The sequence below is a fragment of the Rhamphochromis sp. 'chilingali' genome, assembly GCF_963969265.1.
Source record: "Rhamphochromis sp. 'chilingali' genome assembly, chromosome: 9".
Lineage (NCBI taxonomy): Eukaryota > Metazoa > Chordata > Actinopteri > Cichliformes > Cichlidae > Rhamphochromis > Rhamphochromis sp. 'chilingali'.
This window is the reverse complement of record NC_137936.1, coordinates 24,516,847-24,622,191: the sequence shown is the minus strand read 5'-3', so window position 1 is coordinate 24,622,191 and position 105,345 is coordinate 24,516,847. Positions and strand designations below refer to the sequence as shown.

Genomic DNA, 105,345 nt, shown 5'->3' with positions numbered 1-105,345 from the left:
GTTTTTTTTTTCAATTTTTTATAATGAATGTTCCTTTTTGCACTAGCGACAATCTTCTCACTGGATTAATGTCTCATAACTATAACATATTAGTAATGGTTCACGGTTAATGTTTAAGAAGCCATTCAATGACCACATTTGTCCTGTGGATGGAGACATTGTGCTTCTTGGGTCCTTGAAAGGAGACTGAAATGCTCTGCCGAATTGAAAAGGTTCAAAGAGTCTCCTTTTATTGATATGCACGTGTACTCAGAGGCCAGCCCAGTACATGGAAGTCATCTTCACTGCGGGAAACACACAACTTATTTTCATCCAAAGAGTTGCGAGACAACTCTTTGGAGTTGTCTCGCAACTCCAAAGAAAAAAAAAGTGAAAAAACAAAAAAGAAGTAAGCATACTAGCTTTCCACCTTTTCAAAAGCAAAAACTCTCTTTTCCCCCCATATCCTGATCAAGATGAGTCTGTTTTGCTTCTTCCATAACCAGCACTCAGTGTCAAGTTTAATTCACTTAGGTGTGTTTATTGAGATTAAAAGTGGGAATATAATCAGATTGTGGCCTTAACTGAGGCCTGAATGCCTGCCAAGAGCGAATGAACAACCTGTAGACTAACACCCAGCTTTCCGGCTATGGGTTCTTATTTCAAAAGGCCTTTTCATTGATGTTGTTATATGATTAGCAAGGCCACCAGAGTCGAACCAAGCACAAAGTAAAGTATTTCCTGGCAATACAGTATTCAGGTCCCCCACTTACAAGTGTAACAGTACGTATGAAACTTGAGTGAAGAAGGGAGACGTACGTTTATTGGAGCATCACGTGCTATTTTACAGTCCATATTTTGATCATTTAGACTTGATGATACTCTGCCTAAAACATGAAAATTTAATTTCCAATGTTAGAACACATTTTTAGTTCGAAGGTGTTTTTAATTTTCAATATTAAATAAACGTTTCTGTTTTTGCTCTCAGTTACAGTAACCTTTTGTTGCCATGTTGGCCCAGTATTCTTAGTTTTCGTGTGTTTTGTATTTTGTTCTTTATTTATGCCTTGGTTCCTAGGTTGTTCTGTTAAGATGTTCCTTATTTGATTACCCCCTGTGTGCCCCTCTGTGTATCTGTGAGCCCTCGTTTCCCCTCCTTGTGTTTTATTCCATGTTTTCCCCAGCCCGTTATGTCTGTGCTCTCCCCGTGCTCTCTCTCCTCCTGTCTGAACCTCTGTTTACTTCCTGTTTTACTTTGACAGTCTCTCGTCAGTATGTGTCATGTTGTGTTCGATCCTGCCCTGTCTCATTACGATTATCTGTGTCAGCTGTGTTCCCCGTGTGTCCCACTTCCCTCGTTAACCCTCTGTGTATTTATGGCCGCGTCTCCCTCAGTTCAGTGTCGCGTTCTCTAGAGGTGGGAATCACCATACATCCCACGATACGATATTATCACAATACTTAACGCACGATACGATATTATTGCAATTTTTTTTAAATATTTTGCGATATTCAGATTCTGTACATAAAGGTAAACTTTATCAATATTCATTTTATCTAATATCAAAGTCTCGCACTCAGTTTTTCTCTCATTTCAGTCAGTTTTATTGTTGACAAACTGAACGGTTTGTATTACAGTCTAGTCCAACTTAACTGAATGCAACCATCTGGTACAATTATAGCTATTCTGAACTATGCAATTTATGAAAACTATGCAGCCCCTTCAGCAACCGAAGAATTTTAAAGTGAATTAAAACAAAATATAATTTTACATTAAATAAAAAAGTTTTAAACTTAATTAAAATAAAACATGTCTTAAATTAAAATAAGTAAACTGTCATGTTTATTGCTGCCAAAAAAAAGTTAAACACATTTGGACAGTGAAGGAATGTCAGGATCCTTGCTCAGAAAAAGGAGCTGATCAACATGCTCTGAAGTCAGAGCACAAAACCTTTTTTTGTAACAAAATATCGACTTCTGCTGTCCCTGTATCGATACATTATTAGCAAACAAAATATCACGATACTACACAGTATCGATTTTTTCCCCCACCCCTAGCGTTCTCCCTCATGACTGTGTGCCCCTCTGTGTGTTTCCTTGTGAGTCAGTTCCTTTATGACTTCCCAGTTTAGTTTCATATTATTTTGTATCGCCTTAACTTCCGTCAGCAATAAAACTGTGTTTTGAGTTCATTCCTGCCTCCGTGAGCTTGCGTTTGCGTCCTCATCCTGCCTGCACACAGCCAATACAACTGGAAATCAAATGTGAACAGCATGAGTCTTACTACACTGCCTTTGTCTCCTCTTCCCCCTCTGGTGTGAGAGATCTGTTTTCAATCAGTGGGACATGGTGGAGTGAGTAACCCTCTGGCATCTGCTCCCTGGCGCTGCTATATTTTACTTCAATAAGTTAAAGATGCTGAGGTAACTGTCAGGAGATATATATGAGCCTGATAAAAAAAAATCCAATGGGAACTCTGGCCCATGAGGAAGATGAAGAAACACTCAGATAATACCTGCTGACTGGAGGCAGACGTCAATGTGCCAAAACACTTGTGCCAGGTCACAGCGATTAATTTCTCATTCAGTGAGAATCAAGATCTATCACTGGAACTAATATGCTTACGGAAAAATGCAGGTTTTCTGTTTCCTGAGCTGGGAGGAATGGACCTGGATATAAAGAGAAAATTCTCCTCTCAATCTCAAATTAAACCTTTTTTTCAATCTTTTTTTCCAGCTTAACATGCCTTGGGCTTAAGAAATGATGATTTCATGATGTAGAGGACACAGCAGGTTATTCTGGCCAAAAGTTCATATTTTCCATGAGGCCAAACATTTACTAGTTCTTAATTTTTAAATCTGCACAAATCACTCTCCGTGACAAACCTAGGGATGAGGATCACCTCTGTTGTTTCTTTAAACTTTAAGTAGTATTTATGGGTCTGTCAGAGGATTTTTAATTTTTTACCAATTTTAATTAAGGACTTTCTCTGGTGCTTATCCCAGGGTCTCTGTTGTTGGCACCCCAGTGTGCTCTGGATTCCTGACCTCGCCTAAGGGTATTGAAAGAGCATAATATAATAAAATAAGTGTTTGTGACATTGAACTTCTCAGAGTCACAGGCAGTTATTTTTTTCTTTAAATTAATCTTATTTTACAAAATAATGTATAATGTGGGAAATTGAAATTTACAGTTCTAACAAGTACATTCACACGAGGGAAAACAATAAACAACAGCATGAACAACATTGCTGCGACCATGTTTTATGTACTTACAATTTTGCTGCCTTTGAAAGGGTCGCTTTGAAGATAGGGATCAGGTCTGCAACCACTCACAGTCAGTTTCTGTCTTTGTTGGCTTTTGTGATAAAATGGCAATAAGATTATAATATTAAAAATAATACGAGTCAGTCAGCCATTAGTTTAAAACTGAATGGTGTCAAGTTGGCAAAACAATGACGTAGTTTCTGTAAATGTAACTGCAAAGGCACTCAGGCATTCAGCAACCTTGCTGTAATATAGGAATATAACTAGAAGACATCCAATTGTCAACTAGTTGTATTGAGTCCCACATTGCAAAGAGACACATGGCAGATTACTTGCACTCACTGCAATTTAATTGCAAAGGATTGGCAATCTGTCTGAATTGACAAATTAGACTGCAATTAGTTTCAAACCTTCGCCAATCTGTCTGACAGTTTTTGTAGCCAGTCCAAGCCAGAAAGTCTGTATGGAAACAGGTTCCTGGATACAGTGGGATCTCCAAACAATCAACCACTTTTGATCACCTTGTGAGTATAATAGGTTACCTGGAGGTTAAGGGTATTGCACGATGAACATTTGGGCAACCAGATGGTTGCCAAAACTACCTGTAATCACGGGCTGAATGCAAAAAAGCAAACCAGCAAAAACAAAACCAACAAAAACCTCAATTCAGTCACAGGAAAACCACCCATTTTTTCTTGTCTTCTTTTTTATTGGTTGACAATGTTATGTTGGGGTCAACAACATCCTCAAGGGATGAATCCTCATCTTTAAATGGCCTGTATATTAGGGTAAATCTTATGGAGTTGTGATACTTTGAACTGCAAATTGTACCACCATGAAGAAAACAATTAAATTTGTCATCTATGACTAAGTATCTGCACACGCAATAGCATTTTCATGAGCCTCAGCAGGACTTAATATAATATAAATAATCTAATTAAATTATGCTAACTAAACTTGTTTTCATTAACAACATATCTACTAAGTACCACAGTTTTAGAATATACACTCCAAGAATCTTAACATTATTTCTTTAAGAATAAACTGACATGTTAAGCAATAATTATTCAAAAAATTTACAGTCCTTATGTAAGTTTGGATAAAGAACAGTAGCCAAGCTTCTGAAAAGAAAAGAATTTGCTGTAATGCTGATCCAAATTCTTTTTTGTCTGCTGCATTAAATCAAGTGTAGCAGATGAGAGCCTTTTGCTCTTATATAGCTTTTTAAAAATGAGCATAAAGTAATGTCTTCAGAGGAGTAAAAAACCATTTACATTTTTTTCAAGCTTCTGTGATCATGGTGAGAAATACTGAATACGTTGAACTCTGTTAAGCTGGTCAAATGGAAATGTGGTTCAAGAGGATACCCATGCATTTCACAGGAATAATGAGATCTGATGCATCAAAGCTGAATAACTTACAATGGTAATCCTTGTAAATCATTTGCCCGTAATCAATTTGTAAATATTTAAAATCTGTGAATGCATAAATGTTACAGAATTTTCTATATTTCTCTGTTTCTCCAATCACATCCAATTATGTAAACAGTGGCTTCAGCAGAATACAGGATGATGTAATTTGAATAAACCTAACTAAAGTTCCATATATGTTGTTCAGTGCTGATCTGTAAGAGCAATTTTAAAACATTATAGTTAAAGGTTTGTGTAGAATATATATAGCATTGTTTAACTTTTAAAAATGAACCGCTTGATGCTGAGCCAAATGCTGCAGAAAAGAACTGTTAATTAATAAGCTTAAAAATGAAATGTTCTCTTATTTCGGATGAAAAAAAAAAAGTAAATATGTATTGAGACAAGACTTGCCATATTTAGATGTTTCCTTGCAGTGTGGCAGTGATTAGCTAAAGGGCTTTGGAGAGCTGTTTAGTATCCATATGTGTGTGCTTAGAACAAAAGACAAAGAACTGGAAAAACTGATTATATTTGTTTGGTTTATGAAATAACCAACAGTGTGCTGGGGAGAGTCTCAGTGAAATACATCATATCAGCACTAAAAATATCTTGCAAGTTGCTTTTTGGTGAAAGGTTGCATATTAACTCAGGGAAGTTACATAAATCAAAGAAGGTTTTTGCTTTGATCTAATTCACAAAGTTCAGGCAAGGTGTCTGATCAAAACACTGTATGAAAATGTTGAAGAATCATTTCTATTTGCATGTTCTGTGTACACGAATGATGTAGTGTAAACAACTGGCCAAAAGTTCAGTTAAATGTCTAACATATTGCAAAGGCATGATGAAAACTGTTTAAACTACTTTTTACAAATGTGTGCAATTTAACTAATTTGACATGCCACATTAATGTGCATGCATTTGTGACAGTCACAAATATATACTGTAAAAACATCAAAACACCAAAAAATGCATTATAAAAACACAAGATGACTTGAGAAAAAACATGTATTATTCTTATGATATTTCATAATTCATAATGACACTTTTTACACGTGTATTTATTAATGTCATTGTGTAGTCTCAACAAAGCAGTTGGTGAGTGAATATGAGGATTCGTACACATGTTCAGACTGACATGGCATGATTTACATACCCTGCCTACCAGCAGCTCCATCTCACATCTCACCCATTTTTCAATCTAATATCTAAGATTTGGATGGTAGGGTCAGAATTTGCATGAAACATGAATGTTTACATTCAGGATAACATACCATGTCACAAAGCTCCAGCCATCTTAAAATGGTTTCTTGAACATGACAATGAGTTTATTGCACTCAAATGGTCTCCACCGTTACCAGATCTCAGTGAAAGAGAGAAGCTCTGCGGTGTGGTGGGACTGAATGATGTAGTCTAAAGAGTCGACGGGACAAAACTTGGCTGTCCATCTGCATCTAAAGGACAAGGGCCACTCTTTTGAGGACACCAATGTTAACATTTTGGACAAAGAAGACAGATGGTTCGAAAGAGGAGTGAAAGAAGCCATCTATGTCCACTGTGAACGACCATCTTTGAACAGAGGGGGTGGCTTACGACACCAACTGTCTGCCATCTATAATCCAGTTTTGAGATCCATTCTCAGACGCCTTAATGCCCACTCACACCCTGGGCCATCTGACCTCAGTAAATCACATGATAGGGTGATGAGCTCACCTGAAATCTTGGCTGAATGTGACCCACACCCATTTTCACACCTTGGCTCGTGTGATTAGGTAGAGGATCAATATGGGGTCCATGACCCTCTTGGGGACACTCCCATGGGGCTTCAAATCTGGGACTCTCCACCAATTGCTCTTACAAGTCAAGAAGCTTCTCGGATGAGAGGTGAAACATCTTCAAGGAAACTTAACAAAGTCTAGACGCTTTTCTTTCCAAGCTCCTTAAATGGTAAATGGCCTGCATTTGTATAGCGCTTTTCTAGTCCATAGGACCCCAAAGCGCTTTACACTACATTCAGTCATCCACCCATTTACACACACATTCACACACTGGCGATAGCAAGCTACATTGTAACCACAGCTGCCCTGGGGCGCACTGACAGAGGCGAGGCTGCCGGACAAAGGCGCCACCGGGCCCTCTGACCACCACCAGTAGGCAAACACGGGGTTAGTATCTTGCCCAAGGATATTTGGCATGCAGCCAGGGTGCAGCCTGGGATCGAACCACCGACCTTCTGATTAGTGGCTGACCTGCTCTGCCACCTGAGCTACAGCCACCCTTAGACTACAATGACATGGTGTACTGAGAACCTTCACAGACACTGAGTCACGTAGGTGCAGCAGACAAATCTGCAGCAGCTGTGTGATGCTATCATGTCAGTAGGGAGCAAAATCTCTAAAATTTGGGAGGAAGATTTGCAGCACCTTATTGCATCAATGCCACGAGGAAACCAAAAACTAAAACATAACCTGGTACTACCAAAGTGTGCCTAAGAGAATGCTACAAGTTCATTATAAATATTGATCCATCCATGAATACCACCAACACCAAGACTATTACATGTATCAAATTCCATATCCCATATATACAAATTTATTCTTTTTTAATGAAATATTTATTTAATATTTGTTTTAAAAAAAAGTATTTTTTATATAAATTTGTCAGATTTGGCAATTATTTCATGGTTCAGACTTTAAAAGGTCAATTCTATCATTAAGTGTTTCTTCATTTAGACACTACTACGATGTCAAACTAAGAGTCGTGACTGAATTACAAGAGAAAAACAGCCTGTATCCTAATGCCAAGCAGATATTACTGATAAAATCTCTTGAGACATGGTGATTGTTATGTGGTTCTCAGAGGTTTGACAGGCATGAACAAATAACACTGTAACAAAAAATAATTTCCCCCAGGGATCAATAAAGTATTCTGATTCTGATTCTGATTCTGATAACACACGAGACTTTCATTACTTTAGCAAATAGTTTTGGAGTTAACTGTCTGAGTTGCCTTGGTGGGAATGTCTCAGTGGCCTTGATTATCTCCTGCATCAAATCATATCTGACTTTGACATAATGCAGCTAAAAAGAAAAACACAAATAAAGATCAACTGTCAACAGCCTTTCATCAAAAACAGAGCTGATAAGCGGGTGTGTTGTTCATCTTACACCGAGCCGACAGGCTAGCAGATGACTCCGGCAAGACCAGAGGTGGAGGTTTGTGCATTTATATTAACAATGCTTGGTGCATGAACTCCACTACTACTGAGAGTCACTGCTCACCTAATGCGGAGTTTTTAATGGTCAAATGCAGACCTTATTATCTCCCCAGAGAATTCACTTCGATCATACTCACTGCCGTGTGAGAAAGAACTTTCTGCAGCCATTAACAAACACCAGAATAAACACCCCGAGGCTGCTTTTATTGTTGCTGGCGACTTCAACCACACCAACTTAAAGACAGTCCTCCCCAGATTCCACCAACATGTCTCCTGCCACACCAGAGGAGACAAGACTTTAGACCATGTGTATTCCAACCTGGCTGGAGCCTACAAAGCCACACCCCTCCCCCACATTGGACAATCGGACCATCTCTCCCTGTTCCTCACACCTCGGTATTCACCACTCATCCAACGTGTGAAACCTGCTGTGAGGACAATTAAAGTGTGGCCAGTACGCCTCATCTGTACTGGATTACATCTCCAAAACCACAGACAGTGTCACCACCCAGAAACGGATCACCATGTACCCCAACCAGAAGCCTTGGATGAACCGGGATGTTCGTCTCCTCCTGAAGGCCCGCAACACTGCCTTTAGGTCAGGAGATGCACACGCCTACAGTACAGCCAGGGCTAATCTAAAGAAGGGCATCAAAAAAGCCAAACACCATTACAAAAAGAAGGTAGAAGAACACTTCTCCAACTCCAACCCCCGACGCATGTGGCAAGGACTCCAGACCATCACAGACTACAGGACCACCAAACCCTCCGCCGCATCCTCTGATGTCTCCTTCCTCAACGAGCTCAACAACTTTTATGCTCGTTTTGAGCGAGGGAACCCCACAACCACAACCAAAGCAGACATGACGCCAGACCACCAACCTATGACTCTCTCCCCCACCGATGTAGGAGCGGTGCTGAGCAGGATCAATGTCCACAAGGCTGCAGGCCCTGATGGCATCCCTGGGCGTGTTCTCAGAGCGTGTTCTGGGGAGCTTGCAGGAGTGCTCACAGACATATTCAATCTGTCCTTGGCCCACGCTGTGGTACCGGCCTGCTTCAAATCCACCTCCATCGTCCCGATACCCAAAAACTCCAACCCATCTTGCCTCAATGATTACCGCCCAGTAGCACTCACCCCCATCATCACTAAGTGCTTAGAGCGACTGGTCCTAGCACACTTCAAATCCTGTCTCCCCCCCACCCTGGACCCCCACCAATTCGCATACCGCCGGAACAGGAGCACAGAGGATGCAGTCTCCATCGCAATGCACTCTGTCCTCTCACACCTGGACAACAACAACACCTACGCCAGAATGCTGTTTATAGACTTCAGTTCAGCATTCAATACAATCCACCCCTCACAACTCATCAGGAAACTGACAGACCTGGGTATCAGTTCCCTCATCTGCAAATGGTTACTGGACTTCCTGACCAACCGCCCCCAACATGTCCGGCTGGATAACCGCTGCTCATCTACCATCACAATGAACACCGGTGTACCACAAGGCTGTGTGATGAGCCCTTTCCTCTACTCCCTCTTCACCCACGACTGCAGACCTGCTGATGGTTCCAACACCATCATTAAGTTTGCAGATGACACCACGGTGATTGGCCTCATCAGTGACAACGATGAGGCCGCCTACAGGGAGGAGGTGGATCGTCTGGCTGAGTGGTGCGACAGAAACAACCTGCTGCTTAACACCGAGAAGACCAAGGAGCTCATCGTGGACTACAGGAGGAATGCTGACCCACATCCACCCATCCACATTAAGGGGACGGCTGTGGAGCGTGTGAGCAGCTTCAAGTTCCTGGGAGTCCACATCTCCGAGGATCTCACCTGGACGACCAACTGCTCCAAGCTGGTCAAGAAGGCTCACCAGCGCCTCTTCTTCTTGAGGACTCTGAGGAAGAACCACCTGTCCTCAGACATCCTGGTGAACTTCTATCGCTGCACCATCGAGAGCATCCTGACCAACTGTATAACAGTCTGGTACGGGAACTGCTCTGCCTCGGACCGGAAGGCGTTGCAGAGGGTCGTGAAAACTGCCCAGCGCATCGCCGGAGCACCACTTCCTGCCATAAAAGACATCTACAGGAAGCGGTGTCTGAAAAGGGCTGGGAAAATCATCAAAGACCCCAGTCACCCATCACATGGACTCTTCACCCTCCTGCCCTCTGGGAGGCGCCACAGGAGCCTCCGGACTAAGACCACCAGGTACCGGAACAGCTTCTTCCCCACAGCTGTCAGACTCCTGAACTCTGCCTCCTGACATCTGACCCACGTTAAACTCATGGACTGAACATACACACACCCACAATGGACAACTGTACCCTCAAACACAATAATAACATGGACTGAACCACCACTCACAACCACTAGCACTTTATATAGCCTCTGTAGAAACTATCTACACCCTCACTTATCTTAACTGCACTACTGTATAGCTCTGTGTAAATAATCATTCTGTACATTCGATAATCTTTAATCCTACAACTGTTTACAACTTGCATAGTTCCCATTTCTGTATAGCTGTATATCCCAGATTCTGTAAAGTTATTTATTTCATTTCATATTCTGTATAGTTTTTCATATTTATATCCTGTTCATATCCTGTACATAGCTTGTACTCACTACAGCCTGTACATACTTATAGTTATAGAATATTCACAACATACTTCATACCGTGTACATTATAACATACCATAATAGACCCATTTCTGTAATATACTCACATATCTATATTATTGCTAATATATATTGTAATATATCTATATCACTAAAGCACTTCTGGATGGATGCAAACTGCATTTCGTTGCCCTGTACCTGTGCATGTGCAATGACAATAAAGTTGAATTCTATTCTATTCTATTCTATTAATTTATTCTGTACGTTGACATGTATGTGCAAGAACCAAGCTCCACACTAACATCTCCTGCCTTGAACAACACAATTCAATAAGCAAAGGGATTTTTGCATCTGAAGAAAATTGATTAATCGACTAATAAATTCTATTGGTTGTTTGCTACTTACTGTACATGCTCTCTCTGTACTTTGTGATTATGGATTAGTTAATAGAATTACTCATTTCTAAATAACAAAACAAAAAAGCAAATATGTGTCAAGTATCTGTAATCAGTGGGCTATTCGTGTTACCGTATGTGTGTATAGGGATGTTGAGAACTGTTCCAAATTGTCTAATCTAATGGAATCATGTGCCTCCAAGTTTACTATTTTCTTTTATCAGTGCTGGCCTGTGTATCAGGCAGTTTTGCATTGTTAAACAGTGATGTCATATATGTGTTAGTGCTCAGCTTTTGCTCACGTTCAGAAAAACACAAAACACAAAAACAGTTTTGCTTGTCTGTGTAGACCTGCTTTTTCATATAGAAAACTTAAAAGGAATTATTAAGTCGTTTAATAAACTATCCATTCAGTCATGTATGCATATTTCACAATCCACAGCAACTGATCTTTCTGTGTCACTTTAAAATTACTCACTTTTTGACAAGGTAGATCTGCATATTGTATTTTTTGTAAATTTAAAAAAAAATCTTACAGCAGTGAAAAAATACCCCCCCCCCCCCCCCCCCAATGCACACATTCCAGGCATTTAAGTGAAAAACACATCAGACAGTGTTTGTTTTGGTTGGCACAAACCTTGTGTTAGTCACATTAAGTTCTGCATGAGATTTCTGACCCTTCCACCACCCCGCACATGCTTCAGGTTAGGAGCAAGAGAGTGACTGCTGGTTTATGCCTGCTCGAGTGCACGGAAACCACAGGACAGCTGTACCAGCACACTGGTTTATTATCCTTTGCTGCAGTGACCCTCATGTGCTCAGACACCACCACAGCAAGATGTCTCATTATTTACATTAGCTCAACCAACTCTCAGTAACGTATACTGATGACTAATGATGCATAAAGATGTCAGATCAATGTTTGTGTAATCAAGAGTGCACTGGATTTTTTTCTCTCTTTTTATACAGTACTGTGCACAAGTCTGGAGTCACCCTTAATTATTTAAATATTATTTGCTAGGAAAATGGAAAATGAAGTTATTTATTGAAACTGGTGCACGCACAAATGGAAATACAATAAAGGATGCAATGAAAAAACAGTTTGTGCAATTCTAGCAAGCTTGAAAGTCAATATCTGGTGTGGCAACCTTATTCTTCAACATAGCTTGAATGCTATCAGGCAAACTTTTGGGTAACTTCTGTGAGGTGTCTTCAGGAGTATTGACGTCTGGGCTCTACAGAGGCCAGTCCACGACAGATAATGATTTTATGCCGACATGACTTTCACATATCGTTAATCTATTGTAGATATTTTTCTAGACCTGTCACGTCATCCTTTGTGCTCCAATGTTTTTTTAAAAACACACTGTGTACTATATGCCTTTCTGACTTTGTTATGGTTTGAATTGTTCGATAGATTCAACAATTCCGGGTCTTGACTTTTGTGGTTTCACGACTCCTTTAGGTTTTGAGTATCATTCTGTGTTGTTTTGCATTTTTGTTATATCAGCATTTTCTGGTTGGGTTCTTTCTGTTTAGATTCTGGGTCATTCATTTCACATCTAGTCCTCTTCTAGTTCATGATTAATGTTTGGGTCATTTGTTTTATGTTGAAACCACATTGTGCTGAAGACAATCTGCAAAATGTGCTTTTACACAGGGCAGCCTGTGAAAATATCCATCATTACACAGGCTGAAATGTTAAAGAAAAAGGAATATTTAGGGCCTGATTTACTAACATTTGCACCGCTTTGTTTATTATGTCGATTGTTTTCAATGATGGTCAGATGTTCTGTTGCTATGAATTATGGGATGGCATTTTCTCCTCCCCTTTTATCCGGTCCAGTTTACCCAGATATTAAAGGAAGCAATAGAGGAAGTATTGAAGCTCCTTTGCTCAGTATTTGGAGAACTGACGCAGCTCTTATTATGACCATCACGCAGATACTTTAAGGTCACCTCTCTAAATTAGGAACATCCTAAGCAAAATGGACTATTGGAGTGCACCATCTGTCTCTGTGTTAGGCTAATTCCATGTTATGTTGGCAATATTTTGTGTCTTGTACTTTGCTTTGTGTTCAGTTTGACCTCCTTTTGAGTCATCATGTTAGTTTCAGACAGCTAATGTTCCCACCTGTTTCCTCCCCCCTCATCATTTTGTAAGTATTTATTTTCTGAGTTTCCCCTCTGTCCTTTGTTATGTCCTCTCTCTTGGCAGTGTGTTTCCTTGTTCCACATTTTCCGGAAATTCCTAGTTTTTGGATTGTTTGCCAGCTACACTTTGTCAGCTACAGTCTGTAGTTTTGTGTATTTTTGAGTTAAGCATTAAAGCTGCCTTTGAGTTCATATCTTGTCTTCTGATTCCAGCATTTGGGTCCAAATCCTGGCTGCCACACTGCCAAACCTTGACAGTGGCACACTGCTAGCAACAGCCTGTTAGTAACCCCTTTTCTGTAAGTGATCTGCTATGTGCAGACACAACACTGGCTCATCCTTTGAGTTTGGTGCCTTTTTGTGCTTGAATGATTTATAACATAATGTTATTTGAGTTAAACAAAAAAAAATGGCCAGGTACAATGACTAGACAGAAAATGAGTAAAAAAGCAGTCAATCTTCAAAAAACCACTTTGAGAGATCTTCACCCAGAGAACAATTACTGTTTAAAGAACCACTTTAAATAGTACAAGAAAATGTGGCTCACTGAAAGCAAAATATTAAGAAAGAGGAGTGATTCAAGACTTTTGCACAGTACTGTCAGAATGACCAGAGTGGGATATGAAGCCCTTAAAACATATGCAGTGTCCCAAATAATGTACTACTACTAAGTATTTTGTTTCCATAAGTGCAAGGTACAAGTACCTATATCTCTAATGGTCAAAAATTCAAGTTTAAAATGGCAATGTAACTACGCTAGGGTTCAGGGTTACCTGATCCAGCCCAAATCTATGCTTTATCAAAAAGAAAAGGTTTAAGTTTATCTTAAAACTAGAGAGGCTGTCTTAGAAGATGTAGCCTGATTATTCAAGACCTTATCTTTGATGATGGACACATCAGAGAAAACTCTGAGTTCAGAATATTGCCCAAGGATGTTTTGACATACAGAATGGAGGCATTGGGAATCAATTTTCCAACCTTCAGATTGATATAAGACCTCTTTTACCACCTAAGTTCCAACAAGCCCCACTTGCACAACTTGAACAAGTGCACAACTTTCCATGAAACAAGATTACCCAGTTGATATTTATACACTACCTAGGTACATAGTGTGCATATTGTAAACAGCGAGAGGGAAGTGCACCAACAGTAGTATCTAAATTAATACAGTGACACTTGATTGAGTTTTAAGGGTTGTCTTTTGGATTGAGGTCAAATGGCTTGTCAATATTAGAAAAATGGATAATGCAAGAAAAAAAGAATGATGATGATTGTAAAAACATGGGAAAAATTACAACAATCAAAAGGAGACTTCATGACCTGCAGTGAAAGGCAAGGCTATCGTTGACAAACACTCACAAAAGAAAGGAAAAGATGGAGACGAGTGGGTGGAGTAAAAATTCCCCACTCATAAGCCAACATGCGTCATCTACAGTGGGCATAGTTTCATTATGGCACACTGGCAGTTTTTAAGTATTTCATTGCTGAATGAAGTGATTGAATGAAATAGCAGCATTTTGCTCCATTAGGTCAAAAGCATCAACAAGTCAACAATCCTTAATACACAACCAAAGCAACCAGGGAAGAATAGGTATGTAAAAGCGCTATACAAATACAGGCCATTTACCATTTACCATTATGTATATGTAACATAGTTAAATAGAGTTGAAGTTAAATCCCGCTAAATGGGACATTGGCGCCACCTACTGTCGAAAAAGTGACCCTGCAATATTCACAAAGGGCAAGGGATTCTGGGTAATCCTCAGAATAATGGAGGATTCCTGCGAGGTAAGGAATGCGCAAATGTCGTGGGGAGGAAAAATCATATCGCAGGCTGTTAAAGTAATACAGTCTGACCCGATTATTTTTGTTGTTTATACATCATTTGTTGCGGGTCATTTCTCCAGTCTTTATGTTGAACTGAGTGCACGTTTATGTGAGATTTCTTTATTGGGAGGAGAGGAAACAAAATGGGAGCATAGTTAGCTAACTCTGTTGTTGCTTTCCCGTTTAGATTTTGTGCTGATTGCCCACGACATTAAAAAGAGAGCATTCTAACCATTGCCTTTTTGTTGTGAATGCAGGTATGTGACTGTGCCACACTGTTTAGAGAATTTACATTGTTTCATGTACAGCTTTAAAATATATTTCTATATTCCTTTCATTTGGGAAATTTAACATGCAATGTTAATGGTGTTGAAGTTTTTCTATTTTGGTTGTATAAATTTACCACTATACGATCACACTGCAAGTGGAAATGTAATCCTCAGAATAATGGAGGATTCCTGCGAGATTTTGTGCTGATTGCCCACGACATTAAAAAGAGAGCATTCTAACCATTACCTTTTTGTTGTGAATGCAGACCAGAGAAGACACTACATAGAGGTCACATTGGTGCCGTGACTCCTTCGTGACACTGCTGAATCGGGCTGGTGTCCTCTCGTCGCAGCATCATCGTGGAGCATCAGCTTCCTTATTGTTTAGTCTGTTGGGTAACGGAATCAAACTTTGGGGACTGTTGGACATACTTTTATATTGGCTTTGTATATTGCCATATTGTATTAAGTCCACCTTAGCTCTATTAATATTCTGCTAGATATGGATCTAAGTGACTCTGATGACACCCCAAATGTGACTCCCCTTGTTGTGGGTAGGGGCAGAGGGTTCACAACTGTTCCTTTTTCACTGGGTGACTGTCGGGTGGGGCATAGAGCAGCAGATAGTTCTTGTGAGCTGGTGGCTGAGTCGCAGTCAGTACAGTGCACTAAGTCATCTACCTCAGACCCCCCAATAACTGATGTGAGTCTAGTCGACCAAATGAGCGACATTGTGCAGCAAATTGGGCAACGCCTGGCTGATAGCAATCTGTCACACCTGACTACGCCACACACTTCGAGCCCTGCATCTGCTACATATACATGTCCTGAGGTGGCGCATGAAACAACAGATCTCCCCTCCAGCCGCTCACTAGATCTCTCTCAAGTCCAGCTGGTGGCTCCACGACAGGTTAAAGACCCACCTGTGTTTCGGGGGGAGAGTTCGGACTCATTGTCTGTTGATGAGTGGCAGGAAGCCATGCAGAGTTACATAAAGAAGAGTGCCATTCTTCCAGAAAACCAAGCTGAGGAGATTTTGATGCATCTGAGAGGCAGGGCAAAAGATGTTGTGAAATTTGGTGTGAGGAATGGTGGAATTGATGTCCAGCATAATCCACAAGCTATCTACAGACTTCTGCACAAACATTTTAGTTCCACCCAGTGCTCGTCTGTGCCCCTGGCTGACTTTTATTCCACCCTGCTGAAGGACCGAGAGGATCCATATGAGTACTGGCTGAGGCTGAACAAGGCTGCTGATGTTGTTGGCAACTGTCTTAAGGAGCAGGGGAAATCTTTTGAGAACTCTGGTGTGGAGGTTGCACGCATGTTCATCAGACACTGCCCCTGCAGAGACTTGGCTCTTATTTTTAGAACCAAAACATGTGATAAATGGTCAGCTCGTGAAGTTCAGGAGGTACTGGATGAGTATCACCTGGGTAAGGGGTTCCAGTCTCCTCCACAGACGGGTAACTGTGTCTATGTGAATGAGGCAGAGGTTAGCACAAATGGTACTCCTTGTTTGGCTGACCATGAGCAGAGGCCAGCTGTGAGTCAGGATGGCTCTGCTATTGAGAGGTTGATCAGCATGCTAGAGAAGGTGCTGCTTCAAGGCCCAGGCTATGCTCGAGCTAATGCCAGGCGACAGAGTGCCCGACTGCTGAGAATACCGGGCTTAGATGACACACCATGTTCCATCTGCAGAGATAACTCCCACTCCACACTCACGCACTGTCGGGAAAACAGATTGTGCTTCATGTGTCACCTACCTGGTCATTCGAGACGTAACTGCCCAGAGGGCAAGTGTACTCCTTCCAGTGGTCATCAGGGAAACTGAACGATCTGCGTGGAGGGGAGGACAGCGCAGATCCAGCAAGTAAGCCTCCCATCTTGGATGTGACTGATATTAATGATTATGACACTTTGTATTCTACTTACAGTGGCATTGTCCCGCCAAATAAAACACTGATTGCATAGGGCTTGCATAGGCTCTCAAACACTGATAGTTTATTCTACTCTGCAGTGACTACTAGTGGTGGACAAGTTCTTAAAGCATTAGTGGACAGTGGCTCTATGGCGTGCACCATAAGTGAGACAGTTGATGAGAAACTTTCACAATCGATACCTGATATTGAGAGACGTTCAGCTGAAGACGTTGTCATTGTTGGTTGTGGGGGTCACCTCGTTACGCCTTCTGCTATGTATGATCTTACAGTGTCAATATATGGCTTTAAGGTGGTGATTCCTGTTCTGGTGGTTCCGGGCCAGGCTGATGACATGATTCTGGGCAGCAATGCGATAAAGTGGCTTATTTCACAGTTAAAAATGACTGTTGGTACCCAGGATGATGCTTTCCCTCATTTGGCAACTTTGCTGTCCTATTCTGATGACTGTGGTGGCAGAGCAATGCCTCCAAGTTTCGGCACTGCAAAGCTTAAGAGACGCATCACCTTGCAGCCCTTGTCTGAACATTTAGTGTGGGCTAAGCTGCCTGCTCCTGATGCCTCAGCGGTGGGAAGTGCTGTCATTATTGAACCCACTCAGTCTCGATCCAAACCTGCACAGATCCTAGTGGGGCGAGTTGTCACTTCCTTGTTTGGGGATGGTTGGGTCCCTGTTAAAGTGGTGAATCCCTCCGACAAGCCCCTCACTCTCAGGAGAAATGCTAAGGTTGCTGATGTGTCCCCCTGTCTTTCTGTGCAGGACTTACCTGAACCTGTTCAAATTCGATCCAGTACACAATACACACAGAACTCGTCGCCCGCACCGAGATCAGAAGCGGAGATGTCACAGCGCTTGTGTGATTTGGGCCTGCAGGACCTGGACCTCTCGTCCTGTGAAGTTTCCCCAGAATGGAGAGATAGGCTGCTGCGACTCATTGAGCAGTATGAGTCCATCTTTTCAAGGCACAAAATGGACTGCGGTGAGGCTGCTGACTTTGTCCACAGAATCCGCCTGGTGGATGACAAGCCCTTCAGACTGCCATACAGACGGGTCCCACCATGCCATTATGAGAAGCTTCGCACTGCCCTAGATGAGATGGGGGAGTCAGGGATAATCCGTAAGTCCCAGAGTGAATTCTCATCCCCCCTTGTCTTAGTTGTTAAGCCAAATGGTGACCTGCGCATATGCAATGACTTTAGATGGTTAAATGCAAGAACAGTTAAAGATGCACATCCATTGCCTCATCAGTCAGACGCCCTCGCAGCACTTGGTGGGAATGTTTTTTTTTCTACAATGGATCTCACATCGGGGTTTTACAATGTCAGACTCCACGAGGACGACAAAAAATACACGGCATTCTCCTCCCCATTTGGCCTTCATGAATATAACAGGATGCCTCAAGGCCTGACAAATAGTCCTGCTACTTTTATGCGGATGATGATGTCCATTTTTGGTGATGAGAACTTCACAAGTTTGTTGTGTTATCTGGATGACCTTATGGTCTATGCCCCATCCGAACAGGTGGCTCTTGAACGTCTGCAGATGGTTTTCTCACGACTTTCTGCCAACAACCTGAAGCTCGCACCAAAGAAATGCCACTTTCTTCAGCGGTCTGTGAAGTTCCTGGGACACATCATATGTGGTGAGGGTGTGAAAACAGACCCAAGTAAAGTGCAGGCTATAGACAATGTGGAGGAAGCAGACCTGATGGAGTCTGACGGGGTGACACCATGTGCAAGGAAAATCAGATCCTTCCTGGGGATGGTTCTCTACTACCATCATTTTATCGAGCGGTGCTCTGCAAAAGCTAAGCCACTGTTTGATCTTGTGGCTGAACCAGCTGCGCTACGCAAGAGAGGTAGAGGCCGTAAGCCTAAATTTAAAAGGGGCCACGTGAAGCTGTCTCCGGCTGACTGGACTGATGAGTGCAGGGAAGCATTCAAGGCCCTAAAACATGAACTTGTGCATAGTGTCACATTAGCCCATCCAGATTTTACTGCGCCCTTTCTCCTTGCAGTTGATGCTTCCTTTGACGGCCTTGGAGCCGTCCTCTCACAGTTGCCCCCTGATGGTAGCATCGCCAGACCAGTGGCATTCGCCAGTAAGACCCTGTCACACTCTCAGCTAAACTATCCAGCGCATCGTTTGGAGTTTCTTGCTCTGAAATGGGCAGTCTGTGACAAGTTTAGCCATTGGCTGAAAGGGAGCCACTTCACAGTGTGGACGGACAATAACCCGCTGACATACATCTTAACCAAGCCTAGGTTAGATGCATGTGAGCAACGATGGGTTTCAAAGCTTGCAGCATACAGTTTTGAACTGAAGTATGTCCCTGGCACCAAAAATGTTGTCGCGGATGCATTGAGTAGAGAGCCATTTGTCCAGTCGTGCATAGGCCACAGGCTAGTCACTGAACCTTATGCTGCCCTATTGAACCAAATGCACGGTCTGGTGGATGGGACTGTGCAGGATATGTTTCGGTGTGCTGCAAACTGCCAGTTGGTTGTGGATCAGTCTGAGGAAGGAGCTACAACTATCCTAGCTAACCCTCAAGGTTCTCTCTCGTCACAGGATGTTTCTGCTGTGTTGGCTGCACATGACACTGGTGGTATCAGCCATGTGAGAGGTGTGGGATCTGATATCCCTCAGGTCCCAACTATTGCCCGTCCAGCCTGTACGCCGAGAAGTGAACTCGCTAACCTGCAGGAACAAGATGAGGTTTTGGGCAGAGTTTTCTTTTATGTCCGGCGTCACAAGAGGCCCACCAGGCATGAACGTGCTAGCGAGTCCCGTGGTGTAATGAAATTACTCAGACATTGGTCCAGACTCTTGATTAAAGATGGTATGTTGTATAAGGTGAAGAAAGACAGGAACATGAACGTGACGATTTACCAGTTTGTTGTCCCAGACACTCTGAAGACTGAAGTTCTCCGAGGCATCCATGATACGGCGGGTCATCAGGGCCAAGTCCGCACCCTGTCTCTTGCAAGGCAGAGATTCTTTTGGACAGGGATGGAGCGTGACATCATCAATCATGTGAAAGGCTGTTTTCGTTGTGTGGTTGGGAAAACCCCAGAGCCGAATGACCGTGCCACACTGGAGAGCATTTGTACCACTGAACCGATGGAGCTAGTCTGCATCGACTTCTGGACTGCTGAACAGACTGACAAGAAGTGCGTTGATGTTTTGGTTGTCACAGACCATTTTTCCAAATTAGCGCATGCATTCCCTTGTAAGAATCAGTCTGCCAAGCAGGTTGCTCGCCGCCTGTGGAATGACTTTTTCTGTGTGTACGGCTTTCCCAGACGTATACACTCTGATCAAGGAGCCAACTTTGAGAGTCAACTCATTAAGGAGCTCCTGGACATGGCTGGCATCCAGAAATCACACACCACTCCTTACCACCCAATGGGGAATGGTATTGTCGAGCGATACAACAGGACCTTGGGAAATATGATACGGGCTTTGCCCCCTCAATCCAAAGCCAGGTGGCCGCAAATGCTTCAGATGTTGACGTTCTGCTACAATTGCACTGAACATGAAACAACAGGTTTCGCACCTTTTTTTCTCGTATTTGGGAGAATTCCTCGTCTGCCTGTTGATGTTGTTTTCCAGCATGTTCTCCCTGATGGTGCCGTTGTTGACCACGGTGAATTTGTCGCCCATTTGAAGCGTGACCTGTCTGAGGCTGCCCGCATTGCCAGGCAGAACAGCCGTATTGCCCAGGCTCGCCAGGCGAGGAATTATGACCGCAAGGCTAAGGGTGCGCCCCTCTCAGTCGGTGACAGAGTCTTGCTTGCTAATCGTGGTGAGAGAGGAAAGAGGAAGATCGCTGACAAATGGGAATCCACAGTTTTTGAGGTGGCGTCTGTGAAACCTGACATCAATGTGTACCACATCAGAGACCCTGTGACTCTCAGGGAAAAAGTTGTTCACCGAAACCTACTACTTCCTGTGAGTTTCATTCCTGCAGGAAACGAGTGCATACCAGTGTCAACCTGCCCCTCGGTTGCGGATAGTGGACAAGGTGAACCAGAACTTCCAGGTGATGTGCAGGATGGTGAGACGAAGACGGTTCGCTGGCTCATGCAGATGGACCAAGCAAGTGACAGGGACTCTGCGGTTGGTCAACCTGGTTGTTCTCTTGGTGCGGCTTTCAGCGTCCCAACCTCTGAGGCAGAATCGACTGTGGCCCCGCCTGCTGGGTGTGACCCGTTGGTTTCCCGGTTGCCCTCCCCTGCCCCCTCTATTGAATCTGTTGTGTCCCGGAGTGCCTCCTCGCAGCTTCTGGCGGGAGATGCTCCACATGTCCTTTCCCCTGAGCTTGTGACTGACACACGACTGAGTACAGGGGACCGTGTAGTGCGTACACAGCCACCACCTCTTTGTACTAGATCAGGTAGACCTGTGAAACCTCCAACACGTCTCATTTGTGAGATCAATGAACAACAGGTTGATGATTCAGTGTCGACAGTTGACTCCTTGTTTTCATTTGTGCGAAATATGTTTTCAGGATAGATTACTAGCCGTTTTGCAAATGTGCTGTTACTCAGAACGTTTTGGGTAATACCTGCGTGGAGCAATGTTCACATCATGGGAGGTGTATACGGCATCTTTCATATCTGGGTTGGCAGGGGAATTGGCCGCTCTCTTGCTTGCCTTATTCCATATGGAAAGTTTTTTTAACTGACTTGAACTATCTTGTGCTCCCACGGTCACACTGTTATGTTTTATGCATTGGAAGTTTCTGTTTTTCTGTTGTCATGCCCCAATTTAGCAGGATTTAAGGGGGGTGTGTGTAACATAGTTAAATAGAGTTGAAGTTAAATCCCGCTAAATGGGACATTGGCGCCACCTACTGTCGAAAAAGTGACCCTGCAATATTCACAAAGGGCAAGGGATTCTGGGTAATCCTCAGAATAATGGAGGATTCCTGCGAGGTAAGGAATGCGCAAATGTCGTGGGGAGGAAAAATCATATCGCAGGCTGTTAAAGTAATACAGTCTGACCCGATTATTTTTGTTGTTTATATATCATTTGTTGCGGGTCATTTCTCCAGTCTTTATGTTGAACTGAGTGCACGTTTATGTGAGATTTCTTTATTGGGAGGAGAGGAAACAAAATGGGAGCATAGTTAGCTAACTCTGTTGTTGCTTTCCCGTTTAGATTTTGTGCTGATTGCCCACGACATTAAAAAGAGAGCATTCTAACCATTGCCTTTTTGTTGTGAATGCAGGTATGTGACTGTGCCACACTGTTTAGAGAATTTACATTGTTTCATGTACAGCTTTAAAATATATTTCTATATTCCTTTCATTTGGGAAATTTAACATGCAATGTTAATGGTGTTGAAGTTTTTCTATTTTGGTTGTATAAATTTACCACTATACGATCACACTGCAAGTGGAAATGTAATCCTCAGAATAATGGAGGATTCCTGCGAGATTTTGTGCTGATTGCCCACGACATTAAAAAGAGAGCATTCTAACCATTGCCTTTTTGTTGTGAATGCAGACCAGAGAAGACACTACACAGAGGTCACATATACTCTTGGTTAGTTAAGTGACTCTCTTGGTCCCAATTCAAGTGAGCTGCATTTTATTTGAAGAGAATCAGACTAATGGCAAGGAAACTGCCAAATAAAAATGAGTCAAAGGTGGCTGCAATGAAAGCCTCAGAGACCATTAGCAGGGAATATACAGAGCGTAGGCTTGTGTCTGTGGGTGTGTCGATTATATTTGACTTTATGTTTCTGTCCAGTTACTTTTTAACCCATAAGCTTTTTATTTAAAAAATATAGATCCCCCTGCCACTTCATTGGGTACACCTGTTCAACTGTTTGTGAGTGTAAATATCTAATCAGTGATTAACATGGCACAACTCAATGCATTAAGGCATGTAGACATAGTCAAGATGACAGGCCAGAGTTCAAATCAAGGATCCAAATGAAAAAGAAAAGTGATTTAAGTGACTTTAAATATGTTGTGGTTGGGGGCTGAAAAAGAGAAAATATTCAGTCAGCAGCAGTTCTCTTCGCCTAATTAATTTCAGAGACCAGTGGAGAATAGCCAGACTGCATGAACGTGATAAGAATCCAACTAAAAGTAACCACTTGCTGCAACCTAAGGTATGCAGAAGAGCATTTCTGAATGCAGAACACATTGAAGCTTGATGCAGATGGCCTACAGCATAAGACCCCACCAGGTGCCATTCATATCAGCAAAGGACAAGAAACTGAGGTCACAGTTTATTCAGGCTCACCAAAATTGGACAGCAGAAGATGGGAAAAAGGTTGCCTGGGCCGATGTGTCTCAAAGCCTTTCGGTCTGTGACACTGAGAAGTTAAGCAGTTAAAAACGTTTTTATTTAAACAAGCTTTCTGTTGAGAGATTTTATTGAATTATTGTTTATGAAACTACCCGTTTATTTTTTTGTGACTGTTGAATATTTGGTTGGGTTTTTTTGTTGTTGTTTTTTAATGGCTATTGCGGCATTTAATGTTCTTATTTAGTTTTTTCTTTTTGTGTAAAAGCTGTTAATATGTTACATATCCAGGTTGAGACAAAGAGCTGGGTTTGGTGTGTTCAGGTTTTATCAGCTGGCATGTGTCACTATTTTCTACAAACTGGAAAGGAAGAGAGTGTTGGAATTTTCCTGTCAGACTGTAATTAATGAAATAAAGTGTACATTTGCTCAGGAAAATATCCTCAGAATCTCAAATGATTAGGGTCCAGATGTCCTCATCGTGGGAACGGTATAACCTTATCTGATGTGGGGTCATAGATCTGTTCTGTTCAAAATCATTTAAACTTGTGTTCAAAGCTGACTTTATTAGCATTAATCTCTTGGCCATATTTTTTGGGGGGGGAAAGCAAAAGCTGACTCAGTACTGACTGGCAGACTATTTTTCTGATAAAGTCCTTTGCTCTAAGAGCACACACAGTTACTTCTGTGAGTCGGTCTGGCATATTTTCTTGTAAGTAAATTATAGCTTTCTGTCACAATAAGCGAGCCTCTTGGGTCTGACGTAAGTATGGTTTGGTCTGGGGTTTAAGTTTATACCCCAATGGAAACTTTGATCTGTTCTGTGTTCTCTTATTAACTGCTTAGTCCCTGTTGTTGACCTAAGGTCAGTGTAATCAACCATTTGTTTGCTCTAATGTCACAGATGCTTTTTATTTTATTTTATCTGACAACAAGACATTAAAATCTAAAGGTCCCTGAGAACCATTTAACAGATATCTCACCCAACCAGTAGAGGCCACTAGTTCAGAGATGACAGAACCCGGTTAATGTCGTTTTTATGTCCCCACATAAATATTTAAAAATTACTGAAGGAGGTGGAAAGTTTTTTTTTTATCGGTTAAATCTGCCAGGATTTATTTCTTGAAGCTATTGCTTCAAGAAATGGATTAGAATTCATACACTGCTGGGAGTTTGCTATTTGAAACCATTTCAAGTATTATGAAAACTTATTTGACCTCTAATCTACAGCTTCCTTCTCACTAATTAAATTTTGCCTATTATGCAAAGAGGAGCCATGAGCCAAAACAGAGACATCATCATTAGTATTATTATTATTGAGAGATTTTCCAAGCATTTCTGAGTTCTTACTTCTAAATAAGATATTTTTATATTTTCAAGGCAACATGCTGGTAGGTGCTTGTATTGCGGTTTTTATGACGGCTTTATGGGCAGCACTGACACGCCACAGTGTAGAGTGCCAGTGCTTGGGGATGTGCCCAAATGCTAATGTCTGGTGCAATGAGTGACTTTTATTCAACAAAAAGAGGTTAAGAACAGTACTTTGTAGTACAGTGCATTACTTACAATGACTCAAAGCTGTACTGCATTGCATATTAAGCAGTTAGTCATAAAGATGTCTTGAGATTTATTTGGATAAATAATTAAACATGGACAGTAGTTTGGTCAATACATTCAGAGGTGTCCTGAGACATAAATGAACTAAGTGCCTCTTATATTAAGTACATGTACTTAATATAATGAGCAATGTAAATTTCTTACATATTTTGAAATAGTTATTTATGTTCTTTTCTATGTTTCATGTACTCTGTGTGAGCGCTCCATGCTTTATGCCAAGTTATCAATTTACAGGCAGTGAAAATAGAGGATGTTATAGCTCATTCTCGTTGCTATTCATCATTGCCTTAGGTCAACTAGTTGAGCCAAAAGCAAAAACATGTAGGTTACATGTACTGATACCTAAATGGGAAAAAAAAGAGCGAGACAGAGAAATCTGCCAACATGTCTGGTTAGATTAAATTTAACAGACAAGGCAATTCAGACAGGCCAGTTCAGCTGAGTGATAACAGACAATAGAACACCTGCAAGTGTTCATCTGCACCTATTCTAAGATAAACTGAAAGGAACAAATGTCTTTCATACTGTACATCTGATGTTCCCATGTTCATGTTCATTAAGAACAATAAATATTTCTTATCGAGTCAAAATAAAAGAGACCCGTTTGCAGTGAAGCAAATAAGAAACACTGGATTTAATAAAGAAAGTAAAGATTTTAATGAAATAAGATTACCTTCATACACTGAAATCACGGTTATTGTTTTTAAGTAACTAAAATATGTCAGAAATATATAATGATTTTTTTCAGAATTGAATTGCTATAAGGTTGTTCTATAAAGAAATGATAAAACATTAAATTACTGCTTTAAAATGGATGAGAGTGATTTCATGGAGTCTGAATCAAAAGTAGGATATCTGACATTTAAACAAAATGACTACATTCATTTTGGCTGTTGCATGAGAGTGAAGGGCACTTTTGATGGTATTAATGACATCAACCCACATTCTTTATGTGCAATTGGATTCAGTGAGTCACTTCCCTTGCACAGTTATTATGCTTTTTGCTATTACCTGACAGACCCTTAGCATAAAGTGCCAAATTACAGCACCACATCACAATCCCATATATAATGGCATTCATCCAGATAACATCCTTTTCCATATACGGTATCTTTGAGAAAATATTGACCTTTATAGTCCAGACTGGAATTTTTGGACTCCAACAACAGCTCGCTTTAAATAATGTAGATGCTGAAAGCACTAACTGTGAAACTGTGAAACAAAAATGACACTGCTTTTAGGCTATTGGGATGATTTGGCTCAAAGTATTTCACATTGTCAAAGCTTACACTAAGTGAACGTATGGGGGAGGAAGAGCGAGACAGAAAGAACTATAAGGTCCATACCCAAGTAAGCAGTTTCCTTCGAAGGAAAATGAAACGAGGGGAGGGAGTTACTGACACTGGTAGCAAGCAGAGCTTCGGTAGATCAGACATCAAACTGGAGGCAGCGAGTGATGAGGACAGTGGTGCTCCAAAGTCCCTAAGAGAAGATAGGATGATTTAGTGGGTGAGCGCCTTTTGAACATAATCACTTAAATACTGTTATTTCGTTAATTTACTGTTTATTAGTTTAAAGATTAAAGTGCAATGACCAAGAGTTTTCAATAATAATGTTTTCCCTTCTCTCTGCAGACTGCAGTCCTGAGTTCGGATTATTAAACAGAAAGGGAAAATAATAATAATAATAGCGGGGTGTGCTGGCAGAAAATTACGTAGGGAAACTAAGCTAACACAGCTGATAGAGGTCCCGAACCTGGGTTTGTGATGTGACTGCTGGCTGCGCCTAAGTGGCGCTTTTACGCACGATGGAAGACCTTTTACGCGAGCAGTACAGTTGGTCTCACAATCTCACATGGAGCAGCTCAAGTCGTGAAAATGAAAGCTACGTAGGAAACACCACGGTGAACCCTCTGAAACGAAATGAAGAAGTGGCTAAAGTGGAAGTTACCGTTCTGGTCCTTGTGCTGCTTCTCGCGCTGACAGGCAATATGTGCGTCCTGTGGGCTATTCACACCACCAAGCACAGTCAGTCTCGGATGTATTACTTCATGAAGCACCTGAGCATCGCAGACCTTGTAGTTGCAATCTTTCAGGTTTTACCTCAGCTCATCTGGGATATCACTTTTCGCTTCTATGGACCCGATTTGCTGTGCAGGTTGGTGAAATACCTCCAGGTCGTGGGTATGTTTGCGTCTACGTACATGCTGGTTTTAATGTCGATAGACAGGTGCTTGGCAGTCTGCCAGCCACTTCGCTCCGTGCACAAGAAAAAAGACCGCTTCTGTGTGATCGCCTCTTGGATGCTCAGCCTGATATTCAGCAGTCCTCAAGCTTACATATTTTCTCTTAGGGAGGTCGGTAATGGTGTGTATGACTGCTGGGGGGACTTCGTGCAGCCTTGGGGTGCCAAAGCATACATCACTTGGATGAGTTTGAGCATTTACATTTTCCCAGTGGCCATTTTAAGCATCTGCTATGGTTTGATATGTTTTAAAATATGGGAGAATTTCAATCTAAAAACCAGAAGGGAGCACTTTCTGGCTCTCACTCCAAGGCCCTCCAAAGGCGCCCAACCCTTTTCTCGTGTGAGCAGCGTGAGACTCATTTCGAAGGCTAAGATCCGCACAGTAAAAATGACATTTGTAGTGGTACTTGCTTATATTGTGTGCTGGACTCCTTTTTTCTTTGTCCAGATGTGGTCGGCATGGGATCCTGCTGCACCAAGAGAAGGTAAAAGCGCACCCAACGGCCTTCGTTTTACCATAACAGTTTTTCTTTTTAAAGTGTTTACACATTTTGATTAATGGCAATATTTATTGGTTTATGACGCCGTTTTCTTCCTTCTATTGTGGGCAAAGTGCTTAGTGACACAATGACTAATGCGTCGTCTTTGTCCAAGATTAATGGTGTTGATTTTTTTTTCTTGCCAAAAGCACTTAATAGGGAAAAAAAAATTCTGTTCCACAAGTGTCCCACGCAAACAAAAATCATTCTTCCACCTCACAACACATCTTTAGGAATGCACAAGAAATCCGCCGTTCTTTCAAGGCAACACAATGGTGTTTAAAATCAGACTTCCCCAGAGTAAACAGAAATGGATGGGCGTAACATTCACAGTGGTTATCAGTTTGAAGAAAGACCTCAGAGCCTCTAGGGGAGTAAATGTACCAGAACATCAAAGCGTTTCTGTCTCAATTCCCAGTGCTATTTTGTCTAATATCCATTTAATTGAACTGTTTGTTCAGATATACTCCTCAGATCTTGTCAGTTTGCCATTAAAGTAGACATTCAAGCTGCATTATCTTAAAAACATCCACAAATGTGCATTCAGAGCTTTCAGAGATTCCAATCAATGTTTTGGTGGCCAGACTTTCCCCCCAGAATAATCATTTTCCTGTTGCTCTCATTTAAAAAAAATAAAAAATACCAAGGCCAAAAATGTGTCAAACAAGCACAAATTACATTTAAAATATATCTAAAAAGAAAAAAAATCCCAGAAGGCTGTGTTATATTAGGGACTCCAGATTGCTTGAAGTATTGAAGTATTTTTTGTCAGAGTGCATTTAGCAATATAAGTATTATCTGTGGACACAAAAAGTACGTTTAGTGGCTTAGAAATAAAGAATAAAACTTTAGAAATAAAGAAAATTTATGTTGGTCTCACATTCATATATTATATCAACTTTCAAAATTTTTTCTGTCTTCATCTTCTTGGTTTACTCAGGTCAAGCAGTATCATCTGTTTCTCAATAAATACACCTGAACAATAATTGAAAAAAGTTACACATATATTTTGCCATTAAGCAGCCACAATAAAAACTTGTTTCCTTCTTTATAACTCAGTGGGATAGCAATGTTACCGGATTTAACACTCTAATATTAAGCATATATTTAATATTTGTAAATCCAAATAATAATGCAGAATAGGGGAACGAACAGTGCAATCACTTTAAATTGATCAGTCTTTTTTATTACGAACAAAGCCAAGCCAAGGACTGGAGAAGGGTTTCCAAACCTACCACTGACTTAATCTTTGCCACGTCTCTGTCTGTCATGCAAGCAGCGGGGAAGCCTCTTTCGGTGTTGCACATATTATTATCTTATCAGCAGACTGTTATTGTAGAATCATTTCTCTACTGTTCCCACTCTGGTAAATTTTAAAAAGCCTTTTTAATTGTAATTATACTTTTTAACTTGAAGCAAGTAAGAAAGCATTGCTTAAGGAGCTCAAAAATTTTATAAATCAGTAGAGGGTTACAAAAAATTCCTTTGACATATAGTCATGCTTGCATAAGTAAATCATAAGAGTGAGTGACTGGTCTGCCTCTGGTACTATTTACATGGCATAACAAAAATACAGTGGGGCTTAATACATCAGTATAATTTGTGGAACTGGAGCAGTTTTATGAGAGGCAGACAACAGATTGAATTTAAATCAGGCTTTGTGGTTTCAGTGCACATCAAATTCTTTTAGATTTCAAAAAATACTTTTCCAAGGAAAGTCTCTGTGCAAATCTATATGCAAAAGTAAAGATAATTTAGATTCTCTATATTTTCTGACTCATTGCAGTCTCTTTGAAGTAATGCCACATGGGTTAAGACTCCATGAAGGTCGTGTTTATCAGGGCATTTGATCCAGCATGAAACCTGTGAACTTTTTTCCAGGGCCTGCACTTCAGTCATAACATCACACTGTAAAACTTCCAAAGGATTCACTGATAATGGAGGAGAATGTGGCTTCTTGCACTCCTGCAATGTTTTCTTAACTTTTTATCCTCAAACTTATCTTTGATATAGAGCCTGTTCTTCCACAAAGTGACAGCAGCTCTGTTTTTGAAGTTGACATCTCATCCTTTATATTTCTCCTGAAAAGAGCAGTAAATCACAATGCTGAAAAGGAGTTAAGATAAATGTTTTTCTTTCATTTCAGAAAGTGATGAATGCATTGTACCAATATAAAAAGGAAAAGTTGAATGCTGTCATTTTCAGTTTTTTTCCCCTCTGTATTTCCAGTGGCTAGGATTTCTTGCACCAAATGATTTTTACAACTCTGGGCAGGCTGTTAAACACTTTTCAGAATTTTAATGGGCCATTTGGTTGGCACACCTCTCACAATAAAGCAAAGTACTGTGGGGACTCAGAGTACAGGGAAGAGAATGGGTCAGTGCTTGAGGACCGACGCCAGCAAGCTCTAAATCTCTCTCACCCTATTTAGGATAAAGAGGGGGGACTTGGAAGTTGTCCTCTTTCCACTTTTCAGATTATGTGCTTATTCAGTGTACTCCAGGGCTCTAATAATTGGAATGTAATCAATTGAGTGAATGAAAAAAAAAGCTGTATTTTTTCCACCAAGGACAGGTTCTTTTAATCGAAGCTGTTCGTCATATTTGTTTTCAAGCAACCTAAAGTTCTATCTGTGAGGCATCCAGCAGCTACCATGTTTCATTTTTATGATCCAAAATGTTTTTTGGAGGAGGAAGTCTGAATTGCATTAGCTTGTCAGCTAATATAATTCTGTATGAATAATGTGGGTATACAATAAGTACATCAGATTGACAGATTTACAATACATACATGAAATTAAGCATTAAAAAGGGCCCCAGTGGTTTTACTGGGTTTTATGACCCCAACCCAGTACTTTTAGTGACCTAAAAGATTATCAACCACACTATTAGATATGCTATCCTAAAATATTACATCAGATGGTGGGGCTTGATGAAAAAGCAGGGTGTTTAAGTTGTTAGACTATAAAGTAGTTGTTCAGATATTTAAATACAAACTAAAAGTGTTGGCTCAAGTAATAAATTGCCATTACCCTTCCTAGAGCCTCGTGAAGCTTGAACAACTTATGAATAAACAAACTTTCAAACCTAAGCATCGAGTGATTACATCTTACTGTGATGGGGAAAGACTTGCTAGTCTTTTTAAAGATCAACCCACTTCTTCTTTCTAAACTGTTCATTTTATTCATGGTGGCAAGGTCTGGTATTTTTCCCATCTTTATTTTCATCACTGTCAGCAAATGCAGTGAAAAGCTGACAACTAGATACGTGTTAGTTTGTCTCTTAACGCTTCTCCGCACTGTTTGTAGCTATAATTCTCACATCTGGTGGTTTCTACAGATGATCAAAATCTTTAAAAAAAAAAGTAGTTTGCTACTAAAGTATTAAAAGAAAGTTTCAAAAATACACAATTTAAAACAGGAAGACAGTGTATTTGTTGGGTATGTATTTGTTTCAAATTATTTGGTAAATATATCTGTAGGACTGAACGCCAATGTGGTTGTAAATTATTGTGCCAATGGTCATGTTTATGACAAAACATGTTATCCAGTTTAACGCTGCGTGTCACTCATATGTTTTTAATATCATCTGGATAAGATCAGTCGAGCTACACAGCTGATATTTGTTAGTAGAGTCAGTTCAATGTTGGTTGTGGCTTTTCTGGGAAATAACAGACTAAAAGAAGAATGTATGAAGAGGGGAAAAAAAGTCTTTCAAAATAACCTCTTATATGTTCTTGTTTCTCTCCGTCTTCCTAGACATGGCTTTCATCATTGCAATGTTGCTAGCCAGTCTCAATAGCTGCTGTAACCCGTGGATTTACATGTTCTTCGCGGGTCACCTATTCCATGACCTGATGCAGTGTTTCTTCTGCTGCTGTCGACGGTACCTGACAGAATGCTCGTGCAGCTGTGATCAACAGTGCAGACACAAAAGGGGCTCCTCCACTTACGTTAACAAGAACACCAACAGTCAGAGGAGCCTCTCACGCACATCCAGTATGGTACACTGAAAAGCCAGCTAAAAGGCATGCAAGCTTCGTGCAATCAAGTAATCTAGCACTCATACAGCTACCCATTTCACCCATTTAACTGACTACAGAGGCAGTGTGCTGGCTATTGCTGCACATTTTTTCTGTAACATTTTGAATCGAGCTAAACTGACAATGTAAACTTCCTGTCCAGATGACACCCTGCACCCACTGGTGACAGAAAACAGTACAAATGGTGTTTTATATATATCGTGTATAGAATTTGAACAAAATGTGATGTAAAATTTAAAAAGAATTTGTTATCATTTTCATCTTTCTTTGCAACAAAAAATATGTGTAAAGGTAAGGTAATATGTAATGTGTGATGTGAAAGGTCAGCTACGTTTATTCATATATGTTTGTTGTGAATTGTCAAAGAAAACATTGTAGTGTATAGCCTCCACAGGGAGAAGCTTTAAGGTGGAGGAGGGGATTATATAAAAGGGTTGGGGCATTAGTGTCAGCAGTAGAGCTGTCAAATAAAAAACAGTCTGTCTGCGAGAGGGAAAGTGCTCTGATTTGTGATTCGGGTGAAGTTATACTAATTTGACCTGAAGATTGAACCCTCCAAACCAACCAAAGTTTCATAATTCACACTTATAAGACACAAAGACTTTTTTTTCCTCAAAAGCTCAAATCAGTGTGGAAATAAATCTGCAAATACGTAATTGGTCCAATACCATCACACAGTAAATTTCATAAGTCATGAATGATAGTTATCTGTCCACTTTCTGCCATCCTGTCTGTCTATAGATATTATATCTAACAGAGATTTCTCTTAGACATAGCATATGCCACAGTAAATTCTGATGTGCATGGATTTCTGCAACAATAAAGTGTGCCAGTGAAGTCGATCTCTGTCGTGTGAATGTGGATGCCACTGCACATCTGTTCCTGCCTGTTGTTAGTGACAGCTGTGGGAGTGGAAGAGTGACATCAGAAACACCTATTTCAATCAAGTGTTTGCTGCCTCAAATTGCTAAATGTACTGTAGGCAATCTTGACACATCACAATAACTAACTGGATATACAGTATCTCCCTGCATGGTCATTTGTCTTCAAGCAAGAAGATAAAGAGATGACACAGGAAAACTTAACCTTATATTAGGGATGTTGCAACAAAAGAGCATATCATCGTTGTATTTGAAAAATGCTTTAATAATGTCTTTTTAATATCAACAATAAGTCTAAAAGTGTATTAGTTTAAAAACCATATTAAACCATGTCTTTTACTTTCATTTCCTTCCAGGACAATACATCAAATATTAATTATTATTATTCAGAAACATATTCTTGATATTCTGTTCAATGCTAAACCTTTAACAATTATAAAGTTTCTTTCTCTATGACCACAACTGAGCCGTGATAGAGGAGAAGCTCATGTCCAGTAATTATAATTGTGAAATGAAAGATATTTGCACAATCAAATATTTTTTCATTGACAAAGTAGAACTCATTTCAACACTTGGTACAAGGTAACTGAACTCTTTTTTTCTGACTAGACAAAGTATTGTTAAAGCCCCTTTTCATACATCCTCAAACCTAGATCTTGAAAAGCCCAAACTCTATTACATATTATGTAATATTCAAATTGCAAAAAATGATTTCTGCATGCATTTCTTAAACTATAATCCCTCAGAGTGAAAAAAGAACTACATGCTGAGCAAAAAGAGTCACTAAAATGGTTTCACATCCCGAATGTGAAACGAAGAATTGCGTCACCATTGATTTTTTACTTCAAGTCTCAGCAGATACTATCGAACTTTAATAATAGCTATAAATAATGGGTGTTACATTTTGGATAAAGTATTTTTTTTTAAATGCTGCTTGGTTTGGGTCCACGTGACCACACAACAGTAAGTGCACTTGTCCATGTCAATGAGCATTTGCAGTCTTGAAGTGCTTCTCACATGTGAGTCTCATTCTTTGGCCAGGTGAATGCTGAAGCCACCACAACATTTTCTAGCACTTGTGAGAAAAGGCTGTACAATGACACCAAGGACAATGCTCCATAGGCTCTGCAGCCAGCGAGTGCCAATAAGGAGACACTGGATACAGGGACTAACCAACCTGTCATAGAAGAGAACACAAAAATGTTTGTTTTAATATGTAACAGTAATAATTTCCTATTTCTAATTTCTCATGTTGAATTAATATATAACACTCTGCTATAACACTTTGTTTCTCAACAATGAAGTGAAGAGATTAGTACTTATATGGCATCTTAAAGTTATCCTAATGCAGAAAAGCTCGGAAAACACCTGGCTTCCCAAAACAAAATTGGAGGGGGGCTTGAATCAGACCCATCCCACCTTTCAGCAGTCATGTCTTTCAGACTTCACATAACCACAAGGTTTTAATTGACATCATCGAGGTCATTTCTTTGAGCGATTTGAAAGCTCCCTCCAGGCCACGGAAGCTATCGCCCATGGAGTGACACTTTAATAGCATTATAGAAAATTTTTCCCCATCAATATTTCTCAGATTCTTGTCTCATCTCCAGAGGGGTCAGGTGGCTCTTTAGCCTCGAGGCCGGAGGTTCGGATATGTTTTGATGACCATGTGCCAATTTAGGGAGCCACCCAACAGAGGCAAAATGCACTTATGTTGGCATGGTTCATTTCTGTGTCAGTTTATAATTATAACAACCATTATGGAGGAGGATGTTATATTCTCTGACCGCAGCTGTATGTGTCAGTCTTAGGAAGGCTTAGTCTTTTATGATGGTTGGGAAAAAAAATCAAGCTGAAGAAAAAATTTGTCTAGTTCATGCTGCTATACCACAGTATGATGTGTACTGGGGAAAGATTAAAATGTATAGTAATGCATTCTTTCACTGTTGTGTGTGCAGGCTCAATAAGCGGTCACAAAAGGTCACCTGTACATTACTTTAATTGAAAACAAAAATCTTAATTACTAACCTAGAGGTCCGAATCTAAACCTACCAGATATGAAGACAGCTGAGGATGGCGAACAGGAGTCCAGAGATTATTGACACAGGAATGGCCAAAAATACTGTGACTATCCGGTAAATCCAAATCCTAGACACCTCGAACAGGGCATGGCTCCAGATCCACACTCTGTCACCGCTCCGCACTGATACCGGCTCAGCTATAACATCCTCAAACGTCACCTAAAGAAACAAAGAGAGACTGATGCTAGTGCTACCGAGGTAAACCAATAGCTAGTGTTCTTAGGGGTCTTGAGTCAATTTTTGCAGATAAATGATGTCCACTAGAGAGCGGTGCAATCAGTAAAGCAGCTCTTTGGTCCCCTGTGTCAATATTTAAGTGCTTTCTGTTTTTTTCAGCTAATGTGCAGCATGACAAATGTACAGATAGACCATGAGATAAAGTTTAATAGAGCTACTGCAGAAAGAATGCAATACCTTAAGGCAGTCATTGATACCTCGGGAGTCTCTTGCATTAATCAGCGGCTTGGTATCACTGATTTCCACTAGTGTAGACGTGTGAATGTTTTCCTCCTCTTCCATAGCAGGAGAGGCCTTCCACAGTGTCTCACGTTGCTCCCCATTTTCAAAGTCTTCAGGGTCACTGGAGTCCCCCAAATCTATATCCACTTCCTCTGAATCGTCCCCTTTCATCATGGTGTTAATTAAATGCAAAAAAAAAAGCACAACCAAAGAAAAACAGAGTGGGAAATTGTTACATTAGTAACACTCCAGACTGTGTGAGGCCATTGACTGGAACAGCCCAGCTGGCTGTGCCGGGAGGTTATATTGGGAACGTTACAGTGCCCTGGGTGGTATTTGCAGATGGTCTTTCAAGTGAAGATCATTTTCCTCTGCTGTGGGAAGATATGGGAGGAGGATATAAATACTATGGGCATGAACAGAGATAGCTCTGTATACACTGATACGCCCAAGTGGGACAGACAGACACTAAAGTATAAAGGTCAATTCAGCTTTATTTAACTGGCAACTGTAAACAATAAAAAAAAATCAATTCAGGAATCCGTGCATTGCAATGACCTTACAGTATCATAGACTGAAACTAAATGATTTCCTTCATCTTTTACTTTAGTTGTTTGTAATACAACAAGGCAGAGATGCAGAACTAAAAAGGATTTCAACCGAACATATGCAGTGATACTGGAATTCCTGTCATGCTGATTCTAAAATGTTATTCATAGGCTCCATTACTTCTGCATCTAAAAAGCCTTTAACTACGAGACAACACTGCCCCTATCTGGCCTTTTATGGAAATTAACTACTTATCTTTGCCTGTTCCTAATCTAAACACTGAAATGCTATCCAGTTCTATACAAGTAATATTTACATCGTGGTTCACTGCTATCAGTAGGTCAAATACTCATCCAATCAGACCATATAAGATACACAAAACTAAGCAACACATACACAAGAGATAGTAAGAAACAAAATCTATACAGTAAATATTGGTGTATGATGTTGTACAATGTAGAACCTAAAATAAAAGAAGCTTACATCAGCAAGGCAAATAGCATGGTGCTGGGTGGATGGAGAGAGAGCAAAAACTGAGGCAGCCAGCTTTTAGAGATGGGCCAGGAGCTTCCAGTTGCATTCATTAACTCTAACAGGGGCTATCACAGTGCATACATCAGGATTTACATAATGGCAGCCCACAGTTCCAACCAGACACTCCATGGGTTCCCTGGCTCAAAACTAAATGAGTTTAAGATGAGCAAATTAAATATAAGGACCAAAACTTAACATATTTAATTTCTTAAGAACATAGCAGCTTTCTGACTTCCTATCCAAAGTTTAATTAGACAATTGTATATAAGTGGCTTGACGGTTGTAGATGGTGTTCTGACCAAGCAGTTGCACAATATTCTAAATGTAAATATGTGGTTGAATGAATTAAACTTTTGCAGTATGAAATGGTAGATTGTCTCTAATGGCTGTAAATGGATGATGGCTTTTGTAACTTTTATCACCCTTTACCTTTATGTCCAAAAAAAAAGAAAAAAAAAGCACATAAAAATTGAGTAATCATATCTTGATCAATATTAAGAGTAATGCATTAAAAAGTTTTGCTCTTTTCAATCCTGAAAAACAGTTTAAAGAAACAAATAAAATGGGGGAAAAAGCCAAGCCTGATCTGAAAGACTGAATGAACATGGCACTACGTAACAACCTGCTGTCGAGTATGTAACAAACTGTACATTTGTTCAGAGTTGGGGATAAGTGCTCTACTCTGTGATGAGCACTCTACGGTCTCCATGGTAATGATAATTTCTGCCTGCTGGATGGAGATAGAGAGAGAACACAGTGTATGGATGGCAGTGAATTTCCTGTGTTGGTGCAGGAGACAATGGTATGCTAATGGACTGCACACTTCACCAGATGGGGTTTGTTTGTTTCCGGCTTCACAGGTGAGGTCAACAGACGGTGAGTGCATGTGTGAAGCAGCCAGATAGGGAGAGAGGGGAGAAGCAACCATGAGGGAAAGATAGAAAAAGAAACACGAATATCCCAGCTCACTGAATAATGCTATTCTTACCCCAAGGCTACAATTCTGAGGGCTTGCAAGATAAGATAAGCTTCAGCTAATAAACAAATAATTGGGAGCAGTACTGTCTTTGTCATGTTTACTGAAACATATTTTTAAATAAACTTGTATGTAATAGTTGGAACATGATTTATACTTTTTATATAACAAATTACACTACTTACTTTCTTTTTATATAAATTGCATGGAGTACAAAACACTGTAAAGAAATGGTGTCACAGTTTAGGTATTTTCAAACAGGTAAATTTAAAGCTAAAAATAGAGAAAGAAAAATTTAGGAGAAAAGGTTATTTTCAGATTTTATTATTATGAGGGTTTAAGGGTTCAAGGACGATAATATTGCTTTGCAACACACGTAGAGCAGCACACTAGCCTCCAGTCACAGCTCTGATACAGAGCAGCAAATCAAATGCTCTTTTGGACTTTCTTTTATTCATCCTTCTAAATGAAGTGAAGCGTCAGAGGGCCCAGCCCCCATAGTCAGGTGCAGATTTCATGAAGACTTCACTGCAGAGGACCACGTGAACCATCACCTCATCTCTGATGGTGTTGATTTTTTAGCTTCCTGTTTCCTGTTTAGTAAACCTTTTATATGAGGGCTGTGTAGACGTGGTTTGATCAGATTTGGTCGAGAGTGACCCAGGAACATACTCACACAGCCAGGCAACTGTCATTACATTCTGAGTCAAATTTTGCTAAATCCCAGCTGCCGCGTGGAATTACGTGAAATCCTCTTTTTAACTGATGTCCACCTACTTCAGACTAGTAGGATAAACAAAGACAGACAGTACTATTTTGTCACAAGTTAAATCAAATGTGATCATGCATGTTGTGTCCAAGACTTGTAAAAGAAAATATTATGTGGAAGAATGCTGCATTATCACATTTTCCCTTATAGACTAAAATAGAGGAAAAACTGTGCAAATCACAGACTCACAATAAAGAAATTCATGTCACTGAGTGGAGAAATATTATGTTTGCTTTAAATAATCTAATATTTTAACGCCAGCTGAAGCTCAGATCCTTTTCTGCCAGCAGTAGCATTTTATGTGGGGCACAAGAGATGTCAGACAGTGTTTCTTCTCAGCACCTGCCGGTCCAGCTGTTTTCAGCACAATAGGTCAGACTGACCGTTATGTCATGATTCCCACAGTATCATGTATGAACATCTGCAGGTCAGCAAAGCAGCTCTGATACGAAGCACCGGCATCCCCAACACTTGGCATGACTATATAACAGAAAAGCTTAAAATATCCATCCAGTCAGTTCTTTTCTGTTTATTCAGTTTGGGGTCCCAGGGGGGCTGGAACCTAAGCTTAAAATATAAAAAATATATATAAAAATAAAGCATTTGGCAACACTGGTTCAAATATAGTAGATTCGACAGAACTAGTTCCATGAAAAACAGCTGGTTGCTAACCATCTACATTATGCCAAGAGGACTTCATGTCAGTGAAGCACTGTTGCTCTTGCTGCTGCTCTCTAAGCAGGATTATCTGAGTGAATTATTTTATTTTGCATAATTTGACCAGATGTGTCAATTTGCAGCCAATTTGCAGAACTCCTTACATCCTATCACACAGCTAATCTGTGTTCCTTTGGTTTGAGAGGCTAAATGGAGAGCGTAACAGCAGAAAGTGAAATGACTCATTAAAGCCAGTTCAAAAAGGAAATGCAGAGCAGAAATGGAAATGAAATGAAGGAAAGAAATTGCCATTTTAAATGTCAGAATAATCTGAATTTTGAATCCATTTACTTTTTTCTCTTTTTAAATTATTATTTTTTTAAATTAAAAAACAAAACAATTTATTGAGTGTTTAATGTGGCTTTCTATAAGTCAATCAAGTTTATCAATAGCTTTGTTTGTTTTACATTCTTTCCTGCTTTTGGACAGTAATTATTCTATCGATTGTGAATAAACTGGGCAGGAGGTTATGCTCTGTGAGCACTGCGAACAAGGTTAAATACCTGTTGTGTTAGTTTGTATGCACTTCTGAGGAAACTCTAGGAAAATGCTGTTACTGTATAAGAGGAAGTTCTGGCAAAATAATTTGTTTCGCACCATCTGACAGCACCATCAATCAAACCTTCTCCCTTTGATTCTTCTGAAGTGATTCTCCCATTATTATGTCAGAGCATCATTCATCCTTTTGTGAAACACCAAAGCAGGCCTTCCAGCAAACAAACAGCACTGGGTATAGAAAGGGAAGAATTTTAAGTCTTTTCAGCATACTTACTATTCAGTACAGTAATGTATTACATATTAAATGTTATTTAATTGTTAAGCAGTATGACTGTGTCACCCTGTGATTTTCCTCCTCCTGTATAGTGCAAGTGCAGGAATCCATGCTGGGTGGAACTGTATTTACCCAGCATGCAGATAACTGCCAGTCAGACAACTTTGTAATGCAAGTAATTTTATTTCAAATGTAATGTAATTACTGAATTGATTACAGTAATGCATTACTGTAATGTGTTAGTGAAAAATGTAATGTGATGAGCTGATGCGCTACAAAGTAATGTGATAATTTGTAATGTGTTACTTGTCTTAACACATTACAAATTATTACTTAAAACATTATTATATCTAATACAAAGTGATGTGTTACTTTGTAGCACACAAACACTGTCGTGGTTTGCACATTCTCCTAACAAGTGAAGCCTGTTTAATTCTGAGAGAGTACACAAAGTCGGGCTGTGGCAGGAGGGACATCATTTAAAAAAAACAACCCAAGAAACTAAAATCTAATTCCAAATCAAACATGTGGATCTGCTGTGGTAATCCCTGATGGATAAGGGAGCTTTTTAAGATCCAATAGTCCTTTGGTCCTCTTTGTCCAGTCGTCTCTTTCCTTTGTGGACTTTCAATGAAAGCTCACCTGAACCACCTTTATTACCAACGGTTCCTGAGACCAGACGTGTCTCGTCATATGATTTTATGAAGTGTGACATAAGGGCCAAAGGTCACAAACATTCAATATTGGTTATCTAGCTTGTCCTGTGTGTATTCATTTCTCTGGATTCTGTAAATCCTTTAATGATGGGATGAACTATAAATCCTCGAATCCTTTGCAATTTCACATTGAACTATTTATCCCACACACTCTTTAATAGCTTCTTAAGCATTTTTAAGCTCTTTTTCATTCTTAAATGTGTTTCTGGTATCAAGTTCAAAATGTATTTTATTTTTCTTTCATCAATCAGCAGCATTTTATCATCACTTATCTCTTTGCTTCTTCACGTTCTTCTTTAAGTTGCTCACATCATGGGTGACCAAATTGGATCATCTGCTTCTATCTCACCCTGTTCTTGGCATAGTTTTCTGTCAGGGCAACAATCTGCATGCCCTCCTCCACTGCACCCGTAAAACTCCTCTGTGGCCTTCTTCTTTTCTTCTTGTCTGACACCTCCATAGTTAACAGCCCTTGTGCAGTATATTCACTGTCCCTCTTCTGCGCATGTCCAAACCATTTCACCCTTGTCTCTTTGTCTCCAAAAGACTCAAGCTGAGGTGTCTCTCAGATATACTCACTTCTAATGCTGTCCATCCTGATCACAAAAATCTTAGCAACTCTGCCACGTCCAGCTTTGCCTCTTGTCTTTTTATCTTTATACTGTATTTTCCGATAAATGTAGGGATCTAAATGTTTTGAAAGTCATTGCATTTTGTTAATTATACACACGCACACATATCTTAGTGAGCACATCTAATTGAGAAAATACTTTCCCTAGCTGCCTACCCTAACTCTAACCTTCAAAAACGATTGCCTAGCCCTGACCCTTAGCCTAAACGTAACCATAACCTAATTGTAACTAAAACCACATTTGAGCCTCAAAAATGCCTTCAAACTTGTGGGGATGGGCATTTTGTTCCCATAAGTGACTGTTGGTCCCCGCAAGTATGGTAGCATGCCAATTTTCTGTCCTCACAAAGATGTCTAAACATGTACACACATACACAAACACACACATGGTGAAAACAACACCAATGTTATCAGAGACTAACACTCCGCAGCACTTACTTGAACGTGTTTACAGCCAGACACCATAAAAAGGCAGCGTTATCTCACTTTTAACATATCTAGATGTCTATAAACTGGATTTCAGTTACTGTGTGTATGTGTGTATGCGTGCATGTGTGTGTGTGCATGTGTCTTATTACATTTTGTGTATTGTGTGTGTTGAGGAGTTATCTGTTCTGCTGCCTTTCAGTATGCAGTTGTCACTCTTCCAATTGTTATTTCTCTCTTTAAGATCTCTGCAAATCACCATGTATTTAATTTATTGGCTTACTGGTTTATCTTTTCATTTGTCCACATAAGCATGTCTGCCTGATGTTATCCCAAAAGTCTAATCTCTGTGGGAAAGCTGTGCATAGCCTCAAAATATTCACAACAGACAAATCATCAGAAACATTAAACTGTCTCTAATGACTTATCTAAATAAATAAACATCAAAGTTTAATAAGAATAACTTCATACACCAGAAGTCAATTGCCAAGCTGATTGTAAGTAAATACAGAAAATTACAAATTCTTTGCTGTTAATCTGCTCATGTACTCATATTAAATGTTATTAGAGACAACCACTTCATCTATTATGAAATGGCATTTTCTGCTTATATAATGATGTTTTAACTGGGCTCAATTTTACTTACAGTGCTTTCATAAGTGGGCACAGGGAGGGCACGGAGGTCAGAAACCATAAATTCAAACCCACAATGTCTGTCCTGAGACAAACTGTCGAACATAAATTGGGCAAATGAGTGTCTTTAGGCACGTATTAGTTATCTCTTGCAGAAAGTAAACTCAAGCAAACCTTAACAATATGCCTGAAGGACTTGGGTTGGCTGTTGAATCATGGTCACAACAGCCTAGCAGCCCCAGTGCACTCTTAGAGGCTGTTTCTGTGAGATTAATTAACTATGTGGTATATTAGTTAATGTTAACAGAATACAAAACATGAAGAAGAAATGAAGACATGCAGTTTACATAACTGTATATAATCCCGAACATCTTTCACCAGAGAATAAAGTAGATCCGATTTTAGACCAACATGCTAAAAAAAAGTTTTATATAAATCTCATACTTATTTCTAATGTACAAACATTGTTTATCAACATTATTAAAATGCCAGAAATTTATTTTCACATTTAAATTGATAAGAAATAAAATATCCTTGAACAAAACAAATATTTCCTCCTGTTTGTGTATAATAAATAACATTTACATAAATTCCTGGAATATAAATACAATAGGACAACATTTGATTGTGTAATAATTACTTGTGTTGATTCATTTTCATAAAACAGAACTATTGATTGTAGATAAAGAGTAACTTTACTTTAGGCTAGCTAATAAAATTAAAGTGATCTTTAAGGACTCGTTAAGGCTTGTTTCACCACAGTAATGCTTTTTTTAAAAGTCCATTTAGTACTTCTTTGAATCTTTATAGAAACGATTCAAAGACGAAAACAGTTTTTTTTTCTGTATGCTGTCTCTCACTTGTTATTACTGTCTGCAAAAATTTGCTTGTCATATTGCATATGATCTTTAAATAACTTAATCCCCCAAACTTTCAATTATTTGTGGCACAACACTGAGGTACAGTAGAGCAAAATCTAACTGAACTCCTCTGGAATCTGTCCTGGTATCCTGAAACCAGTCTGCCCAGTATAATCCAGAGAACTGGGAGTAGCAAAGCTTGGACGTGTCTCTAAACTGCAGCTGGTCCTGTTGAGAAACTGCAAGAAGTTCTCATGACCCGAGCCCTCCTGGCTGGACGCTGGCAATTCCATTGGCCGAGTCGAGTAGCAGCGCCTTAGTTTACAAAGCTCTTCCCTAATCTGCCGATTTAGAAGCCCATAGAAAAAAGGGTTAATAGCAAATGACGAATATGCCAGCCAGGTGACAGTTTCCTCCAGGTCATCGGGGATCTGGGGTGTTGCATCAAGTATCAAATGAAGGTGGAAGGCAAAATAAGGCAGCCAGCAGATTAGAAACTGCCCAACAATGACCACCAGAGTAAGAGCAGCCTTACCACCCCCGAAAGGCCGTTCTCGGGTAATCCTGCGTGGGGCATTGCGAGTTGTAATGATGGTAGTCTGACTGTTTATTGAGTCAGAGCGATGCTTCAGTTGACTGTTTGTCCAGGAGGGCAGAGGTCCATGTTGCCGGGCAGCCACACGGGCCACTTTGTAGATATTACAGTAGACAGCAAAAATCACAACTGCTGGCAGACAGAAACAGGTGACACTGAAGAGCACAGAGAAAATACGCCTGTGGTCACTGTTGCTCCAGTACAGTGAGCAGTGTGCTGCACTGACGGAGGTCAGGCTGCCATAAGACGGCCATCCAAACACAGTAGACAATCCCAGCCCTGCAGAAGCGACCCACACTATCACCATCACAGCTGCAGTCAGCTTCAGCGTCATCTTGACCTCATATCGCATGGGGTGAACAATGTAGTAATAACGCTCCACGCTAATAGCTGTGATGGTGAAGATGGAGGCTGCTATGAGGATTACATTGAGGAAGACATAGATCTGGCACTCCAGCATAGTGAACACCACACCAGCAAAGTACCCCGAGCTGGACACAATGCCGAGTGGCATGATCAAGATGGCACACAGAAGGTCCACTGCACAAAGATGGCACAAAAATACAAATTTCCTGAGATGAGGGGCTTTGATGACAACCACAAGAACAGCAGTGTTGGCCAGAAGTGCAAGAAAATTTAGGGTCACCATGAAAAATAATCCCATGAGGTCCTTGAGACGTGTTTGTGGGCTGGGAACATTTCCTAAGTGTCTGCTGGGTGCAGAAGGCTCTATTGGCCAAGCGGCAGTGCTTTCATTGTACTCAGTCACAAATGAACTGTACTCTTCCATGATTCATAATAAAGAACGAGTTAAGATCTGTATTCCAGTGGCTCCCATTGTTAAGCGACGAAGCTAAAAAGTTCTTCAGACATCAAAAGAAATACACCTCACTTCTGTAAAGACAAAATGAAGAAAAGGATAAATATATCAATGGCAAATTTTGCATCTTTTCATTTGCATCAGATGGCTTTACTTTTGCACAGTGGAAACACTTTCTAGTAAAGCATTACGTATTATTTCGCAAATTTGGAGCTACTTTCCAATAAGTTTTGCTAAATCCTCGTCTGTATTCACCCAGTAGTTGCTCATTTTATCTGCACTGAGCCCTTTGTAATTTGTCTCAAACAGTTAACTGCTTTAGCTTAAAATGACGATGGTAGTTGAGGGCAAACTAAAACAGAACAGCTTTAGGCTGAAAATCTTTAAAATGCTCTCCAGAGCTCAGATAGCCTGCAGCTGGGTGATAATTGTTTGCAGGTTCTTTGATAGGAACGGGCCTTTTCACAAGTAGCTATATTGATTACAGTAAGGACAAAGAATGTTAACAATACACGCTATAAGTTACACAAAGCACTGTTAAGGGGGTTATTTAATACCTATTAGATCATTTCTGAATGATAAATTCTAAACATCTTTCCAACTTTAAACCTGCATTCCTAAAGCCATATGTAGTCTCAAGGCATGAGTTGAGATAACCCTAATGACATCACAACAATGGCATTAGCCATTTAAAAAAGCACATCCAGAGCCACAGAAGGCATTACATACAACAGTTTTTAACGTACAATATTACATTTGTTGTCAAATTGATCATAACTCATCACACTAACTGTATCTGACATACTCTGCAGTGTGATATATAAATACAAACATCCAGGAGTACTCACTACAACCTTCATCAAAACACACAGACGTTCACCTTATTAGTTAGGCTGTTTATGCCATTTTGTATCTATAGTGAGGGAGAAACATGATCAATGGGAATAATTCATGGAGGACACTGTGTTTCTCCTCCATCCATCCCCATCCTTTAGAAATGAAAGATAATGAGCATGCTTGTTTTAGCCCAGCTGCAGTGAACTGCCTGCATTGATTAGTATGTGTTCAGTGTCACCCTTCACCATACCATCAAAGAGGAGACCTTAAACCAGAACACGCCTGACCCCTAATCACCGAGCAATCTAGAAATAGTATATAAAACAATGTAACAAATGTAACATTAATCCGTTTACATTTAGTTTCACGTCTGTGCTGCCCTTCATGTGCCTCCCCCATAAATGTATCTAACTATCTTGTTCTGATAATCATAATCAGGTTTCAGGCTGTGGAGGACGCTGTGTCCTAAATACATGTGCTCTCTATCCACTGGTTATCCACTGATTCTCTCTGCCGCTGTAATCTTCTATGGTGGACAGCTATTGGCATGCCACGTTTGCACTGAGATTTATCCCCAGGAAGGACTAGTACATGTACATTCTCATACACATTATGTAAGGCTGTCCTCGTTCTCATCATGTTCCAGTTGCAGCCCAGCATGTGATGTTCTTCAGTCCACAAATGACTTCTGAACAGGTTTACCTTTTCTAGCCACTGCTCAGTTTCACTTTATTTGATTCTCCAAAACATTTGTAGTTATTTTACATCTATGTTTAATACTTCTGTCTGATTTTATCGCTCCTCTTGGTTTTTCAAATAAATCCTTTTTAAAAGCCAAAAAAGGTCTTAAGAACCATTTTAATGTATTTAAGCTTGCATAATGTTAGTGATGAGCATTTATTCCATTATCTGACTTTTCTGTTGAATTTGAATTGCACAAATAGGTTTTAAAGAGTTCAAACTTAACGCAAGAAACTGAAAGTGTTGACCAATTTTAATTAGATTTAAAAATGAGGTCTCCAATAACTGTTAACTCAGCTCATTCTGATACAAAATGAATGACACTTCAACATGCAGCTGCAAAATTCCATCCATGTGCTACAGTATGTTGAAATGCTGAAAGTTCATAAGTTTAGGTTAATAATTTCATTCATTCATTCATTATAATAAATTCACTAGAAGGCAACATTTCATCAGCTTGTAATGTACTTGGACTTTGTGGGTTTTAAATGTGTAGTGAACCCTATGAATTGATGCACAGTTATATTCTTAACTAGCATTATCTATCCAGTTTTTCTGAATGACATAATTTGAGAGACTTTTTTATTTCTGGCATGGCTCAACTTGGTGTTAAACTTGCTCAACTTTAAGAAAAAAACCATTAAGGCAGTGTCAGTGAAATCTGCTAAACAAATTCTAACAATTTCAGGAAGTGTTACACAAACGTCTCAGTCATTTGATCTGATAGAACAAAATAAATCAATGAAATAAGTAAATATGAAAGTGAAATGCTTTACTTTACTTTGCATTTTACTTTAAGCAATGAACCAAACAAATAGAATAATATATATTCTTTCACATCATAGTTAAGTGTTATATAATCAAATAGCTATATACTTACATCAAAGCACTTTCATTTTGAAAATTGGTCCTTAAAAAGTTCTTGTAAACTAGAAATCTTCCAAAACACTCTGATATTTCAGAAACTTTGAAAAGCATCAAATTCAGTACTCAGGTGTTGCTGCAGGTGCATAATGGTCCACCGGGAACTATCCTGCTGTGTTGCAACTTCTCATGAAAACAGCTGATTTCCGACAGGAAAAAAAAGGCTTTTGAGGCTTGACAGAGGACCCCTGGGAGGACTGAGGGTATCGGAGAGAGGTGATGTGCTGTGAGTCCACTGAGGCAGCCCAGCTAGCCCGAGGGAGGGGGGGGGGGGGGGGGGGGGGGGGCGAGGAGCCAGCCTTTGGTTGTCCAAATCACATCTTTCAAGCGAAGATGACTGCATCAAACCGCCTCCCACTGACATTAACCATGTCCCACACACACTGTCGTTCATCAGTCAGTCAGTATGTGGCTGTGACTGTTACACACTGTTCTTGTTCTTACACTTGCTCCTCTATTCCCTTCATAGCTCCAGAGAACGAGGACACTGGTGTATTGCTTGAATGTAATGACTCATTTACCATTTAACACACAGTACTTCCTTAATTTAGTTAACCGAGTTTCTTTCTTTTCTTTTTTTGTTTACTTAAGTAACAGTCACCTTTCAGCGGAGTAGATCAATACTACAACAGGGGAAACAGGGGTCAGTACTGACATCTGTTGGCTGAGGAGGAAACAATACTGTAGGTTACTGTGCTGATGGAAGAAAGATTCAAATAACTGAAAAAATATCAGCTGCAAAACTTTATTGTTTGTTAGAGTGAAGCACAGAAAACACATGACAAACATTTTGAAACAGTTATCACATACAGTATACCTTGAAATTACCTGCAATGCACAAGTTGGAATGAACAACAGGGCAAAAGTGAGATCCCTGTCCTACTCACACGTGTAAAGGTCAGCTGACTGACTGATTCTAGCTTAAAAGGTTATTAACTTATAACCACTCTCTTAAATACAGTAAGAAAACCTAAATAAGAACACTTGTTTACAGTATTAATGATTACATATGTGGCAGTGTATAGCGCTATCGAACGTCTGGGTGTGGACACCATGTGACACTCAAGGTGAAAACAATCTAACAGACATTAACTGCTGTCAACGTAAAAATATAAATACTTATCATTCTTAAAAAATAAAGAACTAGATTTTAATGCTGAATGAACTATAGTGGATAAAAAAGGCAATCTGTGACCTATTTCTATCAGACATGAAATACGTGTGACCAACGGATGAAGACAGAGGTGAAGGACTATAACTGAGAGTCACTTGTCATTGCTCCGTCGTCGGGCAGAAGCGAGGCATCTTGGCAAAAGCTTTGCTCAGCATTAGCTCTGTTTTCTGTTTTACCCAACCCCAGTCTCTTCTTCAATAATTTATCCTCATTGTTCAACTTTGTGCGGATTGCGGTTTTTATTTGGCTGCTGTCAACACTGAACTTGGCTGCCACATGATCTGCAGGAAAGAAACAGAAACCTCTGGTTATCAAATTAGTACGTACAGTGGTGTGAAAAAGTGTTTGCCTTCTTCCTGATTTTCTAGTGTTTTGCATATTTGTCACACCTCTATGTTTCAGATCTGTTTCAGAAGTAATGCCCCCTCTTGTTAAATCACAAATTTACTATGATTCTTGTTTTGTTAATCATTGTTTTGGAAAGTGTTTTACTACAGACACCCAGGCCTGAATACTGGCAGACCTGTTGAATCAAGAAATCACTTGAGAAACAAAGTCAGAGATATTCATCAGTCTGGAAAGGGTTACAAAGACATTTCTAAGGCTTTGGGACTCCAGTGAACCAGAGTGAGAGCCATTACACACAAATAGAAAAACTTGGAAAAGTGGTGAAGCTTCCCAGCAGTGACTGGCCTACCAAGATTACTCCAAGAGCACACCAATGACTCATCCAGGACAATATTATGGAACCACAAGCTTCACATGTCTCAGTTAAGGTCAGAGTTCATGATTCAACAATAATAAAGAGACTGGGCAAAAATGCCATCCGTGGGAGAGTTCAAGGAGAAAACCACTGCTGACCAAAAAGAACACAAAGACTCGGCTCATATTTGCCTGAAAACATCTTGATGTTCCTCAAGAATTTGGGGGAAATACTCTGTGGACTGACAAGAACAAATGCTGACATTTTTAGAAGCATGTGTCCCATTGCATCTTCATCTCATCTTTCATTTCAGAAAAGGATCATACTGGCAGTAAAATATAGTGGTGGCAGTGTGATGGTCTGGGGCTGTTTTGCTGCTTTAGGACCTGGAAGACTTGCTGTGATAAATGGAACCATGAATTCTATGGCGTTATTTTTGTGCCACTATTCTGAGCGCACGGAAAAAAAAATTTTGAGCGCACGTAAAAAAAAGTTTGCAGGTGCAAGTGTTGCATTTTGAGGAGAAATTTATTTTGAGCGAAGAAAAGCTAAATTTGAGTGAACAAAACTCATTGCTGCGTGCAAAAAAAAAAAATGTATTTCAGTGTTTGCTATTATCCACACACACAAACACACAATAGCAGCCCCTCTCGCTCAGTTTTTGCATTTGCGCTTGCTCTCAACGTGTTACTCGCGCTCTCAACATTTCTGCCCGTGCGCGCTCAACATTTCTGCCCGTGCGCGCTCAACATTTCTGCCCGTGCGCGCTCAACTCTTTCTCTACACCGTTATATTTGTGCCACAAAACCAGCCAATCACAGACTTGGATGCAAAAAAATCCAAGCTGAGCGCGCACGGGCAGAAATGTTGAGAGCGCGAGCAACACATTGCGAGCGAGCGCAAATGCAAAAACTGAGCGAGAGGGGCTGCTGTTGTGTGTGTGTGGATAATCGCAAACACTGAAACACATTTTTTTGCACGCAGCAATGAATTTTGTTCACTCAAATTCAGCTTTTCTTCGCTCAAAATAAATTTCTCCTCAAAATACAACACTTGCACCTGCAAACTCTTTTTATGTGCGCTCAGAATAGTTGCACAAAAATAACGCCATAGAATTCTGCTGTCTACAAAAAATCCTGAAGGAGAAGGTCTGTTTCTGACCTCAAGCTGAAGCACTATTCAAGCACAATGATCCAAAATACACCAGCAGGTCCACCTCTGAATTGCTTAAGAAAAACAAAATAAAGGCTTTGGAGAGACCCAGTCAAAGTCCTGACATAAATCCGATTGAGATGCTGTGGCATGACCTTAAAAAGGTGGTTCATGCTCAAAAGGCATGCCAGTTATCGCTAATGCTTGATTGTAGCTGTTGCTGCTAAGGGCGGCACCAACCAGTTAGTAGTTTTAGGGGGCAATCACTTTTTCATACAGGGCCATGTAGTTTTGTATTATTTTCCTCTTAATAATAAAAATCTTCATATAGAAACTCCATTTTGTGTTTAATTGTGTAATTGTGTTATGTTTGTCTGATTTTCAAATTTGTTCGATGATCTGAAACGTTAAAGTGTGACAAACATACAAAAAATAGGAAATCGGGAAGGGGGCCAACACTTTTTTCAATCACCATATACAGCATTTACAAAGAAGGCTAATGTTTCTAAGGCATCCTTAGTGTTCCTTGATTTACCGATTAAACTTTTCAAAATCTCAGGTGGGAGCTGTGGCTTGTGGCAATCCTCTCCCGTAAAGGTATTCCTACGGCCCTGCAGAGAGTGGGTGGCCAGCGTTTCTCTGTCAAAAAGTATCATGAGCAGGGCTGAAGTGTACTTCTTGTAGTCTGCAATTTCTGCAATGCGCTCATAAAGATTTTTTGGCACTCGAAGATTCTCTGAGAGATAGATGAAATTGTGGTCATCCTACAAAGAAAAAGAAATATCTTTTATAAAAACATTACATTTCATTGGTGTTTGATCCCAAATTAACCACTTATAAAATAACAAATTAGTGCTAGCCTGCCTGAGCTTAAAAACAATGAACATTTCAAATGAGCACCAATGACATATAACTTCTTCTAAGATAACAAAATGTTAATGAACTGATCAATCTGCCAACTCAGTTATACAAAGAAAGTACAAAGTCTACAGCACACAGGAGCGTTGACCTCTGGTATATTATGAAGCGCTCTCATTTCTGCCTCAGGCTCAGTCAGGAAAGAGATAGTCTCATCAGAGTTTTGTGGCGCAACTGCTCCTTCGCCTCCGTGGAGAACATGATCCAGGGTGACCCGCAGTTCATGTGCCGTGTGCCTCATCTGCATCATGAGAGTGTTCATCTCTGAAAAACGTTACAAACCACTGAAGTAAATCCGACACATGGTGAAGATATTCATCAGATAAATTATTTCATTTTATGTTTACAGCATAAACTCAGACAGAAAACTAAAAAGACTGACGGGATCCAATTTTTCCTTCCGCACATGTTATCAATGCACTAGACAGTTACACAGACGAATACTCAACATTTGACATTTAAATTTTAATAAGGCCCTGTTCTTGTCATTGTTGTTAAGAAATTCCCTTAAGTAATCTTCAGGAAAAGTTCTCCTGGCTTCTTGAAAGAAGCTCAAAGCTCTTCTTTGGATGTTGGCTGCCTTTTGTTTCTTTCTGTTTTCTCTGTCACGCACTGCTTCAGTAATATTTGCTCTGTCAAGGCCAATCCATGACTGTGTGTTTGGAATCACTGTCAGTATAAAAAAATGAAGCTGTTGCCAATCAGAAATTTTCCAAATGGTACCTCGCTGTTCTTCTGCTCACAAAAGTTTGGCAAATTCAAATTTTCCATACCCATTTCCTTCCTTACGCATGGCTTCTTGACAGCCACCCTCCAGCTGAGACTGTTTGTGATGAGGCTTCAGTGAACAGTAGATGGATCAACTGAAAGGCCAGATGCATCTCCTCAGATCTTTTCTGGCTTTTTTCCTAATTATTAAGGACATGACTTTCACATACTGTAGATATTTTTCTAACACTTCTTTTGTCCTCTGCTTATCCAGAACAAATTCTCCACAAGTTCTATAAGGACACACTTCCCACCATGTTGAGATGTACCAACTTTTAAGCTAATAGCTCTGTGAGAATTACCATGATGGTACAAAAATACAATTTTATGCCCATCAACATAAATTATCTTTGGCATATTCAGTTCATTTAACTAAAGAAATGGGAACAAATTACATGCTTTTCGCCACAGGCTGCTAGTAACAAAGATACAATTTAAAATGAACTCTTTGCTAAGTTGTCTGGAAAGTGTAGTCAAAACACTGATTCGTCTCCTCACTTGGGTGCCTTTTTATGCTTGAATGATTCATAGGTCAGTCTTAAGTGGATTAACAAAGACAAAGGATTTCCTTGGAATTGGCAAGTATAAGAACTCAACTGAAAATGAGTGAAAAAGCAACCAGTGACCAAAGAAAAACTTTGGTGAAAGAGCTTCCTGCTCTTCCACTTTTTAAAAAAATTACAAGAAGGTCTAACTCCCAGGAAGAAAAATACAAAGAAATGCAGGATGACTCATTCGGATTTGTCCTTGTAGCATCTAAACCAGTTAGGTTTAGTTAGAGTAATGTGTGTGCTACAATAAATATTAATGTGGTCTGACAGTATTTTTAAAGGATATAAATTAACTGATTGATTGATTAGTTAATTTTTCCCACCCACCTTTGAGTTCCCTCAGCTCTCTCTCAGCCAAAATTCTGCATCTGCGTTCATATTTCAGTTGTGCCTGCAGCTGCTCTATTTTCATGAGAAGGCTGATGGTGTCTGTTCTGATTCCCGGGCTTGCAACATTGTCTTCATCAAATTCAGTAGTGTCAAGCTGCCACAAGAGTTGAAAAAGAACACATAAAAAAATCCAAGTTATACACAAGTTACTTATTCTGATAATTAAACAATGAACTCTCACGTCATTGTTGGGATAAGGTGAGTAGCTGGCCTCTTCATGGAGCCTAAACTTATCCTCGCCTGAATGACAGCCAAACTCTTGTGCATCTGTAACGTTATCGATCTTTATCATCTTAATGGGTGGCTGTGCTGCAGTCGCACCTGCGTCTCTCTTGGGTGGCATGGTGGTGAACAATCTGGGAAGAGTAAAAAGCACGTTGACACACCAAGTGCTGCTGCTTTTCTGCACAGGACAAACTCAAAGTTGGAGCCAAACTTTTTTCTTTTTTTTCACTCACTCAGCGACGATCTCTGCTCGTTTTAAACTCCCCCATGCAAAAACAGAGAGACAAAAAAAGGTTTGCAGTCAAGCTTGCATCCCCCTCCCGCTGTCTCATCCCCCCTCCTCCTACCTACTACTAGCCTCCAGCTGCTGGAGCCAATGAGTGATGCAAACTGCATTTCAAAACATGTTCAAATACACGTGATATTTACTGTGCGATAGTTTAGAGGAACCTCACCTCAGGTTGAGCTCAACGACAAACTGTAAACACAGTCACTGAAGACAAAGGCAGTGCAGTACATGGAAATACTGCGTAGTAGAGGAAGTAGTAATACTACTGCAGTAGTACAGTACATAGATCCTGATATAATTAGGGATTTTTTTTAACCGCCGCGCATAACATTTTCGATTAAATATGTGTGAAATACTAATCTTACGTTTACCTTCCACTGTGTGTGGCGCGCACATTTATGGGATTACCATCTTGTCAAATGCATATTTTTACAATTATGTGCGGAACAAAGCTGCGAAAACTTATTCCCCGAGGGAAGTATTTCGCCCCAGCACAATTTCCTGTTCATCGAAATTCCTACACGGGCCAATTAAAATCCAGAATTTTAATAAAGGGTGGGACATGTTAGAGTGAACGTGACAATTAGCCAATCAGTGTGCGCTCGCGGCCCATCTCAGCTTCCTAGTTTGGTTGCAGTCGACCCATGTGGGTTCAATGTTGACTTGCGGCTTGAGAAAGTTGAAGAGTTAACGCTGCATAACTGTTGTCAGTTTTGAAACGCTGCTTGTTGCGTTTCGACATGTCTTCATCATTCTTTTTAAAAACAAAAGAAAACCCCAAGTTTGCCAAGAAGGGGAAAAATACGGCGGGCACGAAGCGAAAGGTAGGTGAATTGAACTGTTAGCGGGTAAGCTAAACCATAGGGTTCACTCGTGGCTTCTTAACTGGTTTCCACTGTTGTTATAACGCTTTTATTTACGCTTTTGTGGTAGATACATCGTATTTTTTCCCCCTCGCAGGGTGATGTGGATCCTACCGGAAAAGGCAAATTACGAGCGAAGAAATCGAGCTCGAAATATAATGAAGAGATTTCCAGCGACTCAGAGACGGAGAGGTGCGTTTTCAGTGGGGGTTATACATTAATCACAAGCCTTTGGCCTCTAAATAAAAGCACGAGTCTTAATGATCTTTGTGATAATTTGATTTTTCCAGTGCCACAGCGCCAAAGAAAAGGCAGTCCACCGAGCAGATTGAGTATGAGGAGACTCCACAGGAGAAGAAGCTGAGATTAGCTAAACTTTACCTGGAGCAGCTCAAGGAAGAAGGTAAACTTGTGTCATTTACACAGGCACAACATTAAAATTCATTATTCCAGAATGAATGAAAAGAATTCTTCTTATCTTCAGAGGAAAATAAAGCAGAAGAAGCCTCCTTTGAGACAGATCTAATTGCGGGAAGACTTCAAGAAGAAGTGGTAAGACATTTCCTATGTGAGCCCGTTTAATAAATGGTAGCTGTAGTACCAGGGTACCTTACATGACTTGGTTATTACACTGCCAGTTTCATGTGTTGAGCTATGTCTCTGTGTACTAACATTTACTCAGATTGTCCCCTCACAATGAAAATATCGTGTTGCCAACTCTACACCTAACATTACAAAGTGTTGAGCCTGTTGGCCAGATGTTCCTTAGATCATGCTGTTGTGAACGCCATTCATCCTGTCATTAATTGAGTTTTCACTTCTGGTCGATTTGCCCTTGCTCCTTTGTATGAATCGATCTCTCTATGCTCGGCAGTAACACAAGTCCTCCTGAATATGTAGCAGAAATGCGCTCAGTATTTTGTTTTTGTTTTGGTTTGTTTTTTTTACTTGAGGCAGACATTTGATGGTATCTGTGGGTCCTTATATTTTGGCAATAATTATTATGCTCTCAATTCCAAAAAGTTGATTCTGTTCATCTGGACGTAGTATTTTCAGTGGGAGAAACATTTTGTCACTCATCAAAGTGACTTCTTCAGTCTCTGAAGACTGACATGACTTCTTCAGAAGTCACTTGGATGAGTGAATTGACAGTACTGAACAGGTTGATCAACATAGAGGTAGACTACACTTCAGAGTTTCAGAGGGGTTTGCTGTTATGACATTCCTATGGCATAGATTCAACTCAGATGTCTAAATCAAATCTTAATAAAGTTTTTTATGTTCCCATGATTTTTCAAAGTTTAGTTAGGCCACAGTTTAGTTTCAGTTTCACAAGACAATTTTCTCTAAATTAAATAATGACTGATGTAAAAATGCTGATGTGGTCTTCTGGGTTACAGTTCAGTAATTTTTAATAATTTGCAGCTTTACATCTTATGATCAGATGCAAGAAATATTTTGGTTGTACTTGATCACATCAAAAACAGTATCTCATTGATACTGTTGTTTTTTTTTTTTGTTGTTTTTTTTTGGATTTACTGTACTTGATTTGCTGGACTTGTGTTTATAATATTGATATTTCTGTGGATGTGAGTTTATTTTATTTTTTCCTTCTCCCATCAGCTTGAACAGAGAGGAAAGCTCCAGCGGCTCATCGCCAAAGATGTAATTATCAGAATTTTCATCCTTTTAATCCCGCTGTGTGTCTAATAAGAAGTTTAATGTTATTTATTTCTGTGTGTTTTTTGTTTGCTTGTTTTTAGCTCATACCACCAGATCCTTCAGAGATCAGGATGTTCAGAGGACACAAACTTCCAATTACGTGCCTGGTCATCACTCCAGATGACAAGTACATCTTTTCTGCTGCCAAAGACTGCTCCATCATTAAATGTTAGTGTATAGTTAATCCTTACAATTTTTTTTAAACTCCTGTCGTGAAAATAAATTCAAATTATTTCACAGTTGTGAAGGCTAATACTTTAATAATAATATGTTTGGAAATGTTCTTATTAGGGGATGTTGAGAGTGGTAAAAAAATACATACAATACCTGGTGGAAGGAAGGGTACAGAGGATCGCCATGTTGGACATACAGCCCACATCTTGTGTATGGCCATATCATCGGATGGCAAGTACTTGGTGAGTAGTTCTTCCTCAGCAATTCCTGCTTTTACCAATTTTGGGAATCCAGCTTATTCTACCTTTCTTACCAAAGTGTGACCATAACGTCTTTGTTTACATATTTTTAGGCCACTGGAGACATGAACAACCTGATCATGATTTGGGAGGCAGAATCGTGTAAACATTTGTATAAATTTACAGGACACAAAGGTGCTGTGTCGGTATGTTCTTGATGGTTTTTTTTTTTTGGTTTTTTTTGTTTGTTTGTTTGTTTTTTTTCCCCCCTCACTAGTTGGCTACAATTTTGACATTTTAACATCTCAGCTGTACGTTGGTGATACCTGCAGTTCTCTTATAACACAATCTTCTTTTTCCTTCACAGGGCCTTTCATTCAGGAAGGGGACTCATGATCTGTACAGCGCCTCTCATGACCGCTCAATCAAAGTGTGGAATGTGGATGAGAATGCATATGTAGAAACTCTGTGAGTGACCAATCAGAAAATAATTTCTCACATTCATTTGGCTCTAGTGTGTGAAATTAACTGTGACTGTAAATTCCTGTAGCTTTGGCCATCAGGACTCGATCACAGGACTGGACAGCCTGAGCCGTGAGCGCTGTGTGACTGCAGGAGGGCGGGACGGTACTGTACGGGTGTGGAAGATAGCTGAAGAGTCTCAGCTGGTGTTCCATGGCCATGAGTGAGTCTCTTGACTTCTGTGCATTGCTTGTTCTCACCAGTGTGCACAAATTCAGGTGCTTTGTCTGTTTGCTTGTTTTCTAAGATTCATATAAAAGCATTTAATAATTGCACAGAAATGTTCATAGTCTGCATTAAAAATATATGCAAAATTACCATCTGAAATAAGAGAACCTGAGAATGAAGCCAGAGTGTTTCCACAGGAGTGGTAATTGTTATTATTTATTTTTAAACAGAAAAAGCGATGCTTGGCTGGAATGACAAGTATGCTGAAGATTGCTTCCCCAAAGACAAACTAGCTCAAGTTAAAACTTGACTTTGTAGTTGGTGTGGGGGGGAATCTAAGCAGAATGTAAGAAAGAGAAGACAGTGGATAGCAAGGTGCACCTCATCTGTTGGCTTCAGATGAGAAATTATTTCAAATATTGAAAAAACCCCATATTCTTCAGCATATGCAATAAATAGTTAAAATAAGATAACTAGTATATATGAAAAATGTTAAAGTCTACACATTCTCATTTTTGTTCTTTATAGGCAATTTAATATTTTATAGTGTTGTATTTAATTCTAAATTTGAGCATTTTTGACCTATGGTCTTTTGGAATAGGGTAAATATTGACCAAAACAGAAAACGTAATATGGAAATATTGTGCTAATACACATGGTTTACACGCAGATTTGTTCACAAGCACTGTTTGTGAACCAATCACATTTTACTTTTTTGGCCTGAAAAAATAAATTAATAAATCTTAAAATTAGAAACCATTAGGAAATTATTTTTGGACACTGCAAATGTCAGCTAAACCACTAGAAGAAAGAAGTGGCTCGGTGGTGTAGTCGTTAACACATTAACCTTACATGCAAAAGATCTTCAGTTCAAGACGGAGAGCAAACAAACCCAGAGTCATGCTACTCAGAGAGCCAGTCGCAGGCTTGGATAAATGTTGTGTCAGAAGGTATCTGGCTGTGCCAAATCATACACGCAGATCCCATCTGCTGTGGCAACCCCTAGGGAAATAAGGGAGCAACCAAAAATGGCCAAAAATCAGCACAATTTCTCATGGATGATCTTGCTCTTCTGCTGCTGGCACTATACTCTCATATAAAGTTTGAAAAAATATGAAAGAAATCAAATTATTACTACCTTTGTTACTACCTTTGTTACTACCTTTTTGACTGCTGCGTGGGTTTTATTGTCCCTCTACCATTAAACATGTCTGTTGGTTGATTTATATAAAATCTTTTGATATTAGATGTATTGGAGTAATTTTCATTCTGAAAATTTAACAGCACAGCTTGATTTTTTTAATTTTTTTTAATAGATGTACACATTCATAAATGCATATTTGTTTATAGTCTATTTTTCTTTAAGCATACAGTGAGACTGACAACTCTGATTTTGTTGTCTTTTATTAAGGGGTTCAATTGACTGTATCCAACTCATAAATGAGGAACACATGGTAACAGGAGCAGATGATGGGTAATAATTTGCTGCTATGTTGATTCAGTTTCTTTCTCTCCATTTTTATTTATTCGGTGTGTAATAGTGTGAACTAACTCATTCATATTTCCTGACAACCTCAGCTCTGTGTGTCTTTGGAGTGTCAACAAGAAGAAACCTCTCAGCACAGTGAAACGGGCCCACGGTTGCCATGGTGATGCAGGGATTGAGCAGCCTCATTGGGTCTCTTCAGTGGCGGCACTTCAGAACTCTGATACTATTGCCTCAGGTGCCTATAGCTGTGAGAAACCTCTTCATGTGCTTTTCAGTAACACATGGACCCGTTTTTATTCGCAGGATAATGTAAATAAAGTGTTTTACGAGTGATTTGTTTGAATGCAGATGTATTCAGTGCAAGTAATAAATTCATTCCTGATGAAAAGGACATCAAAGTAATACATCAACCTAGGTTGGTGTTTAAGTAAGCTGTCGTCATTTGGCTTTGTATAACAACGGATCTTCCTTGCAGGTTCCCACAACTCAGAGGTTAATGTGTGGAAATGTGGCCAGAATTATCGTGGGCTTCAGCCTCTGTTCAGTGTACCAGTGGTAAGCAGTTAACCCTTTCCTCTCATTTAAATAAATAAATAATAATAAGTTGCATAAATGCTTATTTTCTTTCTCTACTTTCCTTTCCTGCCTAGTCTGGTTTCGTCAACAGTTTGAAGTTTTCAAGCTCTGGTCAGTTCTTGGTTGCAGGAGTTGGACAGGAGCACAGGTACATTTATACTCATGTTTCCATAGAAACTAAAGTTCCTGAAAACTAATGAATGTCAGCACAAGTTCATGTTTAGTGGACAAAACATCCACTAGGTGGCAGTGTTAATCCATCTTTAACATTTTAGAATTTTTAGGTTGACTTGGCCTCATTCATATAGTTATGCAGTTACTAACTGAAGGTAACCAGGAAGTATGATGTTGGATAATGTCACACTTGTCATGTAGTATTTTCGATCAGTTTAGCTGAATGCAAGGTAAAATAAAATGTGCAAGTGGATCAGATATTTTGTCTTGATGCATGCTCAATCATCCAGGTCAGTAAATCCACAAAAGATGATTCTGTTCATGTTGGGGAAACCTGCAGTCAGCTGAGACTGAAGAAGTCACTTGAATGAGTGATGAAGCATTTCTCCCACTGAAAATCTGTCCAGATGAACAAAATCAACTTTTGTGGATCGGATATTTTGTTTTGGTGTGTCGATCATAGTTACAGATTTTACAGAATGACATGTAAATCTGAACTGTTTTTTTTCTTTTTTTTTTTCTTTATTTTGATTGTATTGACATATGAAACAAACAGTGTTAAACTTGACCACTGTGAAAATTGCTGAGGGGAACTGACAGTGATTATTGTAATTTGATATCCAAAATGCTTTCTTGTGTACTGGAGGGTCTGAGCTGCTCTATAGTAAATCCATCCACCCACTCATGGCTGTAGCTCAGGTCATCTACTGATCAGAAGGTCAGTGGTTCGATCCCTGGATGCCCCTAGTCTTCACTCATCCATTGGTGTATGAATGTGTGTGAATGGTACTAAGCACTTAGACGCATACAAGGTGGTGCTTGTGTGAATGGGGTGAATGTGGCATGTTGTATAGAGTGCTTTGAGTACTATATAAGAATCAGTCCATTTTACCATTTACCATCTCTTCCACTTATCCATTTCAGGGGGGATTATCCCAGCTACCACAGAGCGAACTGTTCTCTACAGTACAGTTTAATTAATCCAAAACCTTGTCCGACAGATAGGATTTTTATGACTAATACCTGTATTGACCAATTACTCGTTTGCTCTCTGGACCAGCTGTTGCTTATAGGGAAGTTACAGATTGCCTTCATCTGCAATCAAAACTTATGACTTATCTGAAGGGATCTTGTCTTTTCTTTACTTTGTAAATGTTTATCAGTCATTATAAATACCAAAACCTCGGGATCAGGAAATGGCCTAGCTGATATGTCAGTCAGACTAATTGTGCCTCCAAAGATGTGCAGGTTACTCGTACTGTGTGCATTAATACTGCTCTATAGCAGTGTTTTTAAACTGTGTACTGATAACACGTCAGGTGGTCCCCCACCCTTTTTTATTTCCAAAGGTGCAATATCCGTGTTTTCCAAAAAAGTTTTATTGGAGCATTGGAGAGGTGCTTTTTTTTTCTTTTCTAACCTTACCTGAATCCATCTTAGATGAGCTCGGGCTCAGAGACAGCTTCTGCATTTCTCAATCACTGTTTATTCCCTCGAGGTTTTTGCTTTGCATGCTAGAGTTTTAATGAACTGACAGTTTTCAGGAGTGTGCCTGAGCCTGTGCATTGATTTCTACTTCAGAATTGTCTGTTTCCAGCACGGTGTTGCCTGAGGACACACAGATCACAGACATTAATTACTGGTTTTCAACCTTTGCGCAAAGAGATTTCTCCGGATCTCTGATTTTTAATGTACCATAGATGATGAAATTCTTTGCAGTCTTCTATTGAGTGGGCAAACCATCCTCAATTTTTCTTCTGAAAGCCTCAAGCTCACTGTGGTGATCGTTTAATACAAAATGTTTATGACCTGTTACCAGATATCAGATTTAAACCATTTCTCCAGTGTTTTATTACTCCATCCCTCCTTATTTGTTTTTTAATTAACAATCCATATGGTGGTTAATCATTAATCTTCAGTGAACTGTTAGTGTTAAAATAATGATTTGTAAATAAATCTTTGTTTTGTTTACAGATTGGGACGATGGTGGAGACTAAAGGAAGCCAAGAATGGAATTTATGTTATTCCTCTTAAAAGGAAACCCTCTGATCCAGAGGAAACTAAAAGCGCTGAATAGAAAACTGTTAAATGCTTTTCCTTTTGTAAATTAAAGATCTAAAAATAAAAAATAAAATCTCAGGATTTTTTTAATTTTATTTATTTTTTCTTTACTTACTTTAAAAAATAAAAAATAAAATCCAGACAGTATCTGTTTCTACAGTTGTCTGTGGATTCCTCTTGTTATTAAAAGACAATAACAGCTTTTGGTTTAGTGAAGAAGTCAAAGCATTGTTGGTAAGGCATCCCTGCATAAAAATAAAGTGTGAAGAGGCTGAATTGTAGGAGAGGAAAAAAGACTGCTGGTTCTATTTTGTGATCATAAAGTTTTGAAGTGTCATGATGTTCTATGAAAGTTAGGCTGTAAGTGTGTCTGGAAAAGTGATGACTGCTTCTGTGTGTAGGGTATTGGAGGAGTCAGATCAAAAGTTGTGAATCATAGATATGGTGGTAGCAGACCAGCATATCATTTGAATCTCATAAAAATGTAATTGAAAGTATATTGGCATCTTTTAGTAATAAGGGAAAAAAAAGGTTTACAGCTTATTTCTACTTTTACTTTACTTGACATTTACTTGGTATTTACAGGAGGGAAAGTGCACAAAATCTTAATTATACAAGTGATTTGTCAGACCAGCCTCAGGGACTGCAAGCTGTTGACTAGTGACATTATGTCAGTGACAGTTATTGTTATATAATAACCAAGAATTACCAAGAATTGGTATTTGCACCATCTTCAGTCATCCTGCAGGTGTCCACTTAGACCCAGGTGGACATGTTGATGCCATTTTCATTAGGAATCGTTTTATTATCCAACTCTTAATTTTGTATGCCATATAGGGGGGAAAAAACAGTATCATCTTCTTTCACAGTTAAACATGCAGACAATAACATTTAAATTTTTAATAAAGTCACTTCTATTTATGCTGCAGGCAGACAGTGGGTACAGTTTCACATCTAAAACGCCAGTCCGCATTTAATGTGTAAATGTAGGATTCGTGTGAACTTTTTTTTTCCCCCATGTACAATTGCAGGTACTCAACTATTAAAACAACAGCTATCCTGCACTAGTTTGGTAACTGAAAATTTACTGAAATGGCAGAAATCGGCTAATCACGCATCCAGATCTCAATTGCGATTCTTGTGCATAGCTCCTCTGAATTTGACTGAAAGTGGGAACCCAAACAAAGTAGAATTTGATCTTTTAATATTAAAAAAGAACATTTTATTTACATAAATTACAAGTAAGCACGCACTGCTATACCAGTCTACATTAACACACGTCCTTTACGTTGTCTAGTTGCCTAGTTTTCATCACATTCACTATAGTTAGTCACACATTTTGCTTAACAGAAGGGCTAACTTTATCTCAAAGCATTTTTTTGTCAATGTCTAAACATCTGGATATATTCACAGCACTGTAAGAACACAATAAGAACAGCCTTTTGTTTTTGTATAACACTATTGCTTCACAACCACCCATTTGACAACAAGACTCTTTAGGACAAGGCACGGTGCATTTAATCACATCTATCTGTAAACCAAGGAGATCACAGCATATTAAATCTATACAAAAAAAAAGGCTTTACAGTTGATACATACTGCTCACTGTAAGAACATCGTTACGCTTTCACAGTTAGAGTTACCATTGCCACTGTCAGTCTAGTTATCTCTCTGCAACATGTTAGATGCCATGGGGGCTTTGTCATACACAGCTCTGTTGGATGGAAGGATGATTGATGACAGGATGGTTGCTTCTGCTTAGAGAGGAATGTTTTTCACAAAGAGGATGTTGTGGAGTCCACCACTTCTCGCCCGTTGCAAACTGCTGGCACATAGTTGGAGGCTGATCCTGAGGGAATAAAAGCAGTGATGTTAGAGTTTCCTGCAAACCAGAGATAAAAGCTGCGAGGAGCAAGTGGTCCAAATACATTAGGCACCCTGTCTTTAAGTACAATTTTGAGGTATCCTTTTTGTGCATGACTTTTATTGTGAAGTTTATTTGGCTGATCACGATTATACAGACTTGCACATAAAATGTTACAAAACAATACAGTTTCTGTCCGGTTGCTTCATCACTAGCTATAATTGAACAATGTGAAATACTGCAACCAGAAATCCATCACAGCTTACAGTGCTATTTTCCAGACAGTATCCTTACATTGTTGAATTCCTACTTTTAATTGCAGCAATTAAATACTTTTTATTTCTTACATCATTTTTTTTTCTGACAACAGAAATCACTTTAGTCTAAGAGACGAGATAAAGCATAAAGTGTCAGAAGCCTTTTAATGCGCAGCTTTTCTTTTGGACTAAAAGCAGTGTGAGGTCTCCCAGCTATAAAAGAGTAAATGGCACGCTCACTATAGAACCATGTAAACGTCTCATATATATTTAATGTGTTTTTTGTCTGTGAACATAGTCAGTTTATTAATTGGTTTCAGATAAGACTTTCTCTTACCCAAAATGAAAAGAAAAACATAATGGCATGGTTATTAATTGCAGAGCTATGCTGCAAAACTACAGAAACAAGCAGGAAAAACCTTTCAGTATTATATAGAAATTTCTTCACTCTTACCCATGTTCCACTAAATAAGAATAATAAATTTAAAAAAAAAAATGAAATAAATGATATTTCAGTGTTTTACTGCAATGCTGTCATTTTGATCTGAGTTTCACAGTGAAACTGTCAACTGTTACCCAGTTTTATTTCTGATTTTATTGTGAAGCACTTTTGTGATTCTTATACATTTTAATTACTTACTTTTTTGTAATACTTACTTAATTTTTTAATTATGTAAGATGCCCTATCCGTATGGAAAAGGGTATCTCAGCTTAGAAAGAACACAGACAGGCATATTCTTATTTGCCTGCCAGCACCTCACAAATTTAAACAGTACTGTATATTTCATTTACAGTGCTGTGAAAAAGTAATTGCTCCCTAAACCTAATAACTGGTGTTGGCACCCCTGGCAGCCAGAGATTAGGCAGTAACACGTTACTTGTAACGTGTATAGTAACGCGTTACTTGTAACTATTTGAAAGACTGAGTGTAAACACAAAAAATATTTTATTTTTTGTGCTGGAATGTGCAGAAAATAGGTTTAAATGTTAAACTAATTTCTTCAAGTCAGAGAATGTTGCATATAATTAAATTTTTACTTGATGCATAAAGTTAAAAGATTAAAACTGATAAAACAAGTTAAAAAAAAAAGAGACTTTTCCATTTGATTACATTTTGTATGATGGATTATGCAGAAAAAGTAGAAGTGGGCTGAAAGATCTATCGCTTTATTAGTTATTCAGGTTGTAAATCGTGTTTTTAAAAAGTAACTAAGTAATTAATTACTTTTGAAAATAAATAATCAGTAAAGTAACGGGATTACTTTTTTGGGGAAGTAATCAGTAATTAGTTACTGATTACTTTTTTCAAGTAACTTGACCAACACTGCTGGCAGCAAGAACAATGCGATAAAGCATTACTCTTTCACACAGGGCCAAGTTGGTTTGACTGGGCTTTTTATTTCCTGTGAAGTGTGACAAATATGCAAAAAAATATCATAAATAAATAAAATTAAAAATAAAAAGGCCAATTAAAATAATGGGCAAATCCTGAAACAACAGATTTTTCAGCTTGCAGCCCATTTGTGCTCGTCTACAAATTAAATAATCTCCAAGTTTTACGTAGACTGATTGTTTAATATTGGAGAAAGCCATGTTAGCTGATAAGTTGTGTTAAATCTCCTGGCTGTATATTCATATTTACCATATAAAGTGTGTATGTTAGCATGTTGAGCTAAAGACCATCTGGTAGTCCTTTGTCTTTATGTTGTGTTAATAGTTTCTTTTACAAGTAAAGAACCATATTCTGTATACTCTGCATTAGTACCTTTTGAGAAGCTTGAGCTGGGGGCAGAGGCAGACGTAGAAACTGTGGTACTGAAGCGGTTGGTTGTGACTCTTAGTGTGGCCACATTTTTCTGGGGCTGAAAAAGGATGATGTGGACCTTTGGGGCGAAGAGGCACCCGAGAACCACGGAGCCACTCAGACTGACGGAGATGCACATGGTGGTGGTCTGTACCTGGGATGAAAGAGAGCATGTGTGTAATGATGGCTACATCAGTCTGCTCTTTGTTTTTTGTTTTTTCATTTGGTCTTCAAAAAGACTAATGAAGTTCATTCAAAGGGCACCTGGTCCCAGTTCTTCTCTCTCACACAGCCTTTGATCAAATCACTCATATTTTCATTTATTCCCTGTTCTGGTTATTTACAAACCTTAACCTTAATGTGTGGTTCCTTTCAAACATCCATTAATCAATCTTTACATTAACATCTTTTCTAAAAGTCAATCAAAAACCAAACACAACCCTGTAACAAATATTCACTTATACATGGATATAAGCTTTACTAATAAATAGTGATATAATAAATTAGATGTTTAACAGAAGGTTAACAACTGATAATCAACTTTTTGTTCAAGAAACAGAAAGCAAAAGAAAACGTTACCTGGATGGAATCAAAATGAAAAACAAATCAAATTTGTCCCTTTCAGGTTTCTTATAGTTATTATTCTCACATTATTAGCCATATTTTACATTTTGAACAGTGTGTGGTTTTCAGCTGCGTTTGTTAGCAATTCTAATTGTCCATTTATATGCGCATGAACATGAGGGCAAGAAGTCGAAAGAGAGATAAGCACAGCTGGCCGTCCTGGAAAGTCGGAGCCTTGTTAGTCATATTTCAGCTGCTAATGTGAGCTGACTGCTGGGGTCATCTTCCTGAGCTCCGTCTCTTCCCACCCCACTGGTTACCCCTGCAGTCCAGGAACTTCTATTTGCAGAACCACAGCATGAAGTGAAATCTCTCCCAAACATACTGCACAATAACAGCACTGCAGAAATATGAGAAGTCATCATGCATTTCAACTTCAAAAATAAGTAGTGAAAAGCACCACCAGGACTCCTGGTAACATAACTTTGCCTTCTCTCTGCAGCTCCTAATCTTTTTCAGCCATAAAGATAACTTTCTAGCAGCTATTCCCTTTAAACAGATTACACAAGTAATTAGAAACCACCAGTGTTTGCAACAGCACAACATGAGCTGTATTTGTATGATGTATTTCATTGTTAGACATTTGCATTTAATGTCGTTTTTAGCTTATTACTCTTTCTTAAATTTCCTTCCCTTTTATGAAGCACAATTTAATGTACTTTAATTTAGCCTTTATAGGTTGTTTACTCACTGTTTTATTACCCAGTGAGTAAAGTTCATACTACAGAAACTATTCTGTAGAAAGGAGACGGAAAAAAATTAAAGGTTTTGAACATGAAAGAAAATGTGTCTACATAACAGTAAAACCTTGGGCTCATCATGATTCACTAGGCTACCCTCATTACGATATTACCGTGTTATCCAACTCTAATTTGAAATGTGGCAGCTGAACCCACAGCCATTGTTATTGTTGTCACACAGAACCAAATCATCAAGATCTCCAGTGCAGTGTGAAACCCCTCATTCCTTCAGTTAATCTCTCGGTTGCAATTTTAGTATGAAGCCTTATTTCCTACAAAATGTATCTGGTCTCTTAGGGGCCACTAAGGATCAGGAAAGTTGGCTTTTGGTTCATGGGTTGGGTACCCAAAAGGCTGCTTACAACAGTCATGAAAAGCCAGAGGTTTCTCATGATACAAACCCTCTGTGACCCTAGACCTCCCCCCTATCTGTTTGCACAACAAAGGCCTTGTTGCACACTTCGACCAAAATGCTGTGACAGTAGCCTTGGGACTGCCTAAGGCATCAGCACTCATAACTTACATGGTCTGTCAGTTTTATGCTTAAAGTTTTGTCTTATTTATCCTATGTCACATTGCACAAATAAATAAATGCATTTATATATGCAGATATTAATAAGACTAATATGCTATATGGCTAAAGTCACAATGCATATTCAGCATGCTTATTCAGTGTAGTTTGATGCACTACAGACTAAATTTAGCCTGTAGTGATTTTTTTAAAGGCTAAATGCTGCAAAAACATTATCCCTATGCGACAACTCTGTAGCAGATTTGTCAAATTTCCTATTAGGGAGGTAGTGCCACAAAATGGGCAACAGTAGGCCGCTCAAAATGATTATTAATACAGACCATAATGTTGCTTATTGTGTTCCCTGTATGGGTTCCCACTGGGATTTAGCCTAGGTTTTTAAAAACAAAACCTATTGTAAATCTCTAGAATCCATCTCTTAGCTGAAAAAATGGGTCAAAGAGCATTTAGTAATGCCACGGTTTAATGAATCAATCTGACTGTCTTTAACTATTTCTATGGGTATATTCAGACCTGATCTGTCTCCAGTCTTTGTTGTTTTCTTGAAAGATCCTTCAACTCACATGAAAAGAAAGCTTTCATGAGTCTAGGTGAAGGTGATCAAATGGAATGTGAAAGTGACACCTTCTTCAGGGATGCTAAAAACACAGGGGACAGTCATTTATAGACTTTGTTTGCACTACTCCACATAAGTTGGCTTTAGAGGTTTATAGAAATATGAATTATAAATACTCAATTTGCTATTTATCAGGAAAAAAAAAATTCTGGATAGTTACCCTGTAGTCACTGGCTGTGACGTAGAAGATAGGCTGAAAGGCGAGCCAGATGATGCAGGTGGTGTACATGGTAAACCCAATGAACTTGGCCTCGTTGAAGTTTTCGGGACACTTTCTTGTCTTGAAAGCGTAGACGGTGCAGAGGATGATGAGAATGCAATTGTAGGTGAGAGAGATGAGCATGCTGGTGTCCCTACTGTTGCACTTGAGCGTAACAATGTTTCTCCTCTCTGGGCTCACCTCCTTTCGAACCCCTGGCACCTCCACAAGCAGCCAGATAACAGCCACTAGAAGCTGGCAGGAGATAAGAGCACCACAGATTGCTACCTGGGAGGCCGGGCTGATGAAACGTGGCCGCTGCGCTCCATCCTTTACCCCACTGAAGATGCGAGCGATGCGGTTCGTCTTGGTTAGGAGAGCTGAGTAACATACTGCGAAGGAGGTCCCCAGGCCTAGACGGCGTAGGGTGCAAACAGCTGTGGAAGGCTTGGTGATGTAGATAAAGGTCATGCTGTAGCACATCAGCACTCCCAACAACAGGATGTAGGAGAGCTCACGTCCACTTGCTTTAACCACCGGTGTTTCATTGTGCTTGAAGAATACGCCTACTACTGACAGGGTACACAGTATGCCAAGGCAAGAAATGGTAACAGGCCCAATAGCCCAGGCATCCTCCCACCGGATGTATTCTTCAGGCAGATCATAGCAGCCAGTCAAGTTAGCCAGAGGCCACTGACCGAAACTACAGTCAGCACAGGTGAACTCATCCTGCAGGTACTGGTAGGACTGACAGGGAATACAGATCCAGCAGCACACATCACCAGGCTGCATGCTCTTCACTTCATTCTTCCTGCAAGGGTCACTACATTGGGAGGTTGGTGGCACATCACCACGCCAGTGCACCATGGTGGTATTCAAGGTCAGGTTCTGGTCCCAGTAACCAACTTTCTTGTAGACGAACTTCCCCTCGTCTTTGTGGTAATGAAAGATGTTGTAGCGGCTTATGCCATCACCAACTGAATCAAAGCGCACCATATTCTCTGTGTCTGCAGGTTTGAATGGTGCTGGTGGGAAGCATAAAATACAGCAATGAAGACTTAAAGGAAATATAAAGGATTTAAAAATTCAAAGCCAGGAATATAATAATAATAATGACAACAACAACAACAACAACAACAACAACAACAACAACAACAATAATAATAATAATAATAATAATAATATAAGAATAACACAAAAGGCAAAAAAAGAAAAAGAGAGCCAAAGTTCAATTCATGGACTGAAGAACACATGTTTTTGTATAATTTAAATTAAAATACTTTTTTTTCTGCTATTTCATGTAACAGGAAATATAAATGCACTGCGTTATATACAGCTTTTCCTATCAAGCCCTCTAAGCCCTTTATACTACAAATCACATTTTTAACATAAGACAGTTTCACGCATATGTTGTTAGTGTTAGTTCAGGAGGGCAATGGCACTTTGACAGCAAATTAGAGGATCCAAGGATCCAAACCACTGACCTTAGGATTAATGCACCTATTCAACACCTATTCAACCTCCTGAGCCACAGCTGTTCTCTGAATTTGTTCATTCATTCGTCCTGTCAGTATTATTTTAAGAAAAGTATGTTCCCTGCCCGCTGTTTCTTCAGTGCCAATTCATGGATTATTTTTTGCTAATTGAATAATTACAAAGCCTTTCTCTGCTCAGCAGAAGTTGTTTGCTTAATCCTGTGTCATGGCTCTTTGCAACCCTTATTTGCTTTGTATCCATGGTGAAATATTACCACTTCCAACCATTTAAAAAACATGTTAAATTCTTTTTTTTTTCATGTTTGTTGTTTACTTATGTTGTGCATACCTTCAAATTTGGTCTTCAAGATGAACTCCTTGTAGAACCTTTTGCCATTACCTGGTTTCATAGCATCGCAGACCTTAGATGTGTTGGAGCACACTGCTTGCCTCATGTTGTGCAGGGCATAGGCCATCGCATAGACTGCGTTCACCACAAACATGATTTTGGATTCCTGTTCGAAAGTTCCATCTCGTAAGCTGTAGTCAGCACAGCCAGGCTCCTGTAGGTTGCAGTCAAACCGGTGCTCCCAGAACTCCCTGAACCACGGGTTCCTCATATTGGTCGATGGGTTCAGTTTGGTAAAGTAGTCTTCAAACTCTCTGACAGGATAGGAGGCTAGTTCAATGGTGAAAGCTCCATCTGCTGCAGTCTCGCTGCCCCTCACCAAACCCTCCTGTGCTCCCCACCCATCACTGGCCACCCAAGTGAAAGTGACATTCATTCTGGCAGCAGCCACAAGGAGCTCGCGAGCGTCCTCACTGCGCGTGAACAGGATGACAACCTTTGCGTTAGACTTTTGTTGCAAGGAGCGGATCACATTCTCATAGCCCTGGCGGTTCATGGAACGACTCACTTTGGCTGAAGTGGCAATGCAGATTTGGCGAGAGCGGGCCTCCTGCTGGAAGGCGTCAATGCCTGTTTCACCATAGTCACCCTCTGATGCTACTGTTGACACGTATGTCCAGTTAAAGTAACGCAGAATCTCAGCCATTGCTTTAGCTTGGTAGAAGTCAGGGGGCACGGTGCGAGCGAAGTAGTCATAGCGGGTTTTATCACTGAGCTTTGCACTAGTAGAGGCATAGCTGATCTGAGGGATCTGGAACAGTCGCAGGAGGTTAGCCACCTGAGGAAAGCAAAGAAATGAAAATGCTATCAAAACAGTCTCATCACATCCTCTCATATATATATATATATATATATATATATATATATATATATATATATATATATATATATATATATATATATATATATATATATATATATATATACAGGAAATGCTGGGAAAAAAGGAAATAGGTGCAGTGATATATTGAAATATATTTAAACATAAATAAACATACAAATAAGGGGAAAAATAGTTTGTACAATTCTAAAAGCTTGAAAGTCAATATTTGGTATGAGCATCTTTATTCTTAGACACAGCCTGAGCTCTCTTAGGCAGGCTTTCTTTTCTAATCTTTGATGAGTCTACAGGTATAGTTCTCCAGGCTTCTTGGAGGACATTCAAAGCATTGCTTTGGATGTTGGCTGCCTTTTGTTTTGTTCTCTGTTGTGATGATCCCACACTGCTTCAGTAATGTTGAGGTCCAGGCTCTGGGGAGGCCAATCCATGACTGATAGTGCTGCATTCTGTGCTTAGCTAGGTATGGTTTTACTGCATTGACCCCAACCGGTCGCAGCAGACGGCCGCCCCTCCCTGAGCCTGGTTCTGCCGGAGGTTTCTTCCTGTTAAAAGGGAGTTTTTCCTTCCCACTGTCGCCAAAGTGCTTGCTCATAGGGGGTCATTTGATTGTTGGGGTTTTCTCTGTATGTATTATTCTAGGGTCTAAGGGTCTACCTTAAAATATAAAGCACGTTGAGGCGACTGTTGTTGTGATTTGGCGCTGTATAAATAAAATTGAATTGAATTGAATTCATTGGCAGAGTGTTTGGGATCATTTTCATGCTGAAAATGAAGATGCTACCACAAAGACACATTGCATGATGGATCAAAATCTGATGGTACTTTGCTGTGTTCATGTCCATCAATTTTGACAAGATCCCCAACACCACTAGCGACACTGCAGACCCTCACCATGACAGTGCCTCCACTGTATTTTGTATGTCAGACAAACCAAGTGATTATTTGCTGGAATTTCAGAAAAAGGCTTGAGCCGTACACTGATGTGCTCCCAACACTACAAAGTTGAACAAGATTTTTTAAACATACAGTCATATTTGTTTAAATTTATTAAATATACCTATTCCTTTAATTGTACTTTTTAACCTGTCTTGCATTACACATAGATGTTTTATCAATTCTTAATTACAAAAATATGGGTTCCAAAATAATAATGAAGAGTGCAGAGTCATTGTTTTTGCTGTAAATTGTATAATAAAGTGTAGAAATTAATTAATTTACTTATAAGTCCTGCATTAAGTATTTATTCATTTGTTTATATATTTTTAAGCTATTCTACTTTTTGACTTGTATATTCTGTTTGTAGTTTAAGTGGAGCCATTAAGTGCAGATTAGCTATCTGTCTGATAGTCTGATTCAGCTCAGCGGTGGAGACTGGCTGTGGAAACAGCAACAATTCAGTGTTTCTCTATCTCAGACTGCTTATTGTGTCAGAGATCCACATCACCAGCAGCCAGTGCCACAAATCGATTCAACAATAGTGCAGATAACAACAGCAACAATGGCAGACAGATATGAGTTTTATCAGTGGGATTTTTCTGTTTTCTCCACTTGAGCCATTCTGTCAAGTTATTGGGGGAAGATTTTGCTGGGACTTATGATACCCATGTAACCCAGATAATACATTAATTTCCTCCTGGAGCTGATTGCTGGTGCTGCTGAGTTCACCAGGGCTAGATGATAATCTTTGACTGACAACTCAGCGTGGCATCCTTGTTGAACACAAGCCTGCAGAAAACGACTGTGTCGTAGTCATACCATAAACTCATGGCAATTATTTTCCCACACAGTATTACAGTGCCATGGCAGCAAGGCAGTAAAAACTTGTCATTTTCCAGGAATCCCCTATGAGACACAGTGGTGATTAGTGAATACCCATGGGCTTCAATGTGACCACCTCCTCCCTCAAGCACCACTGTTTGCCTGGAGGCTTTCCAAACAATGGCATCCCCGTGTATGTAATTGGAACCTACTACACTAACTCCAAGCCCCAATTAAAGTACCATTTTGTCTCCCAGGTCTCTCATTCCAGCTCACAAAATCCTAAACAGAGCTATTAGTCCTTTCTGTGATGATATAAATCATATGTATTATCCTGCATACACACCAAGTATACAGTGTTCTGCATGTAGCATGTTCCCAGATCATGTTACTCAGTAATATTTTGTTAACCTTGAGATGTAAGTTATTATTTGTAAGTTATTATTATTTGGTGCTATATATAAAAACATCCATCCATCAATCCGCTTATCCTTTTCAGGATAAGCTGTCTTATCCCAGCTGTCTTAGGGCGAGAGGCAGGGTACACCCTGGAGAGGTCGCCAGTCTGTCGCAGGGCTAACATAGACAGAGACGACCATTCGCACTCGCATTTATTCCCACATATGGGTAATTTAGTGTTTCCAATTAACTTAACCCCATTGACAGCATGTCTTTGGATTGTGGGAGAAAGCCGGAGAACCCAGAGAGAACCTATGCAAACACGGGGAAAACATGCAAACTCCACACAGAAAGACCCTGGCCTGATGGTGGAGTAGAACTCAGGAGCTTCTTGCTGTGAGGCAACAGTGCTAACCATCATTAATTTAATTTACCACCTCTTTGTCTGCTCGATAGTGCACATATCAAATCAGCTAATCACACGGTAGCAATTCATTGCATTTAGGCATGTTAAAGACAACCTGCTTAAATTTAAACCAAGAGCCAGAAAAAAATCAAATCAAAAGCACGAAGTTGAGATAAACAACATTAAAGTATGGATTCTCCATTGTGGGGATGGTATTATGGTGTGGAGGATACTTTAGCAGTAGCATTGTTGATGACCAATAACAACCATTTTATGACAACAGTGCTCCCATCTTCTGATGGCTGCTCCGCAGGAAAACATGCCTTCCAACAAAGTTCAAATCAAACTAGTTTCATAAACATGGCAGTGAATGTATTCACACGGCCTCCACAGTCACCAGATCTCAGTCCAATAGAGCAGCTTTGGGAAATGGTGGAACTCAAGATTCACATCATGGATGTGCAGCCAACAAATTTGCAGTAACTGTGTAATGTCATCATGAAAATATGGACCAAAGTGTCTGAGTAACATTTCCAGCACCTTGGTAACTGTATGTCACAAAGAATTAAAACAGTTTTTTTGGCTAAAGGGGATCGATATGGTGCTAGCATGGTGTAACTAACAAAGTGCCTCATGTATATCAGGTCAAAACACAGACGTGAGACTAGTTGTTGTTGTGAATGCAATCCACAGTAGGCTGTTAAGACTAAAAAAATCACACTAATCCCTATCTGCAAGTTGCCATCTGCTTAAACTTGTTAAGCTAAAATACCCAAAAGCTAAGAAGCAGCATAAAATACACCACAACCTCCTGAGGGGAGAAATAGAGTAAATATGATGTATTTTGGCATTGAAACTGTACCCAGTAGTATTCTTTCCAGTGATCTTAGTGTGGTCTCATGCAGTTATTTACACTGAGATATGTCTGTTGTTGAGACATAGGTATGCCTGATTAAATCCACTGATTAAGGTTATGCTGCCTGGGATATATACACCTTTTATGCAAGCTAACATGTCAGCAATCACAATGAGCCAGTCAGTCACACTTGCATGATAATAAGGTAGTTTCCTCTTGCAGGGTTTTTTTAGACAGGCAGTTGGCCTTCATCAATAGATTCTTGGAGAAGCTTGACAGCGCACCTTTCAGGACGGCACTGGAGTGTGTGACAGTAACCGTCTGTTCATCCTCATGTGGTATTTCCCACTTGTTCTCTCAGTCGGATAGAAACACCCACCGCACCGGCTCAGAGGAAGAGACACCAAAAACTCTAGACTTGTATTTTATTTTGTGATTAAGTCACATAGCTTTGGAGGACTGTACACTTTCACTGACACTCATTTATTTTATTTAGTTAAGACCTGGGTCCTTATTTTACAAACTTATAACTCAGGCTTTTAACTTCAGTCAAACTCATATTAAGTCTTCTCTATATAGAACTTTTTTTATTTTTAAGTTTGTGCATAATGAAGAAAGGTGAAATATTATCATATATGAAGCAACCATAATCAGATCTCTAGTGATGAACCAAACCAATATAGGTTGTTTGGATCAACTGCCCAAAGGTATTCCCAAAATTACACATAGTTCTGATCATAATTAAAATTGTACATTCACAAAGCATATTTACACAGCAGTCACAACTACAACTGGGGGAGGGGTGGGTATTTTCCACCAATCATGAGCGATCTTTAAATTGAAACTCTTTCCAGATGTAGAAGTAACATGAGCTGTGCCCATTTATTTTTTGAGGACGGGTTTATTATTACATAACTGCAATATTATTTGCATAATTAGTTTACAGACCTCATTAGAATTACAGGTTATTTTTAATATATCATAGTTATTATGGAAGTACATTAAATAGTTAAGGGTTGTTTTGGTTCTGTTGTTAAGGAGGCTCATTAGTCCAGCCAGAATCTCTTTAACAGGAAAAAACAGAGAAAACGCTCTATTATACTGCACAGGAAGTGCTTTCATGACTACCAATTTATACATAAACTAATATTTTTATTAAAAAGCTGTAGGTCTTTATATGTCAAGAGAAAGCTGTTTGGTAATCAACATTTATTTCATTGGCATGTTTATGTTGACTGATGTCATTACCTTGAATCATTATTTAAATGTTGTAAAACTTTACAACTTTTGGGTGACTGAAGGTGAAAATGATGCTTAAAATTGTTGGTTGTATTCAGTTATCGTGATATATTTGGTAAGTTTTGGTAATTATATTTGATTAATTGCAACTTGAAATGACTGAAATACATTTCGACCCTTAAATTTTGGCAAACATGGCCCAAATGGGGATATGTGCTCCTTTTCAGATGATCATTATTATTATTAAACTTTTCGTCCAGTTTTGATGAAATTATGCTCAAATGACCTGGAACTTTATCAAGTGCGAAATGCAATTGTCAAATATTAATTCTTTTATTATATCTGACCTTGAAATTGTCCTTCAAAGTAGTAGGAAACCTAATAATGCTTAAAGGTAAAGTTACATATACACATATAGACATACATCCCACAAGTGAGCTGCTGTTATCGCTTCCCGCATTGATCAGGTAAAGCATATACCCTAAGGCTATTGCAGAGCCTGAGTTTGAATCCTCCCTGAAGCCTTTTACTATGTATATTCCCAGCTCTCTCTCTCTCTCTTGGCTTGCGTGACATCTCTTCATTGTACTATTTCAATAAACACTAAAAAAAAAAAAAAAAAAGCCCCCCAAGTAATATTTTCATTTTCTTTCAGAATAGGATATTGAAAGTACTGTGAGTAGAAGTTGCAACGGTTGAACAGATATAAACCTTTTCTCTACTGGTGCGCTACATTGTTAAAAATTTGAATAAATCTGATTGTGGAGACATCCAAAGGCCGACATTTGGCTGAATGATAAAACTAACATATCTACATATCATAATGTTCTGAAATTGTGTACTGGAGAAAGTGATCATGTCACATCATCCCATTCCACGTTTTGATCTGGCCTTGTAAGATGGACTCTAAAACTGGGTGCAGTTTTCTTCTGAACTGTGTGATGTAGAAAAACAATCCTGCTACGATTTCTAATGTAGGGCTAATGTTTCAAATTAAGTCTTCCTTTCTCTGATTTTTAAATTTGAACATAATAAAGAAAAATTATCATACAAAAAATTGTTGACTAGTGATTGTATAAGATTTTTTTAGGGTCATTATTTATGTTCTTTTGGCCTAGCAATTCAGTTACATAGATATTTTAAGTATTGTAAGTCCACTGAATAGTTACAATGTATCAGTTATCTATCCCAGTTGGTCATGTAACTTATATTTCAAACATTAACGTCCAAAAGAGCACCATCAGTATTCAATGTAAAAATATAACAGAATGACTGCTTTTCATGTTAATTTAAAAAACAACATTTAATTCCGCAAATTTTTGTCTACCACAGCCCCCTCCCTGAGCAGTTTCCATCAAATATATTGCATGAAAAATAAACCATGACCACATGTTCTGAGTAGCGTTGTGTGTAAAAAATAAATAAACAAATTAAAAAAGGGGGGGGGGGGCTGTAAAAAAGTGTTTCTATTTCAAGAAGAAAGTTAGTCGCCAAAGTAAAGGAATCTAAGAATGTAGTTAGACAATGGCCAACATGCCGAATATCTATGTCAATATTGGTTCAGTCAGTAATATGCATCATGTAGTTTAGACCACATTTGGAGGAAGCATTAAAAAACTGAAACAGCTGGAACATGGGAAGAGACTTTCTAATATGTCTTATAATATGTTTCAGGATGGAAAGCCCCAAAGATCAAACTGAGTCCTGTAGTAGATACAGCAGATGACACAGGTTAAATTTGTGCATATATGGTTTTGCTGCTGAATTAAGTACAATGCATTTGAATTGTATTAGTTAAATTCAAATACTGAAATTGATAGGAAAGGGTTGAGTGCAAAAATAAATATGCAGTGTAAATCATTAAACATGTTAATTACTGATATTTTTAATCAAGCTGCTAAAAAAGTACACGGTAATTAAATTCTTGGGCAAACTATAGAGTTCATTTAATTTAATAAGAATAGATTTGTTGCTACATTAATGATACATGTCATTTTAAAAAACAAAAAGAACAACAATAACAATAAATGTACTAAGTCTGAGCTCCACTAAGTCCTTGTGTTTTTTGTAGGCTATGCAAAAACACATCAAAGGTAAAAGAAAAATAAACCTAAAAGTGATATAACTGTAAATGAATCGGAAAGCAGTTTGTATGGAGCTCTTTGAATGTTCAATCTATCATTTGAATATGATAATTTATCGATGCACTGAAATATATGAGAAAATGGTTGTTAATGAAAATAACAGCTTAGCATCATTTTAATGTATGCAGCAGTTTAAACTTTGATCAAAACACTCACTGAGAGGGAGCAGCACTAAGGCTAAGTTGTTCTGCTCTACTGTGAAGAGACAGCTGAAACAGCAGAACACCAGTGGTGACTTAATTGACTGTGCAACATCAAACAGACACATAGTTTACACTAAAAATGTTCGTTCACTTCGGTCTAGCTTGTTTTTCTCTTATGGCAAACCCAACACCAAGTGTGAACCTTGTGTTCAGCTGCAGAGTCTCTCTGCAGTTCTCCAAACCTTCTTCAAAACTGAAAACTCCAATTCAGATGAATCAACATTCTTCTGCTTGCTATTCTTTCCACTTGGAGCTATACACACACACACACACACACACACACACACACACACACACACACACACACACACACACACACACACACACACACACATACATATATCTATATATATATACATATATACATAGTGGCTTGCAAAGGTATTCGCCCCCCTTGAACTTTTCCACATTTTGTCACATTACAGCCACAAACATGAATCAATTTTATTGGAATTTCAAGTGAAAGACCAATTCAAAGTGGTGTACACGTGAGAAGTGGAACGAAAATCATACATGATTCCAAACATTTTTTACAAATAAATAACTGAAAAGTGGGGTGTGTGTAATTATTCGGTCCCCTGAGGCAATACTTTGTAGAACCACCTTTTGCTGTAATTACATCTGCCAGTCTTTTAGGGTATGTCTCTACCAGCTTTGCTCATCTAGCGACTGAATTTCTTGCCCATTCTTCTTTGCAAAACAGCTCCAGCTACTTGCGTGTAAAGGATCCAAAGGGACTATCAAAAAGTAAACTAATTTTCAGACACTTATGCAGTGCCACATTTCACCAAACAGCTCGTGTGAACAAGGGCACAGGGCACTGCACAAGAACCTCAAATAATGTTCTATGTGATTTGAATTTGGCAATACACTCCAGGAAGTCACTATCACCTCAGATTCTAAATGTAAGTATATATGGCCACAAACAGACCCATATTTAAACAACTGAACTAAGCCACAGATACAAACACACAAACCCACAAAAACAAAGGGCTAGACCTATTCACGTGTACTTTATATAAGACCATGTCGTGCATGCATTTATGTCTGTGGATCCCAGCCGGCTGTAATCAAAATCTGATATCACAGCTCATATAGCTGGCGATGCAAAGGCAGAAAGGATTGTTTGTTGAATTGCTTGCATGAGCTATTTCAGGAACAGGCAAATCTTCATATTAAACATACACCTATTATTTCCTCCCACCAGCAAAACAATACTCACCACACGAGCAACCTTTTGAGCCACACTTGAGAACAGGAATACATCTGCTCTTTATCGCCTTCTTAGAAAATAATGCTTTGATATATCACTTCTAGCTCCTAGCACTTCTGAACCAGCTTGATAGGTTTGGCAATTTTTACTGTTATTAAGACTGAAGTGCAGTGCTCCTGTCACACAATCTTCAGCGCTAAATTTTAAATAACAGCCACGGGTTCTGCATAAAGGCTCATTTTTTATTTATGTGATACTACGTAGGAAAAAAAACAACAGCTCTAAGACGGGCGAGATGAAGGGAAGTGCATCGAGGCACAAATAGGCTAGCACCATTATTGACTGTGTGGGTCTTGACTCGAACCAGCTTTCCAGTCATTACAATGTTTTCCTTCACTTTGAATGACATACTGATGTGCTAATTAGAGAGCTGCAATGTGTTCTCTGAATGTGCTAAACTTTTCACTTCTAAAATAACCGATATTATATTCAGCTATAATATCACATGATAAACAAAAGTCTTTTGAAGTTAACACCAAAGCAAGGTTGGTTTTTGTTTTTTGTTTTACCCGACTTACTCTGTGAGCGGGGGAAAACAGAATAAAGACAGAGTTAATAAAACACTGCACACCAAACGTATTAAACATCGATATGTGGCGGGACAGATGTTATAACCTGAAATTATTGAGGACCTTCCCAGATGCTTCAGCAATGATAAAATAGAGTTTATCTACCGGTCTTGAAGGATTTAGTTGGTGTTTTTTGAGTATAATTTCAAAATATTACACCTTTAGATGTCTGCAGTCTTGATGTCTGGAGACTGAAGGGAGATAAGTTGATATTGTCATATAACATGCCAGGGATGGTTCATCTTAAAAAAAAATTTTAATGTCAAAAAAGTAACCCAAGATTTACAACACTTTTTTCCCAATCCATACATGAGTTAATGTAGGTAGATTAGACACAAGCAGCTGGGCTGTGCATATAGTCTGTGCAGTGGATTGAGCTGCTTCAGAGCTCTGCGTGTTGCATTTTTTTTATCTTCAACATAAAGTTAATGTTGAAGATAAACCTGTGGCTATGCCTCTAAGAAAATGTCATTTTTTAAATTGTTCAGCTACCCAAGCATAAGACATTGTGGGAACACATTAAAATTATTTAATTGTCTTTCTTAAATGATTTCTCTGTGATGCTAAGCTAAATCCATAGGTGTAAAATGTGTGGGCTGCTGGTTATGAATCATAGATGCTTCTATATGGCTAACATCCTGTTTGGCACGGCAAACTATTTTCAAAAACCTCAACTGTGAGAAGATATAACAAAGACAACAAAATACACTGGGATGAGCAAGGCAGCGATGCAAGCCTTCTAAATGTTGCTGGGCTAATTATGAACAAATCCTTTGAGACTAAACAGAAACTGGCTCATCTCCCACCATCGTTACCACCTCTTGTCCTTGGCCCTATCACCGGCAGCATCAGCCTTTTCCACACGCAGGTGGGCACATCCCTGCCAGCCAATGGAGACATATCCCGCAGATGGGAAAAGCAGCTTCTCTCAAAGTTCCCCAGGATGGTCTCTGGCACTCATCCTCCTCTGTTTTATAATGCCCTTCATCTCCACAAAGTGCTTCTCTGGGATAAATGGGGACTGTGAAGACAGTGACCTCTCAAAAAAATCCCACCATGGGCCTCAAGCCACTCTCACGGCTCGATTCATTAAAGTGCCCAGGAAGTGAAGGCACTCACAAAGAGACTGTTGAGCATCGTGACAGTAGAGGTATGTATTCAAATTTATACAAAAACAAAAAAGCAGAGAGTTTCTTTTTTAGCCTTTGTGACTGTGTGGCTGCTGAAGATTCATTCACAAGGAAATAGACAAAAAACAAGCTGTTCTTTTGTCAAGGCATCATCAACATTACTATGAAAGGAAGCCCTGAGTGTAATGAGGGCTTTAGAAGATTATAACATGGTGCTGGATATCCTCAGTCCCTTTCTGTCGAACTCTCCATTCAGCTTTAACACACTCTGACGAAGCATTCATCTCTGCAAGAACTTAGCTAAGGTTGGATCATATTCTGGCTGTAGCACAACTCAGTGTTATCTATACTCCTCAATGCATGGTGATATGCAAAATGAGACAGTTCAGCTGTCATACTTTATATTTAAAGAAATACTAGATTTCAAAGTGAAAACCATACAGCCTGCAGTTATAAAGGATAAAGGATTCAGTTATTTATAACATTGGCTTGACACTATGGCAAACATTACTGATGACTTTTTCTATTGAAGTGATGACACGTGATATTTATAAGTTAAAATACGAAGCTTTGTAAGTGACCTAGAGTACTACACAAAAGTCTTGATCTTTGTTTTACTTTGGACATTGGTTGCTTTTTCACTCATTTTCTTATAGCTGACTCACGTTCAGACTAATGTTTTTCTTTGTTTGTTGCTTAGTACAGACCTATGAATCATTCAAACATAAAAAAGGCACCTAACTCAAGGGATGGACAAGTGTTGTATCAACAGATAATAAGCAACTTGGCAAAGAACCAATTTTAAATTGTATCATTAGTCACTTTGACGCTAGCAGCCTTTCGCAAACACATAATTTGTTCCCATTTTGTTAGTTTAATCTACAAAAAAAAATAAATAAATACCATGGACACCACAGTTTGACAGGCATAAAACTGTACTTCTGCTTCAACAACGTGATTCCCAAAGAGCTATTAGCCAAAAAACTTGGCATATCTCAGCATGGTGTGCAGTTTGTCATTATTAAATTTGAGGAAAGTTGACAAGTAGAGGACAAGTAGCGCATGTCTTTTATCTTAGCTCATTCCCATCACCCTCGAACAGTCACAGCAGATAACTGCCCCTCCTTGAGCCTGGTTCTACTGGAGATTTCTTTGTATTAAAAGGGAGGTTTTCCTTCCCACTGTCATCAAATTGCCTGCTTATAGGCAGGCGGTTGTCTGATTGTTGGGGTTTCTCTCTATTATTGTAGGATCTTTATCTTACAACATTAAGCACCCTGGGGTGACTATTGTTGTGATTTGGCACTACATAAAAAAATTGAATTGAATTTACTTGAACTGACAAAGGAAGAATTGTCAGGTCAAAAAACTATCCACAGCCAATAAACAGTGTCTGAAAGTCATGTATAATAGGGGGGGGGGGGGGGGGGGGGGAATCCAGCATGTCCTGTTCACTGAAGCCTCAACAGAAATGGCCTCAGTTGAAGCATGGCTTTCAAGAAGCCATTCTTAAGGAAGGGAAACAGGGAGCAAAAGCTGCTGTTGCTTTTCATTAATGTAAAACAGTACATTAACTCATAACAGTAATATTTTACACTACTTGCTATATTTGTTATACGTTACTGCAGAAATTGACTTGACAGATTATATCATAACCAGTTAACACTATAAACCTGCAGCTACAGGTGATCACTCATCACAGTCTTTGTTATCTGTTGTGGTTTCAGGTTCTGGCTGCTGCACTGGGATAGGCATCACTCAAGTTTAATGTAATTCTGGGTTCTTGGCTGACTTTGTTTTGGCATGCTGGCTTTGCTTGCCAAGAGGGATGTTTTGTTAGCAGAACAGTGCAATTGTTTCTGTCCTGGATGCAGTCTGAATTTCACCATCAAACTCTTGACCTTTCATGCAATCAAAATAAAAGTACTGTCCATATTGCCACTTCTTAAAAACTGTAGATCACTCCACCACTTTCCTCCACCCAGCACACAAACTGAAATAAGCTGATTGTAGCAAACCCACAGGATGAAAAATGTGCTTGATTTTTTTTCTTTCTATTGGCAGTGTGTCGATGACTGAAGAGACTTTGTAGTGCAAGTAACAACATGAACTGTAATGCAATTATTGAATTTAGCACAGTAACGAGTCAGTTTAGAAGGCAAAGCTGGGTTTTTCAAATTGGACGGAAAATCAACAGTTAACACTTATGGAGTTATACTAATCATCAGTCACCCTAATCATCAGTGTTATCATCAGTATGTGTGGAAGAGGTCAGGAGAAAGGTAGAAAAATGAGTGTCTATAACCTTTTGAAAAACCCAACAGAGGCTCTGTCGTGGTTTGGGGCTGCATTTCAGCCAGTGGTGTTGGGGATCTTGTCAAAATTGATGTAATTATGAACACATAAAAGTCCTGCCAGATTTTGATCCACCATACAATACCATCTGGAAAGCATCTAATTGACATTTCTTCTTCTTTTTTTTTTTTTTTTTACCATGGCAGTGATCCAAAACACACTGCCAACAGAGTAGAAACATACCAGGATAGAAAAATAAACAACAGAAGACTACCAGTCATGGACTGGCCTCCCCAGAGCCTGGATATCAACATTACCGAAGCAGTTTGGGATCAAGGTTGTGACTAATATCAAATGAAAAGCTCTGTCCTTCAAGAAACCTGAAGAACTATTCCTGAAGACTACTTAAACACGTTACAAGAAAGGGTTTTTATTAGCTTTAGAAAAGCTGAAAGAAGCTTTTTTTTGTTTGAAAAGCAAAGCCACAGCATCCAGTGGTCAAATTAGACACAAAAAATATGAATCAGCAATATAACTGAATAGAGATGTTACTGAATGAAACAAAACTGTTTCATTAGTCACATACATAAATCCGTGAACCAGTGAAACATAATGTTGGTTTCCACCACAGGAACTAACGGGCTTTTTAGGCCACCATAACCTTTTGTGCCTAGTCAAACTGCCTCTGCAGTACCTTGCAGAGGAGAAAAAGTACCTATTCCACAGTAAGTTCTTCTCATCAGCCACAAAAAACTGCTGAGCATGGACTCATTGCTTACTGGCTGAATTTGGACAGGAATGTAGGAAGAATGGAGGAAAGGAGTCTGTTCAAGTAAGTTAACTTTCACCTTCACCAAGTTCCTGCAATGTAAGGTAGCTATAAGTAGTGAGAAACCTAAAAGATTTAGCAGACAATGAAACAATTTGTTATAAAGCATAAAATGATTATTGCCGTTTTATCATGACAAGGATATTGTTACTCCTGTACAATGAGTCTCCTAATGCCTAAGAGGTTTTGTGTTGTGGCAAAAGCCAGTGCCTCTGTTTGTTTGTGTTTTCATTGTATTTTATTATTGCTGGGTTTCTCTGAGACAAATATCCAGGATAATCCCGGCAGCCAGGATGCTATGCTTTGAGGTCCTTTGACTGAGGAAAAAAGTGGATAGACATTGCCTGTAGAAAGTTGCTGTTAAAACTGGTGATCTTCACTGTGTCACCAACTTTTAATTAAATGTGATGGAACTGTACTGTTTGAACAAACAAATCTGACGTTCCCCACAGTGTAGTGTTTCAACTGCTCAAAACAAGTTAGAGGGCAGAGCAGTGATATTTCTGGAAAACCACAATAGCATTTTCATTAGAGGTGAACATGTACTACAAATACTTTGTGACACACTGAAAAGGTTCCTGTGGCAAAGATTCCACTGTTGTACTTAACAGATCGCATGACACAAAATCTTAGGAGGCACAAAACAGGATGAACCCCAAAATCAAAAAGCAGAACTTGAGTTATTTTATCATTTCAGTCAGTATTAATTAAATATTGGTGTATAATAAATGACTATTAGCTGGATTAATGATGCTTATCATGTAACAAGCGAAAAACTGGAAAACATTGGTCCAGTTATTATCTGAACTCAAATGTGATCATGTTGCCGCACCCCTAAGGCTAATAGAGATGATCTTTACTTGTGTATAGTTTACCCAAGGCTTCGCCACATATTGTGCGTGCGTGCGTGTGTGTGTGTGTGTGTGTGTGTGTGTGTGTGTGTGTGTGTGTGTGTGTGTGTGTGTGTGTGTGTGTGTGTGTGTGTGTGTGTAACCAAATTATTCCTGAGCACTTTGTCTTGCTAACACTGAGTGCTTCAGTAATTATGTCATGTACGGGCAATCAGAGTTAATTAATTATGGTCAGATGAACTGCCTCTAGCAACCTTTCATACATGTGTGAAAGGTCAGTTTTCCTTGCAAGGCAGAAATGAAGTTGCTGACAAAGTGATTGATGTGTCTGTGAATGTTGATGCTTCAGACAAAATAATCTCAGTAAATTCTTACTCCAGCCAAAGAGAAACCTCTTCTACTGAAGGCTCAATTCTACAGCTTGTGAAAAGTGGAGATGCAAGGATTCTTTTAGCAACTTCAACATGTGAATGAGCATCCACCCCCATGTAACACAATGCATGCTCACAAAATAAATAACTGGAATAATATTGTGAATTAACAAGTTTTTTTTAAAGGTGTACAAGTGTTAAGTTGCAAAATATTTGCTCTTGAAATAACAAATTACTTGATTACAGATGCAGACAAAACGCAATCAACTGAAAAGACTACATATACACTTACACACTTAAAGAAACATTAGGACTTTGTTTTGGTGAGAGCCCCATAGACAAAGAAGATAATTACCAGAGGCTAATTTTGACAGATCATCCAGGAAGTCTGTGGTCCAATTTTGCTAACTGTAATTCTAAAAATATAATTGCATGCGTTAGATGGGGACCAATAAGCAAGTATTTCTGTTTCTGCAATGGACCCATGCAGTTTATGGATGCACCTTGCTAACCATGCTTGCTAGCATAGGCTGATAACTTAGCACCTCAACCCCTCATCCCAGATGAGGTCAGTACAAGACGTAGAAAACCCACATGATGTACCATAGCTATACCATATGGTATACTATTTATCTTAGTACAGTGGCATGGCAATTTTGCATGTGTCACAGTTTTCAGTAAAGGCATGCAAGTGCAACTGATACACTAAACAAAGGTTAATATACATTTGCACACTCACCTGAATTGAAACATCACTGTAAGATCCTCCGATAACCCCTGAGATGGCCAGTGGAACCTCATTTTGAATTGGTCTCGAGCCGTCTGGGCAGATGAAACCTGGGTCGTGCACCTTAGTGAGGGATGCTCTTACAAAATCTAGCGACTGCTCCAGAGCATAAGTGTCTTTCGAGCAGGTGTCCAGGATGTGAGCCCCCAGCTGGAGACCAGGAAGGATGCGATCGCTGGAGTTAATCTCATCAAGTGCCAGCAGCATGGCTTCCAGTCTCTGGATCCCTCTCCCCTCGTTGATCTTACCACAGTCTTCCATTCCATCGCCTTTTTCGTGCACCGGGAACAGGCCTCCAATCACCAAGTCCCCATCGACGATGATCTCACGTTTGGCTGAAGGGGGCAGTCTGGAAATACTAGGCAGGACTCCTGGTATCAGCAGCTCGAGAAGGAACACATGGAGAGGCCAGTAATGTGCAGAATTGGCCTGCGACTTGGGGCAGAGCACTGCACTCAGCATGGCAGGACCAGGTAGCTTGATTTAGCAGGTTGAAGTGGAGAGCAGAAGAGGTTCACACAATTTGGAGGCAGATGTCTTTCAAGTCCTCTGTCAGTGAGTGCAGCATCTTTCCTTAAAAAAAAGGGGGAAAATTAATATATGCTATCTATCTATCTATCTATCTATCTATCTATCTATCTATCTATCTATCTATCTATCTATCTATCTATCTATCTATCTATCTATCTATCTATCTATCTATCTATCTATCTATCTATCTATCTATCTATCTATCTATCTATCTATCTATCTATCTATTACATTTGTATCCTATTCCTGTGGAGTAAAATGTAACGTCCTTGCCCAATGTCAATGAAATTCTTGAACTAAATATGGGTCAGAGGCCTATTGGTCACTTTTTTGCTCACAGGTTTACTCAAAGATATGAACAGTCATGCTTTTTCTCTCTTATCTTTTTAACTGATTCTTACCTGAACTACAAGCCTTTTTCTTAACTTTCCTGACTTAGAGTCTATATAATTACTACAGAGAAATGGTTTTATTGAAGACTCTAAATTTCAGAATTCTATCTGAAGGCTGAAACACAGCCATTAATCTTAGAATTTACTTTCTGAAGTGAAACAGAAGACCTTAATATTTTAGTCAGAGTCTCAGCAGTTCCAGTGTGAAATAAATAAAATTTTATCTGAAAGACTGACTCAGTGTTACCACCTTCAAGTGACCACATCAAACATTTATTGATATTTAAGGCACCTCTTGACTGAAGCATAATTTCCAGGCAACGGAGATATCACATACACGGTGATTCTCCTCAATGGATGTGGTTGCCATGGAAACATGGTGGGTAAAAAATAAGGGTTGGACTGCAGGGGAGTGGGCAGAGAGACATGTATGCTAATATATTCCTATCATGTTGAAGTAAGATCCACCGGGGGTTGTCTGATTAGGTGGGCAGGTTCAATCACAGCGCTCTTAGAGAGCCAATCGTATTTATTCCAAACACAATTATTAATCACATTTATCAAATGCATAGTTCAGAACAAACACATAGATTAAAGTAGATTCATACTCTGGAATGTATTTTTAAAGACTTGTGGTTTACTTTTCTTTTTCTGCAAATACTATCAGAATTTCTTATCAGAGCTTATATTTCAGCAGTATTACTCACAGAAAGCTCTGAGGGATGTAACAATGGCACATAATATCAACAAAAATTGTCTGTGGGTATGTTTTTCCTTTTTTAAATAGAAGTTGAGCTATCAGAGGAGTCACGCTGGTAAACCCACAGAGCTTGGCAGCAGTTTGGACTAGGCGATGTGCTGCCGCTACGTTCTCCTTTAAGACACAGTGGGAAGCGTATTACTGACTTTTCCCCTTCTGTCACACAGTGTTGTTACTTACATTATAATACTGTATAAAAAAAGATGCTCGTGCATTGACACTTCTTTTATTGGCAGTTCTATCAACAGTCGTTTCATTGAGTCTGAGTGTGTCCTGTTTCCTGTGCTCACAGAGGCAGAAAACCGTCACAGTGGGGTTCACAGGGACTGGTTCCAAAAACACCAGCGACACAAGCATAAGTTCATGCGTGCGTGCATGCTTTTGAACACTTCAGGATACACAAGATACTGTGAATCACACAGGATATTGTGAGGAATATCCTGTGACAGCACAAGCATCTCTTGAGTGAAAATGAGGAGCAAAAAGTGTAATGAATGCCAAATTTCTTACCAGATAAATATTACATCAGATTAGGGGTGGGGAAATCTTATGGTGCATTGATGAATCTGTACCCATCAAACTAAATTACATGTGGTAATATACAAAGTTACAGCCTCTGTCTCATGTCTGCTGTGTGTCTTGAACACTACGTGCAGGTGTATGGGACTGCTGCAACACATTTGCCCTATTATTAGAAGCAAGGTGAGAAATCAACTTGGAGAGCTCAACTTTAAGAGTCTAATTGGTCTTCAGTGCTGTCTGTTGAGCAGATGGGGGCTTTCTGGTTGCAGAGACTAGGTCACAGTATGAATTAATGGTGCAACAAGTAACAGCCAATTAGGCTGGTCAATACAAACTAAGCTAAAGTGAGGTTAGAGATGCAGAAGCTCTTCTAAAACCTCTAAGAACTGCAAAGAAATGCTGGCGTGGCTGAAGTGGACAGCTATTAAAATCAAATTTCTTCCTATTATCTGCATACATTCTTTAAATGGGAGCAGTATTATCAGCTTACATGAGAATTAAAACAACAACATCTGCTAAAGTAGCTTTTATCAGGCCTCGATCACATCATTAAAACTATCTTGAAACGGCTGTCACACTCACACTGAGCAGCCAAGAGAGTCACACGCTCCCCAGCTGTCTGCGCACAATATTCCCTCTGAAAGGCAAGTTCAAAAAGAAAAGACGGCGTGCTTTACTCAGCTTTGAACCATCAGCTAATGCATTACTGCTCCTGCCCAGCACAGAGGATTTCTCCAACATTAGCATAAAGAGGCTTTGAGAACACTATTCCTTATTGTCCTTACTCCTTATCCCGGTATAACTAATGTGTAAAAAATGACTCACCACCCAGTTCCTTTCAGCAGTGATGGTGATTGGCAGGTATAATCATATTATCTACGCAGAAGTACAGTGTTATTTATGTCTGGCGAATGAGCTGAAGAAATGAATGCACCTCCTTTTTTGTTATCATCAGGTACAGACTGAAAAATAATTGTTATAAAACAATAATTTATATTTTTAATTGTTTAAAATGGTGACACAACTCAAAATTTGAAGAGTAGACACAGTCTGCATGCAGTTTTATTGAAAAGTACTCGATGTGACATTTAATTTAGAGCCCGATCCACTGCACATGAATCATTAAGCCGGGTGAGTATGACAGCCTAAACAGCGTACTTGTCCTATGACATTTAAAACACTACTTTTCTGTGCTTATCTGATTAAAAACTAGATTTAGGTTTAAAGTTTAGAGGTTACAGTGTTATATAACATCAGATAATAAACTGTCAAAAACTGAAGGTTTCAGTCAGAAGACAATACACAAATCATCCACTTCAAAGCATCAGATCTCTACGTATGAAAATGAACTACAAAAAGAAGAGAAAACTGCAACCTCAATAGCTCGTCTTATGATTCCCATCATTATATAATCTCCACTGGGGACCCAGTTTATCCCTCCACCTGGACTTGTCAGCTGAAGGAATTAGGATCCCTCTGTGGTGGCCAGCAGCCAGCTGATTGTGTTTGAATGTGAAATAAATGCGTATTTTTCAGAAAAAAAATAGTGCAGTTGTTTAATTTTTACAAAATAAAATAAAATAATAAAATAATGCCCTGTCAGTATGTTTATTCATAGGTCACACTTAGACTGGGAGACAAAGGACAGATGTAAGAATTACACGTGCTAGAGCAGATTTTCTTTGTTTCCTCTTGGTGAGCATGTTGGTGAGCATGCTGACACCATCTGATGATAAAATACATAACATCCATCAAGACACCGTGGTGGTGTCTCCCATAATAAATAACTTACCTTTGAGGTAAATCCTACCCCATCACTCCTGTCTGACTCCTGTCATAACAATATGATGCGTGAGATATGTGGATGATTCCAAAGCAAAAACACTTTCTTCACTTTTTGCAATGACTCGATACATTTACCAGCTGAATTACTTCCCACATTAGGGTCGAACCACATTGTTTATGGCGCTGTCCAAAAACAAAAGCCCTGATTGGTTTGAGAGGAATCTCTGCTTCACTCAATTATGTAATTTTTATTTGAGACAGTGAATACACTCGGGTCAAGCAGGATTACAACTTCACATATTCATACAGGGAAATGCTAGCACCTCCACAGTAACACGCAGGTATTGGGATGGCTGATAATAAAGTGAAAGAAAGTCTCCTCCTGCTATTTTTGGTTTGTGTTGACAAATAGACTTTGGTGCATCAGATGTGGCTTGTGAGAGGGGGAATGGGGATAAATGCTGGGAAAATCATGAACTGCTGATAAGGTATTATAATAACGGACCTGTTGGGAGTAATGTTGTGGCTGTGGGATACATGCTGGGGGGTGGGGGGGCGACGACTTTGTAACAAAAAAAATAAAAAATAAAAATGCAAAATCACGTCAGATAGGAAAGACACAAAGTACTTTCTGTGTTAAACCCACCGTCAGTATAACATCAAAATTATGAAGGGACCATTTCTTACCTGTTAGTAGCACTAGGTGTTTCTTCCCGAATGGATTTGAAGGGTTTCTTTGCGCAAGCCGAGCTTCAGTACGTTAGAAACGTGAAGAGCTTCATGTGACGAGCAGATTCCAGATGTTGTTCACTTTGGGCATCTTTGCCAGGCATCGGTTTGGATCTGTCCTTGGTTCTGAAGTGTTCTTCACATTGGTAAGTCTTACAAACTCCTTTCGGTGCCCCCCAACTTGTGCCTGCCAGCCACAGTGACTACGAGCCCGTAGACTACCGCCCAAGTGCTCATATATCCATCCACAAGCGCAGCAGAAGGACCGAAGGCTTCTCTTTGTCTCTCACAGCGAGCAGGACTAAGAGGCAAGTGAGTCTAAATTAAATCATAACCGCGCATTTTTTAACGTTACATTTCATATTGAACGTCGCTTCTCTTCGGAAAGTTCGTTAAATTAACTTCAAAACAAGCGGCGCTGAGAAAATCCTGCCGTAGCCCATCGGCTCAGAGACGCACAGCCACTCGCAGCTCTTCCACAGAGATAATGAGTGCGAGAGTCGACACCGTGCTCGTCTCAGAAACCTGACGATGCTTCATACAGCGTTTGTTTGCAAGTCAGTGAAGGGAGCCACAGCAGCGAAAGATGTGTCATTATTTTGAGTCGCTCTTATTTGTAAAAATAAATAAATAAATAAATGTATAACTATAATAATTTTCACTGTTCTTTCTGCAGGACTAAAGGATAAAAAGGTGCATCAACTTCTCAAACAGGTCAAGTGACTTATTCATGTGGAGCTGAGCTTGTATAGTGTCAATGTCATTTTTAATGATAAACCGAAAAGAAGAAGAAAAAAGGTGATTCGCATAGATTATATAAACCGGATGTCTTCTGCTAAATTTAGCAAGATTTTTTTAAAAGGAAAATGAGCATCAACGTTGTTTTATTTTTTTGTTTTTGTTTTTTAACCACTCTATGAAGGCTGGCCAGCTCCTTGTTCACCTCCATCTCATTAAAACTGAATCACACTCCAGTTGAGTGCCACAGCACTTCACAAACTCAAGAGGTTGGATGCACAGTTGGTTTTTCATTGGATAAAGCACCCCCCCCCCCCCCCCCCTCCCCCGTTCACTATACACATACACAATAGATATCATTTAAAAGTTGGCATATTTCATTTTTCTCCAGATAACTAACCTTGCTGTGCTGTTACATGTGTGAATACACATAAACTTTTTCTTGACTCTCTGCGCTAATTATCACTATTAATTTGGCTACTTTAAGGTCTGTGCAGCCAGAAGTGGGGAACTTCAAAGTCTGTTGCTAATTAAGACTAGCTTTACATACAGTTCTATGGCAAAACATTTTTTAGAGACACACATCTGTGCTACAAACTATGCACTTTTCCATGTGTACCAAAACAATATTACATCAGCAACATTCCTGTTGTACAATTAGGGAGAAGTGCAAGGGGGAAAAATGTGCTGCACCAGCTTGGATTGTGTGTTCACAATTCAGCCTGCTGCACAACCGGTTGCAGTTAAATCCGGTGATATTCAGGGAGGAAGATGAAATTAATTCTGAATGAATTCAGCTCCACTGCAATTCGCCACTTACCCACACATATAAAACACATCTCACCGTTTGCATTTTTTTAATTTGTGGATTAATAAGCTACTTTGCAGTTAGGGGTTGGCAAAAGGCGAACTTTTCCTGTGTACAGTGGCAATTAAAATGACGAGCGGGTGCAGCTTGTTGCATAATTCCCTCAGCTAACACAAAGGGACCAATTTTCTTCCCTGAAATAGAATTGTAGTTTACATTACAATAGTTGAGGGCATGTGGGCGGAATACAGAGTTTATATAGGAACATGCCAATTAATGCCAAGCAAAATTACAGAGGACAGAGGGAAAGTGCTCCCAGCCACTGGCCATTACACAAAAATCAGACCACTTGTCTCTTTGTAATGATGACAAAACTATCGGTCCACATCCACATCGGTTCTTTTAGTGTTTTGTTAATGTCCACACACATGGAAATGCAATCTTACTTGAAGAAAACACTATCTCACAGACAGACGTAGGTGTAGGTGTCACAGATAAGAAATGGACAAATATCTTCTGATCAGATTACTTTTACCTCAGCTGAGTCAGTCACTCTTATGTACCCACAACTTGGGCCTCTATGCTGCACTTCCTCCACAACATTTTTATCAGCAGAGGAAATCAGGCTTAGTAGCTTTTAAATATTCAGTTCACCCAAAAACAGAAAGCTTGTGCTTCCAGTCATTAAGATGGTATCTGTCTTTCACTTCTGTTTCTAAACCCAATTTAATGAAGGCAAGAAGAAGCTGGTTAAACCATTTTTTTGAAAATATGCAGACCTCATTGTCAACACTGTTTAGTTTAACAATATAGACTTTTATATGATACATGATATCACTGCTTTAGTTTCAATGACCTAAGGCTCCCGTGTAAAATAAAAGTCAAGGTTTAAGTTCCCATTCTCTGTGTTTATTTGTGCCTAAAGGGAACCTACAATGCCCATTTTCAGCTCCTCAATCTTGGACTTCACTACAGCAGCTTTACATGGTTCACAGCCTTTATATCTCTCATACTTGGTGCAGATCCAGTTCATCAAATGTCTAGAGGAAGCAATCTTATCTTTTCTATATTTGAGACCACCCTCCCTTGAACCATAAGGTTTAAGCAGCAGGTGGATGGGGATGCTGTGCTCACAGCAAGAGCTATGTGCCTGAGATGACCCTAATAAGGACATCCCCTCTCACTGGCATCATTTCAAGCCAAGAGTAGAAAAAAACTGTCAGAAACTGAGCTATTTATAGCAGCCTGAAGGTTGAGGTTCTGGCTCACGAGGATTTCTTGTACACATGCTGACTCCATTATTTGAAACTTTGGCCATACTCAATATTAGCATGTGCTTTTGTAGGATTATATATCACTGCTGCAGGTGACATCACATAAATACATACAAACACAACGCAGTTCCTATTTGCCGGTGTTGATGTAACACCAGTATTAATCTGTGGTTGTAAACATTGTACATGAAGAGTATGTTGGTCCTGATTGAACCTAACACTTTTCTGCATGGTGATGGCTGAGAGATAAAAGCTGCTCCTTAGTCTGCTAGTTTTTGTCTTTATGGATCTGAAACGTCTGTCCGAAAGACGTTCACGAAGGATTTTATTAATGTTCCTGAGACGAGAGCTGTGCAGCTCTTTAAGTGAGGTGAGAGGACAGCTGACTATCCACTGGGTGACCTGTATAATCCTGTCGAGCTTTTTCTTCTGTGCGACTGTGTAGCTGGAGAACTACACTCAAAAAAATAACTCTTTGAATGAACATAAAAAAATCATAGAAAGAATTTCCACGTAATTAAATTGCTTTATTTTAGCATTATGCAATTCTGTTATTCCAACTTAATGTACTTGAGTTGGAATAACTTGATTAATTAATGATGAATCAACTATTTTACTACAGTTGTGTCCAACTTATTTTAATTGATTTGATCCAACCCATGCAAATTACGTTAGTGCAACAAAAAAATGCTTATTCGTAATAGAAATCAATTTATTAATCCATTTATTTTAAGTTCATTTAAAGAGTTATTTTTTGGAGTGTTCAACAAAGTCTAGAGTCTGGTTAACATAAAATGTTAATGGATTTATAATAACTTGCACTCCATCCTCTTATCTTTACCAGGGTTGCAGTGAGGCTGGGACCTAACAGATGTGATTGCACAACACTGGTCACTATTCTTCATTTCCAGTTAATACTTGTACAGCTGCTGTTATTGTGTGTATATATATATTTATTTATTTATATTTCTTCATACATTCTTATATAGTTCTATACTGTGTATTGTGTATTGTGTATACTGTGTATTGTGTATTTTGTTGTACAGTTATTTTATTTTCAACTTTAATTTATATATTTTATCTTATTCTTTCCCAGTTAAATTTACCCTTCATTCTAATTTGTGTTGTACAGTTATTTCATTTTTAACCTTAATTTTTTATATTTTATTCCTTCCTAGTTAAATTTACACTTTTTAATTTTTCATATTTATTTCCTATCTTATTCATAGCCTTTTCCTTTTTTTTTTCTCTTTAGGTCACGAGCAGTTGTCTAAGCATTTCACTGCATATCGTACTGTGTATGACTGTGTACGTGACAAATAAAAATTTGAATTTGAAAGGGTGGGAGTCAGAATACTGGACAGGTCACCAGTCTATCACAGAGAGACAGACAACCATTTGCCCTCATGTTCACAGATATTTTAGAAACACCAATTAGCTTAACCCTAATTACTGCATGACTTTAACCAGAGTACCCAGAGAGAACCCACTGCACACTTGGCCAGATGGTAGATTTGAACCCAAGACATTCTTGCTGCGAGGCAACAGTGCTAACCACTGTGCCACCGAGCTGTCAATCTAGACTTCAAAAAAATAGGGAAACTATGATTACAAGGCTTTATATAGAATTTTTAAAACCACAATAAATAGCTGAGGGATATACGTAGTGTATGTATGGTTGTCTGTCTCTTCTAACCCCAGTGATTTTCCTGTGGTTTGAACTCTTGTGTGATCTTGTGAATTTTGTGAATCCAGGCAACTAACCACTCTTACTAGATTGTATCATGTCATCTCAACAAGAATAAATTAAGTTGCTGGTTTTCATGCAGATCCTACATGATTTAATTACGTTCACCACAGAAACATGAAATTATTTTGTGCACATTACAAGTTTGAATTTTGTAAATTTAACAACCACCCAATTTCATTTTTTTGATATGCACAGAAACAGGAGGCCAAGAACATGTGAAAAAAACCACATCAGTTTAGTACTGTAATACTGGATTTGAATGAGGCCCAGCTGTAATGAAACTGTAATTCTGACAGTTTAGGTTATAATTTGTAGTTTCCCTTTGTTTTGTAATCCAAATATGCTTATCTAACGGGTTTTTAAAATCTGTAACCTAATTTCACTGTTGATGCTTCTTGTCCCGTGTGAGTATTTTTAGAGATGTCACCATGTTCCCAGATCTTAGTAATACCTCCGGTGAGTCCATTTTTTTCTCTCACCAGAAGAAATAATACTTGGAAATTTGAAAAATGATAAATAAGATGTAAGAAATGCATTTAAATGCAAACTTACAACAACTAGGTGGTATATATATATATATATATATATATATATATATATATATATATATATATATATATATATATATATATATATATATATATATATATATATATATATATATGTATATATATATATATATATATATACACACACACACACACACACATATATATATATATATATATGTGTGTGTGTGTGTGTGTGTATATATATATATATATATATATATATATATATATATATATATATATATATATATATATACATATACACACACACACACACACACACACACACACATATATATATATACATATATAAAATGAGAAGAGAGGTTTTATAGTTAGACAGAGAGGAAAGCTCCCAGGACTTACTTTTTCAGCTCATCCATCTCATTACGCTCTATCCCTGGGGAATGTAACCCCATCTTTGGAGTAATCAGCATTTAGATTAAAAATGTAAACACACTCTATAGATCATCTTATTTGTAGAACACATGTCAGGTGAGAGCTCAGCATTGTGCCAATTAAGCCCGCCCCTGAGTCTATTTTGCATTAGGGCAAACTAATGAATCAGTAATGATCTACGGGACACGGTGGACTGCTTTTTCCTACCTCCTTGTTCCTGAGAAGTCAGGGCATTCTGCAGCTTAAAGAAGGCTTATCAGCAAAATAACTCTAATAAACAACTTAAAATTTCCATTACTATACCACTAATTTTATCCAGATAACTGAAGAAAACCTGGAGTTCAAGATTTGGTCCTGGTAAAGCTTCTACTTGAAACGGCTCCCTCTCTGAACCCAGTAAGACGTGGTGGTGTTGTCACATTAACTGTAAACAGGTGTTCAGTTCAGAATCATTTAAGATAATGAAATCAAGAAATTTCATCAATTATATTTTAACAAGGCACACCTGATATCTACTTTGAGGAATCCGAAGTATTAAATATATTTAGCTAAACCTTTTTTTAAGTAGTGTATTGGGAATAATAGTTTTAATGGAGAACTTGTCATACTCTACTGCGAGTGGATCATTCTATATTGATCCCTACCTATTTCTCACCTGTGGCTCCTAGAAGTTGTTTGCATGTGGCAACGGCATGATAGTCAACAGGTCATCATACTATGTGATGTAGTAGACAGCTCTGGTTAACTGGGCAGAAGAAATTAACATTCACTGGCCAGGAAGGCAGTACAGCAGTACACAGTGCAGTGCACTCACCAGCTGGGAGAACAAAAGACAACCTGGACATCCACAGCAGCCAATCAAGTCCCTAGTTGAAATGTGTCACAGTGTCACTGGGCTCTGGGTTGGTAGATAGAGAGTTGCTCAAAAAAGCTAAACACTGAGTTTCGCAGGGTATTTTGAGAACACTGTAACCTGTGTCTTGTAATTAAAACAGACCTTTAAAAAGGTGGGAATGGTTAAAAGAGAAAGAGGATGCAGGAAGCTAGATTCAGTCAAAGAGCATTCAGTCACAGTAAAATTTATTTTATTTGTCAGCCTACTTGTCTTGGCTGGACACTCACTGTAATCATGTCCTCAATCTCAGAGGTTGTGAGAGGACGCCAGGAAGAAGGTAATTGCACATTTGCACCATTAGCCACCACCATTTGAAAGTGAAGTACAGTTTATAATCAAAATATGTGCCTTACCAACAAAGCTTGAACAAAGGTAAATTCAGTTTTATTTATACAGTGCCAAATCACAACAACAGTGCTGGAAAATAAAGGAACAAAGTAATGACAAAATTACAGATTTTATAGCCCATCAAATACTTTTACCAACCCTAGACTTAGAAATATGTGCACCAAAGAAATATATGAACCAAGCTCATTAACTGACATAAAAGCAGCTGTTTGGGGTAACAACGCTGTCTGAGAAGCAGCCACTCTAAAAAGGTCAGGCTGGTCTTTTAGCTTCAACTGAAAATCTGAATGAGGATAGGAATTCAAAGTGGACACCCTGAATCATTAAAATCTTTCACAAGCTGAAATTTGGCAGCAGACAGGTGTTTTCATGTGCTGTCCAGCTTTTCCGTAGAAGTCCAAAAAGCGGTGGCCAAACAAAAACTAAATGCAACAGAAACTCGCTGATAGTCCAGAGAATCCTGGTCAGAAGTGATTTGGGCATTAGGCCTGAAGCCAACAAGCCATTTCTCCAGTATGGGAACAAAGCCGGGTGTGTTCAAAAACACAAGGCCTGGGTGTAGAAAAGTGACAGCAGGTGCTTTGACCAAAAGCACTTTCTTTTTTTCTTTTCTTTTCTTTTTTAAATTTTTCCTGAGCTGGAAAGTGCTTCAAGTATTTGTAAGCAACAGGAGGATGAAGGTAGAAGTTCTTTACACGTCTGGGATTTATGGAGGTGATGAACTGGTCTGCACTGGTTTTCTCCTGAGAGTTTATGTTTACACCAAACACTGATTTTATTCTTTTTTGTTTGCAACATTTAGTGTTATGGTAATTGATAAACACTGTTGATGGGATTAATTTCTTTTCAGTTCATTTTCACAGCTAAATAAGCAAATCTTGTCCTCAAACTAGATCATTAACAATGATCATTAACAAACGATCAAGCAGTACAGCAATATATGAACCAGACTCATTAACTGAAATAGAAGAAAATGCTTCTTGAAAGCTAAAACTATGATTTTGCTGCACAGATAAAATATTAAAAGTGGAATACACTGAAGTGAAATGCTTTGAGTTAAATACATTAACTTCAGTGACTTTAGACTTTTTTAACATTAGCTTTGCATTTTGCAATGAACAAGTTCTTTAGAGTTAGATTGGATTGTTTTCTGCCACTGAAATTGATTTGATACTGTCTGCTCTGAAATTATTTGCTTTCTATGTTGAACATCGTTTGTTATTCAGAAACTACAAAATTGAAGCGCACAGCTACACCTTCATCATCCTCTTCATGAAAAGAATGGCCTTTCAGAGCACATTCTTAAACAGACTAATGCATTGTTGGTTCTGCTGTTTTCATGACAGTTGTTGACCATCACCAGTCCTATCATTTAAGGAATATTGTTATAGATGTACTCTTATAATTTGCAAACATCATCCTTTATTCTCTCATTCTTGATTAATACATCTAACTGAATTTAAATTCCTCTCCCACTCCTGAGTGGGAACCTCCAGGCTCCTCAGGTTGGAGACTCCACTGTGACGCTCATCTCTGTTTTCCTGTTGTCCACCAGTCTGCTCCAAATGAGGTTCCCCTGGAGCCTCTCCCTCTGTAGTTTATTCCCTTGATCCTGGATATACAGGTAGTGGACCGTGCATGCCGCCAGTGACGTCGCTCTGTTTTCTAACAGGAGAACCCCACTCCCTGAGCAAGCTTCGCTGTCAGAGCCTGTACCTAGAGCAGTTATAAAACAAAGGGAGGGGAAGGACAGATGGTGAGAGGACTTCTATAAACAAACACCACATGAGAAAAGCAGGACTGCCCAAAAATCCTGGGATTCAACCAAAATCTGCTTGATGGCATATAAGCTATACTGTGATTTCAGTCGAGAATGACAATTTTATTTTTATTCATGTTATTAAATCTATTTCTAAATCGTATGCTCTGAGAAAAATGTCAATGTGAAAGCAAATGCTATTAGAGTTTATGCAATATGATAAAAGAAAACATGTGCTTTAGAAATACCTTTTTTAAATGATATCCATACAAAGTGCCATTGACGACACATTTTGCTGTGACTGGAAGTTGAGGCTCAGTTAATTAGAAACTCCAGCAAGCTAAAGGTCTTCTGTTCTTTAATTGGATGGGATCATATGCGCAGCTCAAGCACTCAACTCCTCAGTGTTTTCAATTTGTTCCTTGCAGGTTAATAGGATCAATTTTATACCTATGTGTGCCAGTCTGTTGACCTTTTGTCTTTGTGTGGAAATCAATATGCGCTAACTCGAAGCCAGCCTGTCATTAACAACAGACATGATGATCACGGCACACACACGTTGGACAGAAGCAGGATGGAGGTTGTCACGTCATATGTTCTATATAAAGGAGATGAGATTTGTGCATTAAACAGAACAACAAGCTGTTAGTCTGCACTTCTAGATGCTTTTTGCACATTTAAAATGTGTAAAAAGCATGAAGGCAAGAATATAAAGTTGCAAGTTCTTTTATGATTAAAAGATAGAAAAAAACACCAAATATCTAGAGGGTTTAATGCAGAAACTCTATTGCAGCATCCTGAAATCCCAAAGAAAGATAAAACAAGATTTTTTCATTGCTCATTCAACTTCAAGAGGTAAAAAAAAAACAGAAAACAAACTAAATATTACACTTCTGAGCTCAAGTTAAAAAGACTTCCAACATGCAAGTCAAGAGAAAAGCATGAAATGGGGTTAGATTTCAACATTTGAAAGACTCTGAATAATTATCACCTTTGCAATGGTATGATTCTTAAGAAAAGCCTGACTCTACAAGCATATGAAGAAATCTCCACATTGATATGAGCTAAGCTTGTTGTTGAGTGTGCTGTGCTATACTTATTCAAGACATGAAAGACAAAGGACTTGTTCTGCTGTGCAACATGCTAACTAAATAAGTTATTGGAAAAGAACAAGAATAGGAACCAGAAGGATTTAAATTAATTGCAATATAAGCTGCTTAGCTGATTGTATGATAAAGGATTTATTCCTGATGCTGCATAAAATCAGCTATGATGAATTTCAAAAGATTTTAGAGTAAGAGGAGTTGTATATACGCGATGTAAATCCGGAAAAACTCAGAATGCAATATAGAATGAACTCCTATTTATCTTTATTTTTAAAAAATGCATTTTAAATTCAAATTTAAAAAATCTAAATGTGGCCAGAAGCATAAGCTGATTAATTTACATCAAACTCATGTGCCTGTGATTGATGGAGGAAAGAGAGAAATTAAATAAAACATTACAAATATGCACCATGAGATCTGACGAAGGAGTAGGATTGGTTTTCAAGTGCTGGTTGGTCCCCTGAAGCAAGTCACAAAGTCTAATCACTCTGTGGGAAAGAGAAATCCTATATGGATTAGCGGATACACATTGAGCATGATGACTTCATTTTTTTAAGTGAAATTTGCATTTTAGTGGGTGGTTAGTGATGACTTCAGGCATCAGTATCCACGTATATGATTATGATCTAACTGACAGCTGACCATTGTGAGAATGAGGTCAAGAAAAATGTGGAAAACTTTAAGTAAAGTTATAAACTTCAAACAGAATCACACCAGTGCAGATCAGCATATTTTGTAAAGAGCGAAAACCAAAGCTGTAGACTTCAGACTTTTCAGCCTGAAGTCGGAGGCCTTACTCCATTCGATTAGTGTTGTACAAACACATCTTTTGAATTCACAGCTCTCAGTCAGATGAAGCAGAATCTTTATCTTTCTGTCTTAAGGGTGATGCTGTACCTACACTGCTGTGAAAAACAATTTACCCCCTTCCTGATTTCTTTTTTCCCCCTTTTTTGCATATTTTTCACATTTCAGAAAATCAAAGAAATTTTATTATTTTAAAAAATTCAAATTTTAATGATGATTAATTCCCCCTTAAATCTAATAATTAGTTGTGCCACCTTTGGCCGCAGGAACTGCAATTAAGGAATTGAAATGCCTGGCAATGAGTCTTCCACATCACTGTGGAGGAATTTTTGGTACCTCTTCTCTGCAGAATTGTTTTACGTCCACAAGGATGGAGGGCTTTTGAGCATGAACTGTCATGGGGCTCATTTGCAAGACACTGAGAAAAGTTAACAAAGTTTTATTTACTGGTTGCCTTAGCACAGAGAAAACCCATCTGCGAAGCAATGGTTTCAGAGAGTGGTCGGAGGAGTTGCAGGTAAGTCCATGGGCGCACACACACACTGCCAAAATGACTCAAGGGGTCCCAAAATACTAGAGAGTTCTGTACAGAATCAGAGGACAGCACTGGGAACAAACTGAAGGAAAGCATGAACAGGACAGGAGTCAGAACAATCTGGCGACAACTGAGAGTTTTCTCTCGCTTTAACTAGTCAGCAGAGATGGGCAGAGATGCAGAGATTGGCAGTAACACGTTACAAGTAACTGACCGCTGCGGCACACCTGCACCAGGGCAAACCTCCACCTGCCCCACTCCTGCTATACAGGTGAAACTAGAGAAACAGGACCGCTGAGTCTTTGATTTTATTTTTTTTCTGCTGTATTTCACTTGCATTTATTTGAAAGAGTGAGTGTAAAAACAAAAAAATATTTTATTTTATGTGCTGGAATGTGCAGAAAATAGGTTTAAATGTTAAACAAATTTCTTAGAGTAAGATAATGTTGCACATAATTTAATTTTTGCTTGATGCATAAAGTTAAAAGATTAAAACTAATAAAACAAATTTTAAAAATGGACTTTTTCCATTTGATTACATTTTATATGATGGATTATGCAGAAAAAGTAGAATTGGGCTGAAAGATCTATCACTTTATTACCTATTCAGGTTGTAAATTATGTTTTTAAAAAGTAACTAAGAAACTAAGTAACTAATTACTTTTGAAAATAAGTAATCAGTAAAGTAACGGGATTACTTTTGAGGGGGAAGTAATCAGTAATTAGTTACTGATTACTTTTTTCAAGTAACTTGACCAACACTGCTAGTCAGCTTGACAATCACACGAGAAGCAGGTGAGTTAATCAGCCATCTTCAGCAGGTGAGGGTTTGACAGGAGAGACGGGAAGCCCGGAGGAGGAAACCCTCATCTCTCAAAGGTAAATAATGCACGCCCTGAAGAACACAAGAAATACATAGACACAGAGAAAGAACGAGCCAGACAGAGAGAAAGAAAGAAAGAAAGAGTGTTTGAGAGAAGGCAGGCTAGTGCAGGAGGAAATGGGTACCATGACATGAACAGCCTGTTTAAGGTGTCAGTGAGATTTCAGACTGGACTTTGACTTGCCCACTTCAGAATCATCATTTTGTTTTAGCTTTTGCGGAGACATTCAGAGGTGGACTCACTGGTGTGTTTTATGGAGTTTATGGAGAGAGATTCTCCTTCACGAGAGGTAGAGAGCAGAACTCATGAATTACAGCAAAGAAGCCCCAGACCATCACACTACCAATAAAACTTTTGAATGTATGATGTTCGTTTTATGAATCTGCCATTAGTTTTATGCCAGCTGTAACGGGACAAAGGCCTTTCAAAAGTTCAGCGTTTGTCTCATCAGTCTGCAGAATATTTTCCCAACAGTCTTAGGGATCTTCAAGATGTTTTTCCTGTAAATGTAAGACGAGCCTTGGTGTTTGTGGTGTGAATGAGACACGGAGGGTCCAGGGATCATAGTTTTGAGCTATTTTATTACACGCGGCTGCAGCTCTCAAGCTGATGCCATGCAGGTGCGTCCGCACGGCACCGCAGACCACGCCCGCCACCGCCACCACGCCCGCCTCCTTATGGTTTATGCCACTGCTAACCTTGGTTAGCAGTGGCTGGCTGAGAGCTCTCCATTTTTTCCCAGTCTTTTTCTTATTGTCTCTCATGAACACTGACCTTGAGGATAAGGGAGGCCTACAGTTCTTTAGATGATGTTCTGGGTTCTTTTGTCAGTGTGTTGTTGAAGCGATCTTGAAATAATTTTGGTAGGGAAGGTTCACCTCTGTTCCAAGTTTTCTCTATTTGTGGATGCTGGCTCTCACTGGAGTCCCAGAGCCTTAGAAATTGCTTTGTAATCCATTTTATACTAACAGATGTCAATAACTTTGTTTTAGCCTATTCATCTATCTATCTTTTAGCCTATTTCACTTTGTCAAACAGGCTCTAAACAGGTATGGCAATAATCATGCCTGGGAGTGGTTGATGAAATTGAATGCAGCCAGGTATGTCTGGAAAGTTTTTTTTCCCTTTAATAAATAAAATTACCATGTAAAACCTGTATTTTCTATTTAATTGGGTTATCCTTATCTAATACTAAATTTTGTTCAATGATCTGCATCACGAGTGTGACAAATATCCAACAAACTTGGGAAAGGAGCGCATTTATTTTTTAAAGAACTGTAATCTAATTACACACGCAGGGTGTGGAGATAACACTTGGGGACTTCCTGAACTGCGACTGGTTGCTTGTCTTTTCCCCTACAAGTTTCTCACAGTGGTAGATACAATGTCAAAATTTCAGCAATGTGCGTTGGTCTCAGTGATGAAAGTATTTATGCACTGTATATTAAATAATAATATTGATGGTGATAATACTACCACATAGCATACATAGCAGTCAAAAGAGTGATACAATGATTTTTTGAGACTGCTGTCCCACATAGTGAGGAGCCATGTGTGCTGAAGCTGGGGGCTGATCAGGTCACAGACAGAACTGGTATGAGGGTGTGGGAGATAGTGGGTGGTTGAGTTGGGAATTAATGGACCGAAGAAGCTCCCGCTGTGGCCCGAATGCTCCACTGACCTGGCTGAGTTGGTCTCAGTATGACAGGAGCATGGCTATCTGTCACATTATCATTCTAAGGTCTTGGACCTGAATGTCACTGCCACTCCGCACTGCGTCCATGACACATAAAGACCACAGGATTTGTCAACACCAGTCAGTATTTCTCTGCTTTATAAAGTAAAAATGCAGCAATCCAAAAGGGGGGAAATTCTATTCTGTTGTGTAGCTGAAAAGTCTGAGCTTGTGATTAAAAAAGCAAGCCACAACTGATGCTGTGTTAAAAAGACATAACTATATCACAGACAGAAGTAATAAACTATCATTTATTGTTGTAATATTAGTTTTAAGTATTGTGATACACGTCACTTTGTTTAAATTGCATTACTGACAACCCACTCAATTGCCATTGGTAAGGTAAAAATTCCTGAGTAATTGCAAAAAATTAGTATAGTCTGCAAAATTAATTCATAAAAAATATGGGGAAAAAATATGTATATGTATATGTATGTCCCAATGGTTCTTGTAAACACAAATGAGAAGCTCAAGACTATGAGAGTCAGAACAGCAGAAACGTCAGAATCAAGAATCGAAATAACAGTTGCTTTTGTGAAAGAAATTCGGATATAGAAGCCAAATTATCACACAGTACTGTTTGGTAATTTTCAGAAGATTCTATTTCATAAAATAATTGCTAATTAAATTTCCGTATACTAGCCAAATAGTCACAACATGTTATTTGCAAGTTTTGAAATGTAATGCTATAATTGAGTGTGTATTTGGTTGTGGTTTACATGGTTATTTTTACTTTTATCCAAAGTCATGTTTGGACTCCTCATTAAGTCTGACTGCTGTGCCCTCTGCCACAAGACGTTAGCAAATAGGTGGTATGGAACTGCTTAAAAGACTTCTTTACACATCCCACATTAACTCATGATTAAACCTGCTTCATCGTCATCTTTACAAGGTTTTATGTCTCCTTGGAACAAATCACTGCCAGGTGAAATTGTGTTTAAGAGCATGTGCATCTTTTGTAGATGTCCATAAGGTGTCTGTAATAGCTGCGGACAGCTCCTCGGTGAGTGACAGCACACTTCCAGCAGAAGCTGTTGTGTCTGGACTTTTCATTAACACCTAAGAAGGTGTCAATCACAGTTTGCTTCTGCTTGGGATGCTCATAAACAAACCAGCAGTAGTAACAAGGTCCAATTCCCCTAAGCCCCACCCAAGCACCAACACAGGTGCCTTAGCATCCAGTTTTCTCATAACCACCAGAACCATGCTGACAGAGAAATCTTGTGGTTTTTCCTCCTGAAATCAACATCAGTCACAATGCCTCTGCATGTCTTGATGGGTATAAAAATGAATAATATTGCACTTATGTTAACAGTTAAAGACATCACCTCACATCATTATTTTCCTATTCTGAGAGTTTCTTTTAAAGAATGCAACTTTACTATTTTGCTTATTTTGCACTGAGACTAGATTGAAACTGGTGATCATAGAGGAAAATTTAGCAGCTAAGGAGTCAGATATTTCCTTTAGGAGTTAGAGACAGAAAACCAGACTGAATACTCCACAAATTAGGACATTGCTGTGCCCATAGTAGTGCAGTGCCACCAAATATGATAATAGCAGGTTAAACTGCAGCTCACGTTATAGGAAAGAGCTAAGCTGCACTGAGGGTTGCTGAGGTTATTTGTCTTGAGACACTGTCTAACTGAAACTGAGGCAGTACAGTAAGTAAAGAAGTAATGAAACTGTGGGG

General features: G+C 39.1%; 6 protein-coding genes across 16 annotated transcripts; 2 read left to right on the top strand and 4 right to left on the bottom strand.

Moving 5' to 3' along the window:
• The first annotated feature begins 26,033 nt into the window (after window positions 1-26,033).
• LOC308402124 (isotocin receptor-like) lies at window positions 26,034-32,447 on the top strand. The gene is made up of 2 exons (XM_080890746.1): window positions 26,034-27,699; window positions 31,511-32,447. The coding sequence occupies exons 1-2, from the start codon at window positions 26,775-26,777 to the stop codon at window positions 31,762-31,764; spliced, it is 1,179 nt and encodes a 392-aa protein (XP_080746872.1). The 5' UTR covers window positions 26,034-26,774; the 3' UTR covers window positions 31,765-32,447.
• Window positions 32,448-32,929: 482 nt separating this feature from the next.
• On the bottom strand, window positions 32,930-35,541 carry cav4a (caveolin 4a). The gene is made up of 3 exons (XM_080891442.1): window positions 35,171-35,541; window positions 34,728-34,915; window positions 32,930-33,852 (listed from the first exon to the last, which is right to left on the bottom strand). Exons 1-3 carry the CDS (start codon window positions 35,387-35,389, stop codon window positions 33,702-33,704), a joined length of 558 nt encoding a protein of 185 aa, XP_080747568.1. The 5' UTR covers window positions 35,390-35,541; the 3' UTR covers window positions 32,930-33,701.
• A 7,002-nt stretch (window positions 35,542-42,543) lies between these two features.
• On the bottom strand, window positions 42,544-46,858 carry LOC308402973 (putative G-protein coupled receptor). The gene is made up of 2 exons (XM_080892156.1): window positions 46,672-46,858; window positions 42,544-44,287 (listed from the first exon to the last, which is right to left on the bottom strand). Exon 2 carries the CDS (start codon window positions 44,181-44,183, stop codon window positions 42,915-42,917), a length of 1,269 nt encoding a protein of 422 aa, XP_080748282.1. The 5' UTR covers window positions 44,184-44,287; window positions 46,672-46,858; the 3' UTR covers window positions 42,544-42,914.
• A 595-nt stretch (window positions 46,859-47,453) lies between these two features.
• LOC308402964 (uncharacterized protein) lies at window positions 47,454-53,337 on the bottom strand. 8 transcript variants are annotated; one of them, XM_080892143.1, is made up of 7 exons: window positions 53,257-53,296; window positions 52,830-52,842; window positions 52,553-52,727; window positions 52,309-52,465; window positions 50,754-50,926; window positions 50,280-50,508; window positions 47,454-48,170 (listed from the first exon to the last, which is right to left on the bottom strand). In XM_080892143.1, the coding sequence occupies exons 1-7, from the start codon at window positions 53,279-53,281 to the stop codon at window positions 47,968-47,970; spliced, it is 975 nt and encodes a 324-aa protein (XP_080748269.1). In that variant the 5' UTR covers window positions 53,282-53,296; the 3' UTR covers window positions 47,454-47,967. The 8 variants fall into 8 exon arrangements, with proteins under 8 accessions (XP_080748269.1, XP_080748272.1, XP_080748273.1 ...); XM_080892146.1 differs by lacking the exon at window positions 53,257-53,296 and adding an exon at window positions 53,052-53,237 and having other exon boundaries at window positions 52,612-52,727; XM_080892147.1 differs by lacking the exon at window positions 52,830-52,842 and having other exon boundaries at window positions 52,612-52,727; window positions 53,257-53,337.
• Window positions 53,338-53,506: 169 nt separating this feature from the next.
• rrp9 (ribosomal RNA processing 9, U3 small nucleolar RNA binding protein) lies at window positions 53,507-60,967 on the top strand. 2 transcript variants are annotated; one of them, XM_080890657.1, is made up of 15 exons: window positions 53,507-53,709; window positions 53,846-53,940; window positions 54,039-54,151; window positions 54,233-54,300; window positions 55,372-55,413; window positions 55,512-55,638; window positions 55,762-55,886; window positions 55,997-56,089; window positions 56,251-56,351; window positions 56,434-56,568; window positions 57,985-58,047; window positions 58,152-58,297; window positions 58,538-58,617; window positions 58,713-58,786; window positions 60,787-60,967. In XM_080890657.1, exons 1-15 carry the CDS (start codon window positions 53,626-53,628, stop codon window positions 60,887-60,889), a joined length of 1,449 nt encoding a protein of 482 aa, XP_080746783.1. In that variant the 5' UTR covers window positions 53,507-53,625; the 3' UTR covers window positions 60,890-60,967. The 2 variants fall into 2 exon arrangements, with proteins under 2 accessions (XP_080746783.1, XP_080746782.1); XM_080890656.1 differs by having other exon boundaries at window positions 58,152-58,309.
• Window positions 60,968-61,116: 149 nt separating this feature from the next.
• LOC308402072 (metabotropic glutamate receptor 2-like) lies at window positions 61,117-90,528 on the bottom strand. Of its 3 annotated transcripts, none has more exons than XM_080890655.1 (6): window positions 90,022-90,528; window positions 85,297-85,917; window positions 69,334-70,171; window positions 67,471-68,534; window positions 64,760-64,952; window positions 61,117-62,755 (listed from the first exon to the last, which is right to left on the bottom strand). In XM_080890655.1, exons 2-6 carry the CDS (start codon window positions 85,804-85,806, stop codon window positions 62,649-62,651), a joined length of 2,712 nt encoding a protein of 903 aa, XP_080746781.1. In that variant the 5' UTR covers window positions 85,807-85,917; window positions 90,022-90,528; the 3' UTR covers window positions 61,117-62,648. The 3 variants fall into 3 exon arrangements, with proteins under 3 accessions (XP_080746781.1, XP_080746779.1, XP_080746780.1); XM_080890653.1 differs by having other exon boundaries at window positions 61,117-62,722; XM_080890654.1 differs by having other exon boundaries at window positions 61,117-62,722; window positions 85,297-85,912.
• Window positions 90,529-105,345: the final 14,817 nt, after the last annotated feature.

What these genes read in the sequence shown, in the direction of transcription:
- LOC308402124 (XM_080890746.1), top strand. Translation starts at nt 26,775, where the DNA reads ATGGAAGACCTTTTACGCGAGCAGTACAGTTGGTCTCACAATCTCACA. An exon ending in TCCTGCTGCACCAAGAGAAG is followed by an intron (nt 27,700 to 31,510) that starts GTAAAAGCGCAC and finishes CCGTCTTCCTAG; the next exon opens with ACATGGCTTTCATCATTGCA.
- cav4a (XM_080891442.1), bottom strand. Translation starts at nt 35,389, where the DNA reads ATGATGAAAGGGGACGATTCAGAGGAAGTGGATATAGATTTGGGGGAC. An exon ending in GTATCAATGACTGCCTTAAG is followed by an intron (nt 34,916 to 35,170) that starts GTATTGCATTCT and finishes TTGTTTCTTTAG; the next exon opens with GTGACGTTTGAGGATGTTAT. An exon ending in CTCAGCTGTCTTCATATCTG is followed by an intron (nt 33,853 to 34,727) that starts GTAGGTTTAGAT and finishes CTTCTATGACAG; the next exon opens with GTTGGTTAGTCCCTGTATCC.
- LOC308402973 (XM_080892156.1), bottom strand. Translation starts at nt 44,183, where the DNA reads ATGGAAGAGTACAGTTCATTTGTGACTGAGTACAATGAAAGCACTGCC.
- LOC308402964 (XM_080892140.1), bottom strand. Translation starts at nt 53,281, where the DNA reads ATGTGCGCGCCACACACAGTGGAAG. An exon ending in CGCTTCATAATATACCAGAG is followed by an intron (nt 50,509 to 50,753) that starts GTCAACGCTCCT and finishes TTTTCTTTGTAG; the next exon opens with GATGACCACAATTTCATCTA. An exon ending in GATTTTGAAAAGTTTAATCG is followed by an intron (nt 48,171 to 50,279) that starts GTAAATCAAGGA and finishes TCTTTCCTGCAG; the next exon opens with ATCATGTGGCAGCCAAGTTC.
- rrp9 (XM_080890656.1), top strand. Translation starts at nt 53,626, where the DNA reads ATGTCTTCATCATTCTTTTTAAAAACAAAAGAAAACCCCAAGTTTGCC. An exon ending in CATCGGATGGCAAGTACTTG is followed by an intron (nt 55,887 to 55,996) that starts GTGAGTAGTTCT and finishes ACATATTTTTAG; the next exon opens with GCCACTGGAGACATGAACAA. An exon ending in CTCTGTTCAGTGTACCAGTG is followed by an intron (nt 58,618 to 58,712) that starts GTAAGCAGTTAA and finishes TTTCCTGCCTAG; the next exon opens with TCTGGTTTCGTCAACAGTTT.
- LOC308402072 (XM_080890655.1), bottom strand. Translation starts at nt 85,806, where the DNA reads ATGCTGAGTGCAGTGCTCTGCCCCAAGTCGCAGGCCAATTCTGCACAT. An exon ending in CTTGAAGACCAAATTTGAAG is followed by an intron (nt 68,535 to 69,333) that starts GTATGCACAACA and finishes GCTTCCCACCAG; the next exon opens with CACCATTCAAACCTGCAGAC. An exon ending in CAGCTCAAGCTTCTCAAAAG is followed by an intron (nt 62,756 to 64,759) that starts GTACTAATGCAG and finishes TCTGGTTTGCAG; the next exon opens with GAAACTCTAACATCACTGCT.